Source organism: Pelecanus crispus, chromosome 2 (genome assembly GCF_030463565.1).
Source record: "Pelecanus crispus isolate bPelCri1 chromosome 2, bPelCri1.pri, whole genome shotgun sequence".
NCBI classification, from domain to species: Eukaryota; Metazoa; Chordata; class Aves; order Pelecaniformes; family Pelecanidae; genus Pelecanus; species Pelecanus crispus.
Window position 1 is genome coordinate 11,974,669 of NC_134644.1, and position 125,153 is coordinate 12,099,821.

The 125,153-nt window shown below is 39.4% G+C and overlaps 1 protein-coding gene across 6 annotated transcripts; it reads left to right on the forward strand.

Annotated features, from left to right (window-relative positions):
- Nucleotides 1-13,891: 13,891 nt before the first annotated feature.
- On the forward strand, nucleotides 13,892-120,397 carry ZMYND11 (zinc finger MYND-type containing 11). 6 transcript variants are annotated; one of them, XM_075705106.1, is made up of 16 exons: nucleotides 13,892-14,071; nucleotides 59,418-59,552; nucleotides 75,531-75,690; nucleotides 88,942-88,986; nucleotides 91,781-91,942; nucleotides 101,121-101,198; nucleotides 101,595-101,687; nucleotides 103,169-103,256; nucleotides 104,473-104,528; nucleotides 105,236-105,313; nucleotides 105,858-105,976; nucleotides 107,808-108,015; nucleotides 109,896-109,964; nucleotides 111,891-112,163; nucleotides 113,253-113,438; nucleotides 118,125-120,397. In XM_075705106.1, exons 2-16 carry the CDS (start codon nucleotides 59,437-59,439, stop codon nucleotides 118,245-118,247), a joined length of 1,854 nt encoding a protein of 617 aa, XP_075561221.1. In that variant the 5' UTR covers nucleotides 13,892-14,071; nucleotides 59,418-59,436; the 3' UTR covers nucleotides 118,248-120,397. The 6 variants fall into 6 exon arrangements, with proteins under 6 accessions (XP_075561221.1, XP_075561223.1, XP_075561222.1 ...); XM_075705108.1 differs by lacking the exon at nucleotides 91,781-91,942; XM_075705107.1 differs by lacking the exon at nucleotides 88,942-88,986.
- Nucleotides 120,398-125,153: the final 4,756 nt, after the last annotated feature.

A 125,153-nucleotide genomic window follows, 5' to 3' on the forward strand; every position in this document is an offset into this window, starting at 1 on the left:
CTTACACAGGGTCAAGGCCTTCTCTGCTTCTCCCACCACCCTGCCAGCGAGCAGGCTGGGGGTGCACAAGAGGCTGGGAGGGGACACAGCTGGGACAGCTGACCCCAACTGACCAAACAGATATCCCATACCACCTGAGACCGCAGTCAGCAATAAAAGCTGGGAGAAGAAAGAAGGGGGGGACATTTGGAGTGATGGCATTTGTCTTCCCAAGTAACCGCTACACGTGATGGATCCCTGCTTTCCTGGAGATGACTGAACACCTGCCTGCTGATGGGAAGTAGTGAATGAATTCCTTGTTTTGCTTTGCTTGTGCACATGGCTTTTGCTTTACCTATTAAGCTGTCTTTATCTGAACCCACAAGTTTTCTCACTTTTACCCTTCCGATTCTCTCCCCCATCCCAGTGTGGTGCAGTGTGCAAGGGAATGGCTGTCTGGGGCTGAGCTGCCTGCTGGGGTTAACCCACAACATCTCAGAATGACAAAATCACTCATTACGATAGAAAAGCAGGCAGCCATTCACAGACAGTATAATCAGGTCAGCTTTCTATTTTCAGTGCCTCAACAAGACACAGCAAACAGTTCTTTCAAATGCAGACCTGGCTACAGTTATTCATATGTTGGAGCCAGCCAGGAGAATGGTATCTTAGACCGTACACACCAGGAGTGCCAGTGCTTTAAGGCACATAGCTATGGCAGTGAGCTCTATCTGCCCTTTTTCCTCTAAGATGCTCCTTCTTAGTTTGCTTTTAGCTGTTCTTGCCTGAAAGTCTTGTGATTTTCTTCCTGTCAAACTCAAGCAAAGGGGTTAGGAGAATCATATTTATGTGCAATGAAGTAGAAAGCAATGGTTTGAAAGCAATCACCAGTTTACTGTGGCAGTATGTGCTCTATGTTTGCCTGCCAGGCATCCATTTTACATTTTGCACAAATACACAGGGATGAGTGTTTTGTGTAAAGGCTTAAACCCCCCCCAAAACTGATAGCTTACAAAATATTTGGAAAAAACATCTTAGAAAATAAAATACTGATCCAGTTGCAGGTAAATGTTTCTAATATTTGAAACTATAGATTCGATCGAGGCCACACCAGCGTAATGCTGATCCCCTCCTGAGCGATGTCCACTCAGACGTGAATGTTTGTGCCTCCACTGTCTTCCTTCCTTGAAGTCCACGTAAGTCCTTCTCTGTGATGGTGGAAGACTCACACAGTCAGTGAAGTTAAGGGAGCAATATCAAGAGTGGTAAGGAAAAGAGATAAAATGAGAAAAAAATAAGCAAGACAATAAGGTTGGTGAAAACCCCACATTACTCTCCTGGCCTCTCTTTTCCGTGGTGTGTCTCTGTTGACTCTGTAGTTGCTGATGTCTCCAGCTGAGCAGGGGCTCGGGTCCTTCCTGTCCTCACTCCCTGGCTGTCACCAATGCCACTCCATAACAGAGAGAAAAGAATACTACTATCCCCAAGTACATGGGCATATGCTTGTTTTCTCCTTTAAGAATCACTCTCCTGCCTGGTACAGCACGGGCTGTATAAGTCACATATATGACTTGTGACCTCCTTCCCGTTGCGTAAGGCAGAGGACTCTCTCCACGCAGTTTCACTGGAATTCAGATTAGGCTCTCACTATATCATAGAGAGGTTTATTTCTTCTCACATTCATTTTAGCATTTACAAAAACTTCCCAAGGTAAGAAGCAGGCCCCAGCTCATTTACAACTCAGAACTTCAGCAAACTTTGAAACTTAGTAGAACAAGAGTGATTTATTGAGTTTGCTAGAAGGAAAGAATGGCGTTTCCTGTCCTGCCTTGCTAAATCACTTTTGTAAAATATTAGAACTGAGCTCCTATTTCTCTTTTGTATGCAAGCCTGTAAAAACAGCCTCCAAAACTATGAGATTATTTTGCTAGGTTGCAATGTAAACAAAAGAAATGGAACAACTCTAAAGGCCTCTAAAGGCCTCACTCAAGCTAAACTTTCTTGACTTCTAAGGGGCTTTATATTCCCTCTGAATTCAGAGATGTAGAGTGTGGCCTAACAGTGGGTCCAACAGTACAGCTGCAGTGGAAATATGAAAGCATAAGGAATCATTCATGATTTTTTTTTTTTTTTTTTTGTTTTTACTCTCAGAGTTACTTAACTGATTTTGGCATTTCAGGGACTCTTACTATGTTTTGCAAAAAGCATTCTAAATTCTAAACATTTACAAATGGTTCTCAACAGGTAACAGAAAGTATTTTAAAATGGCATTGTAACTTGAATGTTCCTATGTACCATGTTTAAGGATTTGACATTTGTTTATGGCCAAAAAAATTGTATGTGATTTTTTAAATTTATACTGTTATACCTCTATTTAGATATCTAAGTACTACAGCCTTCATGGCCTTAATAAATAAGAGAGGCATACACTATTACTTGGTATTCAGAACAAGATGCTGGGGATCAGATAAATTTTTTTCTCATTGCCCCCTCCCTGAATTCCAGTGATATTAACTTACAACTTGTGCTTTCTAAATGTTAGCACAATGAATATTTAGACTGTCTGAAAATAGACTTATTTTCCAAAAATAAACTGTGTAATAGGAAAAAATATCTCTGTGTAACAGAAATAATCAGTATGATCTGTCTTCTACTGTTGAACTAAAAGATTCACACATATGCTCCTGTAAACCACAGGCATACTGAGCAATAGTCTTTTGGAGTGCAGACAGCTTCTACGGCTCTAATATGACACAAAGCAGTAGACTTTCATTATCCCACCTCTATTTCATAGTACCACAGGAGGAATACTATATAATAACGCCAAACATTCATTATAAGCCTCAATTTAAAAAATATGTAATTTGTTGGATGAAATCTGTCATAGCTTCTTCCTTTCCAGGGCAGCTCTAAAGAAAAGTTTAATCAATTCTATTTAGCCATTTTTAATATCTGAGAGAGACAAAAATGAATATGTGACAGCTGTTGCTATTACTACAGGCCCTACTTTTTTAGTTTCCATTTTTCACATCATGTTCTTCTAAAGAATAGGATATAAGGAGCTTAAGGTTGTATTAACTCTTCTGACTTACAAAACTTAGTTTTGTACATTTATTTTTAATTTTTCTAATATGTTAATTAAGACAGGTTGTATGTGTATGCTTAAATAAATTATTTAGATATTACTGTGCTTGCTAATTCAAACATGTCTTGACAGGTTAAAAAAGCTGTTTAAGAAGAAGTTCCTAAACACTTGAAAATCATGGGCCTTAAATACACAGAACATAAGTTTTTCAATATTTTGTTGATATAAGTTATGATCAGAACTAAATAGCAAACAATCAAATTAATGTCTTTCACACACAAACAGGCACTATACGTGATGTATTTAATTCTAGTAATTGTAAATTCTATTTCCATGAATGGACATTCAAATCCATCTCTCATTGCTTGCTAGGCTTGTAGCTACTTTGTAAACAGTTTGCTCACATTAGTAGTAACAAAATTATTTGTTTAAGGCAATGGTTATAGGAATTCTGCTTTGATTTCAGGGTTGTCTGTAGATTAATCTTTTTTAAGAATAACTGGACTCACATATTTTTCTATAAATCAGAGTATGCAGGTAGTATAAATAAAGAAGCAATGTCTATATTGATAAACTAAGCAGTGCTGAGGTCAGAGCATGGGCACTGACATATGGTCACAAGTTTTGTTAAATGGTTAACATGGTTTCTGAAGAGAAAAAAAACAAAAGGCCAAGCAGGACTCAAGGGCAGTACAAGCCAGACACTATTCCAAATAGGCTGTTTAGATGAGAACATTGTATTTTGGAGGTAACAGAATTTAGCCACCTGAATATAAGCCATGTTGTGTAGGTTGGTATCAGGTCTAGATAATAGTCGGGGACACGTTTTATTTACTAATCAGACAGTGTTGTTTCTTATGATCAAAACACTAACCCAAACTTCTATTAAAAATTTTTACAGAGGGCATTTTATTCTGGCATTTAATTCTTCACTACCTCTTTTTGTAGCCTCAGCTACAACAGATTCATTTACCTTCTCAACAGCGTCCATGTACATCATCTAAACATTAAGTCAATGGCACAACAACCTTCCTGTAGACTTACTGCTTCAAATACAGCAAAGGCTTTTTGTTTTTAAGTTGGTCTTCAACTCCTTATTCCTTCTCTAATCCATTCTACTTTACCTTACTTATTGTAACAATATCCTCCTTTCATTAACTACACAAGTTCATGTTCAACGAATTATGTAGCATGACCACCAGCTCCTTTCAGAGTTACTAAGCTACTGAGTCATGTCACACATTCTCTAGCCTTATCACTCCAGTCTGTATTCTTTGTTTCTGGAACAAAGAATGATATTTATTTTTATTTAGAGAAGGGGCCACCTGTGAGAAAGGTTGGAAGCATCTCTTTGTAAAACTTTTGGCAGCTTGTGAGCTTCACAATTTTAAAAATCTTTTTTTATGTATTTCATCATCGTATTTGATTAGGTATTCCCATAAAGATAATACAATTACATTGCTGTCATACATAATGAGTTCAGGTTTGACTTTTGCACTCCCAGGAATGCTAAGCTAGAACTCCAGAGCAGAATTTTGTCAGTCTGTGTTTTGCCATGTAAATCTAGTAACTGAGACTAAAATAATAGAGACTCCAATCCTCCAAAGGTATGTCTCCTTATCACACTTCGTTTCCATGAAGACATTCAGACAAACTGCCACCATTACTTCATGGCAAGTTAATTGCTTACAAATAGCTCATACCTCCCCATATTCCCTGAGCCTGGGAGTTCCACGGGACTGAATGAAAATGCTTGTGAATAGTACAATTTAACATTTCAATTAACATTCTGCAAGGGTTTTGTAGATCATAATTTTTCCCTATGGACATCATGTTTCAAAATAGTGTGCATAAATCTGTTATATCTTTTTTACCTTCAGGGGGACTTGAATGCTTTCACTGTGGTAATGAAAAGGCAAGAGAAGTTCACTGCTAGGACTAGTGTCACCTGTCATCTAGGTGGCCTTGCTAACCAGTAATATATAAATGTGGATACAAATTTGGGACATTTGGCCCCAGAATTCACATACATCAAGGTGCATAGCAGCCATACTGCTACCACAATGACATTCTAGGTTCATTCTCTAGCTACTAAATTCCTGGGGGAGGAAAGATTTTATTCTTATAATCCTTGCTTGAACATGATATTCATACACATTGAACAGTACTTCCAACTTGACAGAAAGGATTAATTCGTCTCTTCATGTATCCCTACATGTATATAAAATACTTTGAGATGGTTCAGTCTGAGTCTTCTTGCTGTTTGCAAAAAATTATTTTTGTCTTCATTTTAGAGGGATTTTTTCACCTCTTCTTACATTTTTGACCACCTGTTGGGGTAATCTTGAGTCCTCTGATTTCCAGAAGACACGTATACCATACATAGGAGGAATAAATAAGATAATACGTGTCTTCTTTATATGCTCATAGTTCAGTCCTAGGAAGTAAATACAACTTCTTAAGTAAATTGTCACCTTCTCAGGAAACTAACTGATACAATGTTTTGTCTAAAAGCTCTGCAAAATTTTCTTATGGACACAAATTAGTCCAGGAAAAGAATTCAAACATAGGCTTTCCTGTGAGTTGATTTGTCCTGTTTTTATCTTATCAAGCAGTATGAATTTAATGCTAAAATGCAGGATATTAAATAAGAGGACTGGGGGGAAGTCTGCCCCCTTTTCAAATTGAGAATCCATTTGGTAATTCAATCACTTTTCCAATAATAATATAATTAATTATTACAATGCTTTGCCAAATAGCATGTATTACAGAACCCCCTTTGAACATTTTTGTACACTCCTTGCAACTTCTTGAGTTTTTATCAGCAGAACTGTGTTGTTCTCTACCATGTGTACAGCTACCATTTTGCATTTTTTCTGAATACCATTAGAAAAATACTTCTAAATATAAGAAAAGTATGATTATATAACACCAGTTCTGTTGATTCATTTTCCAAATACAATTCTTTCTATTTTGGGCATTTCACAATTTTTCTGCTTACTTCATCCACAAGTTTCAGAACTAACACTATGCTTTATTTTTGTTTAAAAAGTCACACAGAACTTGCTTATACTCTAAAATCATACCAAAGCTTCATGTTTAGCTTGATCTTATGTAACGTAGAATATTTCTGCTAGGCCAAAACTAGTGTCGCTGCATCTTTTTGAGGAGTTGAGCTAAGGCATAAAATGTCTTAAGTCCACATCTCACAGAATGGAGACAGGAAGGAACGAGAAGAAAAATGATTTGGAGTTCCAATGAATCAGAAATTTCACTTGGTCCAGAATGAAGAAAGTTACCTGTGTTCTGATCCCAGGGTTACTGAAGTCAGAGTAACCAGAGACTTCAGTGGGCTCCATAGGCTATGGCCAGGCTCTGCACCTCTGTTTGCAATTTTGCATACAATAACAAGCTTCAGAGCTCAAATAAAGGAAACAGGAGCATTTTATTCACATGAAACGTAATAGTTTTAACCACAGTTTTTACACTGCAAACATGAAAGAGTGCTTGCAGGATTGGTGGCTGTAGCCTGTTCCCTTCATCTGTCTACATTTGCTGAGAGAAATATTAAGTGCCTGAGATGGTCCAAGGAAACTTAAATATGTGGAACTGCTTTTGAGCCACAAACAGTCTTTAGAGAAGGAATGTGCATACTCCCTAACTATATGCAGTCCTTTTTTTCTAAAAAAAAAAGAAAAGAAACACAACACTTATTTAATTGGCACTTGAGCAGGATTCCCTAGATCTCTAGATACTTATGGAAGAAGGAAAAATGCGTCTGTCTGTCTGTCCCAACACCTTGGTGCTGTGCTAAACCATTCAAAGGCAACATTATTTCCGAAGTGAATGCAATATACTTGTCATCTAAAAGGGAAAACATTCACATAAATAACTGAGATGAAAAGTAGCATGACCTACAGATAAGAACTGAAATGTGGGGATGATAAATCTTTCCTTTTATGTTAATAAATGAACAAAATTAGCACTAGACCAGCACTAGAAGAGGCTATAAAACATGCAGATACTAGAAATAAAATATGTGGATTTATTTCTCAGTGTGAAAAATTTGGTAAGTGCAGGTATCAAACACAAAATGTATTATCAAGATTGTCCTGAGTGACACACGCATACAGTTCAGCACATCAAAATCTGATTCTTTTTATTTTTGTATTCAGGATTGAGGAAATTCAGTGGAACTTTTTAAATTCAGCAATTTGGCATATTCAAAGTTACTATTTCAATGGTAACTGTATTTTAGTTACCCTGCTAATAGCTAATCATGACTTTTGAATAGTATGCCTGGTAAATTCAGGAGATATGTCAAAACCCCACATTATTCTTATTAACGTTAATAGGGTGTTAATAAATTCTTTTTTTAATGAGAAATCTTTTAAGCGATTGCATTGCCATCTGCTGAACAAAATGCAGCTATTAGCTAAGATAAATAGACAAATATATAAATAATATCTATTACTTGTGAATTATACATAATACATATCCTACATGACATGTAAGATCAAACAATATACAGTCTATTTTTCCCAGCACTCTTTTCAAATCCCATCATTTCAAACAGTCCCAGTGTGTAAGTTCCACTTTGGTTAACTTGTCATGGCATTCCCCTCCAATTCCATGTAAGAAGGATGTTAGTGATAGGATGATTAGACTTGAATATTACAATTCATTTTGAGCAGGTGATTCCTTGCAGAATGCAATGAAAATTAAATCAGTAATACTGGATCAAAACTAATTTACCTTATCCATCATATTATCTTTAACTCTGGATAATAGAAGATGCTTTCAAATAAGGGGTCAGAACCACAGAATAGCAGATGTGGATTTTTTTTTGTTCCTACATTAGCTTTCATCTTGACCATAATGGTTCAAAACTGACACAAATGTTGCTGTTAATTATGCCTATCCTGTACAGCCAATCAGTGCTATCTCTAGGAGGTTTATGCAAGCTGCAGATGACATCAGGATACATCAAAGCTGCAAGCACATCAAGATGGCTTCATGCCAGGCCAGCTTCAGTCTGGTAGGGATCTTTAGCTCCAGCAATGTGTTAGATTCGAGAGCAGCTCTGTTCCAGAAACAATTTTGCCTCTTTTGCGTAGCATCGCAACTAGCATAATAAGCTGTGTGAGACTGGAGCTAATGCCATGCAAAACACTGTGTTCCTGGAAACTGGAGCTGGGGAAAAAGCTGTACAGAGCCACAGCTGGGTAGCTCTGCATATGATCAGCTCGGGTCCAACAAGGCTTATTAGCTTCAGTTCAGTACTAGCGATAACACATTCTCTCTTTCAGAAACATTTGGATGTCTCTGCTCTATACACAACAGAAGTCTGTTTACTAGAAAGGCTTATTAATCCCAAAGGAGTGCCACATGAATGCATGGAACCAGCCTGGGAGCTAACAAGCCAACTTTGAACATGGAAGGCTTTGAAGCACAGGGTAGAGACAGACTATTTCTGCAATAATTAGCTCAAAGCTGGTGCTGGACCAAACCTGGTCAAGCCTGGCTTGTCATGAACTGACTCAGTGCAAAGGCACTTGGACATCTCTGCATGCTCCTAATGCATGCTGTAATACCTCCCTTATCCATGTATTTCCACCATCTTGGGATGATGGACCCCACTTACTTTAAATATAGGATATTTTTTTGTCATTATTGGCTAGGCTGGCATTTAATACGCTGCACAATGTAACTAATATTTCCCTGCAATTATGACATTTGTAATGTCTTCTTATGTATAAACTCTAGTTTTGTAACTATTTTAATAACAAAAGGTACTAATTATTTCCTCAATCATAGCTGTTTTTCTGGCAAATGATATATCTTCAGTCACTGCATCCTCCTAAAATAACAATAGATCCTATTTCAGTTTTTTTGTGTATTTATTTTGCACAGATATAAATTATTTTAGATATTACATCAAGACTGGACAAACCTGTGTGAGATAAATTTGATTAACACTTGGAAGCGGATGTTAAAACATTTTTTCATGTTACATGTTATGGCACCTGCTCTCATATCAAAAATACAGCAGCCAGATGACACAAAGTATGAAACCGGTACAAACTCACTCTGTTGTTTTGAATTAGTTAAAAAATATGGAGCTAAGTTTCCTTTGGCAGACTCTGTGCTGAATCAGGCATACAGTTTTCATGAAGCATAATGCTGGCGTAAACACATGTCATGTCATATGTCATAAACATATGTCAGTTTACTCACAGGTAAACTTTTTAGGATAAACCTCTATTCCCAGTTGTGCACGAAAATGTAGAGAGAGAAACCAGAGAAAAAAAAATGCATTTTGTATCTTAATCTACATCTATAATTGGCCGGCTTCTGTTTTTGTTATTACCAGTTATGATACCCACAGGGTACTCACACGTGTGAGTGCTGGCCATAGAGGGTCAGACCAAAGATCCACCTCCCCACAATGCACCGTCTTCAACAAACACCCCAGAACACCTCTAGAAATTCTGCCTGTACTGTTCCTTCCACCTTTTTATCTATACCCTTACTTTCTCAAGCCCCACCAAGTCACAGAATTCCTCAGCAAGCTCCTCTGAGCATTGTAGCGGGCCAGCACTGCATGGCCAGGCTGCATGTCCAGGGACATAGCAAGCAGAAGGAAGCTGAAAAGGGAGGAAGGACCCTGGCTGCTGCGGGGTCTCCTTCAATCCTCTTCGTGTCAAGCCTGCAAGGACAGCACCTCTGGGTGGCAAGCACTCATTCCTTAGACAGCTTCGTGGAGCAGCATTGTTGGGGGTTCTCTGCTCTGTGTCCCACTCAAGCCTGGTATTTTCTTTTCAATGCCTGGGGAAAAAGGGAACAGCATAAGCTTCTCCCTAAGACTCTCCCATCCTCCAACTGTTTTCAGCTCAGTGGATTTCCTGAGCCTGTTGTTATTAAGGCTTTGTTCCCTTCCCCCCAGCTTCCTAAATTAAATGCATTGCTGAGATTTTTACTGCAGAGAAAACTATGTTGCTAAACTTTGTTCTGATGAAAAATTTACACTAATTTTCTGCATTAATACTTCTATGATCACAACAGAGCAGACCTGCCTCTCAGGAAACACATTCAAATTATTTTTGTTTCAGTGCGGCTGGGAGCGGAGCAGACAGTAAAGTGGGTTGGCACCAACAGCAAGAGACAGCTATCTTACAAAGCCAGATAAAGACTTGAGCACATAGTGGGTGGGTTTGGTTCAGCCAGGAAGATGGTAGAAAGTCCTAGAAAAGAAGGCTGTGCATTCGCTAGCCTAGCACAAGTCCCACGATGGAGAGGACACAACACTCCCTGCTCTACTAAGGGCAGCATTCAACTGATGTTTTTGGGGTCTTGAGCCCCGTGCCTAGAACCTGCCAGCAATGATGTACTTGTTCACTCGCATGGCTGACGGTTGTACCACTGAACCAAGAGAATGAATGACAGAAGAGTGTCATGAGAATAAAAGGTCATATCCATGCAGGATTGCATTGTTCAGTATTAGAATTAAAATGATCTTTTGAAAAGGAGGAGGAGTATCATTTCAAAGGAAAATGGAGGTATATTTACCAGTTTGTCAGTTTTCTCGCACACAAAAATCGTACGGGCACAGTAGTCCCCATACCTTGTGAAACGCGGTAACAGCCAGGCACCTAGGGCATTCGTGTCCCAGCCTCCAGCCGCTTTCAGCTCAGGGATTTCCCTAGCCATGGCCTGTGTGTCTCCAGCCTGCAAGGGATTTCTTTCCCACGAACCTGCCCGATACCCCCTTTAATTAACGGCAGTAGATTACATGCTCAGGCTGGATGCCGCTTCTTCTGGCAAAACTGTGCTTCTGCTTAAGCAGCTTCTCCTGCCCTCCAAGCCCCCTCCGAGGGAAGCGAACAGTACGGACAGACCTACTGCGTACACACCAGCCCTGCAACACCGACAAAGGCATATAGCACACACGCAGCCTGATGCATTCCTAGGGTAAGCGCTTTCTACACCGAAGGAAGTAACTTTATTCCTTCTCACATCGCATTAGCGATGCGTTCTCTTTCCCCGCCACCTTGCAAGCAAGCAGATGGCCGGAGCCCTCACCATGACACCCCGAGCTGCCGCTGGCAGCTCCACAGACGCTTCTGGCAGGCAAACTCGTTCCCCAGCCGGGCTGCTTCAGCCCGAGAGGCGCCCGCCCTCTGCCGCGGCCCCGCTCCGCGCTCGGCCCGCAGGGACCGTCCGGGCCGGGGAGCGCGGAAAGGCCCGAGCGGCCCCGCACCGCCCCCCGCCCTCGCCCCGGGGAAGGGGCTGGAGCCGGCCCGGAGGCCGCTTTTTGTTTTAACAAACATTTCCCCCTGCCGATGAGGAAACCCGCCGCTGCCCAGCGCGGGGGGAGGGTGGGATTTCCTTCCCATTGTCTGGCGGCTCGCCGCGCCCGCCTCCTCTTCCCTCTGGAACTTGATGGCCAAGAGGCGTGCGCCCAAGGGCTCGCCTTCCGTACCCAGCTGCAGGCGGGCAAACGCAAGAACCGGGGCTAGCCAAGACCGGCTAGCAGGGCTTCACACCTCTGTATTAATGAGCATTCAAGAGTCCTTCCAATACAGGTAAAAATAAGTCAAAACGCCCGAAAAAGGCATCCTTTTTGTCCTTCAACGTGCATCCTGAAGGCAACACAGTGCAAGCAGCTGCGCAGGGGACCTAATGAGGATATCAAAATACTTCAAAACAAGGCCCACGAACACCCATATACAAGGTATAGGCCTGTCTTCCTACACTTGGTTTAATTCACTGCCCGCCAGCTCAGACAAGGAAACGTGGCTACGGTTGCAGACACTCCCTACGTGTTTGCTTTAGGATACCTTGTTCTTTCCAAAATCAAATATTTGTATCCTGAAACAAATATTTGGAGATGGTCCAGACTAGCCCTTACAAATATGTTAAGTACAGCAAATTGCTGGCGAGCAGTAGACTCCAGGTAAAAACCTGTCTACTGGTTTTTAGGTAAGGTAGGCAAACCGCGGGGCTTCAACCCTGTATATGCTTCCGCATTGCTGAAACTGCGGCCTAAATATTTATCTGACAGCTCTCCGTGGGCCCTGGAGAGATAAGGGGCGAAAACCTTTTTATACTGAAGATAGCTGAACTTCTGCCTTAAGTAAATATTTACATAGGTAAGGAGAAAGCACTGTGGCAGAGTAATAAATCTTTTCGCTAAAGAACCTGAGACTGGAAATGGGGCTTTGTTTTGGAGTTCCGGCGGATCCCCCCAGCCGACCCGGTTGTAGGGGGTACCTGGCTCTTTGGCTGAAGAACTGAAGCTGGTTAGGCGTGCTGCCAGCTACGCTTCTCCTCTGTTTGCTTCTGGATGCAAAAATCGACATCCCTTAACCGCACCAGCTTGAGCAGAACTGTTAGCTCGACTGCATGGTAGAAACAGTAGAAATGATAAGGACCCAAACATTTCTTTTTTTTTCTTATTTAAAAATAGCTTAGATGCAATTTGTATAGAGAAGGTTTCAAAGAAACCTAAGACAGCCAAGCCAGCAATATCCCATGGAAACTTGGCATATATTGCTATCAAGCTTCTTTTGAAAATTACATGCCTTAACGAAATCAGAGCCAAACATCACAACTAAATGCTTAACATAAGGTAGCCTTTTTGTAATTATTCTGATGGTAAATCCCTTCTTACATAAAGAATTGCCTGTAGATTTCATTTGCTTTTTAAAAATACAAGCAATATAATGCAGTTAATAAATTATAGTACCACTGTTCGGTATCTGCCCAACCCCTCAAACACCCTTTTGCTGGCAGATTACCAGCACTTTCTTTCCTATCTATTTATTTTAGATAATATAAAATATTCTTTCATATTTAAATACATAATAGAAGTAAAGCTTTATCACTGCTATGCAACAAACTGTTATTTGCGTTTCATTTTTTAAAAGAGGATGTGAAGTCCCGATGCAGCAGCCTCAAACAAAACGTGGTTTTAGACACTCCTAGAAGTCTTATCTACTAAACACACTGGAGAAACTTCCACTGTTCAGTGTGCAAACTCCGTTAAATCTTAGACTGACCAGGCACAATGGACGCATCTTTTTCAACAGCAGCAGTCCAAAACTGTTTTAGTAATAGTAATGGCTACTCATATCAATAAAATTATTTGCATGCATAAATGTTTATAGAACTAAGCTTACAGGGTATTTTAATACAGTATGTCACATTTCTGGTCAAGGTTAATTAATTGTGAAGTATGTTACTTTTCTATTAAATAATTCCTGAAGTATTTCAGAAACTTTAGAATGTATTTGCTTAGACATTTATTAGTAGTAATATTTATCTCACAGTCCATATAAAACCAGGATAAAACGTATATACTTTCTTGCTACTTACATATATGCTACTTACTTATATGCACCTATAAATTCATATATTTCATATTCCTATATATCTTCCAGTATTGCAGTGAAATTGTGCATCTTCAGCACGCAATATATAGCCAACTGTGAGACAGACCACTGATTCTGTATGTTTTAGTTTCTGTTGCTCAAGGTGAGTATCCACTTTTGAAAACATTATCCGCAATTTCTCCAAGTTGGACCGCGTGATAGGAGGCATTTGCCTGTACCAGGGCCAGATAAGCGGCACACTTCTCTTCTGCAGTAAGACAGGGTCCAGACCTAAGACTGTGATAAAATACATATATAATAAATAAAGATCCGTTTCAAATGTATTATTAAAAAAAATAATAAAAGAAACAAACAGCAACTCCAGCAGACACCACTAGAGTTCTCCTTCTCCCAAATATCCCTAGCACCATCCTAAACCCTGTTTACCCCAGAAACCTGAACTGTGGACAGACAGAAGAGGAGAGAGAGAGAGAAAATTCAGACACAATAAAACTCTGAGGGGAAAAATATGTGGAAGGAGGAGGCAGCAGCGGCCTGGGGAAGGGATTGAAAAGTTTCCCCTGGCTTAACTTCTCCCCCCCTGCAGCAGCAGAAGCAGCGGCAGCAGCACAAGGTGAGAGAGACTTTTAAGTCTGGGGAGGAGGGGTGTGTGTGCGGGGGGGGGGGGGGGGTGAATTTACAGCCCTCTGGATATTTCTGTGTCTGCCTCCCTGGCTTTGGGGTGCGAGAGACGCCGTGTCTCATGCTGGGTGGATTTTTTTTTAATATGATGGAGGATTATAAACATGGCGCCTTAAAAAAACTACAAAATCATGTACACACTGTTCCAAGGAGATGGGGGAGAGGGGACAGGGGAAGGGCTGGGCACCAGGGGAGGGGGCAATCCTGCCCCGCGGGGTGCCATACGGGGAGGGGGGAGCAATTATACTTAATAATAAAATGTGTGGGGCTGCGGGGGGGGGGGGGGATGGAAGGCGGGATTTTTTTATTATCATTTCATTTTTCGGAGTGGGCAGGATTATCTGGCAGCCCGCTTGGAAATCGAGGAGGAGAAGGGGACGGCGGCGGAGCGCGTGTGATTATTAACGGCGATTATTTTTGTCCCCACACCTTCCCCGCTCGGATTTCGGCTGGGAGGCGGCGGCGGGCCCCCCGCGCCCCCGCGCCGAGTTGCAGCCAGCGCGGGCCCGGGGCGGGAGGCGCTGGGGCGGGAGCGGGGCGCACACGGGAATCGCTGCCTTCCCCGCTCCGCGCGGGCCTGCAGGGAGCGGGCGAGCCGGGGACTCGCGTGAGAAGCGAGGCCGAGCGGGGTGTGGCGCAGCCCGGCCTCGGCCCCGTCCCCCCGCCCCCCCCCCAGCCCCGCTCTTTCCCACACGCGGGGCGACCGCTTTGCTCCCCACTCCCCCCCCACTTCCTTTCCCTCCCACACCCCCCGCCGCCCCCGCATTTCCTCGCTGGGGTGGGGGATGTCTGCTTGGAGGACGGGTCTTGGCCCGAGTAATGGCAGCTGCTCGACAGCGCCGAGTCTCCGCGGGAGAGAGACGGCGGGCCCCCGCAGGCCGGCCGCGGCGGGAGAGGGGCCATGGCTCCCTTCCCCGCGGGGGGGCGGAGGAGGGGACGGGGGAAGGGGTGAACTTAGAGCCCCGGCCCTCCTCCCCCCGGGCGGCTGCGGGCGGGCCGGCCACCCCCGCGGCGACGACGGCCTCGGCGCCCGGCTCTGCCGAGAGGGCCGGCGGGGGACGGGGCCCCCGGCTTCGCGGATCGCCCTGCTGGCGGAGCGCCTCGGCCCCCGGCATGGCCCCGGGGGCTTCCCCGCCTTCCCCGTCTGCTCCGGGGTAGGGCGCGGGGGGAAAAGGGGCCGATTTCCCCGCTCCCCTCCTCCGGCTGCCCCCGCTGCGGGCCAGGGGCGTGCGGGGAGCCCCGCTGCCTGCGGGCCGGGGCCCTCCCGGAGCCCCGCCGGGCTCGGCGGCCGGATTTCGGGAGGATATGAACTACCGAGGAGCTTGCTTTTGGTGGTTTTGGGGCGGGTTGTGTGTGTGTGTGTGCGCGTCCCCGAAACCGCCTCTCCAAATAACTCCCCTCGGTTCACTTTGTGAGGTGTTTTCCTTCCCCTGCCTCGGGGGTTGTCCAGAGGCCTACCTGTCTCCTCTCCTTTCACGGGGGAAGGATGCAAGCGTAGGTGTGGGGTTTCCTATGGAAGGGGTGGCGGGGAGCTTCGGCACGCTTTCCTGACCTTCCGTGCATTTCAGAGAGAAGCCCCCCTGTAAAATACTGATGTTAAGGACTTGGGAAACTTTGTGTGTCTTTTGGAGCTTGTCCTGAAAACAGACTTTGTTTGGGAATTTGGTTTTTGTCTTCTGCGAACATGGCAAACGGAACTTTACAAAGGCTAGAGCTGGGGTGGCTTGAGAAGAGGAAAAAGGGTGAAAAACTATTTAATTTGGTGCTGGTTGGTTTTATAATTGTATAATTTGGCCTTTTATCGCCCTGGAATCATCCGCTATGGTCGCTGCATTGTAGGAGGAATACTAGTTGTTGTAGTTTTGAGAAGATCTTACTGCAGTGGAAAGGACCAAAAGTAGAAAATGCTTTCTTGTCCTAGATATGCTGATTTTTTTTCTCTTCTGTTGCTATTCTTTGTAGGAAACCGTTTAACTCTTTAGGGGTGATCACTGAAACAGGTGTCGGGAGGGGGGAAGAGTGGGAGTGGAAATGCCAGTTTGTGGTTCAGGTTGCAGTCCCTTGGCTTTTTCTAGTCCCTCATCCTTCAGCGTGAAGGACCTGGCATCTCTCCACATTTTTTTATTTTTTTTATTTTGTTATCAACCATTCTAAGCGTGCTACAGAAAGTCTAGGGAAGTGGATCATTTGCTGACTGCTGTTTTGTATAAAAGTGAAAGTACCCGCAAAATAATTCCCAGCGTGGATTTATGTTTAATGCCAGCTTTTCCATGCCTAAACAAACCCTCTCTGCTTTGACCAGATACTTGTATGGGGAAGGGGGTGGTTCATGGGCTAGGTAGTACAACAGAGAGCACTTTTATCTTTCTGATGGTGAGTTTGGTTTTAATGAGTGGGAAGAAATGTTACTGTGTTGACGACTCTTTGTTGATTGTGCTATGGACGGTGGTCTCTGCCATCAAGAGGAGGCATCTGCAACTGATACTTGGTATTGGGTTTTGCACTGAAGGACGACTGAATGAGAAAAATGACTCTTCCACTCCATCTCATGAGCTGGATAGTGTGATGGAAATTACCTAGTGATGAAGTCAGCTATGTAAGGGGAGTTGCGAGTATGTGGATGTTGGGTGGGGGTCTTAAGACTTTGGTGTTGTGCTAGAAGGTGCTCTTCTTCCACAGTTTGGAGCTTTATAGCACTAATTTAACAGGGAAGTGCCCTCCATAGCAGTTAAACCGGTGTATTTGGGGTTTTTTAACCTAAGCAAGCACTTACAGCTACTACTTTTAAATAGAAATGTAAAAAAAAAAATTGTTTCTTCACCATGAACTAGAAATCTTAGTAGTTTATCTTAGTCCTTACATATTATGAGCCAGAGCAATACTTCTTAACTTTTCAGGAAAAATTGAACACTATGGAAGGAATAAGATTTTCATGACTGTAATTGCTGTGTGCAATATGTGACTGCTAGGTCATTTGCTGTAATCTGGTGCTGTGTGTCCGTGCTATTTGTAGGTAGTAGGCGGTCTGGATGCAGCAAGTGTTCAGGCTGCCCAGGGGTCCCGCCTGTCCTTGTAGCAAAGAGTAGAAGGGACTCTTGAAGAGTGTCTTGAGGTTTCTGCAGGGGAAGAGCATGGATCATCTTTTCAGCCTAACATCATCTGAAGAGCAAATGAGATTGGTGAAAGTTTGTAAAGCGTGCTCGGCATTTCTACCTTGCAGGTAAATATAACCTACTGGGTACTGTTAGTGATGTGGTGCTCCTGGAGAAGAAAACAATGTGGATGGACAATGAATTTGGCCTCAAACTCACCTGGAAGTGGCTTAGACTACATCTAGTCTGTTGTGTGTTTCTATCAGTGAAACGCTGCTTGGGGACCACTGAACTGTGCTAGCTGCAATATCTGAACTAGGATGAAATACCTAAAAAAGAAACAGATGAAAGACAACATTTGAAGATGTTTTCGTAATTTTAGATATCTAAACCTCTCCATAAATGTCTGCATTGTCTACTTTGTTAGAAAATTGTGTCGTTACACACAATTTGAGAATCGGGAACTTTTGGAATTAGGAGGCTTGTTTTGGAATTGGGTACCCAACTTCAGTCAACTAAAGTTCACAAATCTTGGACATACCTGTAACCAATTTTCATAGTTACTGCCTTAACAGTTTCCTAGACCATTCAGCTCTGGAACTGTGTAAGGACTCCAGGGAGTGAATCTGTCCAGCATAAAAGTTCTGAAAGGGTGGTAATGAAGATGTCTTCAGTAAACCTCTGATTTTCTTCTTAAATTGGTTGAAGGCTTTTTAGCTAGCTCCAGAGTGGCATAAGTGTCAGTTTAAAATAAGTCTTCTATCCGTAAGGTAGGTTGTTACAAAAGCTAAGTCAAACTATAAACAAAATTAATCTATCCCAAAGTATATGTGGCTCACACCAGTGATGAACTTGGTTCATGAAATGCTGAGTTGTTTAAAATTACTGGCCAGATGCGTACAAGAGTTTACTTTCCTGAATGAGATAAAGTAGATGGTTTCTATTTTTTTGCAAGAGTTAGATCAGAATTGTTGGAGCAATTCTTTTTCCCAAGCCTATCCACTAAACATATACATTTCTTTTGAATTCTGACCACTGATTTTATTAATTGGGGTAGTTTTCCTCCCATGGAATACAACTTTCTTTAGCCATCCTTCTTGCACTGGTTGTTTAGGACCTAATGTCAGATCATGTTCTTTATCTGCAGGGGTTTTTTGTGTTGGTTTTTTTTTGGGTTTTTTTTAGTCTCGGGATGTGATGAACACTCCCATAGTACTTGTGTAGTACTTGGAGCGCGGTGCCCTTGGTAGCTGGGCAGTGCAACATATGTCATCTTTTATATAGCTCATACATTTTAGTGTGTCAGTGCTGCTTACGCTAAATGTTGTGAACAAAGATTGTTCTTGTCAGGTTCTGGATGATTTTTGATCAGTTGGATGTAAATTTAGCTCATAATTGGGTTATTGTTCTAAGGTTTAATCTGCCAGTCGGGAGACTATAGCTTGCAAAATAGGTAGTTTATAAGATGAGGTAATGATTCCATTTTGCAGGAATTTCTTAATAAGTTAACTCTTACATTCCTAAAACAAGTTTTCAGTAATTTTCAGTGCAGTATAAAGATGCAAATTCGGCAGTGGTGAAAGAGTATCTTGTCATCTATACAAAATGCAAAATAAGTGTGAAAACTTTTTCTTGAAATAAAGCTCAAATTTGTCTTTAAATGGTGGAAAATAACATTTCTCAAAAAAACCCATCATTCCTGGGTGTAGTGGAGGTAACTGGAAGCAGACTGATAGACACCGGAGTGGCTGCGTACAGTCTGATAAGCACCGTGAGCTCTAGCCTGAGTGGGTGAACTCCTGTGGCACACGGAGCGCTCTGATTTTGGAGGCCTCTCTGCATGCATCTCCCTGTGACACCAGAGCTGGGTCGAGCCAATTTTTTTTCCCATATTTTCAATTCTAGTCTTTAAACATAGTTTTATCATCTGTTTAAACCAATGTCTGCCATCAAGTTAATGGAGCAAGCCTGAAATCTGTCTTATTATTTATTTTTAACTAAGCTGTGAATATTGAGTTATATGAAGAATTTCTTTTTTTTAGGGCTAAGACTAAACAAATAACTGCATAATGGTTTTTTAGCATTGTTTTTGTTTCAAAAGGAGTAAATAAGCTATTTGTTCCAACTGTACTGTTTCACTGAGTTTCTGAAGTCATGCTAACACACACAGTTGGCTTGAAATGCTTTTTGATGTAAGATGGCTGCAATCAATTTCTTTAAATACACAAATTATTAAAGGGTGAACTAACTTCACTCATAAGCTATGCTAGAGGCTGATTTTTTCCTTATTTTTTAGTAAGATTTCATTCATACTTTTTATGTGTCTCTTCTGTTTTTTTCTCCCTGAGACGAACAGGGTCTTTTAGTCTTGTGGGCGGGCGACAGCAGGCACAGTGGTGATACACTGTGACATGTCCATGAACCCAAATTAAAGCTCATGGTGTCTAATTTTAGGTCAGCCAGCTTTGTTAATATGCCATGTGACCCTGATCCTATAGCTGTAGCATGGAGATAAATCCAAAGTGTAGTTATTGTGAGTTTTGACTGGTTGTGATTTTCTTCCAATCTCTCATTTTCCACTTCACTAAAGTGCAGAAGTTTCTGCTCTGAAAGTATAGAGACATGTAATTTGAGTTTAAAGTACATTATTGGTTAAAATGGCAGGACCGTAATATTTGTAACTTCAAAATTCCAAAATATTAAAAAGTGTAAGTAAAGTATTGTTACTGGTGTAACAACAGTCAGAAGATCTTTGCATATACCTTTACACTATATTCAGTGTTAAATTCCAAAATTAAATAATTGCAGAATAAAGCATTGCGAGTTAATGATTATGACTCTTCACAACTCTCAATTGTAGTATGATGTAAAACTAATTCTTAACAAATAATTTAAGCAACACAGACAGTGAAATCTGAAGTGGTAAAATCCACTTATTGGTTAAAAAGTGAAGTCAAGCATACCTACAAAAATACCAGTAACATACCATTCACTCTTTCTGTGGAAATTGCATTTTTTGCATGCAAAGAACTGGTCTCACCGTGTTAATTAATTTTTGTCCATAATAAGGTACTATTGATTTGAGATCTAGTAATTTAAAAAAAGAAGGCTTAAACCTATTGCTGTTTACCTCTCATTTCTCCTATGCTTCGTTTCCTTTTCCTTTGTTAGTATGTTAAAAATAAACATGAAACCAGCTTGCCTTATATTCAAATATACGACTTTAATGCAGCTAACTAACTAATGTTTTGGTTACAGAGTGCAGGAGCCTGCTAGTAGGTGTAGTACTCAAAAGCAGCATTTTGGAAAGTGGGTATTTGTACTTTGATCTCTTGCACTTAGAGCATGGCATTGTTATCTGGTCTTTTAAAGATAGGTGGATGGGAGTTGCAAGCAGTAACTCATGGGATATGGTACGTAGTTCACTAATTTTAGCAGAGCGATTCTTATCTTCCAGCGTCAGGTTTTATTGGAACCTTTTGGAAAAGCAATGAAGTGAAACAAAATGGGTTTGAGAGAAAATGATTAGCAGAATCCCAAAGTATCTAGAAATAATATACAGTGAAAAATAAATTAAAAGGATCTAAGATACGTTTATTGCTCAACAAATCTTTGACAAGATCTGAGAGACAAGAGAGCTTTATCTTTCTTAGCACACTATCATTTTCTGTTAAGTCTCACACAGCATTTATGCATTCAGTAAGAGAGGATCTCACGCTACAGATACCTGTTTACAATTACAGATGTTTCTCAAGTCAGAAACCAAGTAACAGCCAAGTCTGCATTGACTGTTTGTGGCTTATTACTATTTTCTTGGTGTCATTGCCAGTAAAGTAAGACTTCCCAAGAGGAGACAGTCTGTGCCTTGCTGCATAACGTTGCAGTGCGTGCATTCACATGCACAAATTAAAGTGGAAATTTTACCACAAACTGGTGGGGGTTTTGTTTTTGTTTCTCCAGTTTTCCTTTTGGTTAGTTGTTAAGTTTGAGATCAGTAACTTCTGAGCTGTCATTGACTTCAGGGACAAGCTTAAACCCAGTGTTTATGCATAATCCCCTCTCCCCAACCAATTACTTAAGATTCAGGTTCAAAATTGCGCAAAATCAAACCAAAAGAATTGCTATTTCATAAAATGTAATCACTGGCCACTGATTGTTCACTGCAGAAAATTCATTGTTACCAATAGATTAATATTAACATAATGATGGAGACCTTGATCATACAAGGACTTGTTTCCCACAGGCATAAAACTGCATAGGCCTTGGAGCATACTGATGAATCAAGTTAATTTTCATAAAGTATTTTTAAAAATGAAAACTTTACATACAACTCCAATATTCAGGGAAGAACACAGTTACAATCTGTTTTGCCTGGGTAATTTTATGTAATGTTGTATTTTTGATTCTTCTGCTGGAGTATGCACTGTTAGGTAGGCATTTTTCATGCTTTTTGAATGAAAAAAGACTTTTGCACATGATAAATTTTACGTCGATAATTGTTCCCATTGAAGTTAAGGCACTTTCCCTACATGTACGTTAGTTTTTGAAAGAATTTACGATGTCTATGAAAAGAACAGAGGAGACATGGCTAACATTTTTCTGTTAGTGACTTTTAATATTTGTGTATATCTTAAAGCCTGTATGTTATAGAAAGCCTTAATTATAAATAAACTGGTAAAAGAAGAAATACAAGGATTCTTAATGGAAAAGCTGATACCATTATGAGAAGAAAGGTTTATTTTTACATTAGGAAAGCTAGGGAACAGATAGGACGGGAAACTAGTTTAACTTTTTAACATAGTTTCGAAATTATGGAAATCATGTATGTGAAAGCGAGTTTAATAATCGCATGGTTTGATTTTATTTCTATCATGGAACATAAATTAAAAACCTGTGAATGCTGAAAATTACCTTGCCTCATCCTGTTCTTTACCATTTACCTGCAAAATCTAGACAATCCTTTTTGCTCCATGCAACAAGGAGTTTAGAAAGAATAATGTTCTCCTCACCTTGTACTTCTGTTCTTTCTTTGTTATGCAGTTCAGAAATCTCAGAAAACTTCTCTCCTTTCTATGTTAATTAAAAGCAAAGAATTGTTATTAGTTGTTTTCACAGGAACCAGGCTGGCACCATTTTTAGCTTCATGTAACTATAGTTGAGACTTAGGACGTTCCTAAGAACAGACTGCATGAACCTTTCCTCAGGAAGCTGGATGTTTCAGTGTCAGTCATCATGTGCAAGCTGACATTTGAAGATGATACTGCACACTGAATAATTTGGCATTGATGTGAACGTTTTCTCAATAAAAAAGGAGATTTTAAAATTATTTTCACCAATCAAAATAGCCTTCTGAAAATTTTTCTTGATCTTGGTAAAATGTGGGTAAGAGTGAGAAGGGATGTACGCTTTGCTCACTGGTAACTCACAGTGTCTGACCTCTTATCAGTCTGACTAGAATATAATGTCAGGTTGTTTAAAAGCTGCCCTATGTATTAAAATCATGTTTGTTTGTTTGCTTGCTAAAAAAAAAAAAAAAGATTGTTTTATTTCACTGACATATCTTTTTGAAGGAGAGTGCTGATGCATACCTGGAAGCATTTCAGACTGACAGTGTTGGAAAGCAAGAAACATGGACGCTCTCAATCTGTAATTGCATCTTTCGGTTTTTTAGCTTTGTCGTCTTGTTCTTCTTCTTCCACTGACCTGAAGTAAATAGACTTACAGGAAATATTTGTTGTAAGAAAGAGATTCTTCCTTTTCCTGTGCACTTTCCACTCTGCTGGCTCCCAGAAGGCTTCTTTATAAAACATCCTAATTGGAAGCATACTCCTAACATCTCTCTGATTCCAGATGCGAGATCTCCTCCTGTTATTCAACTTTTAGCTTTTCGGAAATATGGATTATCAGTGAAGTACCTTCAAGTGCCGGTTTTATTAAGTTTTCTAATCCATGCTGACATTCTTTTTCTCAGTAGTTTTAAAAAGTTTATAAAAATAACCCATTTACAAATGATCCAAGTATAAGCATAACTTGTAGCGCTAACTTCTGAAGACGTGTAGCTTTCAATAGAATGGGATGATTTTTGTCCCTTGTAGTGGCACAGGAAACATTGGTAAATACCAGCTAAAGGTAATTGGTGGTGCAGATGCTTTGAGTACAGGTGCACCAAGAAGCCTAGAAGCAAGGCAGTGTTGGCTCTGCCAAGTGAGTGGATAAGCAGTTACAGCGTGTCTTGGGCCAGTGGGAAGGAATGGTGTCCAGATTTCCACTTGGCTTTTCTTACGTGAGAACTGCCTTTCTTGATCAAACTAGCATGTTGTGTAATCCCGCGTCTTGTCTCCAGCCATTGCCAATCTCAAATGTCTCCCAGAAGGATGCCAAAAATCACGCAATTTTCTGATACAGAAAGCTATAGAATACTTTTTTCCCCATAGTAGTTCCCAGACAATAATAATTTAGATCTTGGTTCCTGCTTTTACACATAAAAAATTGTATTTATTCCAAAACTCCATTTTGGAATGTTGCAAATTCTCTGTACTGTAACTGAATAACGTTAAAACCTACTCCTTTTTTGCGTCAAGCCTGGTCTTCTGTCCTCTCCAAAAGCCTTGTAGCTTCCCAGTGCAGTGCTCTTTCCCTTCTGGTATTTACTCGAGAGCTCCCGCCTCGGTTGCAGAAAAGAGCCACGTATACCTGCCTGTCCATGCAGTATTTGATGGAGATAAGAGACCCTGAGGGGTGAGTTAGCGAAAGGCCACTGTGGTTGTCTGTTGAGTGCAAATAAGAGCTGGGAATGCACATTAGGTGGAAGTTGAGGTATGCATGTCACAGTACACGTGAGCGAGGACCCGTGTCTTTGCTGGCATAAGTTGGTGCAGCACTGCTGACTTTAGTGGAGAAATATTAGTTTACACCTGCAGAAAATTTTCTCCTGAATATCTGGGAATGAGAATATATAATGAAATATTTATATATGACTGACAGAGAGAGAGAGCGTGCAAGAGCAAGAGCGCATGCACACGTTTTTCAGGCCTGATTGATTATATGAAAAAAACCATGGAGTTGAAAGAACATTATTTTAAATTAACATTCATTATCTTCACGCGTGAGATAACAGTTCACTTTGGACCAGATCCTAGCACCATTATGTTTCTTGAGCAGAGACTGCTTTTTCCTTGAATGAGGTTATTCAGTATGAGAATGGCAAAATGTAGTCTGATCTTTGAAAATAAAAATATATGGTTTAGTCACCATATTTTACAATAATATTGTATTATTTCTGTCAGGAAAACATGGATTTTTTAAAAAAAAATAAATGGTTACATTTTCTTTGAAATGTAAAATAGAAAGTAAGAGAAACCTTTTTTTGGATCTCTAATCTTATGCTTGGAGAAGCTTGCAGCCATTTTAATTCATGCTGCATTCATTGATCTAGCAGTTAGATTATTTAATCACACTGCAGCTAGGTCATCTACCTATCAGACACTGTTAAAGAGTTCAGTAATATACTTTGGGTTATTGGCTTCTAAATGTCACTTTTGGGGGGAAAAAAAAAAGAAGAAAAAAAAAAGCAAACAAGCTATAACCATCCCAGTTAACTTATAAACAATATAAAGGAAAACACAATGTGAATTCATTGTCTTATCATTCAACTCTTCTTTTCTTTTTTTTCTGTGCATAATGTAAATAGAAAAAAAATGCACACCATAGCAAACAAAGGGGAAAAAAAATCTGATTTTGATCTCCTTTGGCAGTTCTTTTGCTTTTAAATACAGAGTTTTGCAACATTAAGTCATCTAATTAGGCAGCAGCTTGCTGTTAAATATTTTCATAACAGACGTTTGTGAGCATGAAAATGAAAGCCACATTTTAAAATTACAACCCCAAATAACTTTCTGATATTAAAAAATATTCTAAAAATGGCTTATTCTTTAATTTTAAGTATAATCATGTAAGAAAGTGGGCGAAGTCTGTATTTCAGGTATTCAGCAGCAGTAGGAAACTAATTTTCTAGACTGTAAGTGCTGCAATAGTAGAAGCCCAGTGATCTAGGTATATAAAAAGTGAAATAAATGTGGCAACAGCTAATGTGTGGCAGTGAAAAGTGGAGGAAAATGTTGTCATGATGCTCTTCAGTGTCCTGTATTTTCTGAGAAGGAGCTACTCACAATGAAATAAACTTCTTCTTGGTATGCAATAGGCAAGTATCTTGTACAAAAAGAGACGGTAAATTCTTGGGCAGTGATGCACTTGGCAGCAGCGGTTTTTAAAGGGTCACCCGTGTACTTTCAGTTATTTCCCTACAGAGATGAAAAGGAAAGTTCATGCTCTTCTGAGGTATTGTTTTAGTCTGTCTGAATGCAGGTGGAACAAGAAAGTCATGTTTCATATGAAGACGGGAACTGTATTTCCCTCTTGTTAAATGAAAGCTAAGAATCCAGAGATGCTAATTCCGTCTGTCTGTGTCTGGATCCCTTGGCTTATTTCCTTGTGCTTTCCTGCTGCACACTGAAAGCTTAGTCAAATGGGCGGTTATGATCATGTTAAGTATCTCTCAGTGTTACTATACCTTCAGCAGAGAGACTCGAAACACAGGATGGGGTCAGCTGTTCATCTTTTCTTAATAAGCAAATTATTCAATGGTTTCACTCCCAGACTATTTTAATAGCTCCTCTGCTTTATTGTATTAGTCTGTGACAATTTTGGTACAACTTCTTGTTACACTTTCATCTGGGCACTCTGGGATGTGATTCCTTTAAGTAACACACCATGATGTATACACATGAGGAGTCCGACTGTAGAGGAGGAATTTGACTAAAGGTTTTATGAATGCCATCCCATTGCTGCGTAGGAGCTCTGCACCAAGGCAGGTTAACTAGGGATCTGATACTTTTGTGCTCTTCTTTTGGAAGAGCATTGAATAGGCTGCAAACTCAGACGAATGTGCTGTGTCCACACTGTGTATTTCTTTACCAGTAAGTAGGGACTTCAGTCATGGAAGGCAACTCAGCGAGGTTAAAAAAAAAAAAAAAATCGTGCTGAAACCCAGGTGCATGGCAAAGAAAAATGAGAATTGAGTGATAACAAACACAAAAAGTCAGTGTTAGTGCAACATACTTGCAGTTTTTTTGAGGAGCTGAAGATGCCTCTTGAAAAAGGTTTTGGGTGGCTGAATTACAGTTCAGGAGTCGTCAAGGAAAAGGGTGTTTAGCTACGGCTGAAGCAGGCTGAAGCCCTCCTGCATGGGAGAGTTACAAGCGTCTGTTGAGTTCAGTCCATTCTGGTGAGTGTGGTGGCCAGGTGATTATCAAAGAAATAATTGAGGTGCAATATTACAACAGGTATCAAACCTTTTCATGTCTACGTTACTAAACTTAAGAAACAAAAGAGCTCTTAACAGTTTGAAACTACAGCCCTGTTTTTCAGCATTTCTTCCGAGTTCCACTGAAATAATGAAATTAACTGCCAAACTCTGTGGAGAGCTGCTGGTTAGCTGTTGTCGCAGGAACCCCACATCTCGGGCAGAATGTGCTGCTTTACAATTGCTTTGTCTTGAATTTAAGTGCCGACCTTCACTTCCTGCGTCTCAGGCTACAGCAAGCTGCAATGGGAGGTAGCCCCAAGAAGGTGTTTGCTAATGAGGCTCTAGCACCCTTGACAGGTATGCTAGATAATTAAAAAGTGATAGATGATGGTGTACTGTGTTTGGAAATTTCATTTAAAGTATATATTTATGTAGTTACGATTTGACTCATCCAAGCCGTTTGTATGATCTGTTGGCACTTTCCATAAGAGTAAGGATGCTTGCCCTCTTGTCCTGGCCAAGTTCCAGTTTGGGTAATTACATTCTGACTACCTGCATTTCTGTAGTTTCATCTGGATTTTGTTACTGTTGTTTATTTACACAGTAATGCATATGTACTTGGCAGTTTACAAAATAACAGGACAGGATAAAAAACTTAAAAAAATCCCTGCTGCAAATTACATTTATTATTTGTGCATGAATAAATACAGTGTGGCGTGATACAGTACAGAAAAAATGCAAAGTGGCACATTCAGTAATAGCACTCATGGAACAGGTAGGTTTTCAGAGTTTATGAAATGGAAGAGAAAGTGCAATCCGTGAAGTGCAGGTGTGAAAGAAGACAGCAAAGGGGTGATGGAGACAAAGGAGAGAGGTGAGAAAATGAGATAGATGTAGGAGGAGTGAGAAAAGAAACACGGGATGAGGTGTAGTTCAAGAATGCTGTGTAGAAGACACTCCTGAAAAAGCTGGTATGCCACGGGTTAAGTTGCTGAGTAGTGTGCACTGTTAAATGTATGATGTATTGTGCAGTAGGAATGGATGTAATTCCCTGGTAGGAGAAATAATACCTGTTTGTATTGTAGTTAAAACTATATATATATATATATATATATATATTTAGAAGGTTATTGGGCATGGATTTTCCATGTGTATCAACAAGGGAGGGGGAGTTAATTTCTGTGGTGGTGTGTACACGTCAATAGGACTCAGGCAGTCATAGATCTGCATGAGACAGTCGTCCGCTGGCGCAGAAATGTTCCTCTTCTACATACAAAGGCACACTTTATCATTTACCGCTCAGTCTCTCAGGATCCTGCTTAAATTACAGTAGGAAGAGCTTGCTGTGTGTTACTGTAGAGTAACAGGTAGGTGAAAAAAAGAACCCAAGCCACATCCTGTTGTGGAGAGTTGTTCTGTAGAAATAAGAACTTTAAAGCTGCAAGCTTACTCTTAAAACTGATTGATATTAGGAATCAATATTAACCTGGAATGGATTTCCAGAGGAGTTCAAAATAATCCAATATTATACCATATTGCATAACCATAGCAGTCTAATATTTACAAGAACTGTCCCGGTGTTCTTCCAAAAATACTTAATTCTGCTTAAAGATGCTTCATCCACAGGTCAGATGTACCCCATTTGACGCAGATATTAGAAGTACATGCAAAAAAAGTTTTAAACAGTTTTCATTTTCAAAATGCTTTCAAGAAAAATGTTTTTGAATAGTGCTTACGAGTGAAATCATACTCATCTCAAATAGATGGTTCACAAAAAGAGGGTTTGGGGTTTTTTTGTTTTTCTAGAAATGGAAAAAATGGTTTTGAAAATATCTTGGAATTTGCATATGAACATTGATGTTTCTTATTTTTAGTAGTTGTTTTTACATGACTTCATTTGCTAATAAAAGTAGTACATAATGTACTATGCACTTAGGCAGAAGAGAGATTTAGGATAATGCATGTGCTTTTGAAAGTTGTAGTTCTTCCTATTTTTATTTTGGTCTGTTTAACTTTTTTGGGATATCTGTCTTGGCATTGTTTTTGGAAAGAATTTTAACAAAAATATTTTTCACTTTAGGTCACAGATACACAGTAGTACCAAACCTTTAAGCTCTTATCTAGCAGAACTACACTGATCAATTATTCTGACCTCCTTTAGCTCCTGTGTAACCCAGCGTAAATAATTTTACCTATTTCTTCTGGATCAAGCCCACTGAAAATGCCAGCACGAGCCCTTGTGATAGCAGCCAGCCTGTCGTGTGTAAGTGAAAGGGTTGAAAACCCATCTGCAGCGCTGTGGGGCAGACAGGGATCTTATCCGTTTAGCAGTGTCTGTCTAGTTGGCTTTTTTTGTCGTCTGTGGGCTTTTTTTATGGAAAGAGGCGGGAATACTTCAATGAGGAAAGCCATCCAGCACCCACATGCTGCACATTCTGTGAATGAGATGCATGTGGCTTCTTAGTGGTTTTTTTCCCCCTTCTGTATCATTTATTAAAGCTGTTATGGAATATCTGCTTAAGGCTAAAAGAGTTTGAACTCTCACTTAGCCTCATTAAGGTCTTGGGCTTGGTGTTTACTACTACTTCTTTCATCAAGGGCACTTCCTCAGAGGCTTTTGCAGGAGATACGTATGTTCTTATGAATGACCTTCTTCATTTTCTGCCTCAAATCATGGTAGAATTATACTTTTTAATCAGCAGGTTTTATTTACTCTCCAAATCTTATTTCTGGTGTTCTGCCTCTAAAGCAGAATTTGGTTTTTATACGTTTATGCCGGGGGTTGTCTACTTCTGTATTCACACATTCAAACGCTTCAGGCTATTCATGTGTGTTTTCTGAAGGTTTAACAGTTCAGCCATTTCCACACAGACTGTCGAAGTCAATTGGAGACTGTGTCAAAATTTGCTATCAGACTGCTAAGATGAATCTCCTGCTGTTATTACAGCGTACTTCTCCAGAGCACACAATATTGTTAAGAAACAGTTGAGGTAGTGGAGATGATGCTATCTGGAGCTCCATCCCTACCTTCACCATGTGCTGTAACATTACTCAAACCTATGTATTGGTAAAGAAGTGCTGGAGTGGTTTGTATAAAAGACTCCAGGACCTCAGGTACTTGGTGGCCAGGTGTAGTTGTTTAAGTCACTGTGATAAACTACACTTGTGCACTGTCACTCAAAAAGAGGAAAAGGTGATTTACCAATAGGCTTTTTTTTTAATATGCATAGTTCACATTTATGTTTTCTTTCTGATTACTTTGCTGTCCCTCAGAATTTTTGGAAGTTCCTTGAATTTTATTTCTGTGGCTGGGAGGAAACTGAAAGTGGCACAGTCAGTCTGTACCGTATATACTTACTCATTGCAAAGGTATAAAACTAGGCTTAAGTGAAAGGACAAATACGTAGCTCATTAGTTTGAATATATATGAAGAATACATGTCTCAAAGCATTTTGGTTACTGGTAAGCGATCTCTCTTTTTATTTTAACTATAAATTTAAACTTTGAACAATGAATGTGTTTAGACTAGTGATGTGCTTATTAGGTTAAACAAAGAACAATCTTTTAATAAGAAAAAATTATCCCAGGGCAGACAGCACGGGATTTCATTAGCATTTATGGATTGCTAAACTGCAATTTAAAAGTCACATTTCTGTCTAAAAATTTTTCCACAACAGTCATATAAGTAACACTAAACAATGCCTTTTTAGTTTGTTTACTTGGGGTCAGATTTTCAATGATTAAATTTGCAGGGACTGTCCTGCGAAGGCTACACTACTTAGCTGCCATTGATTTTAGTGGGACTTTGAATAAATGTTAGTTCTGAAAATCCCAGCGCATATGAACTTCATCTCTGTCTTCAGACATCTCTGAAAATCTGGCTCTTAGGACAGTTAACAGCATTCCCTGTGTTGTTTCAGTGGTTTTCCCTTACCAGTTCCCCACTTCATTTTGCTCAGGAAGGTCCATCAATTATAAACAGCATTTTGTAGTAATTTCTGAACTTAGAGTTCGTACCTGTTAAGAGGGGTAGACTGACAGAAGAGACTTGGCCCTGGCTTTCCGCATAGTGTTGTAGTTCTTTGCTCTAATAACATAAATAGTTCTTAGGATAATTCTTTTCAACCATAGATGTTTAAGTGCTGCACAGAGGGGATTAGTGTAATTAGTTTTGAATTTGGAAATGGTAATACAGAGATACGCAGTGACTTGCCTGAAGTTAACCAGCACAGGAGGAGACTATACCAAGTTCGGAGCCCCAGCGCTCAGTCTACTTTCTTCAGCAAATGTAGTTTCAGAGTGCTTGATCTATCCATACAAAATATCCAGACAAGAATCTTCTAAATGTAATGATTTGGTACTTAAGCAGTGTGAGTCATGTTCTGGGATGCTGGCAGTGGTTTTCTGTGATATTTCCGTTTCACATTCAGCTTCGGGGGCTCAGCGGGGGCTTTTGGTCTGGTTGCCATATGAAGTTCATCAGGGGTGACAAGCGAAAGCAGCTTAATGTGCTCATGTTATTTTTGTCTATAGTAGAAATTTGTGATGGGGCCTATTTCTGTTTTGCATAAAGTCACCAAAATAGTGCATTGAGCTGTGAGCTAACTGGAGATGCCCAGGACTATTCACAGCAGAATAGCCTGGATAGTGTTAGTTGTTGGATGCAATTATTTTGATTTCACTGGGGGCAGAGGCTAAAAACCACTTGTCAGACTTCTGAAATTGTACACCCTGGTGATTGTGATGCTGAAGTTGGGTATCTGCTGGGCCTTCTGAACACAGCTTTTTGTGTATTGGTTCTCCAACTGTAAAATGAAAAAACTGAAAAATAAATCTTATAAAGTGCTGTGAGCATAAAAATGTTCAAGGCTACAAGATCCTCAGCCAAGATGGCTTGCAGAAAAAACACTAGTAACCTTATTCAGCTGCTACTCACCACAGAGTACTTGTCACTCTCTCTCCTTGCTTTCTCAAAATGGACTGTAGAAGAGGGACATTGGGCTGTGTTGGATGCGTGTGCCATAGGTACAACGGGAGCTCTTGGCCCAGCTTGTTTGCTTTTCTCTACCCCATCACTTAGAGTGGATTACAGTAAACTTTTCAGGCAGGAGAACAGACATGTGGTCTGTCACCCTTAAATTAATTCCCGTAACTTGCTTGGCTGAGGTTTGTTCCTGATCCCAAAGGCTAGAGACCATTCCCTCCCAGGATTCAATTAGCCAATACCTACCTTGAGAGCCCCCAAGCTTAGGACACATTTCTACTTAGGATTCCTTCTCTTGGGCACAACAAAAAGGCTCCCTAGGGAAGACCCAGGATACTTCATGTTGTCTTCAAAGTAAAAGATTCTCAAGATTCCTCATAGCATACTCAGTCCTTCCAGTCAGAGCTTGATTTAGAGAAAGAACCGATATTTGTGGGCCTTACAGGTATGTTAGATGGGAAGGCAACTGGTTGAAACATGAAGGTCTGTTTGCTGAGTAAGTAAAAATATCTAATCTTTATTACTCTTATTTACAGTCTGCTTATATTAATAAGCTGGGATTTAGATTTGTTGTGAATTGGATGTTGACATTTCTCTGGTGTTCCAAATGTTACCTTTTCCATCTTTAGCCCATGAGTATCCCATGTATTTGAGTAGCTTCATGTCATACTCAAGGAATTCAGTAAATGTGTCTTTGATCAATCCCTCTGGTTCTTACGATCTCTAGAAACGTGTCTAGGAGGAGGCGACCGTGGAAGAGAGAAAAAAGCCACTTAAGCCCCAGACCAGTACTGGCGTGAGGGTGACTGTATACAGCCAGTCTGAGTAAATGCAGGTTGGAAGCTAGGCTGTAGTTTCTAATCATTAGCATTTCACATGGAAGAACCTGTCATGATGTCTATATTAGACGCATGGCATGTCATGGCTGCTTTTTAGTGTTTATAGGGCAAATATGGCCAAACTTACCCTATGGGTTACACACTAACATTCCTATATGAATAAGGGCCAAAACCCCCTTGAGCTGAGGGCTCCCAAAATGCGGGTTGAGACTTGTCTGAGCATTGAGTGCTAGGGTGATGTTTGCTTCAGCAACCCTTGTTGACTTGTTTCTTCCAAATCCAATAATTTGAACTTATTCAGCCACTGCTGCATCAGCATGGCCCTGCTGCCAGATACATGACTGGCAGCCTCATGGGAACCACAGCTGAAATATGTTGAGCCAGGGGTGATTCAGGAGCTGTGCGCTGGCCACAACTGGCTTCAGCAGCTCTGAATGGTGCAGGTGAGAATAACTCATTGGATTTCTGCAATGATTTACCAATCATGCTGTCTCACTTCCATGCTTCTAACAGATTTTTACTGTAGTTCTCTATGGCATGATTTCCTCCCTGTAAAATAGCAGTATCAGCACTTTGCTATATTACGAGGTGTTTGGACTATAAATTAGAAGGGAACAGTTGCTAAGGCAAACATTTCCATTTTATTCTTGGGGCAGGTCTGCTTCTAAGACCAGAAGCAGATAAAGATAATATGCCAATACTTTTAGCACTAGAAGAATAGAAAATTAGAAGTAAGAAATAGTGCATGTTATTTTTGTGGGAGCAACGGATGGAGAGAATGTGGTTTTGATAAAAATGAAGGCAAGTGCAAAAGTAAAAGGCAAGCAGATTTAATACACTAAATTGTTTAATGGCTCTATAAAAATGGCTGGAACTTCAAGTTGATGGTACCCCTGTAGTAGCAGGAAATGAAATTGTGCTTAAGCCATAGAAATGAAAATAAGCCATTGAAAGCGTGAAAAACGCTTGCTACTACGATTTTTGGATTAGTTTTAAAGACATTACTACATTAAAGGTAGCAAATTTTGTACTTAGTAACTAAATGAATGTTATTCTGAAATTGAGAAACTGCTAATAACTTGTGAAAGAATGTCACAAGAAGGAGCATCATCTTCCTCAAGAGAAAGATCTTCCTTAAAATCTTTACCAAGAGGCAACAAATCTTGCTAGCAATTCTCTTACCAGTACTCTACTACTATTTCTTCATTCAGAGTGAATGTCTCTTCTCTGGGAAGACTGAAGTGTGTTTCGATTTATATGTGCTCATAGCCCATTCTTTACTTTTCACCATGACATCAGAAGTTGCGTTGGCATCAGCAAGCTGAGGCATTCAGTACAGTAAAATCTGGAACTGCCCTCCTAGCTTTTTAGAGAACTGAATGTTGTTGTTCTTACAGAAATTGTCAGGTTTCAGACCTCAGCACAGAGGGTGCCTGTGCTATGGAACATGAGCCCTACACTTGGAAACACCTCCTTGTATTTGGTTTAGAGCAAATCCCCTTGTATTTCTTTCCGGAGTGTAATTAAACAGGAATGGCTTCTTCAGTGTTCGCTCATTGAATCTGAATGCATCTTTCAAGAATGACTGGAGAGTATTATAATCAGAATGTGTATGTTGGGTTTTTTTCCATTTTATAAAAATGAAGACAATTTATGAACTGCTAAAGAATATAGATACATCTTTTTTTAAACTGAGGTTATGAAACTTTCCTGGTGTCACAGCAAGTCTCTAGCATTGCTAGGAATTGAACTTGGACATACCTGCAGGACAGACCTTCTTAAACAAATTTACTTGCTGTACTGTTGAAGCTGGCTGTCAGAAACTGGCCGTGCTTTGTCATTTCTGCTTAAAACAGGAGTGGCACATGAGACAGGAGACTTAGTACCAAAATAGGCAGTGCAATCTTCCTGCAGTTCAGCTTTTCTATTTCTTAGACTTTTAGCAGATTCTTTCAGAGTGCTTGTCAGGTCAGGCAGTCTTTTTTAATTCTTTCTCAAAAACTAGTTGCACAGATTTTACACAGGCTCTTCTTTTTCTAAAGAAAAACAATAAAAAGAAATATATTGAGAAGAAAACATCTTTTTTTTTTAAGCTTGTAAATTATTAAAAATAGCATGATTTCTAAAAAAATGGATAAATGGAGACAATATAATTATTTTCCACATTTTCTCGTGAAGCTTACATGAAACAGCAGCTAAAACACTCCCAGTAAAAAGTATTAACATTTTTAAATAATCAAATGTACTTTCCAATATGTACTTCTGTTACTTGCTTTCTTCTAGCTGTTTGTTGTGGCCAATTAAAAACACAAGTCAGTTTAGTTTTTATTCCTCATAATTAGCATTTTCATGTTCACTGTATGCACTAAAGTTTCATAGAGTTTCAGGGTGATTTTAAAAAATACTTGTAATTTATTGGTTGATACTGCTTCTTAGAAAATCCTTGGGCATTTTGAGATGCTGGCAAAGGAGCTCAATTTGCTGCTCTCTTGGGAGGGACTTCTCTTACCCTTTCCTATATCTCTACACCCTGTATATCAGAAGCTGCTAAACAGGGAAATAAAAGGAAGTAAGGACCACCAAGAAAATCAGGCAGAGCAGAGATGAAATGTCCTGTGTTCCTTTCCCACGATTGCAGGAAACAAGATATAACAAGGAACAGGGAGGATGTCAGGGAGGTAGCCTATAATCCATGAAAATTTATAGCAAATCAACTGGACAACTGACGAGCCACTTGGTGTGGGAAAATGACTAAAATAACTGAAGTCACGAGAAAAGTACTCAGATACTGTGGCTAAGTAGAACATCAGCAAGCAGGTCATGAATGTTAGAGGCATCACAGAACTAAGAGTACAAAAATTGTATCAATGTGATGGATTACCTGAAGGAAATTAAGTGCCCCTGATGTTTCTCGCGTTGGTTTTTTTTAAATAAAAAAAATGCAGAAAAATACCTAATTGAGGAGAAGAGAAATCTGATTTTTTTTTTAATTACAAGAAGAAAAAAGATGAAGTCCACTGCTCCTCCTGGATGAGATCCAGAAAAGGCAAAGCTGAATTTCATTTGCAAATTTTCGTAGTGATAATGTGCCCGTTGTATAGGATTCTATATGTCTTTACCATATTTGTAATGAAAGTAGAACTGCACCTTGTAACATCCCAGAATTGTTAGGAAGGCATTTTGTAGTGGGTTACATCTTAGCTGTTACTGTCTGCTTCAGTCCCTTTTAGAATTAGTAAAAAATCCATGTGTCTTCCAACTAGTTACCCTATACCAAACAGATCTTTTTCTTTCAAGAGAAAAAATTGAGTGTCTCGGGTTTTTTGTACACTTGTGTGTTTATCATAAATAAGTCCAATGCAAAGTGCATATAATTCTTCATGCCACTATATTATTTCTTGTTTCACTGTCTGCTACCTCCTTTGCTATAAAAGTGCAGTCTCTTTGTAATACACTTTGGATTTTTTTTTTTTTCAGATTGAGCAATTCAAAGATACTACACAAGGGAGAAGCAATTTATGTGATGTGGCTACATTCTTAAGCTGTAACAATGATAAATTAGTAACATTGCTTTAGGAGTTTGCAGTCATTTTGCTTTTGATATGATTTGAAGAACTGTATTGCTTAAACTTGTTTTGTTCTTCACATACCATAGAAATTTAATAGTATGGTTCTGTACAGATTCTTGACTGAATTATGACTAGATTTGTTCCTTAGTCTGGTTTACTGGAATATATTAATATATAGATATCAAATATAATTTATTTCCTTGGCAGTGCTGTACATTTGTATTTGATTTATATTTACAAAGCCAAAATCTTATAATAAATAATAGAACCAAACTACTTGCATAGCTTTCATTTTGATCTTTTTTCTTATCTGCATAAACATTACTGCAAGCTCCCGGGCTGATACCTGTGGTAAATGGATGTTTGACGTTTTGTATTTCTCTACCATCTTATCTGCCTGTTTATCTAGCAACGTAGTCCAGTGTTTCTTCCAGAAGATGCTTATTCATAAAAGCTATTGACTGTTGTCAGGATTGAGACTTGAGGGCTGTAGGCAGTGATGAGATGTGCAACTTCAAACATGTATCTTTAAGATATCCATCTACCTGATTTGCTGCTCTACTGAAAAGAGTGTTTATTCATCTTGGTTATTTTGAAATTAGTTTCTTGATTTTTAGAAGAGAGAATATAACTGGAGCTGAGAATTGAACTGAAACACTGCTTTTCTTAAAATCAAATTACTTAGAATTCATGCCAGAACTTTTGATTTATGTATTTTTTCCCATATGCAGTCTTTTAAAATAATTTCTGTAATCCCTGGGATAAAGCGCTTGTGCAGGATTGTACATGATTCATGATGGTGGAATAAGGGAAGAACAGGAGGAGAGATGGAGCTTGGAGATTTGTCTTTGCTATTTACAGATCCTGGGCAAGCCCTTTAACCTTTCAAACCCTCAACTCCCCCTGCTTTAAATTGTGGGCAGGGTTTTCAAGTTGTTTGAAAGACCTAACAAAAAAATTCAACTTCTTTAGGATACTAGGAACTATACACTAGAGATAATGAGTTACTCAGTCATCCAGTCTTAGTATCTTTTCTTGGAGCATTATCTGTGAGCTTTGGAAATTATGTATTTTTCTGGGTTTTGGATAATGCTTAGTAACTGAGAGGTAGCTGTGTATCCTATGGCGAGTCCGGTACTGAGTGTATTGGCCAAATACATCCATTTATGGTTTGAACTGTGAGATTCTGCAGCGGAATTGGTCTGTGGACATGAGCTGCCTGATACAGCGGTGGAGGATAATGTTTTCTCTTGGAATTAGCCTGGGTCATCCCACAGAATGCCTCTTCTGCCTTTTTCTACCTGTGTGCAGCTCCTGTTACCATCCCCATCATCATGCTGCTTTTTGAGGACAGTCATGCCATGCTGTCTCCAATGAAAGCATTTTGCACTCCCGCTCTCGTGGGGACCTGCCCAAGGAGTGCTCACCATCTTACACCCCGTCCTTGTGAGGCCTCTCCTTTGCCAGGCATGTGTGAATAAGAGCCTTTCTTTTGTGTTAGTCTTTATGCTCTTGTGTGGTGGTGGTGGGCATCTCACAACCATCTTCCTTCCTCTCAGACTGGTTTGGAAATGCCAGCTTCTGTCCTGGTGTAATTCAAACCACCGTATGCTATTTTCGCTGCACATTTCTGTGCCATCATGAGAATTGTCACCTTTGGCGTTTAAAATGTTATGAATGAAAGCCATTTATTTTTGCCTTTAACGTGTTTGAAGTATTGAAGAGTTGATAAGCTCTTTAACTAATCCAAAGCTTCGTGCTAGTAATTAAAAAAATGAGTAGTGCCAGTTTTCGTCGGAGCTGAAGGTCACTGGAGGCATAATGTATTAAGAAAATGCAGTACCTAATTTCCCTTCTGATTCTTTTGTGAAAATTGAAATATGTATGTTTTTTACAAATAACTGTTTTTATAAGTATTTTGCTTTCTTTGCTCAGTAAAAATAAAATTAAAACCCACTGTAATTTCAATTCTTCCTTGCTTAGGGATGAGGAAAAATGAAATTCCAGGTGCAAACCAATGCACAGTATCACAGCGATGAATTTATTTTCACTGGAGTTTTCTCTAACGTATGTGAGAGTTAGCTTTTCTTGCCTAGTATGATCTTAAGCTTTTGCATTTGGTGGATAAGCAAGGCACACGGACACCAGGTTTCTAACCTTAGGGAGTGTGCAGCTATCTAGGATTTGAGGGTTTGAATCATGTTGGAATAAATATTTAATTATTCATGCAAGTGGCACTGCTCCAGCAGGGCAGCTAAGCACTCCCTAGCCTGGGCTGTCCATGAGCAGGTCCATTGTTGGTGGGGAACATCTTCTTGCCATGGAGGGTGCTGCTGAGGGTTCTCCGAATTCCAGGTAAACCATGTTGTAGTCTAGTGCCCTGGTGAATCACACCTTTATAACCCAAGTAGCGAAAGGTTCTATTTTAACTCAGGTAATTGATTGTAAATACTAGCCGGAGACTTTACAAAAATATGTTTTGAGTTGTACATCTGTTGGTTATCCGACAGCGATCTAAAAATGCTTGTATAGAACCTAGGTGCATGTTCACAATTGTTAATCACTTTGTGTTGGGTATTTGGCAATAGGGTAATTCAGTTAATGAAATTAAAATGACTTGGCCTTTTTTAAAAACATTATCTCAGCATGTGTAGCAGCATTGGTACATACCTACATACCCCTGAAATGTGGCCCCAACTCCCAGGATCCACCTCAAGTAGTGGATAACTATCAAAACTCCACCTACCTTTCTGACACTAGCATTTTAATGAGTCTTTAAAATATGCTCTGTCCTCACTGAAGACAAAGCTTGATGCTAAAACATTACCTTGTTAACAGACTTCTGCCATGTTTTCTAATGTAGGGACAATAATGTCTGTCTAAATTCACCACCTGTAAAGAAAATCTATCCGGGTAGTGTGTTTAGCTCAGCATTACTTACGCAAAATATTTGTGTGCAAACACACAGATACTGTTTTTCAATGTTTTGTTATTGTGCAGTATTTCAGAGAGTTCCCTTGTATTGTTTCATCTATCACTTACACATAAAAAAACTCTTGGAATATACATTGTGGGAGCCTCAGAATTGTGTTAATTGTATTCTGCTGCAGTGGTAGCCAGAAGGTCAGGATCTAAAATTAATATATTTCTGAATCATTCCAATTTTGTATCAAGGCTGATTTTTCATGGTTACTACTCAAAGCATCATGCTAATTTATGGCTAATATATTACATATTTTTCCTGTAAAAACAAGGAAAGGAAGCTTCTCAGAGATACAGGCATGCTTTCTAAACATTTCTACATTAGAAATAATTAATGTGTTGGTAGACTCATGGACTCATCTCAAATGTATGCAGAAACTCTATAAAATTAAGAAAAACTTTCTTTTGAAAGGAATCTATTAGAAATTTTTAGGTGAGATTCATTAACTTTTGTTGATATTGTCAATATATGCATCTGAAAGCATTTTGAAAGATATTTAAGTAATTTATTTCTTTAAGGAAGATGTTGTGTATTAGCTGAGTTCCAATACATTTTTATTCCTCATTCAAGAACAGTTGAGTGTAATTATCTTTGGATTAATCAGTGTTTGGAGTCTTTTCCAGTGATATGTATAGAGAGGATTAAGAGAGAGATTACCAAAGCATTAAGATTTTTTTTCTGGTTGTTTTTAAGAAGGAATCCTTGCCTTAAGTCAATTACAAAAAGATCTCCTTGTAAGAAACTGTCGAACAAACTAAAAAAAATAAAATCACCTATGGCAGGATTTTTGTGTCCTAGGGCTTGAGAGAGAGATGTGCAAGCAGTGAGGTCCTATTTTGGTCATGCACCTTCTTTTCTAACTCTTTCTTTCCTTGTTAGGTGGTAAGGCAGAGTTGTCTTTTTCTTTCCCCATTACAAATGTTGAAGTTTCTTTTCTCCAGCTTTTCTTCTGTTAGATGAGCAGCAATAAAGGAGAGGAATAACATCCCTTCTTACATCCTCTGCTACCATTTTTCACTGGGGAATAGTTTTATTTTTCTTGTGCTCATTTTTCGTGGGTATTAACTTGCTCCATAGTGTTCTCCAGTTTGACCTTTATTTTATGTTTTGCTTTGGATTTCGTCAGAGTGATGATACAATTTACATGCAGTTCTGTAAGGTTATTTTAATTGAATGTTTGAGTAACTCTATGTGCCTCTGTAATTAATGAAATTAACTTGATCTGGAGCTTGGAAAGATTGTCGTATATATGGTTTCATAATTTTAAAAAATAACTAAATGAATATAATGTTCTGTTGAACAGATCTCGGATCACAGTTCATTTGCTTTTGGCTTTAGGGAACCTAAGTGCAGCCGCACCCTGAATTCCTGCTGCTGAAGGGTTTCTTGCAACTGTCCTGTTATATCAAAAAATGGTATGTGACATAGTTCCAGCTCTGGGAGTCAAAAACTAACCTTCTCCTATAGGAATCTGCTTTTGAGTCATGATTGCTTCTTTTTCTTGCCTGCCTACTGTAGTCCTGGTTTAGCGCTGGACTATATCACATCAGACAAGCATATGTGGATATTAAGTAGCTCTGTAATAGTATCTCCATTACTTTCATGCCTTCAGGGTTTCTTGTCCGGGTTGGGGTTTTTTTTCTCATTTCAAATTTATTGGAGAGGCTGAAGATTAAAGGGCTGAGAATGGCTTAGACCATGCTCGAGGTTGAGAAGAGCTACACTGACTTGATAACGCGCAGGGTACAGGTGTGATCTGTTCACCACTGCTCTCCTTGTTCTTCTGGTACCTCTGTATTGATACGTGTCCCAGGGTGGAGGCTGCTCAGTGGGACTGATTGCAGTTTGTCTTTATTTTATTTGCTTAACGGAAAGAAGTTCTGCTTATCTAAGCCATTTTTGCTAGCATGCTTGCATCCAAGGTTGTGTGTGATAAGGAACAAGCTTGCCATTTTCATTATACTTCCAAAGTGGCAAAAGTTTCTATTACAGATCAGTTTTTATTATAGCTGTCCAAGAGTCATATTCTTCTTATATCAGGGAAATACCACCCACTAAATAACACAGCGTACTCAAGCAAAAACTATGTATATGTGAGTCCTAAAACCCATAAAGGCAGAAACAAAGAACAATCTGTCATTTGAGACATCAGCCAAGACTGATTTTTTTTAAAGGTCCATTGGACTTTGTTTTGAGATGTAGCTGATTGTACGAGCGAACCTTAACTCTTGTCTATAATTCATCGCTTGTGAGAAGTGGAAGAGAAAAGGATCTGCTTTAGGTGAGGTTTGCCCATGGGTCTAGCCAAAACCTAGACAGAGTCAGCCAAGATGGTTAGCAAAAGGCAATATTTGAGCTGGGTCATAAACCTTGAAAAGGCAGTCATAAATCATAATTAAGGTTTTTTGTTTCCTCAGTGGTGTAACTCCTCAGAGATGGAGACTGAAACTGTTTACCAAAGCCCATTTTTTTGTCTTTGGAAAAGTGTTTAGGAAACCTGAACCGGGGTTTATTAAGCATATCTGTGGGAGACAAAAGAGGGAATTGTTGGTCTCCAAGCAGCAAGCGGCATTGACAGGCTGACTGGTGTGGTCAGAAAGGATATTTCATTTCAAAGGATAAAATACAGGATTCATTTTTTTCTTTTTTATCTGAAGTTAAGCTTATCTGGTTTATGCTTTATCTAATTTAACTTATGAGAACTGTAAATTCAGCTATGTTAAGCAAACAATTTATTTTGTTTTAATTCCATTTTCTCTTTGCTTTAATAAATCTTGGTTTTGTTAGGATTACTGTTGTGTGGGTAATTTCACACAGATGTCTTCAAAGAGTAAGGAAAAATCTATAACTCTTAAAGAGAATAGCTGAAGGGGAAAAAAACCAACTCTGGAATTCCTTTTAATTCCTCTGTGGTCCTATTGGACAGGTTTGGATTAAAGTGTTGTATCAGGAAGTCATCTTGCTGCAGTTGGCAACCGTAAGAAAGAGCCCAAGACCTGAAGAAGAGATAAAGAGTTAATGGTTTCAGCCTATAAAATTTAAATTCTAAATTTTTCAAAGTCCTGTAAAGTGTAGGACTACTAAATAGTATAGAGAGGAGTAACAGGTCTTGTCTGTGAGATGACAGGGAGTGGGATGGGGATATATTCTCTTTGTTTTGGAAATGAAATAGTAAAAAAAAATAGTTTTGAGATATATAGTAATATGAAATAAGAGGAGAGATCATAAGGTTGTGTTGTTTCCTCCTTTTCCAGCTTCATAAAACAAGATCAAGAAATTGGATATTTAAGAGTAGCTTGTAATTTTATAAGGTATAAATAGCATTTTCAGACAGTATGCATTTAGCCTATAGAATTCACCGTGGAGGTCATGTAGTTAAATATAGTGGTTCAATTTTCAGAAAGGGCTTGATGATATAAAGGCTAATAACAGTGGCAGCAAAGCATGCTTAGAGAAGGGTAATCAAATCTCATGATTTAAGACATAAGCGCATTACCTGTGAGCATCTGGAAAGACCTCGTTCCTCTCTGTCACCTGCAAAGCCTTCTGCAATTAGTAAGGTTCATTGTGGGTATTTGTAGCATCTAATTTTTTTGAAGCATTGCTGCTAGCAGTCGTTAGGGATAGGATACAGTCTTCTGTATTTCATCATATTGTACCAAATGCTTGCACAGAGCGTTGCCCTGCTTTTCTGTGCTGCTGTGTTGAATGACACCATCACAGCCTGAAACAGAAGAACCTGGTGATGTAGTGGTGCTGCTAGCTGCAAAAGCACAAAATTGCCTGATCCACCATCAAATAGAAGTGAACTGGAACGGGTTTTACGTGTTACTTTGGGATTTACTTCAACTCTTTATTTTACAGATCGATTGTTATAGTTCATGCAAAAAATCCCTGAATTTATAAACAGTATTTAACATAAGAACTGCATGCATGGAAGTAGGCAATTTCTTTTGAGACAAAAATGGAATTGTATTTTATATCTGACTTTTGCTTTAATTCTTTATTTCTGAAATCTACTCTAAATAGCAACTGCTGAAGTTAAAATATTTTATTTAAAATGCAGTGAGGGGCATATACAGAGTTGAATCATATCCGAGTTCCTCCTTTGTAAGTAAAGCCTATAGGAAGGAATTTAGATACTGTTAATTTTTATTTAGCTCATTAGGAAAGAGGAACATGTTTTAACAGGTAGAAGAGCGTGCTGTTAACCCTTAATAAATCGCAGAAAGAGATAAAGATGGCTTCCGAGGCTGAAGGTTTGAATTACAGTGTCAGAAGAATCCTAAATGTTTTGAACTGCTTTTCCAGCACCCTCTCTGAAGAGGAGTCCCTGAGGGGGCCGGGGCACCGCCTGTGAGCAGGGTGACTCCGCGGTGGGCTGCTCCCTCGCCCACGGGCTGTAGTTCCACACACAGCTTCTCTGGGAAGCGATGTTGTACCTGTGGTTTCAACATTTTTCTTACTTATTTTACATTCCAGTTTGTAACTTTCTGTGAGCTCCATAAAAGTCAAGGTCAAATTGAAGGAACTCTTGTGAAGAAAGGGAGGCGTTTATTTTAAATTGTTGAAGACGGAGACATCAGTATTGAAAATTTCCACAACTTACAGTTGCAGTTTTTTCTTATTGCACTTCTTAAACCGTTTGGAGGTAGTTGCATGCAGTGCATATAGAAATCAAACTCAGAGTAACCAGGTAAGTTTGATTAGCTGAATGCTGAGAAAGTCAGGAGCGTGAGATGGTGGTTCCAGTGGTGATACGGTATTGAGGACAAAGGCCGCAAAGTTATAAAAAGGGACGAAAAATTTGTAGGTTTATCTTAAATGAAGGTACTACTGATCTGAAATAAACAGAATGCCTTGTGACCTAGGAGTCAAAGTCAGCAAAAGTTAGCCTCCTGAAGTAAGTAAGGATATTCATTTTCTTTCTTAGCTCAGTTTCTACTTGATCAAGGTATTGTCATAAAACACGGAAGAAAATTCTACAGTTACACTTTTGCAGTTTCATTTTGTCCGGCTAGATAGCCATGTTTATAAAAAATAGGCTTCTTGCAAGAAAAATGAAAAAATGTCTTACACCGCAATTTTTTCTTAATTAAAAACTCAATCTGTCAAGAAAAAATTAATTCAAAATATACATTATTCGCATTGAAAATTAGAATACATATCAGACATTGCCATTAATCAGCCAATTTACTAGAATTGCAGTGATATTACTAGGGTTATAATTGAAATTTCTCTGTTTATTTTTTATTTTTGAGGAAAAAAAATGCAGTTATTTAAGCCTGTCTCAATGAAAAACACAACTGCATTTCTTGACTTTAAACAGATGGGTTAAATAAGGTATCTTCAGTTATTCCAAGATGTCCGTATGGAAACTGAAAACATATCAATGAAATTTTTCATCCAAAAAAGGCAAAGTAGCAGAAAAACCAGTAATATGGTGGCTAGAGCCCTTAGCTGAGATGTAAGAAATTCAGTTTCAAGCAGGGCTTTAAACTAGGTAAGTGTAGGCATTGGTTAAAAAAGACAGCCTGAGTGGAGTGTGCATGATTTAAGTCCAGCCACAGGAACTAGTCATCCTAATCTCACTTTATCTTCCGTGGAGAGAAATGGTTAATTTTAGGGCTTAATTCATCTGACCTATTTGCGATGTCTGCTTCACAACAAGATGAATTGTTGCACTGACGAGATCATGTCAAGTGTGAAGGGAGCGTAGAGTGATTAGCTCAGAAATAGATGTCTGCATTTAATCCATTTTTTTCCAATCTCTCTCTCATGTTGGAGGTTACATTAACAAAATAACAGACTCGCTATAGGACGCTGGCTGTATAGCCGGAGATTCTACAGTGTTTACCTACGGTGCCCAAAATTCCAGTTGAGGTGAAGGGATCTGAGATACGCTCCCACATACATGTCAGTTAGAACTGGTGTATTTCCACAAACCATCTTGGTACCAAATAAAACAAATTTTTTCAAAGGAGAGAGCTTTATTAAAAAAATTTTCAGCTCAATGTTCATTTCTACTCTAGTGTGACTACTTCACTGAAAGGATCATAAAACAGTTGGACTAGAAGGAGCACACAAACATTCAGCAGCCTTGCCAAAAGTAGAATAAACATTTCTTGATTTGGGGAGATGAAGTTTCAAATGTCCTCCTGTGAGCGACCATGCTATGGAAAAAATATCAGTTTGTTTGTCAGTGTTATTTCCTGTTCTCGAGTTGCTTAATATGCTCTCGTTTTTGCAACACAGCACGCAGGGAGTCTAGTGGTTCTACTCTTTCTTTACATCAGAAATCTGCTCTCTTCAAAAAACTAAAACCCCAATAAACATGCAGTTACGGGTTGGAAACGCCTACCTGAAAATTTCAGCAGGTTGAGGCAAAAAAATGGATTTTGTATTTAAAGAAGGTGTGCATGTTTCCTTGTTTCCTGGCTCTAGCTAGCAGGAGACACTGCTGTGCAAAAGGGGGTTTTAATGAAGCTTACGCTTTTTCCTTTGAAACCAGATTTTCAGCCTTCCCAGCACATTTTGGGGGTAAATAGCTGCTTTCTTCTCTGAACAGGTTAGGTAACTTTTGTTGGCCACATTTTTTTCCCAACTAATTATACTTCAGGGGCCCTGTGTTACAACTTCTGCCTTGAATTGTTTTTATAGAGCAACTTGCAGCACTGCTGAATGGGGCTTCTTGATGCTTTCCATTCTCTGTTCTCTCAAATGCTTACGCTTTTGTTTAATGCTGCCTGTTTGGCTGTTACCTATCATAGACAAACGTTGTATGTTGTCATGTGTTGGACTTTTTGTCTAATACTGAAATTTATTTTTCTGTGTGGAAAGTGCTAGTAAGAAAACACTGTAGTTGTTTAACCTGTATGAAATAGTTGAAAGACTATTTGTAATGCGATTATTAAGTATATTCAAAACAGGAAGCACAAAGAAGGGGAAGAGAAATGGAAGTGCAAATGTAACTGCCTTTTTTTTTTTGGTCTCTTTTTTTTTTTTTTTTTTTTTTTTTTGTCATCCTCTCGTGGTATTATGTAGATCCCCAGCCAGATGGCTACTGGCTATAAGCTGTGTGTGGATTCACAGGATTTTAACTCCTCTGTTGGTTTCCCATCTGTCATAAACTCAGAAGCTGCAATCCAGAGACTGACATGAATGTCAGTGTCTTCTTTAGCACGCTGAAATAGTTACACTCGAAGGCTGCAGGAAGAGCATGAACCCTAGCAAAGACAGGACAATGTCTGGTTTAACAACCATGCTGCTAGACTGGGCAGTAAAATTCCTTGCAGTCAGTTTAAACTAGTGCTTTGAATCACGGGTGACCACTGTGGTGGCAGCGGCCTCAGGCAAACGCTGCCTGAAAAGTCTCCCCAAAAGGAGTTTTTTTCAGTTGTTGGAGCTCAGCGAAGATTGTAAACCGACAATTGCTTTTGGTAGGAAAACCATGTCTAAAAATAAAAATAGCAGACTGTCTTCAGAAAGAAGGTGGTAAAAGTGAGAATCTCTCAGCACTGGAAGAACAGATGTGAGAAGGCTAAAACCAATGCTATGGTCTTTCTTTGCTTTGAAATGACCAATATGGGATTCCCTGCGTTTTTCCTTCAGCATACGTCATCATTTGGACAGACACATTGCGTTTCTGTTAATGGACATGAAAACAGTGAAAAACATCTCCGATTTCGTAGTACAGGGTAGAACAGGACGTTCGTCACTTTGACTGTGGGCACCCACCGGGGCCTCGGTGTCACTGAAACAAAGAAACCTTGCTCCTCAGTGTAAAAGAAGCTCTCATAGTCATGCTTTATGTCATCTCATACTCAAGAAAGCAAAACAAAAAATTAGATTAAACCTTTATGAAACAAGCATGAACAAGTGATATAGAAGTAGGTGCTGAGCACACTCTAAACTGTTACAGAATTAATTTTAGCAGGTAAGTGTATCAAAAAGAAATATGTATGTAAGCTTGTAAGGAAATCACTACTATTATGAAGTCTTCCCAAATTTAGACTTGGTTTTCTTAATTAATGGATTTGACTTATGTGAGAATAAAAGTTACACCCCTGTGAGAAAATAGCCACTTTCCTAAGGAGTAGCTCTCTGAAATCAAGTATCTGGTAATCCAGCTTCAAAAACTCTGTCGTGAACAAATTAACCTCTCTGTTTCCATTTTGGGTTTGGTTCTATAGGACATGTAACAGTTTAAGAGGGCGTTGAAGTCTTAGACTGTGCTTCACGTGGTTTCTAGTGCTTGGTGAAGTAGCCTGGCGTTAAACGCCTCATTCAGTATCAGGCATCGCAACTGGAGTCGTTCTGGGCAGGTACTTCAGCAGCACAGTGAACTCCAGGTCTTCTGCCTAGGTTGAAAGATCACCACATGACAAAATAAGATGTTCATTGGAAGGTCTGCCATAACTCTAGCATTTTATTTCCTCTGTTTCCTGCAGAATATTATACTGCAAATCCAAGCTTCAAGTCAACAGGCTTGCCCTTTGTTATACCACCATAATGTTATGAGACTCATGCAGTTCATTTTCTTTGGGTTAGGCAGAAAAGATTTTTACAGAAATCACATCAGGAAGCTGTATTTTGTGAATGGCATTTTCTGAAATTTATGTTAAGATTAGTTAATTTTGCTGGGCTTTAACTACTGTTTGTCGCCACAGGGGTGGCACGCTACTCAGTCATGTCCTGCACTTTCATGTATTTCCCTCACCCTGAAGGGCTAAGGCTCTCAGAGCTCTGGCTCATTCATCTGCATTCAGGTAGGTTAAAGGAGTAAAATAAAAAAACAGCCAAACGTTGGCAGTAGAATAACTGAAATAACCTGAAAAATGAAGTTGTACTTCTGCAGACAAAATTATTAATCCTGTGTTTCTGTGTCTGAAGGAAATGGCTGAGAAGAGAACAGTATAGTCCTGTTGCCTTTAATATACCTCAAATATACCTCAGCCCTAGATAATGATACAGCAGGAAGAGCTCTTGAGTGTTCAGGAAGTAATTTCCTCCCTAAAGGGCCTTTGTAATCTGCTCTATGTCATCACCATCATCATCAGTGCTTGATGCTAGGTTTCAGGTGCACCTGCCAGAGGAGAGGCAGAACATAATCTTGCAAGTGAGAAGTATTGTAATCTCGCAGAGCTGCAGAGAGCTCTTTCGTCTCTCTGACCTGTAGCTCTAGCATATGCCATGGACATGCATATGAATATAATAGTCAACCATTGGTCAAAGTACTAAGGTTCCCATGGAAGTAATACAGAGCAGATATAAAATGCAAGAATCATGCTAATTTGAAATGGATTTTCGGTATCAAAAAAGTGCATAATCCAGTTTACCTGCAACTAGTCCTGGAAAAGCCTTGAAAAGAATTCTCTACGTTAAAATATAAAGACATGTTGTAAGTTGGCTTCAGGTAAGAGAATATGAGAAGAAATAAGAGTTGGAAGCATCTGAACTTGCTAGGTAATAGAAAATGTGTCAAAAGAGATCACACTGGAGCTCCAAACAAGGTCTTTGAAACAGACAGCTCAACAAATTTGAGACTGCAATCCAAGACAGCATATGTGGTATTGGGAAAAAAAATCTATGCCAGAAAAGCCCATTTGCCAACCTCCCCTATGCCATCAGCCATACCAAGAGGTAGAAAATGAAGTGATATATTCCTCCTGTCCTCACTCCTGTCTCTTTTAAACAACTTATAGGAAGGAAATGCTAACCTGCAATGGTAGGGCAAAGTTTTCATGATCGTCAAATGTTACCAGGTTTGCTGAGAAACTGGTGTTATGTGAAGTAATGGCAACATATTTTCATCACCTAACCAGTTTCTTTGGAAGATCTTTATTTCTTTGAATAATATTTTGGCTTTTAAAGTTTCTCTTTATGAAGTTTGTGGGTTTGAAACTTACTTTTTATTATTTTTCCACTTTTGATTTATCAACTTTTGCAGCAAAGATAAAAAGGTCATGATTATACTCAGCTGTTTTCTGCTTAAGGATTTGTTTAGTTATGAATGCAGTTGTTTATCACTGTACATTGGTTTTTATGAAAGCTGCTGTTCTCACCTGTCTGTAAATTGTCCTCTAGGCAATCTTCATCCTTGTCCAGACATGAATGTTTTGGGGGGAGAGCTGAGGGCAATCTGAAGGAAGAAAGTGCAAACAAAATAAATTACCTGCTTTTGAGGTATAAAAAAAAAATTGAAACGTCAATGGAAAAAAATAATCAACGTGGACCTATGAAACGGATAGGGATTAAGACTTCACTAAGGAGTGATGATGGACTTGGTTTGGGGCAGGATGAGAGGAAAGCTTTATTGGAATGCCTGTAATTAGTGAGTTTGGGTACTGCCTATGAAGGAGAGAGCATACACTCCAAATATATTTCAGAGTTTACTTTTAAGCTGGATGTCTATGCCTAACCAAGGAAATACACTCTCAAAAAACCAGGGAGAAGAAAACCAAGCAAGGTGAGGACTTGGGGAAAGGCTTCCAGCTCTACAATATATTATTCTTTGTGTTGCTCTTGTTTTGATGAACTGTCCCACAGCTGGAGGAGCATTGCATGAAACTTGCAGGTCCATTATTTCTGACATTAGCCTTGAATTTCAGAAGCAGGATCTAAAGCTCAGATTTTACAATTTGATCCTCTCCCTGCCTTAAAGTTTCTTTTGATTAATGCTGTAAAAGACTGTAAGCTTTGGCAGTGTTTATCTTTGGCTCATCTTACCTGCATTACAGATCAATGTATTTTAACTCTGTGAGTTCTGAACATGTTTCTGAAGGTTTCCAAGGGTGAGCCCAGACATTTTGGGCTTGAAGGAGCTTCAGTTTGGAAATCTTAGTTGGTTCAGAATTGCACTTGTTTTCTTTATATAGTATCAGCTTTCCCTGAGATGACTGTTGACAACAAAGTCTCCTCTGGGCTAACACTCCTCGTGGCCTGACTTCTGGAGGAAAGTGGTCGTGCCTGCATAACACACTGACTTTCAAATAATTCAATATCTGAGCAGTTTTAGAAGTTTACTAGTTGTGCTTTTATTTATAGAGAGGGAGAGGCCAAAGAGAATAGCTTTGAAAGAAACAAGTTCAGGCAGTCTTCGTTTTTGTAAAGGAGCAACAAAAATTGATTCAGCTGCTTTTTGTCAATAAAAATGCAGCCTGGTGGAGGAATAGTTTTTACAAACATCTAAGGTTTAAGTCCTGTTGCTAGCAGCAGAATCACAATTTGTACTTTAAAGATACTGTCAATTGTGTGTAGTTCAGAAAAAGAGAAGAAAAAACAGCAATTTGGAATCTCACGTTACACTGCAAAAAGTCAACATGAACTCCTTATTTTACCATGTATCTTACATAATCTGCAATGAATTTACATTTTGTCATGATTTAGCTCTTTTCCATACATTCCTAATTCTTTGACCTGGAAAATGTATCTCTTTTTCTTACTGTTTAGTGTGAAACTGGCTTTACGTGGAATTACATTCCCTGCTAATATACCATGAAAAAGCATTTATTTATTTATGTTATTTATTATACCTTACTTACTGATGGAGAAATATATTGCATCAGTTTAGTTGGGCTTACAGAATAAGCAAGCTCCTTAGCTTTCAGAACAGAAAGGAAGATGATGATCAAAAGCTTGCTTTTGGAGAATGAGATACTCTTCTCATTTACATGTCTGAGCATTTTCTAAGATGTCTTCCACCGCTCACTTTTATTAGAGTTGCAGAATCAAAGTGGCATCTATTTATCATCCAAACTGAAATTCCAACCCTCACCATCAGCCTTCTTTGGCCATGGTTTTCCCCCTTTTACGACCAAGTGAGCGTTGGAGCCTGTCAGGATGCATAGCTGCATTAATCATCTCTGCTCGCTACAGCCAAGCGAGTGGACAGGAAGCATCTATTTACTAAGGGCTTGTCTATGTGGGGAAATAGCTCAGGCTGCTCGTTAGGCATTAACTCCTTCCATGGATTCTCCTCGAGCATCTTTCTGTGGTTTAGCTTTAGGCTGCTTTGGAAAATACGGAATTTGGTCGTGGGCGTAGTTAAACCACAAAAAGCCCACATTAGCGTGCGGCATGAGTACGGAACATGATCCTGCCTCCACGTGTCACTTAATCTGCTGTAACTCACTCTCTACATGCTCTTAGTCTGTGGCAAATAGAAGGTAAAACATGTTAGTTCAAGCCTCTTCTGTCAAGGCAGGTATGCGTAACTTGTGTGTCCCTGCGTCTCTGCATTCATACAGGGGACCCAGAGCATCGCTGATAGCAATATGGGTGCCAGTATTATTTTTGATAACTCCCCAAGTAAATAAATCTGAAGAGAGTTCATTATGTTTCAGCCATGATAGGGCATAAGAAGTGTGTAGGATGATCTTCTGCACCTCGTTATGAGCCATCTATTATTTAGTGATGTTGAAGTTAGTCAAGTTGGACTGTCTTGTGTATAGAAAATTTCTTTGAACAAAGATGAGTAGTCCTCTGGAGATGAACAACTTAAAGGCTGTTTAATACTAGTGTATCATCGTCCTGGAAATAAGGGACATTGTTACTATGGAAGCTAAAGCTTATCTTCATGAGAAAGTTCCATCACTTTACAAGGACCATATTTTTTGAAGCAATTTATACCAATGCAGGCTCCATTGTGGATACTCTTTAATGTAGCTTAATTGCATTAACTAAGCCTTAGCCAAACCACACTAAATTGTTTTTTTAATTGAAATTGTCTTCATTCAGAAATTTGCTAAATGCATTAACAGTGTATACATTTTCAGTGGTGGTATTTTCTCATGTAAACAAAAACTCGTGGTTCTTGATATTCCTATGTCACTTAATTTTCTTATTAGCTGTACACAAATAAATATTCTTCATGTATTTAATATGTATTAAAAGTCGAAATATTAAGGAAAATACTGCTTATTTTAAAAGATGAATGTGGAACCTACATACATGAAAAATTGTATTGAGACAAATCTTTAGCAGAAAAGATATTGTGCGCTTCAGCTTACGTAGGCACATTATCTGGAGTAAAATATGATGACCATTACGAAAAAAAAAGTAGTCAACTGAAAGAAGTTGGTGTAGCTGCATTGCTAGGAAAGATTTGGCTTTTTGCGTTCAGCCCTTTCAACTATATTTCTTTCTTTGGCAGTTGTGTTCTTCTCTTCTCCAAACTTACTTTGCTAGATAAAGTTTTATTCAGTGATTTCTGCCAGATGGGAACAAAGGATAGTTTCCTTCCAATTTTTAGGACGGCATTTGCTATTGTCTGTGAAATTCCAGACTGGGGTTGGCTGGAGGGGCAGCAGAATACGGGATTACATTTTAGTGCTGTACATATATTTGTATTAGGTAGCAAACAAAACCACTTTGACAGCCTTTGTTTGGGGTGTATGGCTATTATTCTGTCTTTCTCAGCAGCTGTTATTGATGCTTCATCTCAGGTTTTGTTACACTCCACTTACACTGACTTACACTTTCTTAGAAATTCTCTTTTGGGATGGCGCCTCAACATTTGTGTCAAGTTCTCTCTTGCAGGGTGAGCTAATTAAACAAGAAAGTCCAGGTTTGGTTTCAAAAGAAAAAGAGAGTTCGTTCTACTATTTGTACACTGATGACTCAGAATGTCTGAGCTTAAAATTCAAGTTATCATATGCCTTAGCCTCAGTGAAGGACACTTACTTAATCATTTTGAATGATATACAATATAAATAAAGTAAATGCAGTATCAGGATTCAAATAGAGCTTACACACATGTGTAGTAAAAGTATTCTCGGGGCCTTTAATTCTGTACTGTCCTTGGCTCTGATTTCTATGGTGGCTCACTGCCATCTTGGAATGGCACAACATAACAGTAAAAGCTTTCTTGTATTCTGCATACTGAAGTTGGAAAAAAAATTAAATTGCAGAGAGAAAGAAGCAGAACACTACAGTTTTGTATTCATGCAGACCTGTTTTCTGTGTGTACTGTACTTTATGGAGCTATTCAAAACCTCACTCAAAAAGTTTCATGACGTCAAGGTTACAAACCTAGCAATCAGGAAATGCAAAAGGTGGGGTTGCGCATAACAGCACAATTATTTCACTTGCACATGTGAAATTTTAGGATAACTGTGCTGATAAACATCTCTTTTGAATAGACTGTGTGCACCTTAATCTAACAGTGAAATGAAAAGATTTTTGTTAGGAGCAACACACATTCAACATCCAAAAATCTTCGGTAGTTTAATAACTTCCAAAATGACAGTATTACAGCATGCACTAATCTCTTAACACAAAAAGGTGCACTGAAGAATTCAGTAACTTTTATTAATTTATAGTCTAATTTTCTGAGTTTAGTTTAATTAACAAAGAAATTTTGCCCATTTCAGCCACAAGTCTTTGTTACATCTTTCAGCTTCACTAACATCATTGAACGCCTCCCTAAGTTTTTCATTGTGAGGATGTGGAAGAACAGTCAGCAGTTCAAAGTTTACTCCAAAACCCTGGAAAGTCAGCAGAAAGGCATTTGTTGATTTTAGTGGTTTGGGATTAAGTCCAGAATAAATATCTAATGATACCAAAACACTTGCTGATTCTTAAACATTTCAAAATGACTTTGTATGCAAAAATCTGCATTTCTGATAACCCACACTCTTGCAAAAGAGGGTCTCCTGCTACCAGGTGCCCGGCTAATCCTAGGTTATGCTTGTAATATTGCACGCTCAGGAAGACAAGTGAATGGTAAGCAAAATGTGGGATTACTCTTGCCAAAAGCTTTGTCCTCACCATAGCAGCTACTCCCCACACTGGATCGCTAGATCTGAAAGGCAGATCTGAAGTTAAACTTTCTTGGTTTTCCCTGCCATGCATGACCTTCACTGCTGCTCAGTCAAAACATTTTCACGTGCACCTTCCATATGTAAAAATAGGGTAGTTACACTTCTGCTCTCAGTTGTTCTGGGAGGGGAAGACTCAAGAGTTTGCCCTTGCACTAAACTGGTGATGAAATATACGTTACAAAAGCAGTTGAAATTGTGAACTATAAACTTGCAGAACTTCAGAGTGCAACAAAGACCTGTATAAAGTCCAGGGACCCAAACTACATCAGCTTGCAAATTTGTAATCTGGATTTTAATGGGAAACTCCTATTCAATACAAGAACAAAGCACGAAGCACTACACATTTGGAACTGCTTGTACTGCTGATATATACAGTTTTATGCTTACTATAAAAAGTTACACTTTAAGAAATACTACAGCCCATATTATAATATGCACATAAATATGAAGCTAAGTCTGTGTCCAAGTTTCCTAACTGCCCAAACTCAGCCAGCATGAAAGCCACAAAAACTAGGATTGAGCCTAGCTTCTTCCTCCTGTTGAGCCTGAAATCTTTTCGCCATGTGGTGTGGAAGAAATAATAGCAAGCCCCAGGGATGCGGGGCTGAAAGGCAGAAACTAGCAGCTGAGCAGTGGCAAGGATAACTTCTTAAACTGTCTTTCCACTGCAATTAACTGCACACCAAATCTCAGCCAAATGGTGGCTAATAGCAGGGATGAAGTTTAACCTGTTTGATTTTGCACTGAAGGGGACGAGCACCACAGGTAGCCTCACTTACAGTGAAGTACGAACAGGAGATTTAACAAGCTACTACTTGTCAGCTCTTAATTAGCAGCTCCCATCAGAGCAGCAGCACCCAACTGCAACGTCGTCTGCTTCAGTGCAAAGTCCAATTCATTAGTTAAATTTTCAGAAGCATCCTATTTTGCTTGGACGATGGTATTTAACAGCTAAACCATGGCAAGATTTGACTACCTTTCAGTTGTATCTGTCTGTAGGGAGAGTTTCTAGCTAAACTTAGTACCTGATAGTATCTGCTAAATTGGATGCAAGCAGCAGGTCAGGAGGTTCCTTGGACTAAATCCCTTGGCATGCTGCAAGGTGATTTTTGTTTATTTTGACTTACAGTGCAGATTTCCATATCCACTACAATTGTAACAGACAGCTGTACAGCATTTGATTTGGCCAAGTGTGTGTCTGATGACCAGTAGCCTTGCTGTTTTGACAGTAAGTCTGCTTTGCCACTGCTGTAACATTGCCGCCGCGTGGCAATGCATGCTTCGCTGTGGGCTTTGAGAAGATAAGCCGTGCGGTGTGTATTCACAAGATAAAGCACAGTTTGTTGAGCCTGCTTGTAAGAAATGTGGGTAACATTTAGCTCTTGAGGAAAGTTGTGTACAGTCAAGTGGTATACTTTTTGCAGTGTTGTATGTAGGACGTTCAAGAGGGATTTAAAATACATAATATAGTAAAACCTTACTCGGATTGCACTGAGGAACAGTTAGAGAGTTGAAAATTGAAAAGATCAGTTGTTCGCTTTGGGCCCTGTATGAGTGAGTGTGTGATGAAAGTGTGTGAGCTGGCACATCAGCCACACAAAACTTCCTTTATTAGGAGAATCCGTCTTATATTCCACAGGTGCCATGGATGTCTACAGAACCCGAGACAACACATTCTGCTGATATAAATTCTTAGATTTTTAGCCATCTTTTGTTTGCCAACCTTTCTCCAAAAAGCTGCATCCTGCCATAAACTTGCTAGCAGAACATGACAGAAATGGCATGAAGCAAATGATTTTGTATGGTCAGGGGATACCATAGCTAAACAAGCATGATGGCCAGCAAATCACAAGCGGGAAATTAATGTTTGCTTCAGCTTTTATTTTTTCTTTCCAGGATATTGAAATGAATGCTATAATGAAAGAGGGGGATGAGAAACATCTTCAAGCATTTATATGTAAATGTACATTTCAGTATTGTGGTTTTAAAGAGTCTCTGGAGTTCTAACTTCTTTAAAACACTGCGTGGATGAATCAGCCTCTTTCAGTATTTAACCTCTAAGCCATACACATGGTTTATACATACAGCCTTACGCGTACTCACACGCACTGGATTTTTATGCTTGTTCTCTTGCGCGCGCGCGCGTGTGTGTGTGTGCACCCACACATAAGCAAATAATCAGGGGTGATAAATATAGATTTAAGAATCTAATATGACTCCCATTAAACTTCATTATTTATAGCATGAATGAGTTGTGCATGTTGAAGTACCGGGAGCATTTTCTGTGGCTTAGAAGTAGCACTCCAAAGCATTTTATGAACTATTAACAGTCTGATACAAGTTTTCTTTAAGATTTTATAATAATATAGAAAACTGCTTATATTTTTGCAGGAATGCAGGGAGTAGACTGTTGTGGTTAGTTTTACCATGGAGGAAGAGTGACTGCAATGAACAGCAAGAAATATGCCACAATCTTTTAATCTTCTTCTTTAATGCAGAAAGGCTCTATATTTCTTCTACACCATGCAATTAAAAGATTAAAATAATGCTGAAGTGGTCTGGGCTTTTTGGAAAAAAAGAAATCTGTTTTTCTATTTTTTGGAAGTGTGGTGTACAAGAACTGCTATTTCAGTGGTGGAGTGTCAACTCTTGAGTTTAACAAAAGTCCCCTTAAATAGTAAACCAAAGCTATAAAAATGAAACATATTCTTTGAAGGCAGAGCACCTGCTAAAATTACTGTATTTTACAAAAAAAAAAAAAAAAGGAACAGAACAGAACACGTGTGATTGCGGTGCCCCACGTGTCAGAATTCTTACTGCTTTTATTTCCAGACAAACGGGGGAAGAGCCATGGCTGTGCCTGCGTGCGCAGTGGTGGGGAGCAGGGACCAGCCAGGAGGGAGCAGTTCGGGCGGGCATCCGCACCAGCTGCGTTTTGGGGGGAGTCACTTCAGACCAGGTCCAGCCTGGTCCCATGGAGTGACCTCCCTGTGGCAGCTGGGGCCTGGGAGGTGCACGCCTGTACTGTGGGTTGGAGTTAGCCATGGCACAGGGCGCAGCGTTTGCATGCTCCAAGCCAACAAAGCGCGATAAGGATGTGGCGGGGGTGGTCGGGAAATTTGTTCCGAAAGCGCACTCCAAAGGAAACAGGGAGCCCGTAGGGCCTTGTCAGGGAGAGGCCTTCCTCTGCCCGCTGGCGGCCATCTTAGGTGCAGCTCTGCAACCACAGGGCTTCAGGAACTCCTAATTACAGCGATGCTTCACTCTCCCTCTCCCTGTCTCGGACATGGGCTACTTCTCCCGCCCTGTAGGCACAAGAGGGAATTCCTTAGCCCCAAAGGTCAGCCTTTCCTTCGGCTGCACGGCCGGGACGTGGGGCCATGCTGAGGCAGCAGATGGGTTCCCTGGGGCCCTGCCCTGTGCCGGGGCCCTCGGGCCCAGGCGTCGCAGGGGTGTGAGAGAAACCCACCTCCTTCCCCCTCTGCCAGGCACACTGAGCGCGGCTCTCACACGGGCAGCCATATGCCAGGCTGCCAGAAATAGCGGTTGTTTTTAAAGTAGTTGGGATAACAGGACCCACTTCATTTATTACAGAATAAGCTGAGAACTGGTCTGTTGTTTCACACCGATATCGGGGTCGAGAAGGATGTTTCCTCCTTGATCCTCACATGTGGACATGATACTGCGTAAGAGGCTCCATGTCCAGCCTGTCAACTGCCGTATCGGCTAACAGCTTTTAAAGCAGATAGTTTGTAGAGAGATAGAATAAAAAGAATTATTTCACTTGTATTCAGTTCTGTGTTAAGAAAGGAGATTTATACTAAAATACTAGGGCTGTAAAGATTGTCCTTTTTCGTGTTAGTGTCTAACCTTTTTTTGTATTTTACAGGTCTGTTTTCCTTAAGAATTAAATTCTATAAATAATCACGTTTCTCTTACAAATTAGGAGGGTTTTTTTTTACTTGTAATGGCCTCATGTTCTGTGAATGAATGCAAAGGAGCTTACAGGGATGCAGTGTCTTTTCCCACTATTCCCAACAGAGGCTTTTTTTCTCTGAATCATTCTTAGGCGATGCTATCTACTGGCTGTCACTCTTAGCTGTATGTCTGTCATGTTCCCTCTTATCCTGCTCTCAAAAGGGTATTCTTGGCCTTTCTTTTCTGGGAGATCCATCCAGTTGCCCTTGCTTTAAATCCCAGCAGGAAGAGATTTCTAAAGCGGAAATGTGGGGTTGATGTGCGACCACACCGTGTCTCCGCAAGCACTGATCTGTTCTGCCCTTCCCTGCTATCTCCAGCAGCCAGAGGTGCCTCAGGCACCTGCATGTGCACATACCACTTCACATCATCTTTTTTTTCCTTTTTTTTTTTTCAAATGGGCTACGTAATGTTAAGTGCAATGCTGTAAAATAATTTCTTCTCCTGAATAATAGAAAGTTGCACTTCATTTCATTACACCTGTAGCGTGAGTGAGCGTTGCTGAGCTAATATCAGATCTGAAACTTGAGAGCCCTCTTTGACAAGTACCTGTAGGTCCCATGGACTTGCAGATTACATTGCTGCAACTGATGGAATACTCGAATCTGTTTATTTTTTCTGAATTTGAGAGGAGGGACACTTTTAATACTTAAATTCCCATCTTTAACATTGCACAGATGGTGTAATGTTTTTGCATTTTTTATATTATTTTGGGTTACTGAAGTTAATATTCTGCTAGCTACAAGTATCCGTGTGCATACCACGGAGTTCATTTTGAGGACAGAGCTCTAAAATAAATTATAGACCTTGGTAGCAGTCATAAATCCGTCATTTTTTTCATTGAGAAGGTGGTGGCTCTGGAAGAAATTATTTAGTGATCAAAATGCATCGTTAAGCTTTTAAAAAGGGATTCTGTGCCTGTAGTAGAGCTGTAGGCGATTTATGGCTTATCTGTACTCATTGCCTGGAGCTTTTGGAAAATTTGTAAACAAAGCCAGATGCTCATTATGTTCCTGTTCAGGGTTGGTTAGATGGGTAAATGCCATCAGAAGCACTTTGGTCCTGTTGGGTTTTAACATGTTACAGAAAATGGAATCGCTCCAAAATATTTTTTTAAATATTTATCATCCATGAAAATATACTTCTAGTTTCTGCTCATAGAATGGATTTTTTAAAATAGTTGTATATTATAACAATGTGGAAGTAATACTTTGAAAACTATATTGTATACTAAACTGTGGGTCCAGCTTTTTCTCTGTGTCAGAGTTCATACTTATACCGTGTGATGTAGTCAAGCACCACTCGCCCTTTTTAAAGGTTTCGGGCAATGCAGGAGGCTGTGGAAGTTTCAGGCTAGGGTAGCTTCTGCTTTCACCAAATTTTAGGGAACTGAGACGTGAACTAAGTGACTGTTCGTAACCAGTTTGATAAGTGAAGTCATTTGCTATTGATTTGATAATTTTTACTGCTCGCCTTTTGTCTTCTGTATAGATTATGTGATGTGAAAGGGGTTCTTGTAAACTACATTTTTTTGCTTTTTACTGCTCTTTAAGCATAAGAAAGCATGCTGCTGTATACAAATTGACTTGCTGTAGGTTAACAAAAATTTTCCTTGTAATCATATTTATTGCAATGTGATCATCATGTAATCCATTTCATAATTCATGAATAACTTTTTGGTGTATTTTTTTTATTTATCGGCTGCAGCTGACCAAGTAAACAGGTCATGGCACGCTTAACGAAGAGACGACAGGCAGATACAAAGGCTATCCAGCATCTTTGGGCAGCTATAGAAATAATCCGGAACCAGAAGCAAATTGCTAACATTGACCGTATTACAAAGTAAGTGATCCGTTCCAAAAAAAGTCTTGATGAGGGGGAAGGTTGATGCTATTAAAAGCCCTGGGAAACAGAGACAGTAAACATTGTGAGAGACTGTGAAAAAGTTACATGCACTTCTGTGTTACTAATTTTCTAATTATTAAAAAAAAAAAAACTTACAGAACTGAGCACCTAAAGATCATAAAGTGAGGTTTAATCCATTGAACTGAGATCTTACTCATCCTGTATTTGTTTTGTATGAGCATCTTTAGGAAATATGCAATATTTATAGTACTTGGACTGAGTTAGCATGTCAGTTGTACTCAGTTGGTAGCTTGGTCAAAATACAAGACGTAGATATAACAGCTAAGGAGAAAAGGGTAATAAAATCTGTAAATAATCTAATTCTTTAGGAAAATGTGATAGGCCAGTGGAGAACTCTTTTCCAGAAGGCAAAGATAAACCTGAAGTGTTAGGTTGCTCAAACAAGTAAGAAGCTGTATTTGCTGAGATGGGCATAGGATGCTATTAAAGAAGACATGAGATGATTACCACCTATGCCTAATACTATTGTTAATGTTACAATATTATTCAAAATGTGTTAGGTGCTGTACACACAGAGAAATATATATTCTTTGTTCTGTGGAGCTTGCAATGTGTAAAAAGGTCTACAGTATTAAAATAACTCCTAAGATAACTTGGAGTAGCCACTATAATAAAAACTGAGGGAGGTTTTGTGCCTCTCTCTGCTTTGTCTGTGTTTCCAGGCCAACATGTATGTCACGTTTGTCAAAGTAATCAATATGAATAATTTTAAAGAGCAAAAGTAACCAGTTGGCGACTCTTCAGTTGCCAGAACCAATATGAGGCCAGAGACCACTAAAGGGGAGAGTTAAAAACAGTGCAGGTGACTAACGAAGTGAAAAGCATTATAACATGGTCCACTGACAAAGTTTGGAAGCTCTGGGGTGGACATGACAGGCAAAACTGGCTTCGTAAGTGGAAGGAGTGTAACAGTTCAGGTTCTCCAAACATAGTGAACAATAAACAGGAGAAAGAAAAAAGATGATGTCCCAAATGGATTAGTGTGTACCTGGCTCCTATAACAAATTAAAATGCACCATTAAACCAAAAAGCACCTTCCCAGAGATAGACAGTTCCAAGCAGGTTGGAGAGGGAGATTGTATTTTAGGGCTTTTAGGGAATTGCATTTTTGAGGTTGTACTTGGGTTTCAGAATGCTTTAAAGCATATATATTTGCATCATGTCTTCAAGGAGACAAGCAGGTAAAATAATGCTATACACTTTCTGTTTTAACATTTCAAATTACTTGCTCCAGGCCGTATATTAGCTGAGTTTGTTAGCTGTTTATGCTCTTTTTGTGTGTAATAAAGGGAGACAGGCATGTCTAGCTGGGGATTCCTCCCACTCTTATGAGAGATGCCTATTTTAAGATAGTGTGAATAACATGTAGCTGGGTAAAGTTAGGTAAATACAAATCCTGCCGTTACAAACAATGTTGAGAAAACAAGTCATTAGATATTGGAAAAAGAAGTACTTCTCTTGGTAACTGAAGCGTAGTTCGAGTTTTTTAAAAAACAGTCTTGATCCAGATTGTATGACTCATCTTTAATCAGAAGAAAAATAAGAGACTTAACAGAGATGCAAGCAGCCTTAGTACTTTGAGAAAGACGTGCAAGGTGTTAGCAGTGAAGAGTGATCTAAAAAGTGCTTGGGCATTGTAAATGCTCCACACGCACATTAGTGACGAGGGTGATGAACAGTGATCTAGTTTGTATTATATGATATTTTTAAGGAGATAACTTTTGACAAGGAAAAGAGAAAGACCTTTGAGTTGCTTTACGGTACTAGTCATTGATGAAGAAACACAGATGACTTAGTAAATGAGTATGCATGTTACATAATATTCAAAATAAAGTTCTGAGATTAGCAGGGTGTCAGAATATCTCTTCTGATGAAAACTGAGCAGCTGATTTATTCATCCAGGCTCAAAGATTGTTTGGTCAAATACAACTGCAGTTCCTTAAAAGATCAAGCAGTGTCTGGGCACACAGGCAAATGTATGACTAATAAGAAAGACCAAAACCAAACAGTGGTCAAAAGTGAAAATTATGAGCATATATACATAGTTGGAGCTCAAGGGGAGGATTCTCATACTTGGATTAGTAACATTTTTTAGAAGTGTTAATACCTCCTGGGATTGACTGAAAGAGTGGCTTTGCATATTACAAGTATTTGCAAGTAATAATGACAATGAAATTTATGGAAGCATGTGTTATTCCTGAGTAAGGATACAGAAAAACAGCAAGATAATCTTTTTTTATAAATACATGCTTAAGGTAAGTGACAGTCATCCTACTGTGTCATATAGTGGATGACAAATGTGTACTTTCAGTGAACTCCACAAGTTGAAAAGATGATTCGTGATTTGATTTTTGATTTGATTTTCTTTTTGCCATAGTTTGAGTGTTCATTTGTTGCTAGAGACAAGTTGTCCTCTGTATTTTGTGACCTGTTAGTCCAAACACCTTCATAGCAGAATCTCTATTGCTGCTTTCTTTATCAGGCGGATTGCTACTTCTAGGCAAATCTATTAGTTGGCTTTTTTCCTAACTGGCAGCTCAGCATGGTTGTCTCCCTAACATATTCCTGTTTACTTCTTGCTTTTCTTAGACTTCTGGTGCTGAGTAGAAGCCACTGTACATATCAATGAGCATTTACTTTTTCTGACCAGGGAGGAAATGTTGGTAGTATAAAAAGAGGATTCATTGTTTATAGATTCTGAACTGTTTCAACTCAATATGTAAAAAAGCAAATGTATGTAACACACTAAAATACGTAAAATGTAACCTGTGCACTTTATATGTAATTGTTAAAAAATATCTGGTGTAAAGAAAGACTTCCAGAAGATAGGGGCAATGGATAGTATGCAAGAAAAATCTATAGAACCATCCACACGTTTTCTGTAGAGAACATAAGAGTAGGAGGATAGTGTAGGAGGAGCCAAGAGCACTAGAAGGTACTTCTGGTATTATCAGAAAAAACCTATAAGGAAAGAGGCCCTTTAATTAAAAGTAGGCTAAATCAAGTATGCCTTGCTTTTTAAATTGATGGGGAGGAAAGGCAAGAATAGAAATATATGTGATTAGATAGTGATTGAAAACTGTCTTATACACTGAGGAAAGAATCACTTGGAAAATTTGAATATGCAAGTTAGAGCCTTTAAGAAATTAGTAAGCTTACTGAACTTTTGGCAATTATTCTAGAAAAGTCATTGCATGCAGAGAAATATTAAGAAACACAAGGAAGGTGTCTATTTTTGAAGGAATTAAAAATGTGTGTGGAAAAATTGCAAGGATATGACACTGATAATTGGAGTATTACATAAATACTTAAACAAAAGCATTGGTAGGGAGGAGACCACACTGCACAGACTTGATGTCTCAAAAAAAAAAATAATCAGCAAATCATTGTATGAAAAGGATTCTGCAATTTTAGTGATTATATGTGGGGGTACTTTCCATTGGTTGGGGGATAAGCATTTTTCAGTAGCTGGAAAACTAATGAAGGACTGAAAACCATTTCTAACAAGAATTAACAGTGTAGTGAATTTAAAGGAATTAGTACTAAAAGTGCAAATTGCCTTTTGAAGATAACTTTAAAACATGTATGTAAGTTCCTACCTTAGTACATAGGTGTCAGCATGTTCAGTGCATTTTTATTTAGCTGTAAAGCTCATTTGAAGACAGTGGTAACATTTCTGTAAAGGTATACAAAATAAATATTCTCACCTGGCTTATACTGTCATAGTGTATCTCAAGTCAATGAATTATAATCATTTAAAATCTGACTACTAGAAATATCTAACATTTCTAAACTACCAAATTACTTAATAACAAAATTATATTTCTAAGAGGTATTTATTAAGAAATTACTTATTTTTCTGTCCAGACTTGATGTTGGGATATTTGACCCTAAGATGTCAATTATTTAGATGAGAATTACTGGTATTAGTTATGCTGTAAACACTAGTGGAGAAATGGCTTCCCATATCTTGTGAATCCTCTGTCAAGAGTGCGGCTTGACAAATTGTTCATCCCTAAAAGTGTGTTAAAAATTATAATTATGCTTTGACTTTCTGTTTTTTCCTCATTATCTTCCATCTGGTTTGGATTTGGGGTAATGTCAAAAATTGATTCTATGGAATAAAATGCCTTAAAATACAGTGGAAAAAAGGCATGCATATTTAAACAAGTAGGATAAATTATTGACATTCAGTTGCATAGCAGATTGGTGAGTATTTCTGTACAGACATGTTTTTAAAGTCCTCTTTCTTTGGCTACTCCAATCTTCCAGTTTCTTTCATAGTATTTTCTTTATAATTCCCTTGCAGGTAATTGGGCTCCTAAGATTTAATTAACTATTAATTAAATATTTACCCTTTTTCTCTCAAGGTATTGGGTTTCCTCAGTAGCAATTTATGAACATTTCATGATCTTTATGATTAGTTCAGAGTTCATTATCTATTAAGCTAATGTTATTAAAATACCCAATTGGCAAATACAGTGCTCTAAAACTATTATTGGCTGCTCTCAAGATTTTGTCATTGTAAACAGATAATTATTCTGGTTTCTAAACTATTCCATGAAGACTAATGTGAAGAACCAAAACATAATTCTTTTCTTCCATACTTCCTTCCTATTTTTCTCTCTCTCCCTTTGATGTGTATCATGATTTATTTAGTTGATTGGCTTCTCTCCCTGTCTCTTAGAAAGGCTGTGTCTATACTGTCTGTGTGTACTATGACAGGGAATGCTATGGCACCATCTGGAGCAGATATGCTGTGACCACACCGCATTGCCTGTGGCTCATGGCGTGTTTCTTTGGCCCTGACATATTCTTTGTTTGTTTTATATGTGTGTGTGGTTCTTCAGTTCTAAGCGCCAAAAATAATACAGCCCACAGCAATGCTATTCTTGAAACCTGAAGCTAGAGGCATGATAGTTTGGCATCGGGCATGGTGTGAAGGCATCTGAGGACACATAGCATGATGGAACAGTGATGGAGTGCCCTTGGCAGAAGAAGCCCATCTTGGCATGGTTTGCATCCATCTTCTCTGTCAGGAGAAAACTAACCTCTTGGCCATGCTTTGCCTTTTTCCCAGGAAGAACAAGTTGGCTTTCTCCAGAACGGAGCCTGAAAATGCGTTAGTTTCGGAATGAAACCAAGAGTGACCATAGTCCATAGGGTAGAGGTATCCCAACTTTGGGGGAGATAAAGCTGATGGAAAGACCATTAGCTAGGATAAAACTGATATGCTACAATTGGAGAATTTGCGTTATTTTCAAATAGAGCAAAACTGCAACTATCATTTTCATCAGTCAGAAGGCTGTTTTACAACATTGGTGATACAAGAAAATGTCTTTTTTTTCATAAATAGGTGCAAAGACTCTCATCTCATCTTTTTGAATTGGCTTTCAAATGGGTTGGTCCAGTCCTAGCTCCCTAGATGGTCATAACCTTTTTTCCCATATTTGTACTGTGGACTCATTTTTGTTATATTCTAATTTAATGTAAGTGCAGCAAAGTCAGATCATCTAAGAGAAATGAGCAGATCTCAAGCCTATATAGAGTAGACTCTGTCAGTCCCCTGTTAGCTTTGTGCGGACTGACATTAATCAGCATTGATGGAATAGCATGCCAGAAAAGAATTACTCCGTATGAAAGATTACTGTAAAATGATGAGATTTGCTGGTCCCACAGTTGAGGTGGAGTCACAAGCAGTTGTAGATTGAGTATGTGACCCTCTCAGTTTGACATTTAGTCCTACGAGGGGGATTTCGTCTCCAAATACCACTCTATGAACTTTCTCCAGTTTCTTCAGTCAATCTCTGAGAACAGTTAAAGTTAAGGGCCTCTCCCATCCATAAATCTATTTTTGTTGCCTTAGTTCTCTTTTGTTGCCTGCGGTTCGCTTTTTAGGCCGTCTGCTTTAACAGAAAACAATTTCTAGAAGCACTGATTAAAGCAAAGATGAGACTGAGCAATTTGAACAGGTAGAGAATAATCACAAGAGAGTATAAATAAGAAAATGAGCAATTTGAATGGGTAGGGAATAATCACACAAGTCTATAAATAAGAATATGCAATGCAGTGGCAAGAAAAAAATTGAAAGAACAAGATTCTTACAGTATTGCTTATTCGAAGCTCAGAAACTTGTTAGAAAAAATCTGTCACTATTTATAGTACCACTGATGGAAATTTAAATCTTCCTAGTATTTTGCATGTTGCAACTAAATAGTCGTGCATAAACAGAAATAGTAAGTCATAAGAATGATTAGGAGAGCAGATTACTCTGGATTTACAACTAGATAATCCTGTTGTTTAACTTTACATGAGCAGAAGTACTGTAGCACCTGATATTTCTTTGACTGAAATGAAAGCTTAGAAATGTTTTTCTGCTGCGTTGGTTTCTTATCCTTTGTCAAGCCATTCCCCTAAAATATCCGTCTTTTTGTTACTGGAGAGTAGGCTTATCAGAAAACAATTGTTTGAAGTAAAACATCCTCCTGTTACACAGAAGAATGCAGTGGTTGCTTGAGTTCACTTTTAACCAGTGTTACTGGCTCCTTTTCCACATCTTTACATCACCCTCATGTATGTTTTAAATGTGACCATGTGAAGCCGGTAGTATTATTAAAAGCAACTCTTCAGAATCTGGTACATGTTAATCGAACCCTGGTCACTTGTACTGAGGTGGAACAGGTCAATTTTGAAGGAGGTACTCAGGAAAGCTCACATTTTACCAGCTGGGAAAGGATGAGGAAGAACTGTACAGTGAAGTGTTCTTCCATGCCGTGCAGTGTAATAGCAATTCATAATTGTGCAAAGGTAAGCAGAAGTGTGGAGTACAAGGTCCTACAGTAAGAATCGTGATACTACTTCCTCAACAGGCCATATTGCTGCTTCTAGTGACAGCCTGTCTATTGTGTGTTCACCTCTGAGAAAGCTGAATTCAGTTTGTATTGGGTCAGCTTAATTATAGATCTATTCATTACAGAAAACAGAGAAACACATTACCAGGTGATGACAGGGTCGAAAACTCTTAGTTTTAAATACATCTTTATGTTTTTTCTGTTGTAGTCAAGGACAAGGCACTTCTTTCTGTCTGACTCCACTAAGTCAATCTCCTTTTCAATTTCTGTTACTTTCCTTCTCTTTCCCATGATAAACTTCAGTTGCTTCTTTTATGCCAAAACCAATGAGTTGTTTTCTGGTTTTGTAACACTATTTTTATGTTAAACCAAGAGAATGAACCAAGTCTAGAGTTTTAAACCTTGTAAATCCTTAGTCATAGAACATCCTGGGGGGGGGGAGGTCAGTCTCCTGTCCTTTTTCAGCAATTTTTGATCGATTTGGTTAAAAATAATTATATTAATAAAACAAAAAGCAATCTAAAACTGAACATTTGACTCCCTAATAACAAAAATTTTAATGAAAGTACTATTTCGGTCTTACATAAAAACTCTGCTTTATGTGTGCATAACTATCAGTTACAAGCATAGCAATACGTTGCATAGAAATATGGTGGATACCAAAAAAAATTGACTTGCTGGATACATTAATTTTTTATACTGATGTCTTCACAGTGAGCTTAAATGATGTGTTCGCATTGAAATTTTCAGACATTTTCAAAAGTTCAGATATATGCTATGAAGTAGTAAAAAGAACACTGAAAACTGCATATATGCAGGAAAGTACAGGGAATCTCACCACCTTTTGCATCATAACTGATATACAGTTTTGCTTGTAAATTTGTACTGAGACTGACCAATGAGGTAATATTCAGCAAGCTCATAAGGATTTTTAACATCCAGATTCACAACAATGTTGAAGTGAGGAATTAAGCTAAACACTCATAAAACCCTTAAGAAGAAATGATGGATTGTCATCAATTGCACAGGGAATGTTCACAATGGGATATGTTCATTAAATTTACCCTCTGTTACCTGTAGATAGCTACATTTGCCATAAAGCTTTTATCTATTTGTTTATATTGTGTTTAATCTTAATTTTGTTTGTGAGTTCATCATGATTTTCTGTTTTGGATATTATGTAACTTTAATATTGCTGGTATTAATGGTCCATTTTAAGAGCTGCTTTTAGACATTTTTGACTAAGGGTGGAAGCAGGGATGACAGGAAAAATTGTAAACTTTTCTTGGAAAAAGGCTATGAAGAACCTAGCTGCATTTGCTCTGAGTAGTAGTAGAATTAAAATTTCTGAATTAGTAGATTTGGTTAAAGTGTCATCTTGAGTTTATAATGCATATTAATAATTACTTTTTTCCCCATCAAGCTCTTTCCTTGATACAGATAATTTCTTCAATTTTTGTAACGATTCTATTTAATCACATTAATTAATCTGATTAAAGGAATACATAAAAAGAAGTCCAGATATATTAAGCAGGTTTTTTTGTGATTTGTGAGGGGTAATTGTTCCTTCAACTTGGTACTGACCCACTGTCCCGCCATGTGATAAAGAACATTGCTACCTGAATTGCTGGGTCTGCTTCTCAGTACTGGCTGTCATAAGACTAGTTCAGTGCCTAGTGTAGAAAACTCTTCATCGTGGGACTGGCAGGGATTCCTCCAGCCTTGCCACCTTTTTTTCCAGCTTTATGCTGACTGCGTGGAATGGAAATGATGCTGTAGCTGGCTGTGCAACCATTACACCTGTAGGGGTTTAGCATAAAAGGCTATTTTGTTGAGGACTAGAGCTTGAGGTGAGGCTAAACTTTTTCTGTATATGCTTTGATCAGAAATAGTAACGCATACACATCTAGCTCCTATAGTTCATTCTGGAAAAAAAAAAAATAGATAGGTACTCAGATATTCTAACGAATTTTCCTTGATCAATTTTCCTTATCTAATAATTCTTCTCTTAAGAATGATCTTACGTGGTATTGTTAGTAAGGCAGTTTTTTTTATCTCAAAGGTCAATGTTCTTAGTTGATTCAGTAGATGAAGTCATCTCTGGGCTGAGCGTGAGTATGACTGGTAAACAAAATGATTCACACTAACAGCACAAACACATGGTTATTAACAACAGCCGTACTCCTTGTGTGATGTTTGCCAATGAGTGCCAACTCATTTAAACTCTCCTTACTGTTTATTACTATAAAAATTGTAATAGTCAGTGTTTAATACTTTTCATAGATAATACATGCAAGCTATGAACTCCACTATAAATATTGAGAAGGAAAGTGGTGGAAGTGTAACTGACTTGAAAATCACTGTCCACATTTTCATTTTAATGGATATTCTCATGTACTCCATACTTCTATTAATATTTGTGTTGAAATTGTGTAAGTTTACACAGAAAAATACCTAACAGGCTATCTTTATTTCTAATTACTAAAAGCAAACCAATTTACTTTTTATGTCACAACCAGTATTTTTTGCTTGAATCATAACGTCTTTATAATATTTGAAAGTGAAACTTCTAGCTTATGTTTGGTTTCTTTGCTGTAAATAAATGTGGCTTTCTATTAGAAGTAAAAGATAAAAATGAGTGTGACATGACCATTTAACAGGTTGTTATCTGGCCTGAAGTGCTCATCAAGGCTTTCTCTGTAATCATTGGAGAGAGAATGATCTCCAAAGCACTAGTCATACAATCTATTTTAGGCTGCGGTCTCATATTGCCATTCATGTAAACAATATCATCACCAAAAGCAGCAGCCTTGCCCTGATGGCTTTTCCAGCCGTTGCCCTGTTCCCTAGCTGGTAATTAGGTGAACATTTGTGTGACAGTGTGATGATTTTGAAACTCAGCCAAGCTAAAAGTAATCTGACCAAAAAAAAAAGGTTTTGTTACTTTTAACGCAGATAAGAATGGAAATTAAATTAGATAGAAAACTCTGAAAAACTGAATCATGAAAGCACTTGAATATATATATTTTAAGCATGTTTTGAATTGAGACGCTGAATATGAGCTGACTAAATATTTCATTTTCAAGGTATTAGCCAGGATGTTATATTCTGAGTTGTGTATTACTTGTCTCTTCAGTGCATCCACAGAAGAGTGCTGGGTGGAACTGTAGCCCTGCATATGCACAAGCAATTTTGCATATGCATGGAATGCTACCAAACGATTAATGCTTCTGTTTGCCAGTAGTGCTCAGTGCACATCCGTGTACATTACCAGTAGTATCACATACAACTTTTTAGGTTCAAAAAATGGGAGTAGAGCCCTTTTTTAGATCAGTTCCTCCTTAAGAAGGTGGTAGTAGTTCTGAAAGGGAGATTTTTGTAGATAAGTATTGAATAGCTCAATACCTTAATTACTTGCTTTTCATGATCATATTGGTGGGTTACACAATCTTAAGTGTATAATGAAGTTGTATGAGTGAGAATTTAAATTACTGAAACAAGGAATTACCTGAGTTAAAATTGCCGTGTTTTTGACAGAAATGACCCAGGTGATTAACATTATAGGAAACTGTGTGGTGCCTGGGATATCTAAAGCACACACAAACAAGATTACTCCTTAGCTTTGTTTTAGCAGCAGCAGCAGAAGAAACATCAGGCAGATCTGAGTTTCATTGAACTGCTGGATCTCACTGCTTCACTATCAAGTTTATGTGTTCTTTTTGTTTTATAAAAACACCACACAAATTAGATCCCATATTGACACAAATGCTGTATTTCTAGACTATGAAGGGGAGAGAAAAAATTTTAAAAACATTTCCTACTTAGACAGTGTATGTGTCTTCAAAATGAATGTTGCAGATACTGATGTCAGAGGGAAAAGAAAATTCATATTTCTCTGTAATTGAGTTCCTCTGTGTCCCCCACGTGGAATTTTGGACTGCACAAAATATAGATCATATAATCAGTGTTTCATTGCATGGGCAACAGCTCTGTCAATGCCTGTGTGGTCTATGCAGTGCGCTGTTGGTATGTGAAGTGCAGTGGAAATGAAATGCAGCTTGTTCATATACATGCATCTCTCTTTGTGAAGTGTAAATACAGAGGAAGAATTGTTATGCTTTGGTTGTCTTTATCTTAGTGAATTTAATCCAGAATCAAAACTTCAGAAACTGTAAAAGTATCAAAAAGTATCTTAGAAAACAAAAGTGTGCTGCTATGTCCCCACTGTAAACAGTTCTGCTTTCTCTGTGTGTCTGTATTGTCTTCGGCTCTCAGACCAGCTCTCAGTTTCTGGCAAGCAGGGAATATATATTTCAAAGACATTGTTTTGAAATACAAATACCCATAATGTTTAGCCTGTGTTCTGTGGAAGCTGATTTGTACCACAGTGCTACATTTGGTGGGAGCAGGCAGCCTACACTTCTGAGTTGAGACCTTGAGATACAACTGTGAGCACAAATCTTTACCTGGCTCTCCGCAAGGATAGCTAGTGGATTCCTGAGATTTGAGCCTGCGTATTTTAAGTTCTTATGCTGTGTAGCTGTATTTATTAAACAACAACAGCAAAAAAATCAAGTGACCTATTCTTTGCAAATTAAAAAAAAGTCTTAAAAGAAGTGTGTGGTCCTTCTATAAAACTGCTGTTATACCCTGAATCTAAAGCAAAAGGCATCATTTCTCACCAGAGGTGGGAACACAATATAAAACTCAGAATAGATTTTTGGCTGCTTTCCTTCCATTTTATGTATTATTCCTTAAGGTCTGTCCCTGAATCTAGGACATTTTTATATACCTGTAGGTAACATTTAAAATTAATGGCAGTCTTTCAGTTGAGTTTAATGGGATCTGCTGTATTTTATCAGATCTCAGTTGTGAGATGGGCTGTGCATACAAGGAAATCTTAAGACCTCTGTTTCTCCCTGGGTGAGTTGCTTAGCAGATAATCTGCTGCTGCCAGCAGACTGCTACTTCCCTTCCTGTCGTGGAGGGCGGAGGCATCCAGCGTAGACAGACATAATTGATCAGACCAAGATTACAGTGTTTGCCACTAAAATTAGCATCTACCTACACTTGTCACACTGTTATGTTTTATAAAAGGCAGCTATTTCCTAGATTTATTTTACTTTAGTCTTTTACAGAGATGCTTGCTGTAGCATTTTTTCAGTAGTTTCTTTTTGATGAGTTCAGGTGGCTGAAAATGAAATTCCTTATGAGTCCAGAAAACAGGGTTTTTTTTTTAAATACTTGTGTCAGCTTTCCACCTTAAGTAACCTTACTGCCTTCCTTCCTTGGCCAGCTTTGTTTTTCAGGCCACAACACAGCTGCGCCCATGTAAACCATTTGCTGCATCTCCGTAGACAACAGCTGCCTTCAAGAGGACTGTTTGGGGCCAGAGTTAGCTGTTTATGTGCATTATTTTGTGGCCATATATATTAAGCTCTTTGGGACAGGGTTTGGCTTCGTGTTGTGTCTTGCACAGCACCAAGCAAAAGAGTTGTGAGCTATGTGACAGCTGTAGGCAAAAAGTTCACCATCTGATCCCCTGCAAGTGCCAGCTACTTCTGTATATGTTTTGCTCCCATGGTGATCGCAGCTTCAGAGCCTGTTTCCTCCACACCCCTCAGATCAAAACAAACTTTTTCTTGAGTTTTAAAGTGTGTGTGAAGCACATGCATTAAATGTAGGTTTTGAATAGAAAGACATGCTGAACACTGGCTAGTTTCAGAAATTTTTTTTAAGTTTTACGTGTGAATTGCTCATATGCTGACAGACTTTGGTGCTTCTATAATGTCTCCTGTGTATTGGCAGGCAAGCAGTTTAGAGGTGGATTAGGGTACTCCTGTGGTCCAGTTTTGTTCAGCAAAGGGAGGTGGCAAGATCCAGTTGTCACTTAGTAGTGGCATGAGTTACAGGAGCTTCTGCAGTTTGTTGCTGTGAAGGAGTGAGACTCTGGAAGGGCATGTACCAGGTTTCCCTGCGTGTCATTCCTCCGCTGTCGTGGCACCATGGCTCAGGTGAGGTGTGCAGCAGGTGGCTATGTGGCTCCTGGGTGCCGTGAGGCCTGTGAGAACGGCTCGAATCCTCCACTCCAGCTGTGCTGACCCCTTGGGCTGTCCCTGTGGTGTCTGAGAGATGGTCAAGGTTTTAGGATGGGTAACAAGAAGAAGGTATATAAGCAGAAGAATATGATGATATTTTATTGCTGCTGAATTTGAAAAGACCTCACCACTGTTTATCTGCAGTGCCAAATAGGTTTAAAATTGTTGTTTCGCATTTTTCTGATTGGTATTTTGTGCACTAAATACAGATGAGCATGCACATGCACATACAGTCTACAAATCTATTAATGATTATCCTCTGTCATTCTCCTCTAAACACCTGTTGGCCAGGTGTGCACATATATTAGCTATGTGCACACATGCATTTACCTGATTCTGTTGGTGGTATGTTGTTTTTGAAGGTCAGCACATTTACATATACATTTGATGGTGTGACAGTGCTGAGGTTTGTTTAAGGGTGGTAATGAACAACCTACATGCTCAAGATTCTTATCCTTTGCTTTCCAAGTGCTGTTGCAATAATTGAAAACATGCTTTAGTAGGCTCTTAGAAGTTGATTACAAAAATTGTGATTTTGCTAGATTTTCTAGATTCTTCTATGCTAATGTCAAGGAGGTTTACACTGCTGGTTTATATACGGAGAAAATGCTGACCTATAAATCTGTGATACTGAGTAGGAGTTCAGTTGCTTCTGTGTCCTGCAGACAAGCAGCCTCATTTGGTGAGATTTGGAATTTAACGTGCAGATTACCAGTCCTAACCTCTTTTCATCAGACGGACCCTCATTATATACAGTAGGGATTAGCACAGTTAAATTGTATTTTGAAATGGTTGTTTCAGCCCCCTATCTGATTAGGGCTGGTTTGCTGATTTAGGGGATTTTACTTTGTCTCCATGCCTTATTCTCACCCATATGAAAGCATATTTGCTTTACTTCTCGTGGCTGGCTACATAATAGCAGCATAGGGATTGTATTACACTTCCCAATCTGTTGATATGGAGGACTGGGCAAGAGCATAACAAACCACTATTGCTTCAACTCCCTGTCTCCAAGGTAAGGCTAATCAGCTTTTGTTGAAAACAGCAATTGGGGATTGCTTTCTTTCTCTCACTTGTTTTTTAACTTCTTGGTGCCAGATGCTTCAGTGCATGCAGTGCCAGGAGAAGACGTGTGCTCCCTGGATTAGTAGTGTCACTTTTGCACAAAGACATTTCAATATTGTTTTTCCCTGATACGGTAATGAGTCTGATGTGGTAGTTAGGACTCCAAACACCGTGCTTTCTGTCTCTAGTCTGGAGTTTAACTTATATTGTGTTTCCAGCATCTTTCACCTGCTGTGACAGTTTTTCACATTTCATTATTAAAGAACATTAACTATTTTTTCTGGTTCAAATCCTGTGCCTTAAGAGCTTCTTAGTTTAGCTGCCGTCCTTCTGGCTGAAAAGAAAGAAGATAGGATTTCATCCAGACCCTGCCAGTGTTGTTTTATAGTCTTTCGGAATATCTAGCCACTTACACTTCACAGGTTTTAATATAAGTAAAAATTTTGGGGGAGGGGGCACTTTTCTAACAGCAGTTCGACTCTGAAGCAAAAACATTCTCTCTACATGCGTGTGATTTCCTATGCAAGCTGATACCATTTTATTTTAAACATCGAAAACATAGCCCTTGTGGATCTGCAGACTGCACAGTCTGAACATTGACTAAAGTATTCTTCAAAAAGCCCCTGGGGATTTATTAGTCCCAGTTTACAGCTGGAGAAAATGAGGAGATTGTTTCGTTGGTGGCAGTACTTTCACTCTGGTTGAGAACACAGATTGGATTTGAGAAAGGGGAGATTCTAAGCCTTTTGCTCCTTTTCACTAGTGCACACCCTGCCACAGTTGAAATAGGCAGATTAAACCTCTTAGCTGATTAGAGTTATTTTAAGGCTTTTTGGTTTGTATTATAGATCTGTTCTGTTCAGAAATGTGAATGAGAAATAATCACAAAATGTGTAGCTTACATTCAAGAGTTTTCTTGGACAGAATGCCTGGAGAAACCAAGAAAGGGAGAGAAATTCAGTTAGCCCTGTAACTGTATGAGATTTATAACTGAAAAAATATGTCCACAAAACAGATATTTCCACTTGGTTCCAAGTCAATTCACTTATCTGCTGATTGCATGCGATTGCAGCTCTCTTCACTTCTCCATGTGCAGTGACTCGTAGATGTGTTCTTGGAATTCTGCTAAAAAAAATCCTGAAGTGTAATGATCTTAAAAGAGGAAGGTCGTCTTTTTTTGAGGGAAGATAATTTTATGTTATTTAATCCAAGTTAATATTTGGTGTTGGTCTAGAAGTAAATTATGCTGGGTAAAGGTCAACATTACACAACTGAATCTCGTGTATATACACAGTTTAGGCTATATATGTTTTGTTCTCACCAGTGCAGTTCATCGTAGTGTGATCATTGTGGTTATCTCAAGAAAAAGAGAAAAACCACCTCGTACTGTAACTCTAGCTGTTGGGTTTTCATACGTGATGCATGAATTTCACATTTTTTATAAATGTGTTGTACTCACGAGCATCACGTAGATTCATTGGTACATCTCTAGACTCATTTTATAGTATGTAAGCTATAGAAAGTATTACAGAAATGCAAGTTTCAGTTAATTTAAAGGAGTGTCTTCAGGGGCACAAATGGATGTGGAAGTTTAGCAGAGACAAGCCCAAGCAGTGTGCGTGTTAGTTTTGGGGTGTGACAAATTTTTTTGGTTTAAGATTACTGTGGTACTATTCATCTAAGTGTGTACATGGTAACTATAAGGGCAAGAAAAGACGATTTGGAGTAAAGGGGGAAACTGTATAAATTTTGAGTGTTTAAAAACAACCTAAAACTTAGACTGTGTATTATTTTAAATCATTTGAAAAAGAGTATTTTTTTTGCTGATGCATTTTATAGTTTAGCACTAACACTTAAAGACTTTTGTGCTTTGTGTGCAGGTATATGTCTCGAGTCCATGGTATGCATCCAAAAGAAACCACACGTCAGCTGAGTTTAGCAGTCAAGGATGGTCTTATTGTTGAAACCCTGACGGTGGGGTGTAAAGGGTCAAAAGCTGGTATTGAACAAGAAGGATATTGGTTGCCAGGAGATGAGATTGTGAGTATAAAATCTTTGAGAAAATAAATCCCGATTTCTGGTATCTTAGCATGAAACTTGTTTTAATTTCTATTTGAAGTTATTTATAGATGCTGTGTTGGTGCTTGTGAACAGGGAAGTAATGCACTCTTAAACTTTTTTAACCTTTTCTATTCCATAGAAGCTCTTTCTTCTTGAATTCTGAAGTTTTTGCCATGAAACATTGGCAAAGTCCTTTGCTCAGTCATCTCTCACTTTTATGTAGTATTCTCTTCTACAGCTGTATAGGAAGACAGTAAATATTATTGGTATTACTTGAAATCCTCAGATGTCCTCAAATCCCAAAGACGGTATCTTTAAAAAAAAAAGACGACATGAATTTTTAATTAATCTTGCTTTAATCTGATTCTCAGGAAGGAAGAACTCCTCCCTTTCAAAAGTGCAACAAGAAGTTGTACATTTATATACAAACACACATGAAAAGATGTGTTTTACAGATATTTGTGAACACCAGGGCACTCAGTTAGGAAGGAATTTCTTAGCAAATTAGTTACAGGCATCCAGACATTGTTCCACTGGATGTGTAAAATAAATATTTAAATTCAGTTAATCAGGTTGAAAGTGATGTGAAGGGAAGAAAAGCATGTTTTTATCCCTCCGTAGCTGAGATGGAATGCACTCACAAAGTTAACTGAGAATAGTCCCATAGACCAGGAAAATGCTTGCGCAGTTGCTTTGCCTTGTTCAGAAACCTGGTCTCTGTATTTACAAGACCACGTTTTTGTAATTTAAAAAAAGAATTTGGCAAAGCTTTAAAATACTTGAACTAGGAACTGTTGCTTTGGAATATAAATTGCATTAAATACTGGTAAAATGGACAGCATTGTCTCAGACACAGATAATAATTTAAATTTTGAGGAAAAACAGAAAAACTCTACAGGAAAATAAATTCTAAAAAATACCAAAATACTCATTGCATTATTGCAGCCATCAATAAGATGCCACAAGTGAAACAACAGATTATTTTTTGTTTTAAAGTGAGAGAAATAGAAAGTGGAAGCAAGCAGCATCCATAATAGAAAACATTATGGTTAAAATTATCCCAGTTGTACTAATTTAAATTCTTGAAATATGTATTTAATGTGCATTATGTCACTGTTAAGATTCTCATTCTAATTTCATCAGAAACCCTCAAAGGAACCTTTAAAGGGTATGTAGCTATGTTTTTACTATTCTGCCCGGGGAGCAGACATTTCAAAATTCCAGCTTAGCTCTTTTAGGTATTTCTTATGTCAGTTTTATCTGCTTAGGGGTGGTGTTAACTGTGCAGACTCAACATGACATAAAGTCTGAGATCTGTAGTTATCTCAGGTATTCAGTATGTTTGTTTCCTCTATTGCTAAGAGAAAAAAAAAAGAAAAAAAAAATCAAAATGCCTCACAATAGCCATTTCTTAAAACAGTAATTCAAAAAATGTTCCTGATACTAATTAGCAACATTTGTCTAACAAAGCTTGTAAGATAACCAGCAGGTAAATTCCCAGTGAGTCATTAGAATTGCGTAATTATTTTATCTCAGAATGAAAAGAGTTGTCTTTGACTTGACTGAAGATGCTGCTTAAGTCACATTTTGAATAGCCCTTTGGTTAGAAGTATTGACTGTATTTTCAGCATGACTGCTAATCACTGATGCATTGTGCTGTGTCCATATGTCTGATGGCCATCTCAGTTGTTCAGAACACCAGTGCACACTTGACTTAACAGTTTTATGCATAAATAGGAATCAGCTTCTGATCCAGGCCATGTTTCAACAATACCCAACCTCCAACTTTTTGATCCTAATACTGAATCAAAATACTGAATCAAAACACATTGACTTGGTATAAAGTCATTCTCTTTGTTCTTTTATTCAAAAAATTTTCATGAGTAACAAAGTGTCATTGTCATCACTCAACATCAGATCAAGTATTTTCCATTCTCCAACAATTGGTGCAAAACCATGAAGTTTGGTATGTTCTTTATATTGGGCACACTGGATAGTTTTACAGACGCTTTGTCTGCACTTGATCAAGATGCAGTTTGTAGTTCTTTGTAATTCAGTACTGCTCAGATCTGGTACTAATGACTATTGAATCATGAGTTCAAGTTACATTTCAGTGAGACAAACACACAGGAGTCTTTTCGGAGATCCACTTGTAGGAGATAGAACTCTATGAAATAGGGCTATTAATGTTGGAACAGGGATTTCAGGCTCATCAACCTTTAGCACTTATAGACAGGCCCTTGACCCAATTGTCAAACTCAGTTTGACTGGGACTACAGGAGCTTGGAAAGCTCATAATGTGGAAAAGAAGGACTTGAGAACTGATCCACCGCTTATGGGCATGGGTACAAAAATGCCTTTTGATTTTAGCTGGTACCACAGTGGAAGTCAGTAAGGACCAGCTGTTTCAAGGAGTTAGAAGAGGGACACATTCCTGTCATCCCTCCCCCCATTTTTTATTTGAGTATTTGCTTGATATGCTTTACATTTTTGAAGTTTTGGATCTAAATCTTAGCATTTTAAATCCATATTCAAGTAAATAAATTACGGGCCTGGGCCACAGAACTGCTGAGCACCTGTGTGTGTTACTTATATAGGTGCCTGACTAGAGGCTGCCGCAAGGCCTGAAAGTACTGGTTTTAATGATGACTACTGACTGATTGCTAAATGGTAACAATAATTAAAAGCATACAGATTATGAAAACACAGCTCTATTTGGAAAAAATTCATTAGATAATCTGTGGTGCTTTCTTACATGTTCCAAACATTTGCACTATCCAATAGGCTGACATAATGATAGATCTGTGCAGTAAGGACACAATCTCTGATAGGGTTACTGTTAGCCTTCAGCAGAATGTGTTAAAAAAATTATGCTATTTTGCTATCGTTGTTCTATCAGTATGTTGAAGCTGTGGTAAAAAAATGAAGCAAAATCTCATATATTTAGAGAAATCATACAAAAGAACAAGCTGAGGAGCAAAGACAAAACAGTTTGAGGGCATCAGGAGGAGGCCCTACCAAAAGGAACAACTCGTGAAAATGAATATTCTGAAAAACTGGAAAAAAGAATGGTCAGATTTAAAAGACTATAACATTGTTCTCTTTTTCTCTCAGATATATGTGGGAGAAGTATTTTTATGTAAGTTACTAAATTTAAAATACAGAGTCAGTTGCCAAATGTGCTATATTCCAACTGATATTTAAGGGTTGGTACCTATACAAGAACTTTGCTGCAAATATTATACTTCCGGGGCTTGTGCAGGTACTCATTTTGTTTGCTCATTTGCCATCTATACAGATGTTTTGCAGATTTTCAAAATGTGTTCTCATCTTACAGGCTTTCCCATCTTGCAGATGATTAATGCATTTGACACAAAATAAACGAGAAGAAATTATTTTCCATTGTTATCCAGGATTTTAGTTAGGAATTTTACATTTTCACTGTTTGTCGATGCCATTATAATTCAACAAAATCTCTGCAGCTTCTTACCTTGCAAGGGAAATGTCAGTCCTGAAATCTGGTAATGGTACTTTTTCTTTCTAAAAGCTTTATTTCTATTTCTCACAGAACTTGTGGCATTTGGAAGTGTTATTTATTATCAACATAAAAGAAATTATCTTCTTGCTCTTCGGGTTTAGAAAAAAATTTGCAAATCAGTGTTGTTAACTATGTTTTCAATGCAGTTGATAAAATGTAGTAGAAGGGAAATGTAGTTCTTGAAGAAAAGAATCATGAATCTCCTTACCTTTTTATTTCTATTTTCAGTTATGCCATGATTTTTATGTACTCTTATCTGTGTAAAATAGTGGTCAGTCTAATCCCAATGAAAGAAATCAAATTAAAGCACCAATGTCATGTAGCTTTATGGGGGGTTAGATACAGTTCTTAGACTTAGTTTGTCTTACTCATTTACATATTTTGTGGTTTTTCTACAGACAGTGTGCATGGAGCTATTTTGAGCATTTAATGTGCTAATTCTTCTCCTCATGATTAAAGTCATAAAACTGCACTGACCCAGAGAGAGGCATTATGAATGTATAATTTCAATTTACATGTGTTCATGAAGCCAAACAATATTGTGCTCTTCTAAAATAGAAATGTGTTAGTAATGTGGCTTCATTGTTTGCATCTGAATGCAACATAGCTCATAGCACTGCTGTGGTTTAAAGTTGGTTCATAGTGGCCAAGGTCTCTAACAAGGTGTGAAGAGTGAGACTTCACACTTAGTTAAGGCACCTTGAGCTATTTCTTCACTGACAAAATACATACAAGGTAATTATGTTTTCAAGAGGTCACTCTTTTACAGAGTTCTATTTTCTGATCATTTAATTGATGGTTTATAGAAAGAGCCAGCAACTCTTCTGGCTAGTTAAGGCTGACTTTGGGGTTTAGTTACAGTCATTTTCCTGTGCATTTGGTCCTCTCTGTATCTAAATTACTGCCTCTCCAATTCTTCCCTCTCAAGATTTTTTAGTTTAGTGGAGAGCATGCTATTTGGAGGGGCAGTTGGCTTGCGTTCCTGTTTTCAGGAAACATTAGAAGTAGAATGTGCTTTTTCCCAACACACCCATGTATTCATAACTTGCTAACCCATTAATGGGGATTTTCTGATACTTTATATCTAGAAAGTACTGGTGCTTGCTCAAAGTGACTCCAGATACTTTTGAGTCTCAAGGCTGCCTAAATAATCCATCTCCTCACTCTGTCTGCTTTCCCATCATTTTAACCTTTGTTGTAACCCACTGCCAGTACTGTGAGTATTGAAGGTGATTTTGTTAACCCTAGTGACCTTAGGCACACACCCAGTGATTATTGTGATTTGATGTATTGCAGGTTCAATTTTGCTAGGATCAATCTATGAGAAAGGAGTATTTTGGCTCTTACGTTTGTGTTAATCTAAATTGCTTTAGATTGAGTGAAGGCTGGGTTTCTTACTTGCCATGCTTAATTGCTTTTGTAATTATATTGATTTTTCCATGCTAGGTCAGTATTGGTAGCCAGAAGCTGTTTTTTGAACTGGCTATGTCATCTTGAGTCTCCATAACTATGAAGATAATTGTGAAAAGCTTAAGAATGGTCACTGTGAGGGTTTGAATCTTTTCTGTACTTAAAATAAACTTTAAATTAAAAAAACCCAAAACGAAACCTCAAAAAAACCCCAACCTATATAGCTACCAGTTATTGCTAGCAAGTTAGGGGCTCCTAACTAACTAGGTTGAGGAATGGTTTTAATGTGCATCCCATTCATTACAGTTAGGAGCAGAAGGATAATATGAAACAACAATGGTGACAGCCAGTGCCTTCATCATGAAAGCTCTTACAACTAGTGAGCACAAAGAGGAAGAACATGTCACACCAAATGAAGAAAAATTTCCTTCAGTGTTTAAAAAATTCTCCATTTGTCTTATCCATGCATATTGCCTTTAATCTGAAGTCCTGTGTGAATTCACTGATTGAAACCATGATAGTTACTATTTCTCACATACTGTATCAAATTGAGGATTTTCTAGGCTGGAACGTTCCAGGTAGATTCCTAATTATTGAGAAAGTACCGGTGTTCTTTACATTTGGTGATTCACTGATGCAAAGAGTTAATGAATGATCCTGTGGGAGAGAAAAGCTCAGACTGGCTTCCATGTCTTATTCCACACCTCAGGGAGAGTATGAGGAGGCTTTGAGGGTCAGGCCGCACAATAGTCTGGTCACATGAGAGCACTCAAGGGAAATGAGCTTCTGGAACTCTTTGAATCTTTCTTTGCTGCCTATCTTTCCATCCTCTAGGGTCCCATCATTCAGAGCTTATTTTGCCAAGAGGCTGCCACCATATCAATCCACTGTGTGCTAAAAGCAACAATTTTTCTTGCAAATTGTTATCACAAAGTGCACTAGTGTAAAGTTCTGCTTATAAATGAACCAAAAATTAGTGTCCACTGCTGTAATATCCTGCTGTGGATTTGTGAAAGTTCAGAAAAGCAAATATTTTCAAATTGCCAAATCAAAGCATAGACTATTTAGTCCTTGAGAAGCAAATTAGAATTCTGAATTCCTACCTCATGGATGAGAAATTCTTGCTGTACTACAGCCAAGACCCTCCTTTGTCTTTGCATTAAGACTATTAGCATGCAGCTCATGAGAATGGCCTCGCTGCCCTTCCAGTGGCTCTTACTGTCTCCAGATGGGTTAAGAATCATGAACAATTCTCTGCATTCCTTTTCCAATCTTGTTTTTTTTCTTTTCCTATCTGTTCAGGAGTATTTATTCCCTCTCCTCTGCTTACCCTTATTTTTCATCCCCTAAAAAAGGAGCCACACTGTTTGGAGGATCTTCATATTACCGAAGATGACATTAGTAGAGTCCACCTTATTGCATACCTAAGAGATGATGCTTCTTTTAAACTGGTCAAACAACCTCATCAGCATCTTCACTTGCCTCTCCCAGCTTTGCCAACTTGACTTTTAAAAATTCAGTTGATGTAATGCTGTATTCTTCTTTGAAAGAAGAGGCTTTCACTCCCTGTTCTGGAGTTGAGATACTGATCGTGTTGTTCATGGATTTCACAAAATGTTTATTCTGACTGAAAGGGTGTTTTGGAGAATGATAATTTACTTAACGGCTTTGAAGTAAACTAGTCAAACTAGTCTGTATAAAGCTTCCATCATGGGACTCAAATTACATTAACGGACTAGATGACATAGATCAGTCCGTCTTGAGTGTGTTCTGAAAATATGCATCTTGTTTTTTTCCACCTCTTTTGTGCCAACCCTGACCTAGTAGTGTCGTTTTTATTAACTTTGTGGGTTCAAAATGCTCTGCATCTCTACCAACTGTTTTGAATCTTTTGTTATTATGTCATGCTGGTCACTGAATGAAACTTAATTGAAGCTGATGGGCTTATTAACATTCATGCTTCATTCACAATTAAATGCAGCCCTCATGCCTTTATATCACTGACAGCTGAAACAATACCAGCCACACCTACAGCACAGGGGACATGGACAAGAAGTGGACATTTAAGCGAAATGTGTAGGAATTTCTGCTGTTGGTTCAGATAAAATATTTCTGTGTGTGTAGAGACATCAACATAGCAAAACACTACAAAATCCCCTGGAGAAGATAAGGCTAGAAAAGCAATGTAAACATATTTTAAGAAAGAAGAGGGGAGGGTGAGCCCTTTTGTCCACATTTCTTCTTGGAAGACTTGGAACTATGAGCAAAGAGATGGTTTCTGTTCTGGTCTGGATTCATCCTCTTTCTAGGGGAACAAAACCTTCACATACATAATGTGGAAATAAAAGGCATTGCACCTAATAAATACTTCACTCCATCACTGATTTACCTCCCTAATGAAAATAGCCTACAAACCTCCTCTTGGCTCAACCTAAGTAAAAAATTGTGGCATTAACAGCAGAAGTGAATCCAGTTTCTGAGGAGAAAAGTTGAAAATTTCTGTTAACTTTGAACTCACTTGGAATGTGAAGAAAGAAATAAAAACCCTCATTTGAAACTATTTTCTATTTCTAATATCCTGGAGGAGAATACTTGTATTGTCTCACCTCAAATAATGTAAAATACTGCTACCCAAACATGATCTTCTTGGGAGGGAAACTGAGATTTATTCATTGCTTCAGGAACACAGCTCATAGGCTGAGAAGATAAGCATGACAGGGGTTTTAGCAGTCATTTTGGCTGCTGGCATGCTACTACACTTCTTGAAAAAACTTTGCTGCTTCTTTAGCTCTGGGAGCTAGAGACTGGCTCTATACTTTGGAGCCTACCACCCTGAATTGTCCAGAACATAACTGCAAGGTAGGAGAGGAAATAAAAATCTACCTGTCTTGGCAGGCATCCAGAGAAGGCATTGGTGGTTTCTGCCAGAAACAGAAGACTTCTAAGACAAACTGGCAATAAATTAATTAGACAAACTTAGGCTTGCAGATTAAACTCCATGAAAGAAAGCCAAAAGTGTTCTGAGAGGCTGTGGAATTCACTGCAGAACCTGAGTCTTCTCGCATCAGTGCATCAGAAGAGGAAGCAGTTATCAGTGAAGAAAATGGAAATGGATTGTCACGAGCCTATAAATATGTCTGTGTTTAATATGCACTGCGGAGAAGGAGATTTTGGTCTGTCTCCTCACTGATGGGTTTGTGTTGGTTCTTTTTAGAATAAAACTGATTTCTAAAATGAGAGAAATTAAAAATAATGTAAAAAAAACCCAGTTCATTGCTGAGATTATGAAAATCTTGGCCATCATAAATAAATAAATAAATAAATAAATAAATGTACTTGAAATTAAGCAAGATGTCTAGGTAGTTATGAGGATATATGAACTCATAATTGCTTTGGATTTCTTTGTGATAAAATATGAGTAATGAATACCTACAAAGTGTCCTATAGAGTCAGATTATGGAGATCCATTTTAAAGATGAAGCCCAGGTCATCAAAGGAAAGGATCTATAAAGGCAACTGATTTGCAATGGACAGATTATCCTGTCTGTAAAAGCACACATCATTGTAGCTACCTGCTGTGGTAGTTTTCTAGAAAAGGAAGGAGAAGATAAAGCGAAACAATTTTCATAAAGGGATTCTAGCTGCTGAAGTCTTTTTGGCTTTGAAGGAGAGATGGATGCTTTTTTGTTTGCTGAGCACTTCTGATGAAAAAAAGCATTGGGAAAAAAATAGATGCAAACCAGGAGGCAACGTATCTAGTAAATACATATACACAAGGAAACTACTGGGGAGAAAATAAGCTTATTTTGATGCTGAATTTACTGTAATGCATTACTCTAACATTAAATGCAAAACATGGGATGATCTAAGAAACTTTATCATTGTAAAGCAATCATCCTGATCAAGTATGGATCCTGTACAGCAAAGATAAAAGGGAAGTACTTTATTAAACAGCTAGCTGGCCATTTACCTGCTGCAAAGATGGAGTAAGTCCTCTGAGCCATCAAGGAATTAATCATGCCTTCCTCAGTTCGGAGCCTAACCTGTTGTTCTGATGAAAAGATAAAAGCAGATTCAGTGGGCTACTGAAAGCAAGTGTACAGGAGTATTCTTGCTTGCTAAGGAATAGATGGAGCCAGGGATGTTGTGGCATGAAGAGAAGGCTGACCCAAAGTGCAGGAGAAGGACTGCCCTCACAGCAGGCTAGGACCTCTGGCGAAAAACATACACAGCGTCCTCACTGCATTTGAAAAAGTACCAGGAATGGTGTTCCATGACACACTATGTTTGTTTGACCCAGGTAGTATTTGATGTGTGCTAGTGTCTGAGTGAAAAGCAATACCTCTGCCAGAGATCCATGATAAGCTGAAGATTTCTTACTAGCTACTGTACCCAACAAAATATAGCCTGTTTAAAAAAGAGGCCAGTGTGCATGTAGAAGGTGCACATGCTAGTCTTCCTCTGAGAAAAAAGGAGTAAGGCTCCAATGTGTCCAGCTCTTCAGATAAACAGCCACATTTTGTAAAACTCCTCTTATTACAAAGCAGTTACTTGGAAGTTCAGCAGCATTGCAAAAGCAGTGAATAGATGGGCAAGGGGAGACATTTCAAAGCTGAGCATGGTTTAGCATTTCCACAGTTCTCAAGGGCTCTTACAACTGCTCTTGTCTGAGCCTGTTTCAGACTGCCTTTTGTATGGGGCACAGATTCTGGTGTTTACACTTGGAGAGAAGTATTGGTGAACAGACAAATAATTTAAGTGTGCAGTAGCTCTTTACAGCAAATGTTTAAGTAAGAAGCATTTTCTTCAGGTTTTGTACTGGAGGACAGGAGTGGACATAGGTGGTGTGTCCCCACAGTGGTTTGTTACATTCATGAGGCTGCAAAATGCACTGCAAAGTTTTAACTACAGTAAAGCTTATGTCTAATCGAGAAAGCTTTGATGGGAAGAGATGCTGCCTGAAAAAGACAGAAAGGAGCTGATTGATTAAGAATGGAGAATGTGTTTAGAAAGAAATAGATGCTGCTTTGTTTAATGTGAACGGGGGCATAGGTTCCTGCAGCAGACCTCTTCAGGAGAGGAGTGGGATACCAGAGTGATGGTATGGTAGATACACCCATGCTAGAATGCAGTACCACTACTTGTTATTATAATAAAGGCTTTTCATTTACAGCAGAAGGTTTGAAATATGAAAGATTAAGTACAGAAGATAAGAATTACCTCCCAACAGCAGATGATGATGGATGCAGGCTGCAAAACCTAAAGCAAAATGAAAGATGTGAAAAAAGTAATGTGTAATTCTTGTGGGAGGCATTTCTTTCAATGTATCTGTCTGCTTGATATGGACTGGTAGTCAACTTTGTTGGATTCCAGTGAAGAGTTACTGAAAGCCAACAAAGAAACCTTAACAGCAGAATCCAAGATTTTAAAAGCTGCTCTCTTAGCTGAAGGTGGGAAAATTGAAAGAACTCTGATGTTAAAGCTGATGGAGGTGGGGAGAAGAGAAAGAAGTATTTCTTATGGCTGTTCCCAAATCCTAAAATACCAGAATCCAGAACATTTGCCTCAAAAATGATATCTTCAAATTGGACATGGCCTATCTCATTAGATGTCAAAGAAATGTGAATCTGAGAAATAGTGGTAACTCATCCATTGAGATCCTTTTCAGTTTGCTAAAAGTGAAATAGTGAGGAAAAGATTACACTAAACTTTTGGTTTGGTGATTTGAAAACATCTTGAAATAAATGTAGCATGCAAATACTACTATCCTAAAATAGTTTATATTTTGTAAATGACCTCTTTCTGCTGGCATGGACCTTGTTGCCATTCTGGATTCCACCACTGTGACAGACCAAAAATGTTGTTATGATACAAAGTGGGTGAAATCTGTATATCTGCTAACACTCTTCCTTTAGACTAAATGTGAAAAACTGTTTGAAGTTCTTTATCTGCTAGACAGCTCGAGCTGTAGGGACTGTTAAAGCACAGACACTGCACAGGGCTGACCGTCAGTTTGCGCACAGGTGGGTCTGAATGAAAATCCAGTGATCGGGAAGAAGCTGTGTGTGCATGAGTGTGGATGAGAGATATAGAAAAACACCACAGCAATGCATAGGTAAGCAGCAAAGAAACTCTGGAGAAGCACTTGAAACAGAACACCTGGGGAAAAAAAAAAAAGTCCAAAGAGTGCTATGGGACAAGTGCCACACAGGAAATGCTGGGAACCATGAGCTCCATGTTACTTCATTTGCGTCATATTGAATTTAGGACAACAGAACTGTATGTATATTATTCATAAATAAACATGATTGCGCCAAAGAGATAACTGACTTACAATTGTTTTCCCATCTATGTGACCCTTTTTTTTTTTTAGCTTACTGGTTGGGTCCAAAGGATATCCATAATTTGGATGGTTTGGGAAATCTAGTTCAACAGTGTGAAACCAGCAAATCCCCATAAAGGGGAGATTCATGAATAGAGTTTTGCCTTTTTTTCCCCCCCTCCCTTTTCCTCTCTCCACCTGATAGTAGAGTGACTTAATACCGAGTATCTGGGCTACCATTAAGGGACTTGGAGAAAACAGATTAACAGGTAAGAAATGAGCTATGTTAATGGAATATGCATTATAAAAAGGCAAAGTGGTCCTTTTAGACGAAGTCTAAGAAAGGAGGTTATATTGTTTTCATTTGCTATGTCTACATATAATCTATAGGAAAATAAAAATTTACTAATTGTTTTTACATCTTTTTTTTACAATAATTGTGGGCTTGCTAAGGTATGAAAGTGACCTAATAGTTACAGTTGTGACCTCTAAGTTATTATTAATTTTACTGTCAGTATGTGTTTCACATCTCCTACTTAATGGTATGCTAATTGTACAGCAGGATGTCACATTCTCCAACATACAGATTCCCTATTTCAATTACAGCTAAGTAAATCTCCATTACTAATGAGTAAGCATTTCTTTTCCACGTACATTAGCATTATAATGGACATGTTCTTTATGCACTAGAATTATTCTTTCCTTGACAACAACTATATATTTTATTCTACAGTAAAGGCTACGACATCATGATTCATTCCTTTCTGTTGGGTTTATCTGTATTTAAATTGTCAAATGTTCTGGATAGCCTGACATTTTCTGTCCCATGTTATTTTTCTGTACTTCCAGAATAAATTTATGTATTTGCTTTAAGACAGCCTACTTAAGACAAATCTCAAAAAAGTAAGCTTACGTGTCGGTCATATATTAAGCCATATTTTCAAAATTGTTGCATTGTTTCATTCATGTTGCTGAGAAATCTCAACTATTTATGTCAGTGCAAAGTGACCTTTATGATACAATGTTTGACTGATTTGAATATCAAGAACGAGTCACCACAAGTGACCCATATCACTGCAAGATCCCACTCTGCTTAACAGAGCGTAGCTCTTTGGCTACTAAATACAATCCCCCAAACAGACATTTGCTGCCCTGCTGATCCATATATCTACAAATGCAGCGGGCAGCTGAGTAAAACGAAGGGGGAAGGCCGCCTGTTACATCTGAGCTATGCAACTTTGCTGCCAAATCCGCTCCCTCTTGGGGGTTGTGGCCAGTCACTGGGTGCCGCTGAACTGCTGAACTTGGGCAGCCGGGCACTGCCGGCGGAGGGTTCCCGTCGTCTGCCAGCGCGGTGACCCACGAGGCTTTCCCTGCCGTGCGTCAGGAAACAAGGATATTGGCAAATCGAGTCCCTGAGGCGGATATCCTTCCTTCATTCCGCATGGCCCCGGGAAAATGTATCACCTTTTACACACAAATAAGGACTGTGAGTTTTATTGATAAAGTGATAGCTTAATCTTTGATAATATGCAGCAAAGAAGGCGTGGCTTTGATTTTGGTGAGGCCACTGCCTATGCAGTAAATTACGTTGCAGGGATCTTCTTTAAAGATGCCCAGAGGAGGTTTATGTATCAAAGAGAGTGCATTAATTAACAATCATTAATATTCTTGATGATTTTTAAGTTGGCCTGGTGGTGGGTGTTTATGTGGGGAAGAAGATGGGTGCTGGGTTCTTTTAATGATATAAGTACACGGGATATTTTACAGAAACAAAATGTGGTGAAAGCGTTAGGTAGCATTCCAGAAATGCAGGAGGAAATGTATGCAACCAGATGTTAGAAGTAACAGATTGATTTCCTGGTCACTGTGCATGAATTCTTTCTAGCCTTGTGTATATCCTGATAATCGGATGGCTTACAGTATAGATACAAAGTTTGTTTTGTTTTTATTTTGAAAGGCCTACGGTATGCAGCCTTTTTCCCAGACAGCAGCAAAAAACAAGGTGAACAATTTTTGCACTATGTGGTTTTGAATTCTGTCATATTTTCTATTACGTTTCTGTCTTCCATTAGGATAGCTTAGTTTACTATATTAACCACCGCCATCATCCATATCACTTCCAATTCTGAGTTTAGTCTACATTATGTATGTATGTAGTTTGATGGTTTTTCCTCTCCCGGGGGCTGGCAGTGGTTGCTCACATGTCACAGCTCCAGACCTTGTTGCAATGGTTGCCCTTCTCTCGGTCCGTTCCGGAGTGGCTGCTGACACCTGGTGGCGTGCGCTGCCAGTGCAGGCTTAGCCGGGTGTGCAGCTGCGGCCAAGTCGGACCGCTCCTACCCCGAGCCTGCCACTCAGAGTTTGGGCGATTTAAACGAATCTGATCTCCTGCATGACAAAAATGTGTCGGGAGCACGTTCGCCTCCCGTTCAAACTTACGTAAACAAGAGAAGCGATAACATTTCCTTGCCGTTGGAGCAAAATTAATGCCTCTGACCTTGCTACTGAGGTCGATAGTGTAGCTGTTCGCAAGGGCTATGTACCTTTTTTATTTTCTTTGATAACTTTTCAAATATGTTGCAGAAATAAATGTTTTATATATACTTATGCACTAAATATACTGCATTAAACAAATCTTTTCTGTGAAAAACCTGGGTGATTATATTTAGAAATAATGATGTTTTCAAAACTTTACAGTGTGAATACCAAAGGAAGCTTCTTCTGGTGTTTTATTTAATGTCATGGTTTCTGGCTTGAGTGTATGATTTTTCTTGCCAGCAAGTATATTTCCGTATGTTTATGAAATTCCACCTCTCTTTGCCAGCATATTTCCTAACAATGGAATATCTGGGATATACCAATAAGTAACTGGTATGAATAAAAATTGAGAATCCTGGAATCCTGATTCTGTGGTGAAATTCCTCCGTAGCCAGGACCTATTGAGGTCTTCTCAGTTTCATTTTTATCTGGATAGATCTTTAATCAAAACTGATTCTTTTTCTTGCTTAATTGGCCCTTTACTGCCATCTGATTTTTTTTTTTAGTTTCATAAAGAAGATAAGTATTACACTTAATATGAAAGAAATGTAAAACAATACTTTATCCTGATTTTTCTCAGTCTACAGGCAAATCAATTACATTGACAATGCAGTATCTTTAGTTGTTTCTAAAATATCATAAAGAAAGGGCTCCCAAAGTGCACTGCCGCTGGACTTTGTGGAAGGGGAAGGATTTGGTGAAACGAGAATGTGTTCTTTATAGCCAAATTTGGTGGTATTATTATGCCATTCTGAGATACACAGAGTTGGCAAGTAAAATTAAATGAGGAGAAATGATAGAAGAGTCAAGTTACACTGTTAATCTGAAACAACAAAGGAGGGCAAAGTTCTGAATTCAAAAATCATTGGTTAAGGGTTTGTTGGGTTTTTTTCCCTAAATTTACTGCCCCTGCAGTCCAACATTCATGGTATATAAACTTCAGTGTAGGCAGTCGGGGTTGAGGCTGTCCCTAAATCTCTTATATTCACGGGGGGCTCTGGTCAGGTGAATTATGTACACAACACAGCTGCTCTTGAGCATAAGGGACTGGAAGTGTCACTTCTGTGTAGCACTTCTTACGCTGCTCCGTTGGAGGAGACCTCTCACACAAGGACTTAAATGATCATAGTTCCCAGGTGCGGGAAAATGAGAATCGGACAAATGCCAGTTCTGGCAGTTGGTGGGAATTGCTAACTCCACCTTTACAACATGACGTTAAAAATAGCTTGATCAGATTTTTATCAAGACAATTTATTGAAGAATAGGAGTAATTTTTTCAGAGATCTGAACCCACTGAAAAGTGACATTTGACATGAAAAGGCATTGGGAGTTTTATCTGATACATGACAGCTATTTTGTCTTCTAAGTGTAGGGAAAAGTGTGGCATTTCGGATAACAAACGTAAACATTTAATGATGGCCACTGGCAATTCTGTCTGGTTTTAGTACTATAGATTCCTAGAGCAAAATTCTGCCTCCAAATTATATGCATGCTGCTCTCATTTACTTCAGCAAAGCTTGTGCACATGTTTCGAAGGTCAGAATTTGGCCGTTGGGGCTGAATTTTCAAGGAAGAATGTATTAAAGACATCTGTGCATCAGCAGAACCATATCCTTTGTCTTCTGTAGAACATTTCAGGAGTAAGCCTAGTGCTGTTGGGCACTGCAAGTGAAACATTTTCTATTTTTTGAATTGCATTGGGATTGCTTAGTAGAAACATTTCTTGCAGTAATAGGTTCATGATTCCATTTATTTCTTGTAACTCAACACTTTGATACTGAAAAGCTGTCAGTTTTAAGAGAATAAAGACTGGAAGGGACCGCCCTTCAGAAAATTACAGTTGAAAATACACTGTAACAAGCAAAACAAGGGGAAATAGTCCAAGGAAATAGGTATGGTCTGTTGAGGTGCACAAACTTTTGTTTGTAGTCTAATACAGAGAGGTCAACAAGTGTTTTACACAAAGGTAGAAAACAAACCCACTTTTCATTGTGGACAGAGCTCATATTTGAAATTGTTACTGATCAGACGCTTGAAAAAACTAAAACTTGGCATTCATATTCTATTGGAGTTAGTGTGTATTAAACTGATGAAGATCTTTAAGCATGTAGGTTTTCCCCTGTTTTTTAAACATTATACACTTCTTAAAATGTTTATAATGTCTAATTGCTGCTGGATTTCAAGACATATCAATTTTGTTCTTAGTTCCTGCAGATTTTGACAGAATGTCATACCAAAATATTTTGTATTTTTTGTAGGACTGGGAAACAGAAAATCATGACTGGTATTGTTTTGAATGCCATTTGCCTGGAGAGGTGTTGATATGTGACCTGTGTTTTCGTGTGTATCATTCCAAGTGTTTGTCTGATGAGTTCAGGCTTAGAGACAGCAGTAGTCACTGGCAGTGCCCAGTTTGCAGGGTGAGTACCTATGAGATTTCATGTGCTGATTAGAGGATTGATATTCATTAATAGATTCATTAAGGTGTCCAGATGGTCTGGCCAGGTTAATGGATAAAGAACTGAATATTGAAACAATGGTGCATACCTAGAGCATCTATACAGAGATACCAAAATACGGTGCATGTAGCAGATGGTAATTTTTGAAGACTCCAGCAAGTTTTACTTATGCATTTGAACGCACACAGTATACTGTGTGAGAATGTGTGTACGTATGTATGCCACGTGTGAATGCAGTATATTGTGGAAATCTTCAGCATGAATAAAACAAATTGCTGTATAAGATGCTACTGTTTTTACTTAACATAATTTTAATTAATCATAATGTAATATTTTTGCATTTTGATGACTGCATTCTTAATATTTTATTGGAATCATATTTTACATTACAAAGCCACAATCATGTTACTGATGAGGGCAGTATCAAAAAATATGGAGTGAAATCCTGCTTCTCATCTACTTCTGTGGATTCTATTGGTGCAAAAAGGCCAATCTGGATTTTACCCATAGCCTCCATATCTATATTGCTTTTTCTTTAAAATTGCTATTTTTATGAGTACGGTAGGGAGACAGCAGAGAGTATTTTTTATATACTTTCCAAGAATGAGCAGGTATGTTGTCTACATGTCATTAGAAGACTAAACATTCTAGTCAGGATGGTGCTTACTGGTACGTGGCTTTGAGTCAGCCAGATACGTCTCCTTACTGTTGTCATCTCCACATCACCGCCCCCAATGGAGCACATTCCTAGGCTTCCTTAAATGGAGGGAATAATGCGTATGAATGTTTAAGATAAAATTATTGCTATAGAAAGGCATAAAACTGCCAGTTGCAGTCTAGATTGCTGGAGGGAGAGGAAATTCCCTTGCTAAAAGCTTAGATCTAGCTGTAGAGCAGCAGACTGACCTTCAGATGATCTGTGCTGCAAGGAATGTAAGGGTTCAGGCGCTTCATAGTATGGAGAAGCAGGTTTTGAAAACATGTGGATTGTTTTGTTTCAAAACAGCACTTTCTGACTGCTGTTGCCTTAGAACCAGTTGTAAAAAACCTGTTGCCTCAGACTGGAAGCTCTCAGTGTTTAGGGAAATAGCAAGAAAATCGAGCCTGCCTCAAGGAAGTGGAAAGGAATGAAAAAGAAGTAGTGGCAGGGAAAAAACAGTTAAGAATAAGGACATGTACTGTATCTCTCCATACTAGCATTTAATTTAGCTACTCAATATTGCCTCTGTTAAAAACAAAGAATGACCATATATAGGTGAATTGCTTTCACATTTTTAAATAAATCTCTTTAATAATTGCTGGTTCTCGTAATAAGTATTGATAGTTCATAGAATCATAGAATCATAGAATCGTCTAGGTTGGAAAAGACCTTTAAGATCATCCAGTCCAACCATTAACCTACACTACCAAGCCCACCTAAACCAATCAAGGGTAGACTAGACTAAGACTAGTTCTTATAAATAGTTAAAATTAGGTAAACTGGATCCATTGTCCACTCTAGTTTACCAATAATTTTAGATGACACCTGGTGAGAGTAGGGAATGTAAATGGTTTAAGCCACCTTGTATATGAGGTGGCTTATAACATTTATCTTGTAACATGGATGTCATAAGAGTGGAATGCTGAATCACTGCATGAAATATGCACAGAGATGTAGGGTGGTCAGCTTTGAGATCAGTCTCACTTTCATTCTGGTGCCTTGAAATCCTTTATGGCAATAATACTAAACAAATATTTACCTTGAAAAAAATCCTGTGAAACTGAGACCATGTGCACTGTGTCTGTCTTTCTGCATATTGGTTCCCTTTTTGTAATAAAGGGACTGAGGAGAAGTTTTGGGGCTCTTAAATACTTCCTGCCCCAGAGATCTTTGGCTTGCTCAGTGCCTCAGATAACAATCAACCTATTTTTATGAATATTGCCATTTTGAACGCCATGGTATCCTTTTTCTGTCTGTGCTGGCAGCTCCTATGTTCCTTGTAATTAATTCAAATCACTTCAGGCCCTAATTTTGCAAACTTGGACTAACGAGGCTTGCACCGTCCCTGGAAGCAAGGGAGAAATCTAGTTTGGCATGGGAGTTAGCGTCCTTGTGTCAGGCTTCAGTATTCTTCTGCTACTTCCTCCCCACTTTCCTAGGAAATGACTGCTCTAATTTTATTTTAAAAGCAGGAGAGAGGCCTATATTCAAAAAACTATGGTAATTTGGAGAGCCCTGGCTGATGTCCAGAGGACATAACAGAGCTTAACTATCTTGCATAAGGGCAATGGGATTTACTTTGCATTATCAGCGGTAAATATGTACGTTCAAGAAAAATAATAGCTGGGACAGAGAGATGCATATATTTTCATACTTCATTCTTGTAACTGGACATAGCACTTTTCACCTGGGGATTTCAAAGCTCTTTACAAAGGTGAAGTAAAAGTATGTTTGAAACCTAATATATTGGGAGAAATAACTTAAGAACACTTCATTCTTATGTAAAGACGGCTTCTGTAATGCTGCCAAGGTCAGCAAGCCTTTGGATTATTCATTTCACAATTGCTGGGTGTACTAGTTCAATCAGCTTGTGCAGCTTTATCTTGCACACTTGACTACTCAGAAACATTTTATAAAGGACATTGCCAAGGATTTGTTCATAACTTTAAAATATTCTTCCTCCTATAACATTTATAACAGTCCCTTGCAAACCTTGCTGTGAACTCTGTTTCCTTGCTGGTGGTTTTTCCCCACTGCATCCATAAGCAAGAATGTCCAGTTCCTGGCTTTTTTTTTTAACTTGACAGTACCAATCTGACTGTTTCGTACCCTGCATAATTCTCCGCAGGAGTCAAGAGTCAAACAAAGTTCAATTCAAACCACATTGCAGTGACTGAAAATTTTCCCTGACTGCTGACTAATCATTGTCTTAAGTGAAATAAATTGGTATTATCAGCAAAATTCCTGGTAGACAGGTCACAAAAGAAAGACTCAATATCAAATGAACTTAGAGATTACATTAGCCTTTTCCTGCTACTGGAATGCTCCATTCAAGACAGGGTTAGTCAACTCGATCTCTGAAGGATGCAGGAGACTTGTACATTTATTGCTGCTCTTTGGTTAGACAAAAGGAGGAAATTCATTTTCTCCAGCTGTTAATTTAGCACCTAAAGACTACAGAAAGTACTGCAAAAATGCTAGGTTTTATGGGGGGGGAAATAGATGTATACAAAAATCTGAATAGGAGAATATCGATCACATGTTGGGGTAACTGACTATTGTTATTTCTTTTTTTAAAAATCCAAACTTTAAAGGAATTTTAGAGCAAGGCAAAATTATGCCTGGTGAGATATAGTTTGTCCCAGAGGAATAGATTTTGATTTGTGAAACAAAAAGAAAGAATTACTCATGGCTTAACTTGACTACTAAACTTTTTACAATCATCTGATCAGAGATTGATCTTCCATGCATATGCTTTACAAGGAATTATAACCAATTTACCTATCATAATGGGTGTTTCAGTATTTCTGTTTTTTATATATATGACAGTAAAGTAAACTGTGGAGCTTAAGATATTAAATGCTGTGCTGATAAGTGTTCTGTAAGTAGGCTATTTCTGAGTTCTGGTACTGTACTAAGCATTTCATAGAGTACATAAAAATAGACCATTGTGCAGTTCACAATCAACGTTAGACATAATTTGAGGAGTGAGAATGACAAACAGTAGAAAGTTAGAAGCACAGAAAAATGAAGGTTACTTAAGTGAAGTAACTCAAGTACTTAGATCGGGGCGGTTAGGTACCAGCTGTCAGTCAAGATGGTTAATGTAAAATACAAGGCAGGAAGAAAGAATAGGGCTCTGTTGACTTACTTTATGGGGTGTTATGGTAGGAGTTCGTTAGATAACTGTATGATGAAAGATATTCTATAAACAGGATTTGGCATAATCACACAAATAATAGCCATGGATTGGTAGGTGGAGGGAAGTCCTAGTACAGGACCGATACTGGCCCCGCATGGCTCAGTGCGCAGAGCCCACACCTGGGGAGGTGTTAGTGCTTGGCAGGTCCCTCCCATTCACCTTGCAGCCGCATGCACCCTTGTGTAAATCAGGGAGCCAGCACAACTGGGCACTGCATAGGGCATATTTAATAAAGTATAAAGGAACTTGTCCACAGCAGTGAGGAAACTGGGAAACCTCTGCTTAGAGCCTCCTACCACCTTCTCTGTGCATGTAAAAGCATATTTAATTCATGTGATTCTTCATATTCAGAAGGTGGTCAATGCACCATACAAGTGCAAACCAATTTGTGGATTCAGCTGTAACATTTCCAAAAGCACCTAATGCTTTGAAAAGTCTAGTTTAACTGTATATGGTCTTGAAAGAGGCACGGTCTTACGCCATATTCTGCTCATGCAGATGCTTTTCTGTATGCTGCTTAGGGCATACGGTGCACTGGTTGCTCTGAGACCCATCCCGTGTGCCTGCATACCTTTCTTAATGGTACAGGAAACCTGAGGAACTGAGGGTTGGGAGTTTGAGAGGGCAACAGAGCAGTAAAGCTTTCCATATGTAGCACCAAATTCTTCTGGAAAGTCAAGCCCTAAAAAACTCCAAGGGCCAGTGGGTATCTAAACAGCAGTGGTGAATGTATTTTAGACTCATGCACATAGTTCCCCTCTGCAGATATACCCCTGGAAACCTGAATTGCTTCTGAAAATGGAACTGGTGCCTTAGAAACATGTATCTGTCATTGAGCAGCCTTCACCTAATCCATCACTGAACTGAAACGAAGCTCTTTGATGTATGTATACACGACAGTTGAGGGAAGAAGGGAAAAAAATATTCGTTAATGGGAAATTATAGGGAAAGCTCTTTAGATGGAGAAAATGTAATTTAAATGCTTATAGCTAGACAGGATGCTGGCACTAACACCTTGCATTTCTTAGAGTTTCTCTATGTTTTTTCTCTTCAAATGAAAGATTGCAGCAACTGCAGTGTAGTTACCATTGTCACCTTGGGAGTTGAGAGCTACATGCTAACTCAGGGTGCAAAGGATAGTCATTTCCATCATAAACGGTGCTACTGCAGGATGGAGTGTGTCTTGGCAGTACTCCTCGCTGCTGCTAACCTCGTGTGGTTCAGAAAGTTTTATAGTGAATTCCTGCACTAGAAGCATGTCAGAATTGCTAAATAAGGCACACCTGCACAGTGCAATATATTGCTACCCTCTTTAACAGCTAAGCAGTATTATTAATCTGGAATATTGAACACAAAAAGCAATGTAAATCCAACCTTCAGGTATCAGCTTCTAAGAAAGAGATGTGCCACAGAGAATAAGGGATATATAAGGTATTTCCTGCACCCACAAGCAAAGAGCTAGGTTGCAGCCTTGGCCTTCCACCTACAAGATTCCATTAATCTTCTACGTGAGGATTGCTATTGTGAAGGTTATTACTTCATTCCTATATTCCCTTTGTAAACATGTATGCCTGACCAAGCCTTTCAGTTTACTGTGATTCAAAGCAGAAAGGTTGTAGATTTCTCTCAAAATTGGTGTGACTTAGGAATCATCCTTGTTGGGGGTTAACTCTAGTAGGCAGCTAAGCACCACACAGCCGCTCTCTCACTTCTCCCCAACTCCCAGTGGGACACAGGAAGAGAAGAGGATGAGTAAGAAAGAAAACTTTTGGGTCGAGATAAAAATTATTTAAGTGAAGAAATGGAAGAAGAGAGAAAGAAAACAAAACAAAGCAAGTGATGCAAAGGCAATCACCCACCACCCTCCGTGGGTAGACTAACGCCCAGCCAGTTCCCAAGCAAAAGATGGCTAACTCCCTTAAACCCCCTCCTCTCCCTTTCTCTTGCTGAGCATGATGTTGTATGGCATGGAATATCTCTTTGGTTAGTTCAGGTCATCTGCCTGGTTGTGTCTCCTCCCAACCTCTTGCGTACCCCCCAATCCATTCACTGTGGGGGCCGAATGGGAAACAGTGAAGGCCTTGACACTGTGCAAACGCTGTTCAGCAAGAGCTAAAACATCAGTGTGTTATCAACACTGATTTGGTCACAAATCTAAACCACACCACCATATGAGCTGCTGTGAAGACAATTAACTCCATCCCAGCCAGACCTGGTACAATCCTATACTAAGATATCCTGCAAGTAGGATATCTACAAGTATAAAGATCCTGATAATCTTTTGGGGGCTGGATTGAATCTTAGCAGCTTCCTTGAAAGAAACTTGTTTAAGTAACGAGGTTTGCAGTAGCATATCTTAGTAGATCTGACTGTGGGAAAAGATACACAGTGGATCTTGCTGCTTTTACAGATTCACAACCCACCATCATTGTTTTTGTTTCACAAAAGTAGGAAATTAAAGGACCTAATTTTCATTTATGCTTGCTTCTATATCACTCTGGCTATAAAGGGACCTGAAAGTAGGTATATTTTCTTGTGTCAGAGCAATATAAATAGATTTTATACAAATCATGTCCGCCATCTAGTATTACCTATTTTCTTGCTTTAAGTGGCTCTAGGTTGACTTCTCTGAGAACACTACAAGTCTTCAAAATACAAAGTAGGAGGTTTTTTATTAAAAAATTACACATTTTCCATTATAGCTTCGAAAGAATCTGTGAGTGGTACCTCCTAAAGGGCTAATATTTGTTGAAAAGTGAATGAGGCGGTTGGATTAGAACTTGCTTTCTACAAAGGGTGAGCAACCTTGCCATAAAAAGACGTTTTGCTGGCTCATAGGCTCCAATTCCCTAAATTCATTACCTTTCAACATTTAGTAGAGGAACCTGAAGATCAAATTTTTCTTAAAATAAATCATTGTAGGGAATTGAAGGAAAAGTGGAGAAATTCAAGTTTGCCTGAATTGGCAAGTTAATTATATAATTTTCATTGGTGCTTAAGATGATATTAATTGCTGACATCAATAATGCTACAAAGCCAGCTATCTATCTTTTCTTATGATCTGAAGGATAAGACTGTAAACCATCTATCTTAACACAGTCTCTTACAAACTGTCTTGCCCAGCGAAGCATGAAAAACGGTTCGCATGAATTCTGAAATACTTTCAAAGGATGATAAATTCAGAACCATGCCAGAAAAAGGAGGTGTAGAAGGGCTAGTCAGTGCAAGTGAATTTTATTGTGTCCTATTAAGTTTCAGTCTTTTAAAATGCTATGTCATTAGGAAGCATACAGCACTCCAGTGCCTAAAATGACAAAACGACAGCAGCGTTTCATAATGCAGATAATTTAATGCACATTTGGATTTGTATTTGCAGTAGCAATGTTGGTTTATGCAAAACTGAACAGGTGAATTGAATGCCAGCAGAATGCACGTTCTCACGGCAGACAAAGTAAAACATGAATATACAGAAGGTGATTCAGACATACAGTGCAGGTTAAAATTCTGTCTCATTCCAGAATTTGGAAGGAAGGTCAGGGAACCATTAATACTATGAAAATAATGCTTATATGCACTCTAAGTGTTAGAAAGACCTGGTGCTGGCCCTTTCCACAATAGTGAGTTTTACCCAACAGTGGTAGTGTCCTGTCAGGAAAAAGCTATAGTGTTGTTATGCATACTGAAGTATCTATATGGGTTCATGACTGAACTGATATTTCAGCACAGTTTGTAATGATTCTATGCATACTGTTAAGCAATCAAATAAGCAGCTTCATTGGTTGTACTGTGTACAATTTTGATTTAAGGAGGCAGTAAGTGCAATCCTGAGATGTATAGGTTGCACACTTACTGTAGCACAAGGGCCAGCCTGTGATTTTCAGTGTCTTCAGTGTCTTGCAGGAGGAACATAAGCAGAGGAGACACAATCAAATCCCATTCATTTTTTTTTTGCACTAATGTGTAATTTTTACTCTTGCCAAGTAAATATGTAAAAGTGGTTGCTCTGTACTCAATGTGTCTGCTCCCTCTATACGTTCAGAGTCATATATAAGTAATTCAGTTAAAAATAGCACACTTCTAGTGATTAATAGTTCATAAGCTTCATACCTCTTTTAGATACCTATTAGGACATGGATTCTGTTTTTTCTTCTGTTTGCTAAGCAAGTCACCTGCACAGTTATGTGGATCTTGCTAAACACCACCAAAATTTGAGGGTGCGGGTGTAACTGAGCCAGTTTGGTCCACACAGTTTGCATGCAGGTGGTGATGTGAGGCGTGAGAAGGGGAGAACTCAGCTTGGCACTCAGTGCATTCGGAGGTGTGAGGAGTAAACGTTTTTGCAAGAGATGTGAGCAGTTAGAAGTCACTTCAGGATAATAAACCTGAAACCCATGCTGTTGTTTCACTGCGCTTTTGTTTTGGAGAACTACTGTAGGCAAGAGGAAGGAGGAGACAGCACTTTTCAGCCTGCTGTTGTAAGGCCATGCAGAACTGTGCACGGCTGCTGTGACCTCTTTAGCAGCGTGTTTTCTGTATGCAGTGCTTCCCACTAGCTTGGACTGACTTTGAAGGGGGGGGATAAGTCTCTATATTAGTCTAAGATGAGGGGGAAAAACTCTGGATCCTGAACTGCTAAAAAGAAGCAGTCTGTGTTCCAGAATCTGGATTAGATTTTGTGAAGGAAGAACCACAAAAATCAACAAGTGCTATGTTTCTCGAGCAGTAAAAAGTGCTCTGAGTTTTTACTGGCTAGAGCCTGTTTGACTTCCTCCTAGATGGTGTCATTTTGCCTAGTAAGCACATAATTTGTAGATGGTACAGGATATTCTTTTAAAAATAATTTATTTTACCAAAAATATTAATGCCTTGCTAATAAAAAGACCATTAAATAAAGTTTAAACTGCTCCCTAAAATGCCTTTCTTCATTGCTTTATTCTAATTAGACACTTTTTTACATGAGAGGTTTTGACAAAGTATTATGGATACAAGTAGAAATAAAACCTGTAATGGTTCTGTAGCTGAAGTCCTCAGCCCAGACATAATTCAAAGCAACATACATAGTTGTTGTGACGTGTTAGTGTTGCTAATTTCCCAGAAAAGATTTCCTCTAAAAAATTGTGTGATCTGTGATTCAAAGTTACCTTTTCAAATAATGCTGTGATGCAGAGAAATTTTTTATTGGATGAATGTTGAAGTCAAGTTTAAAATAATAATATGATCCTGTTTTTCTTTGGCAGAGTATCAAGAAGAAAAACACAAGTAAACAAGAGATGAGCACATACCTGCGATTCATAGTCTCTCGTATGAAGGAGCGGGTGAGTCTGAAACAGGGAAGTTTACTGAAGTGTTGGGTTGCACTGTAGAGAGGATGCATTGCAGTTGGCCATGTGTGACTGTGCAGGGAGGAGGGCTACAAGAGGGTGTCATTTTATTTCCCCTGTCATAAGCTGTGTGTTTATTTCAACCATGTCTCATTGCTTGGATTAGTATCATTCTGGCAGGAGTAGTTTATGCCATGGGCTTGTGGCTCCTCTGCAATGGACATTTTTCAGGTTTGAGATACATGTAATCTGTCAGATTGTGGATCTGCAGTTTGGCCTTATGTATTCCCCACCTGAAGTATTCCAAACTATTGCATTTCTTAATCTTTTTTTGTGTGTTTTAAGCAGATTCTAAATGCAGTAACTTACACTGTCTCATGGTCCTTTCAGGCTATAGATCTAAACAAGAAAGGGAAGGACAACAAACACCCAATGTATAGAAGGCTGGTGCACTCAGCTGTTGATGTTCCTACTATACAGGAGGTAGAGTGACTTGCTTTCTAACTTCCACACTGTTTATGGTGTCTTTTAACAGTGAAGATAAACCTTAAGGACTAAAGCACTAATCCTGTTTTTAATTCTCCTTATGATCAGTATTTCAGTATTGTATCCAGCATTGGATAAGGGAGCTTAAAATTGCAAACTTTTGCTCATAAATAGGTAACCAAGTAAAACCATTTTGAGTGGTGCCTAGTTTTCAGACATGGAGTATTCTCAATTCCTTTTGTACTAAGGTTTTCCTAGGAGCTGAAATCTTTCGAGAAAGTACCCTTTATCTAAGTCACTGAATATGGACTTGAGTGCCCATGTTTGCATATCTGGCCCAGTGTTTTGACCGTATTACAGTTTTAGTCATTAAGGCCTTGTGTAGGTGGCGACTTTATAAACATCTAAATGATTCATAAAGAACCAATCATTTTGTTGATCACAAAAAACCAAGACTCACTTAAAACATCTGTTCCCCATTAATTGTTCCAAAAATAAAGTACTAGTAAATACGTTGTCCTTTTTTTCTGAACCAAAGGTCTGACCATAACTCATGTAAATCAACTGCACATGACCTAAATGAACAGCATATTCATCTTTATTCATTGCTGCAACTGCATTACTATGCAGTGCTGTAGTATATATTGCCCTTTACAGCCATAGATGTGAAAAGCCTTTGTTTTATTTTTGTTTTTTTGTTATTGAAACACATGGATAAACAATAGCTTCAGTGGCACTTTTGGAGACCAACACTGCTGGCTGGCTTGAAGTACTGGCAACACTGGTTGAGCCTGAAAATAGCTCAGGCCTTCCTTTCCCTGTGTCACCTTTGCCTGCTTCCACAGAAGGTCTTTTGGCCTTGATAATGTATGAGAAACTGATGTTTTGTTTGATGATTGGAATTCTCATAGGTGTTCTTGACAGAGCACAACTGAAAATGCTGCATTCCTTATCAGGCAAAAGACCATACTAGGAAAATGAACTGCATGGCTCCATGTAGGCATTTGTTACGAGTTTGGAAGACTAAGACAATCAGCCTTCATCAGAAAACACTGACTGTCAAGTGAAGACACTGGAATTATAAAGGCAGTCAACATTGATTTGAAACTAGCTGGTGTTTTAAGGTACAAAATCTTCACCTCAGCGAATATATTTTAATTTGAACAACTGTTCTGGGCCACACCTTATGATGAAGCTACTCCAGATTTACCTTGTTATAACCAAGAGAATTTTTTTTTAAACTTAGTCAAGTATTAAAGCACCTGTTTTACTTCTGGGCATTGCATAAAGGGACCAATGCAGCCAGTGTTCTGGTAATAACAAACCATGTCAAAAAGCTGTAAGTATTCCTTCTATATGCAGGAAAGGCAGTGTCTGATCTGTGTTGCATAATGCAAATTTCTGTGAAAGCTCCTCTGCATAAAACAGGTACAGTACTGCAACAGTTTTTTCACAGTCCTATGTTTTCTTTTGTGTAGAAAGTAAATGAAGGAAAATACAGGAGTTATGAGGAGTTCAAAGCAGATGCTCAGCTGCTTCTACACAACACAGTCATTTTCTACGGAGGTAAAATACTACATTTACTGCTTGCTTTATTTGATTTATCTTTATCAGTAGGAAGCTCACAAGTTCAGGACTGAATTTGGTATTAGATAATCTTAAATGTGGGTGAGGTCGTTTGAGAGCCCTTAAAAATCGAAGTAAGCTGCAAGAGGGCTGTGCAGGGTCTTTTCTGGCCCACCTACTACACAGCTGCTTTCATCCTTTCTGGCTAAACCTGTTAGTAGGAATTTGCGCCTTTGCCATCCTGTTTCCTCTGCAGCCTAAGTTGTAAGTCAGTCTTTACTGCAGACTTGTGCCAGTATGTATATGTTGTTCTGGGGTGGAAAGAGGTCTGAACTCTCATGTGCTGTGTCAGCAGAAACATGTACTATAGACACATAGTTTTCACTTGTGGGCAATATCTGCCATATTGCGACAGCAAATATAGCTACATCCACACTAGAAGTGTTCTGCTGCTGCAGTGTGTGGAGGTACAGCCATCAGAGAAACTGCCAGCCACTGGGAGGGTAATAAGTGACTGTTGATATGGTGGCACAGTCTGACTGGAGGTGGAAAAACACCACCACCGCGTCCTGAAGCTATAGCCAGGTCTTGTAACAAGGTTCTCCAGAGCCATCGTTTCAGGAAGGATGTGGTTCTTCCCTGCAGACATGGCCCACATCAGGGACACTGGGAGGTGGGACCAGTCTGTTTGCAGCATCACAAGATCCACACTGTTGTTGGTGGGGAGAGATGTGAATGTGCTAATAGAGAAATACACAGGTGTAAAGGGAAACACATAGTGGTAAATAGTCTGTGAAGCATTACTCTGAGCAGAAATACTTATGTGATTGTACCTGTGTTCCTGTCAAGTGGCAATAGCAGAGCGCCATATTTTAGGGCAATTGCAGAGTGTCATTAAGATGCTAGCAGAGAAAGAAACTGGATCCATATTAAGAGCAACCCTGTCTCCTTGCTGCTACTCCTCAGATATGTACTTGTATTGTTCAGTTTAAAAGCTCCCAACAGTATGTTTGCATAGAAATATGAATGAGAAAACAAATATAGAACTGATTGTTAGAAAATTTTAAATGGAAGGGTTATCCAAGTGACTAAATTATGTTTTGTATTCTCAAGCAAGACAATTATAGCATTGAAGTCATAGCAATGACAGCTGCAAATCTTTGTGAGCACTGTGATTATACTGTGATTGTTCATACCATTTATTTTTAATTTATAGCGGACAGTGAACAAGCTGATATAGCGAGGATGCTTTACAAAGACACGTGTCATGAAGTAAGTAATACCAAGTAACCAAGGTGTAGACAAGATACTTGATTATCATTTCAGAATCTAAGAAAATTATGCTTCATATTACAAAAATAAAAAGGATGTCAAGTTTGTTATAAATTTCCCACTAACTTTCTAACAGCTGATTCAGAATTTATTTTTCTTTTTTTTTCCAACTAGATTATCATTTGGAAAATACCGATATTCAAATTTCAGTTTTGAAAATAATCTAGTAATACATAGTTGGACTAGAAATAATTGTACTTGCTCATATAAGTTGAACCTGAGGTGAGATTCCTACCGAATTCTGTAATTGGCATTGAAATAGTGTTCAACATTCAGAGGAGACCAAAAAATAAAGCTAGGGGAGCTGTCACACTTTCTCCATTTGTATAGTTGAGTTACTTCTTTCACAATGTACTTTAAATATTTGATAAATTTAAAGAACTATTGTTTGCATTTTAGCTATAATAAATCATTAAGAGCTGAATTAGTCTTTTCCCTCCGCCTTGTTTTTCTAAAACGCGAATAACGTCGTCTTTCGTCCACTCTCAGCTCACCTCAGTTTCACACCTCTAGTTTGCACAGACAGAAGTAACTCCACCAAATTAGCAAGCAGGGCTGAAAAATGTTACTACTTAAGAGAGAGGGGTACTACTGAAGTCACATAAATAGGATTTTTTGGGCTTATTTACCTTTTTTTTGTTTTTCAGCTGGATGAACTGCAGCTTTGCAAGAATTGTTTCTATTTGTCAAACGCGCGACCTGACAATTGGTTCTGCTATCCTTGTGTATGTTGCTGACACAGATTTTTATTTGTTTGCTTTTCTGTACAAAAGCCTGCAGTTTTGGTGTCATTAATGCATTGAATATTCCATTTCAGTAGGCTTGTTTCAAAAGCATGGTTAAGACTCTGTAAGCCTAGATACTTTACACAAGTGAGATGTTGATTGAAGTTCAAAGCTGTAACAATATAGGTTATAAAACTTGGTTATCAGCCAGTTACAACAGTGTCACAAGAAAATAAGGAGCTTACAGAAATAAAACTTTGCTCCTGGATGAAGCTGTAGAGACAAGTTTAATTTTTGGGCTGCTTAAGATCTCTGTTTTCAATAGCCAGTTACACCCTTTTCAGACTTCGTATATTTTTTACTTTGATCCAAGCAATACATCTAACAGGGAAAAATGTATTGTAAGAAGATAAAAATGAAAATAGCACTAGACATAAACAGCAACCATATTCTTAAGATACTAGCATAATATTACAGCAAAATATTTGTGGGAGATATCAATATGATACTTCGTATCCAATAATAAATACAACATTCTTTCCAGATACCTAATCATGAGTTGGTCTGGGCCAAAATGAAAGGCTTTGGGTTTTGGCCAGCCAAAGTCATGCAGAAAGAGGACAATCAAGTTGATGTTCGCTTTTTTGGCCATCACCACCAAAGGTAATTTATTAATTCCATGTGCTGCTTTTTACAAACAATACTTAAAAGAATTTATCTCATCTATCATGTTGTAAATCTTGGCTCAGCTAGTTGCCAACATTAGAAAGACTGAGTACTTTGCCTTAATTGTTTCAGAAAATTTAAAGCTCAGTCTAACACATCAGAAGTTGCCAAATGGCTCAGATTCCCTTTCCACAGTTGCCATAGGGATGTTACTTAATGCCATTTTAATTAAAGAGAGCAAGTGAACTTCAACTGTTTCTTCAAATCAGTAGCAGCCTGCTAATCCAGGCCAAGGTGAAAATTGGACAGAAATGTACTATTACTACCAGCAGCATTGACTTTGTGCAATTTTCTCTTCTGAGCAGGTACATTGCAATTTTGTGTTTTAGTAACATAATATACATCACAAATGTTTCTGTCTCACTGCTAGAACATTGACAGAGCTCCTGCTGTGAGCCAGTTTGCAATTTCAGAGAATAACTCTTTGCATTGGAAACTTCACTCTTACAGAGCAGCTTTTACTTCTGTCTCCAGGTTTTTTTTCAGCATTTGGGGAGGGTTATAGTAGCGTTACTACAGTGGATGCGCTGGGTTTTTTTGCTGTATGATTTATATGCCTATAATGGGAGGAGAGGAGACATTTGCAAAGTAGTTTATCGTTGTTGGGAAGGTGGTATATTTTAGTGCATCCCGAAAGGGCCTAGACAATTCAGTAACAGTGTTTTATGAGGCTGTTTATTTAAATTGCTTTTAGTGTAACTTGCACAGTATATAACATGTTTTCATTTGTTATATGAACTACCAAGATTTTCTAATCGGCGTAAAGTGGGTAAACGATCTTTATTTGTGTTTCAATCACAGAATGATTTACCTTGAATCTGTTTGAAAATACAGCTTTACCTCATTAGTAGTTTTGGCATTAAGTTCACACAGCTTCAAACTATTTAATAAAGTAACATGACACTTGTGGGATGAGGTGCTTCCAACTTCTTAAACATGTGCTGATAGAAAAGGCAAAATACATTTTACTAGAGTGCCATTGCTTAGTTACTGTGCTGGACTTGGACGAAAAGCAAATTCCTGGTTGGTGTAAATTAGCATTGTTTCTTTGACTGCACTGAAATGAAATTTATATTGCAAGAACTGAGAATCTGTGCACAGGGGTTTAATTTGTTACAGTATTTACTCTGTTATGTATACGTGCATGGCAGTGACTCTTTTTCTTTAATGTCCAGTGTTATAACCTTTCAAAATGTCAAGAGCTGCCCATCTAACTCTTTAAGGACTCTGAAAATATTTAAGAGGACAAAGTACCTTTGGAACAAAGTCACTGGCATGAATTCAGTCCAGAAGAGCATGACAGTCCCCACATGAGTTCAGCCCTGATAGACAGGCCCAAACTAAAAAATATCTCTATTTGAGGTGATAATTTGGTACATTCCTTGACAGTTTTAGCAAAGAGGTCAAGGGCTAAGCTGGATTACCATGCAAACCTTCAGTAAAGACGTTTCTGTGTCTGACTCAGGGCATTTAGCAAGAAAGCAGGTAGGAGATGTGACTGCTGTTGGTGCTGGGGGAGGTTTGTGGCTCACCAAAAATGAAAGAGACTTTCAGCATAGTACCTGCAGCTAACACGTGCTTAAAATAACACAAATGTCTAACGGTATGCAGTCTGTTTTTTTCCAAATGTGTTGAATATATGCTGAATAAAAAGGAATTGTCAGTGATCAGCAACTGTGAAAAACTGCTTTTGAAGTCAGTTGCTCAGGTCAAGATCCTTCATCTGTATTTAATGTTTCTGAACCTGTCTGTACTGTGTATTCAAAAGGGCCTGGATCCCCTCTGAAAACATTCAAGATATCACAGTTAACATCCATCGGCTGCACGTGAAACGCAGTATGGGGTGGAAGAAGGCCTGTGATGAGCTGGAACTGCACCAGCGTTTTCTTCGTGAGGGAAGATTCTGGAAATCAAAGAATGAGGATAAAGGGGAAGAGGAGGCAGAGTCAAGTATCTCTTCCACCAGCAATGAGCAGGTGAGTTGCCACAATGTTAGCAATCAGGGCAATTTATTAAAGTGTACAAAGATGACATATTTTTGATTAATCTACTATTAAATTAGCTTTGTGCTCTGTTTGCAGTTCTGCAGTGACAAGAGGGTTCACAGGCTTATTTGCCCTATGTTTTGTGGCTCAGTAATAGCAAGAATATAGAGTTTTCCTCTTTCCTCAGTTTCTTGGATGACCTCTGGGAAGTTTTAAAATGTTTGTCACCTACAGCACCTTGATGAGGCAGACCAAGATTTCTAAAGTTAAATAGGAATGTTCAAGTTAAATGTCATGGATATCAGATAGACTGCAACATTGCCTTCTTGGACAACCATCAAGGGACAGCCCTGTAGCTGTTCAGCCTTTTCACAGCTGGAGTATGTTCACTTTGGACTGTATTCTGCGTTACAGATCCCTGAGTAACACCAACCATGACATTTTCAGCAAGTCCAACTAAAGTTAGGTGCAAACGTTGCACTTGAGGACCATGTGACCAGCAACTGATTACAGTCATTAAAAATAATTCTGCAAAACAACAAAAACTGTATTGCTTTAACAAAGGTGAAAAGCACAAAGGGCCAATATACAAAACTTTGCATTGCAATATGGAAATTCCCTTATCACAGCTCAACCTTGCTAGTCATTCATTGTCCACGAGGGTGTTATATATTCACTGTTACTGACTTGGCAGTAAGATTTTCATAGCTTGCAGGATATTTCTCTGTAGTTTTGGCAGCCTTTTCCCTGGCAACATGTTTTTTTCCTCATTTAAAACCACTGTCCTCTCTTTAAGTCTGTATTTTAAAAAATCAGCGTGTTTTGACCCTCTTCCTTTGCCCTTTTGTCAAACAGGTCTATCATCCAATTTGTAGCTAAAAAATTAAAGCTTATAAAACTGGATGTTGCTTCAAGGGGATGCTCCTTACCAAAGTTGGTTTAGGGTTTTTTAGCCTGGTTTGCTTAGCTAACCCTTTGTAGCCCCTTTATTTAATGCCATGTATGCAGTCATGAAACAATGTATGATGAAACAGGAAAACAGTCACAAATAATATTTATGAAAGGTAACAGAGGTATTTTCCCAGTTTTTCAGAAATGTCAGTCATAAGGTTTAAAGTGTCCGTTTGCATATTTTCTGTTCCACCCCAGCTGTTCCTCTTTCACGTGCTTAATGCTTATACCTGTTCACTGGTTTCCCAGATGCAGGAATATAAGAGTAGCCATCAAATTCAGTGCTCTGCAGTAATCTGCAGTATCCTGTCGCTAACACTAGCCAGTACTGGATGCTTCAAAGATGGGAGGAAGAACTTTGCTGTAAGCCATTGTAAGACAATATACCATCCACTTAGATCTCACCCTTGTTTCTGTTGCTAGAGATTGGCTTTTATTCCAAAGCATGAAGTTTCATACCCCTGCAAGCATACAGCTATAATCAATTATAGCAAGTCTGGATAATCTTAATATCTTTACATATATACATTCTCTGTATAATTGTTGCTGTTTTCTGGCTTCCAACAAGATCTGCTGCCTAGTTATGTGTCACTGACATCAGAATATTCCAGAAAACAAGTGTCTGAACTTCTGTGTAAAACAAAGAAAAGAATGGTTAAGGGTATTTTAGCAAATACATATTGAATGTTAGAACTTGTTCATGAATTTTGTTCCTTCGTGCAGTCACAGTCATCAGTGGATAATGTGGAAAGTTTATTGTGTGCACTTCTCATTTAAGAACAGTATTCAACGTTCTATTTGCTGAATTAAATAATTGCAAATAATCGAAAATAAAAGGTACATCAGTCATGTTACAATGAATGCTACTTATACGAACTGTTTTTTGGAATGATTCAATATGCTTTTCTTAATGTTCACAGCTGAAGGTTACTCAGGAACCAAGAGCAAAGAAAGGACGACGTAACCAGAGTATGGAACTCAAGAAAGAAGTAAGTAACCTCAATTAACATGCTTGTAGAGATAGCAAAATACAAAAAGTCTGAAATTTTAATAGACACTCCTTCGGTTTCTGTCACCTTTTACTGATTTTACAGTGTTAATCTTGGAAGTTCCAGTCCCATAGCTTGGTCCTCCTTGCTAACAAACATAATCGCACGTCCCACATGCAACCCACTGGTGTCATTGTGGTAATATTCTGTATCATGAATAAATCAACAGTCAGCTTATGACTTTTTTTTTTTAAATGACAAATTCAGGCTAGTTAGTAAGTCTACAAACAGCAGAAATTAGAAAATATTTTGCACTATCAAGAATATTAAGTTTATAAAATGTCATCTCCACCCTTGTCCACGGAACTTCCTTCCTTGTTTATCCAGCTGGCACACTGAATGAAGCGGGGGAAGCAGAAACCTATGTTCATGTAACCAAGGGACTGTATTATTATGCTTGTACACAAGGGGGCAGTTGCTGAGACAGCCATAAATCTCATATTCCCTAACTTTCGTGTACTTTTTCCTGGCCTTGTTTCAGCTGCATATTGAACACTAAGAAAAAGTTGCACATATGCACTGTCCTCGGAAGAGGACTCAGGACTCCATTACAGAGGAGGTTTCAGGTATTTTTGCACCAGAATTACGTGGGATGGCCCTGGTGCCTGACATACAGACATCGCCACTCCTGATATCTGGGCACCTGCCTCCCTGTTGTATCTGATACCGCAGGTCGACCTCTGTGAGGCACATTCATTGATGGAGGCAGTGACACGCAGTTTGTCCTCCCTGGGGCACAAGCTATATTTGAGTGCAAGATAGGGAGACTACAGTTTAGGATGTCTCGTCATTTTTATTGTGTTTTCTGTCAAGCAAATGCTGTAATTTGCTTCATGTATTTATGTCTTAACATTTGTCTTCTTAGCTCTGCTCATATTTGGTCAGTGATCCAGAAGTCAATTGCAGTGACCTATTACAGAGTAATTGGCTGCAAAAGGGACACAGCCTTTTGATTGGTGTGAGCAGTGCTCCTTCACACGGACAAGCACAAAGTCCAGTCCTGAGTAAGTCTGGTGTTACAAGGACTGTGTGCTTTGTCTGTACGCTGTTAAATGAGCTTTAAAAAATCTAAGTGAAAAAAGAAAACAAAAAATGTTCATCTGTGTCTTCAGACACTTCAAATATCAATGAGAGCTTGCAGGGATATTACTTCTATCTCTTCTAAAGAGCAGGAACAATTGGTGTTACAGTGTAATAACACAGACTGCTAAATTCAGTACAGTACACTACAGTGACCATGATTTCTTTCTTGATAATTGTGTAATTACAGAAAGCTTCTGTGGTCATCCAAGTCTAGTTCTGTATTATTGGAAACAAGACTTAGACGCTCATTAGCCTTTCATCTTCAAAGCACCTTTGAAGTACTAATCAATCTTTGCAGCAGTTCTGTGAAATCAGTGGAATATTACAGACTCCACTGGAGCCAGAGTGAGCCCAGAGCTTGCCAAAATAGTTCAGGCACCTTGGCCACGCACCTACAGTCTCTTCAGGGAAAATGGTAGGGGGAAAAATCTATAGCAACACTTTAGTAATCCCAAGGGATCTGCAGTGATTCAGCATAGCCTCTGATGTTGGTGGTACTTTTTGGGAAGCGAGGCTGGTGAGTGTGGCGTACTGTTGCTCTACTGTGCTTCCTTCTGGAGGGCTCCCAGCTGAAGTCAGAAAAGCCTGACCAAAGAGCCTGCCCACCGTCATGCTGGTTTTCCTCAGGGCTCCCACATCCCATTAGCACCTAAGGTCTTCAGCGACACCTTTCACATTAACTGAACTGGCATTAGTCATGTAACACTTTTTGTCCAGGGAGAACTGAAAGTTAAGTTGTTCTATTTTGATATCTGGATTTACAAGTTTGTTCTTTCTCTGTAGGAGCCAGAACCTGAAACTGAAGCAGTAAGTTCAAGCCAGGAAATTCCCACAATGCCTCAGCCCATTGAAAAAGTTTCAGTCTCAACTCAGACCAAGAAGTTAAGTGCCTCTTCTCCAAAAATGCTGCATCGGAGCACCCAGACCAGTAATGATGGAGTATGTCAGAACATGTGCCATGACAAATACACCAAAATCTTTAATGATTTCAAGGACAGGATGAAAGCTGATCACAAAAGAGAAACCGAGAGAGTGGTGCGAGAGGCAGTGGAAAAGGTAACGCTTGTCAAACACCACATACACTCTGGTTTGAGGACAGGAGGAGTGTGGATTTTTTTCACATTCTTTTCTACTTTTGTAACATCCACCCTTAAGAAAATGAATAAAAAAACATTTCCAAAGAGACCACATAAAAATAGTCTTCATTATTGCTTTTTAGACCATTTCTGTACCAACAGGCCTTAATTTAAACAGAAAACTACTGCTTTTTTTGATTCTTGTCCAGTGAAAATCAGCTTGTGATCCAAAAATGAAACTAATTGTTCATTCATAGTATCCATTTCCAAAGCCTTTGTCTCCATTGTCAAGTGTGGTTGTAAACAATGGCATTGTTTAAATGCTATTCATAAATAACTCTTCTTCTGTCAATCTTCTGAACTAAACTTTAAATAGATTCACTGAAATTTGTTTGACTTTTCTTATTTAATGATAACCTCTTTTAAAATTCAATATCTAAACCTGAGCTAGTCACCTTTGGCTGGAGAGAGCAGGACAATTGAGAGGATGATTTGTCTGACCTCTCTTAAGTACCTGTCTTAAGATGAATTTCCTTCTGGATGAAGGACTATGGAATGAACCTAGGGAGTTTAGGTGTTAATCATGTAGGATTAAGACACCATGCTTTTAGATAACTGAGCAAGGGCAAAGGAATCCCACCGACAATGAATACTAAAAGGTACCTCTTACTGAACTCAGGGATGTTCTATTTTGTATTTTCCATTGTGCCCTTGCTGTAGATTTATATGCACTTGTAGATTTGGAAAAGACAAAATCTTTGTCTAAGATAAATTCATAAATTTGCAAACTGATCATTGACAAAATATACATGGAACCTATTTAGCTGTTTTTGTAGATGCCTAGCAGAATAGAAATATGGTGACATTTTTATTTTGAAGTTTCTTATGGGATGGAAATTCTGGTGTAACTCTAAAGGAGAGAACTTTTTGTTTTCTAAATAGGAGAATTCTCTAATTATGTAACCTCCACCCACATCAGTAATAGAGGTTGAAAGAGCAGAGGTTTAAAGAAGATACTTTTATTCCAGTAGCTGTCCATTGACTTGCTTTGCTGACTTTCTTATGGCAGCTGCGTACAGAGATGGAAGAAGAGAAAAGGCAGGCTGTAAATAAAGCTGTGGCCAACGCACAAGGAGAGATGGACAGAAAATGTAAGCAGGTAAAGGAGAAGTGCAAAGAGGAATTTTTAGAAGAAATTAAGAAGCTAGCAGGCCAGCACAAGCAACTGATTTCCCAGACCAAGAAGAAGCAGTGGGTAAGTGTAAAAAATTTATTACAAGAGAATAAGTGGAAACATATAATGCATACTGCAGGCCTTCATATTACTGCTTTCAAATTTTCTTAACCACCAAATTTCAACTCAGAGTTCTGATTACTTTCCATCTTAATTATGTAGTGTTAACAGCACCATCTTCTTCAGTCCAATCAGACATTAGTATCAAAATATTTTTTTCCAGATGCAGTTTTACTCCATATAAGACATGTTTTGCATTATGTTCACACTCCTTTGATCTCAAGGCCCCAGAGGGTACAATATCTGGCTGCATCAATTTGGATTCCCCTGCTAATAATGCTGGCGGTGATATCCTTTTGGCCTTTTCCTCTCCTAGCTTTTTCTGCAGCTCTTCTATGTTCTTTTGTATTTAAGACATGACTTTCTGAAATATATTTCCCTCCCTCATTCAGTTCTTAAGCCCAAATCTGCAGCATTGCCTACAAAAAACATGTTTGTGTGCCCTTCAGAAAAGTGAAAACGGACATCTAACTTACCGTTCTGTTACATGCTGCAAACTTTACCCTGTTTTTGTTTGGTTTGTGTCTCGTGTTTTCTTTTCAAGCCGTAAGTGTGTTCTCCCACATGGCTGTACAGCATCTACTCAAACATTGCAAGTACTATAACAGTGTGCTGCTAGCCTGTAACAGAGTACGGGTGGAAACTGTTACGCTGAGGAGCAGTGAGCCTGGCACACATACAAACTTTGCTATTTCTTTGCTAATTTTCATAGAACATGGAAATGAAAGCCGTTGTTCAGGACATCACACTGCGCTGTAATAGCTATCTATAACATACGGCAGGGTGGGTACAAGATTTTCTACTCGCCTCCTTTTGAGCTTTGATTTTTGCCGGATGCGGCTGAGAAGCGCGGGTGCCTTGCCACAAGATGGCACGCTGGCCTGAGCCGCTGTGGACGGCCGCCAGCCCACTGCCACTGCCGCCTGGGCACAGCCAGCCCTGGCTCCGTCCCGCAGCTCCTGTTTGTCTTCCACTGTAAAGAGCTGTTTGTTTGTGTTCAGCCTCATTAGTCCTTGTTCTTACAGATGAAACGATGGTCCCTGCAGAGAAAGCTCTGCTCTGTAGAAGAGTGAAATAAATACTAAGGCGAGACAATCGGTTGCTGGCTATCACAGTTACGAGTTTGGTTTTTTGTAAAGAGAAGAATTACTTCAAATGCCAGAGCTCCTGTAGGGTCTTCATTCCTGCTCCTTGTGGAGATTTTACTGTGGGTGTTACGATCCTGCAGTGCTTGGGTATCTGTCAGTTAGAAAATTCCTCCCGGTCGACCTGTCTCTGCAGACCAGAGAAGTTATTTAGGTCTCCGACTTGATCAAGTTACTGTGTTTAATGAGTCACCAGCTGCTGGTGTCTGCATGCATGCTTTTGCCTGTGGCACTTGAGAGGAAAATTGAATTGCCTTTGCCCACTATAGAACTATGTCAAATTAGCTGTCTTCTGTCAAACGTTAAGAGTGCACATGTGAACCGTTGCCACCATTCAGCTGATATGCAGTAACTCAATCACAGTAACTTGATTGTGAGTCTGAACTCTTAGCTGTAGCTGCTTTTTGGTGTTTTTGAAGGCAGAATTTATGAAAGAGACTCCCGAGACTTACTTTCATCTGCTCTGATGTGCCTTTACCATATCCTTTAGCCTAATCAGAGAGTGCCCTGGTACCACATTACTGCATCTTATGATCATCTGCATAAAGTCTCTTTCCAAGCAAGACAAATAAAGGTATAAAGAGTATTTGACAGTCTTGCCTATTTCTGTGGCCCCAGAACTACCTGTCAATCACCACCTTAAATGAAGGCATCATACAGGCAGCTGGTTTGCATGAGGTAGGAGAGGGAGGGTAAGGATAAACACCTTTGCATTCAAGCTGATGGATCTGCCTGCCAACACACAGCCTCAGGCTGCTGGAGTTGGTCCAATTACGTAACTCCCCAGTGATTTTTCCTTCAGTGGTACTAATGACAGTCCCTGGTGTGTAGTACCGCTCTTGTATGCTGCTATTATAATGATACCTCCTTACCAAAATCTCATGTAATTAACACACATGCTAAATGAGTTTTAGTGGCTTTGCTTTTTAATTAGAAGCAGAGACCTCTGGTTTTGCGTAATGCAGATGTCTAAGGCTTGGGAATACAGCTGCTATTATTCACGCTATATTTGTCATCTTCTCGTAACTAAAAAAAAAAAAAATCCAGTCAGGATGAAGGGATCATTTTGCTGGTGGTGTATAGGCACATGAGAAGATGCGCTCCCAGCCCTCAGGAGCCTAACGCATAGTTAAAGAACAACATTTTCTGTTGTTCTAACTGGTCACAGTCCCCTTGGCTTAACCCAATTTCATTTTATACTTCCAGTAAAGTAAATAGCAAACAAAAGGAAGAAATGTAAAGGCAGGGATAATGATCACGAGATTATACAGTTTGATGGCCTCCAGAATACAGGCTAGAGTGCCGGTCTTGACAATGTTTCTTTTTTAAATTCTCCCAGTTCTTTTATTTGCATATAAGCCTCATTTAAATTAGCACATAGCTCATTTTTATAGATAATTTTTAACTTCTGTCTCTTTCAGTTATATTATTCTATATATATTCTAACTTGCAACAGGTTGGTTTTAAGTGAATGAGCATTGTCCATGATGTGTACTCTCTGAAACAAAACCCCAAGTGATTGATAACATTTAGAAAGAGGAAAATACAAAGGAAAGAGGAGGCCTGAGGCCAGCTGGCATTTTGCCTTCTCTGCCACGTGTGCTGGTACCAGCTTAGATGACACTATTTTCCTTTGGTAAGTGGAGATTTACATCCCACACTTGTGGCCAGCAGATGTAAAGGGAAGTGCAGGACCCACAGATCAGTTGTCCTCTCCTGTCTTAGCTTTTTTTGATCTCTCCAAGCAAGCAGATGTGAAGCTGGTCTCTGGGCTGAGGCCCATGCTCTACGTAATGGAGAGGCACAGCTGTTCCCTGCACCTTTCCAGCGGATGATCCTAATGGTTCCCGCAGGCTTGTGGGCAGCCAGCAACATGAAAAACCAGGAAAACAGCTCTTGAGAGGACACTTGTTTGTAGACATTTCTAAAGATAAATTTCCCTGGAGCTAAGTTATAAAAGGAAAATGGAGAGGTTCCCTTCTCATGCAGCTAGGGCAGTCCCTTTACTGCTGATGTAAATAAATAGTTACTGGTTTAGCCAATGTAAATGTCGGTTTTCTTGGATCTGTCTTTTAGTAGTGTGTAGGGTTGTTGTGTTTTTGTTTTGTTTTAAGGCAGTTGGGTTTGTTTTCTTTGTAATTCTCTGTTTTATTAACAATGCTGTAGCTAGACAGGACATAAAAAGTAAATTGTTGTGTTATTCTCTGGTTTGATAGCAGCCTGCACAGACTGTGTGATACCCCTCCCACTGTTCCCCATCATGCAATAAGCATTTCAGACTGGATTCGTAAAAGATACTCTCTGATTTTGAGCAGATCAAATCCAGAAAGACAAATCTGAGATCATTAGAATCTGGCTTTCAAAGGTGCTGAGTGTAAGTGGTTCCTTTAGCAGCAGTGCCACCCTCCTTTACAGGATTTTGTCGGAATGATAGTTAATGCTTTTGCAGCACTCCCTGAAGGGGTATAAAACCATCTGGAGACAGGGCATACTGCCCACCTGGGTGCCGTACCTCCTTGTTGACCGCCCGTAGTGTTGACCAGCACGTTGATCCCCTTTTTTTAGTTCCTGAGAGGCCACGGGGTTATTTTCCAGGTAGCTCTTCCAGCTACAAGGAAACTGGAGGCATTCTGTGTGTTCCAGGGTAGAAATCCTCTTTGCTGCAGCACTCCCCAGAACCAAGTATTTCTGCAGAAATCACGGGCTGTGCAGCATCTCTTTCAGGAGTTCTGTGCCGTCCTGGCAGGCATGACAAGGGGCAAGAGCCCATGTACGACAGGCCTTCTCTGGTGCCTGGAAGGATTGAAAGAAAAGGCAGTTTCTTGCTCTTCTCAGTAGCACTGATGTAGCACGAGGTTTTCTTTTCATGAGATTGCAGCGCTGTCTGGCAGTCAGCAAACCCCAACAACAATATCCTCCCTGCACACCTACCCTAAATGCGCTATAACAAACCAGTTGGTAACGAATCATTCTTTTCTCCGGTTATTGTTGTAACTTCTGAGATTTTCCTAGCCCCAAAGCACGTTCCCCAGCAACCTCTGGACAGGTCAGGCTTGTAAAGAAACCTCAGAAACGCTGGTCTTCAAGCTTGCGCAGAACCTGTTCACTCCAGAAGTGCCTGTTGATTTATCGTAGCTTTTAAGACACAGATCAGGGTGCTATTATACAAATGTAAGGTAAAAGATGGTTCCTGCGCTGTGTGGCTGAAAAATGTCAGTCCACTGCCCTGAGAGATGAGTTTTCTTAAATGAGAGATGATTTTTTCAAAAGCAATAACCCAGACTCTGGAAGATATGAAAGCATTGTGCAGATTTGCTAAAGATCGCTGCTTTACTCAGCACGTGTGAAAAATGCCCTCCTGCCTCTGGACGCCCCAGGCATAAATAAAAGAGAAGTATTGCTCTGCATGCGCTGGTGCATCCACGAGCAGGTGAGAACGCTTGCGCGCTGGTAAGGAGGGATGCTGCGAGGGTGGTAATCTCGTCTCGTTTGTTCTCTCCAGTGCTACAACTGTGAAGAGGAGGCCATGTACCACTGCTGCTGGAACACTTCCTACTGCTCCATCAAGTGTCAGCAGGAGCACTGGCATGCTGAACACAAACGTACCTGCCGCAGAAAAAGATGAAAGAGTTATTCCTCCCCTAGCAAACCACCCCGATGATTGCTATTCTCAGACACAGCGGTTTTTGTTTCCAAGAAGCCAAAATTGTTTAGAATTTGCTTCCCATTTTGCACCAGCCTTTAAACACTTTTCGTAAAAGAAATTTTGCACAGTGATTTCAATCTTCTGTTTAATGCTCCTCCAAAATTTTGTCGGCGAAATGAATTTAACATCTGTGGGAGCAGGTTACTTTAAATAATTTTAAACTAGAGGATTTATTGCATTTTCAGCAAATTTTAAAACATTTTTAGGTTTTACAGAGATTTTAATCTTTAAAACCAGCAGATCTAAAAAGAAAAAAATCATGCAAGTTTAACAAAAGGAACATTTAGGAACTAGATCTGAATGTAAGAAGTACAGAACTGTTTCAGAAAAACGAAGCATACTACCTTGATGTAACATTTATTTCTTAACCTTGTTGAGCTGGTTTTGTTCAGCTTAGTTTTACTGTTTAAAGGCATTATCTATTGGTTATACCAGTGGGTACATAATTGAATTTAGGGAACAGGGTTGACACAGCAGGTGCTAGTCCTGCGTATTTTTTCTTAAATATTTCCCAACTGTGTTTTATTTTCATTATTTCTTTTCAATATATAACTTTTATAACAAAATATTAGCTTTGATCTTGTAGTTTAAAATCACAGGGAACTGGGGTAATCTTTTACTGAGCTGGATCTTAGAGAAAAATGAATATTTAAATTTTGAAGTTTGCACATTTCATCTTTGTCCTAGCATGAGTGCTTGTAACAAGAATAAGAAAAGCCAAAAAGCAAAAAAAACTACTACCTTTATTCATACGGAATTACGAGGCATACAAATTTCTTTACTGCGCCCCGCTTCAGCCTCCCCAATCCAACGACATTTGACTGCCTATGATCTGGCGTCACGTGGTCCATTGTAACTTGATAATAAAAGGAGAAAAAGCACTTAAGTTTCACAGAAGCCGTTATGTTTGAGGTAATGGCTCATTGCCTAATAATGAGCTCCATCACTGTACTCAGAATGAAGAATAATGCATGTTAATTTTCTTGTATTAAAGATGCCGTGATTTGTAAAAAGTCTGTATTTTGCGGAATGTCTGGATTAAGAAGCATTACCAATAGGAATGGATCGATAGTTGAAAAATGATTTTTCCTTTTGTTTGTTTTATATATAGATATATGAATTGCATCCATGTTCAGAGACAATTTTTTAAATAGATGTAAAGCTTACTTAAATAGCTTTTCTTTTAAAGTGTCTCCGCATTTTAGTTTCTTTCAAAGATTGGTCTTAGACTGAGTCATATGCCCATTAATCATCCAGCTATTTTTTGAGAAGTTAGAGGAATAATTTGTAAATATTTATTTAGATCTTTGATATTTATTGAAAGCAATTACATGATGGAACGATGGAAGCTGAAGAATCAGGAGGAAAGCCTTTAAAAAAGTTTTCTCTAGGATTTGTCAGGGTCATTGTAAAGATGAAAATATAACTAAGACTTCTGTGAACTACCATTGAAATCCTGATCTTTTTTACTTACAATGGTGATATAAGTTAATTGACTAGATACTGCCAAATAATGCCCAGTATGTTGCAGAAATTAAGTGGTAAGTTGATTGGAAAAAATAGTAACTAGATGGTAACTTGTATTACCACAGCTACATTATTGCCTGATAAATGTGTAATTAACTTTTGTCGCCTCTGTGTTGTGACTGTAAAACACTTCACAACTAAAAATCAATCTTGTTCGATTACTTTACAAGTTCCAAAACTTCGATCCACCCCTATGAAAGCAAGTTATTGTGGAAATATTTTTGGTGTAAAATCATTCCAGAATATGTAATATTTAACTGATAGCTGCATGAAAGTAAGATTCGTGTTACTTTGGCTTTTTTGTCTCTGTTGACACGGTTGCACATTTCCAAGTTACTACAGTGTGAAAACTGTGTGTTTTAAAGAAAAAAAAAAAAAAAACAAAACAAAAAAAAAAAGATTGTGGCCTGGTTTTGTATAAGTTTTAGGTAAAATTACAATTGATTGTTTTAGGAATCATGATTTAAAATTAATTTTTCTGCAAATCATAAAGCTATATTAAAGTGTTGAGCTTAGCCACTATGCACATTGTAATTATTCATTGTGGCTGTCCAGTTTATGATGCATTCTGGCATTTTGTAAGCTGCTCTGACTAGCAATATATAGAGTCATTTAATGTGTTAACATTGGTTAATAAATGTATTTAAAAAAAAAACAAACCCTCGCTAAAGTGCCTGTTGATTTGGGCCGGTTATCCTCACGTCCTCGGGTGGGCACACGCGAGGCTGCTGTTTTCACTTGTCCTCACCTGGGAAAACCGGGGCTGCGGCGGGGGAGCTGTGCCTGAGCTGGCGGGGACCCCGCTCCTCATGCAGCTGAGCCGGCAGCTCCGCGCTTGAGCGCTTAACCTGGCTCTCAGCACCACGAGAGAATCTTCCGGGCCCCTTCAGGGCCAGCGGCCTCCGAGGGCTGCGTCCGTCACGTTCCGCTCCTAATGCCGGGCCCTGCGCTGCCGGTAGCCCGGGGGGCTGGCAGAGCCCCTCGTGCCTCTGCTGCCTTCGCCCGTGGCCCCGTGGCCTGGTTTCGGCTGGGATAGAGTTAATTTTCTTCCTAGCAGCAGGCACAGTGCTGTGTTTTGGATTTAGTAGGAGAAGAATGCTGATAACACGCTGATGTTTTTAGTTGTTGCTGAGCAGTGCTTACACTAGTCAAGGACTTTTCAGCTTCCCATGCTCTGCCAGGGGCACAAGAAACTGGGAGGGGGCACAGCCAGGATAGTTGATCCAAACTGGCCAAAGGGCTACTCCATACCATATGGCGTCATGCTCAGTATAGAAAATGGCGGGGGGGGTTGGCCGGGGAGCAGCGATCGCTGCTTGGGAGTTGTCTGGGTATCGTTTGGCGGGTGGTGGGCAATTGCATTGTGCATCACTTGCTTTGTATATCATTATTATTATTATTATCATTATTATACTGTTACTGTTAGCATTACTATTTTACTTCAATTATTAAACTGTTCTTATCTCAACCCAGGAGTGTTTCTCACTCTTACTCCTCCGATTCTCTCCCCCATCCCATCGGGGCAGGGGGAGTGAGCGAGCGGCTGCGTGGTGCTTGGTTGCTGGCTGGGGCTAAACCACGACAGCCCGCTCTGCCTCCTCCCCAGCCCAGTCACCAACCCTCAGCCTGCGCCTGCCAGGCATTTTATTAATAAAAGAACTTTATCTGGAGGGACTGGGAGGACTCTGAATCCAGCTCCAGCCTGCACGGCGGCAGCGTTTCCCTCCCAAGCGCAGCCCTGAGACGCAGTCTCTCCACTCTCCCTGATTTTCGGAGTCCGGGCTTGCTGCCAGCGAGGTGCCCGAGGGAGCCGAGGGCCGGCGCTGGTGCTGCCCATGGGGCACGGCCCGCAGCCGCCCCGGAGCAAGGGCCGTGCGGGGACGAGCCGTGGGCTGGGCGCGTTGTGCTGGAGCCCCGCGGTGACCTCAGGGCTGCAGGAGGGATGCTGGGGGAGTTGGTTTCTCTGTGGCAATTAAGAATTTCCCTGTGGGAATTAAGACCTGGCAAGACCTGCTAGTCCCAGGGCATGGCGGCGGGGGGGGGGAGAATTATATTTTAAATATTTAAAGATCCGTCAAAAGTCTCTTACTATTTTACTATCCAAACTTTTCTGTTCTTACGTGAAGCATAGCATTTTACCCAAGAGTGCAAATTTTATTCATTCATCTCGATGAAACTTGATTAAATAGAGCTAACCAGCACAGCGCACGTATCGCAAAGGAGTCACTGATGCCAAGCGCCAGCAGAGCGGGGTCAGGAAGAAGCAGCGTCCCCGCCGAGCTCCCTCTCGCAGGCCTGGGCCCCCCTCGCTGGCTGCAGTCGCCCCGCGCGCGGCACCGCTCACCAGCACCCCGCTGGCGGGGCCCCCGTGGAAAGGCTCCCCCATGCCCTCCCCACACCGGCTCAGGCGTCACCAGTGGGGCCGGTACCGCCACCAAACAGCCTCAGTGCTGCGGCAGTGCCCCTGCCTCTTCCCCCCGCACCGCCTCACACGGGGCCCCCGCGCCCTGCCGTGGCCCGTCGCACGACCCACGCCGGCCCTGCCGCCGCCACACCTGCAACGCAGGGGAGGGCGTTAGCCCTTGCGCTGCCCCAAATCTGCGGACGTCCTTCCACCAGAAATCCGGGGATGAGCAGGGTTTCTCTGAGCTGCTGCGTCTTCACCGCTGCAGACAGGGCTGTATCTCACTGCTCCTAAGGCATCCATCTTAAGGCATTATTTGGCTTTTTATTGTTGGCGTTTCCTATTTTTCATCATTATTATTGTTGTAGTTATTGCTAACGTTATTAGGATTGCTGTTATTAATTTAATACTTTTTACTCTGGCTATTAGATTTTAATAAGGAGGAGCAGTGGTTTCTGCCTCCTCCTTCCTTTAGGTGGAGTGAGCTGCCCAGCTCAGGGCTTGTTTGCCTTTCCAGATCTTAAATGACCGAGTATGTGAAATATGTTTGGGATTTGTTACCGGTAGTTCGGGGCTACCCAGCCAATTTTAGCCTCACTGAATGAGAGCGCATATGCGATCTGTGCATATGCTTTCCAAATGCTTTCATAAATCAAATTGGGGGGGGGGGGTGGGTATCGAAACCAGAAGGTCCCTGCTTGCATTGTTTCGTGTTAAGGAAATTCAAGTGCAAGTGGTACGGTTCATCCGTTTGTGAGAATCATAGAGTATTTTGGGGTTTAAGTGGGAGATGTTTATAGCCGATGTAAAAGGAAAAAACCCAACTGTCTTGAACCTTCCAAAATCCTGAAAAAACTGGCACATTTTATCTTAGTAAAATCTATTTCCAGACGTCAAAAGGCCCAAAAGTATGTTAGATGCTGTAATGCTCTTTAAAAAAGAAATGCTGGGTTGCTAAAGATTCAAAATTGTAAAATCAAAAAAAGAAAGAGAACCCAGAGAAAATGAACTCGAAATTGCCCCTCCTGCTCCCCATGGCCATGCCTGCCCCGGGGCCTCTCCAGCCCCACGGCCCTGGAGCTGGAAGTGCGGAAAGATGCCTGCAGGTGCGGCGAACAGCAATGAAGGGGCTGAAATTAAATACAGTGCCTGCTTTGCAGGTAGTTTTTACATAGAAGGGGACTAATAATTGAAGATAATACAGAATAAAGGCTGAGAGAGCGAGAACAGGCCATGCTAAAAGGCAGAGCGATGTGTTTGTTTACGAAGCCACCAGCCAGTTTCTGTTAACTCCCTGGAAGTGAAAACTAAGCTGGCGTAAAGCTTCAATGGAAATAGGATTTGCCCCAGAGAGGTGTCTAAAAATAAACTTGAATTCTGCATAGGGAAGATGCTGTGACGCTGGTTGTATGAAATGCTTTACTAGTGTTTGGAAAAGGACTTCTGCAGCAGAAAAAGACGATTATTAATAAGGCCAGAGCACTCTTTTATTTTAACTACTTCACTAACGGGAGAAGTATGCTTCGCTGCCAGCCACTGCAGGTGGCTCTGGACCCTGCCTGCTGCCCGGCGAGGTCTCTGCCTCTCCTCCGCTCGTGCTCCCATGGGAAGGGCGTGTGGGCGCCAGCTCTGCGGGGGGCCGGTGCTGAGCCACGATCCCACCGTGCTCGGCCACGGCGATGCGCTTTTATCCCTTGTAATGGGGCCTTCAAGGTGAAAAACGGCTTCATTAAAAGCAAAAAGGGGCTTGGTGCCTTGCGCACAGCAGCTCTGGAAGCCCCTGTCATCAGGAGAGGGGGTTTTGCCCGGCGTGGGGAACCCCTCGGCGGGCCAGGCACCCCGCTCACCGCCCCGCTCAGGAGGAGCAGGAGCCAGCGCGAGTTTCCACGCGTGAGCTGTGCGGGCCTGCGGTGCTCCCAGCTGGGAGCAAACCGAGGCCTCCAAACCCCGGCGGCACGGGCGGCGAGGCGCAGGCAGGGCGCTCCTCTGCTGCCTGCACTGCAGCTCAGCCCCCGGCAAGGAGCAACGCGGGCTCCTTCCCGAAGCAAAAACACGGCCAGAAACTCTGCCATGCGTGGCTTATGCACCAGAGGGAGAATTTCTTTGGCTGCCACAACACTTGACCGAGCGACGGAGCCTTTCCTTGCCTTTTCACAAGTCTGTAAAGACCATGAGTGCCGGAAAGCCTTTTATTTTTCCCCTGAAGAAACAAAAGGTGTGCAACTCAGTAACGTGATTGCTTGTTATTTTTTCCTGCTGATGCTGGAGCCATCGACATTTTAACTCTGGGCTCCCTAATGTCAGCGGCCGCCGCGGCAGTGAGCAAGCTGCTCCGTGCTAACTGAGCCGCTGGGAGTCGGGGCTGGATGCTGAGCCGGAGCCCAGGAGCACTCACCCCTTCCCACCAGCAGTGTTTCCATCTCTTCCATCTACTGCAATGGCCATTTGGTGCAGCAAAATGGTGTTGAGAGCCCTCTGTCCCACAACAGCCCTTGTTTTAATTAAAAAAAAAAAAAAAAAAAAGGCAGCTGAATTTTGATTTAGAAACTTGTTTCTGTACGTTAGTGCTCAGTGCCTCAGAGCAGAAATGGTCGTGACATTTTTATGGTGATTTGTGGTCCTCCAGCTTCTTGACTGATTGAATACCCAAGATTTGAGAGCTCCTGGAGCTTGGAGGAGCTTTGCTAAACGGCAGCTGCTAATGGCTGAAATTCAAAGCAATGTGTCAGCAGCATTTGGAGGAGGAGGAGGCGGCAGAGGAGCAAGAGAAGGAGGAAGAGGAGGAGGAAGAGGAGGGCCATTTTCATTTGCCCATCCAGAAGTCGCAGTGGGAAGACGGGGGTAGCAATTTGGTATGTGCGTGAACTGTGTCCTTCTGCATGTCGGCCCCATAG

Excerpts from the sequence above, each read along its gene's own strand:
- ZMYND11 (XM_075705106.1), top strand. The coding sequence starts at position 59,437 with ATGGCACGCTTAACGAAGAGACGACAGGCAGATACAAAGGCTATCCAG. Across the intron at positions 104,529-105,235 it reads ACAAAGACACGTGTCATGAA|CTGGATGAACTGCAGCTTTG; the intron begins GTAAGTAATACC and ends TTTGTTTTTCAG. Across the intron at positions 105,314-105,857 it reads ATTGGTTCTGCTATCCTTGT|ATACCTAATCATGAGTTGGT; the intron begins GTATGTTGCTGA and ends CATTCTTTCCAG.